The sequence below is a fragment of the Neoarius graeffei genome, chromosome 23, assembly GCF_027579695.1.
Source record: "Neoarius graeffei isolate fNeoGra1 chromosome 23, fNeoGra1.pri, whole genome shotgun sequence".
NCBI classification, from domain to species: domain Eukaryota; kingdom Metazoa; phylum Chordata; class Actinopteri; order Siluriformes; family Ariidae; genus Neoarius; species Neoarius graeffei.
In genome coordinates, this window is record NC_083591.1 from 1,578,554 (window position 1) to 1,722,732 (window position 144,179).

At 42.5% G+C, this 144,179-nt stretch overlaps 4 protein-coding genes and 1 non-coding gene across 6 annotated transcripts; 2 read left to right on the top strand and 3 right to left on the bottom strand.

The window, feature by feature from the left end:
• Nucleotides 1–33,048: 33,048 nt before the first annotated feature.
• jph1b (junctophilin 1b) lies at nucleotides 33,049–70,005 on the top strand. Its single transcript, XM_060905578.1, has 6 exons — nucleotides 33,049–33,719; nucleotides 40,433–41,186; nucleotides 55,743–55,861; nucleotides 63,556–64,238; nucleotides 64,606–64,703; nucleotides 67,921–70,005. The coding sequence occupies exons 1-5, from the start codon at nucleotides 33,341–33,343 to the stop codon at nucleotides 64,684–64,686; spliced, it is 2,016 nt and encodes a 671-aa protein (XP_060761561.1). The 5' UTR covers nucleotides 33,049–33,340; the 3' UTR covers nucleotides 64,687–64,703; nucleotides 67,921–70,005.
• Nucleotides 70,006–88,861: 18,856 nt separating this feature from the next.
• rpl7 (ribosomal protein L7) lies at nucleotides 88,862–94,133 on the bottom strand. The gene is made up of 7 exons (XM_060905579.1): nucleotides 94,064–94,133; nucleotides 92,769–93,042; nucleotides 92,524–92,690; nucleotides 92,019–92,156; nucleotides 91,766–91,875; nucleotides 89,434–89,653; nucleotides 88,862–88,911 (listed from the first exon to the last, which is right to left on the bottom strand). Exons 1-6 carry the CDS (start codon nucleotides 94,075–94,077, stop codon nucleotides 89,445–89,447), a joined length of 912 nt encoding a protein of 303 aa, XP_060761562.1. The 5' UTR covers nucleotides 94,078–94,133; the 3' UTR covers nucleotides 88,862–88,911; nucleotides 89,434–89,444.
• Nucleotides 92,225–92,313, bottom strand: LOC132872008 (small nucleolar SNORD12/SNORD106). The gene has a single exon (XR_009651373.1). It is a non-coding gene; the product is annotated as a small nucleolar SNORD12/SNORD106 (small nucleolar RNA).
• A 12,860-nt stretch (nucleotides 94,134–106,993) lies between the features above and the next one.
• On the top strand, nucleotides 106,994–110,897 carry rdh10b (retinol dehydrogenase 10b). Its single transcript, XM_060905580.1, has 6 exons — nucleotides 106,994–107,422; nucleotides 108,346–108,581; nucleotides 108,671–108,769; nucleotides 108,860–109,005; nucleotides 109,612–109,743; nucleotides 110,237–110,897. Exons 1-6 carry the CDS (start codon nucleotides 107,137–107,139, stop codon nucleotides 110,343–110,345), a joined length of 1,008 nt encoding a protein of 335 aa, XP_060761563.1. The 5' UTR covers nucleotides 106,994–107,136; the 3' UTR covers nucleotides 110,346–110,897.
• Nucleotides 110,898–112,514: 1,617 nt separating this feature from the next.
• Nucleotides 112,515–141,770, bottom strand: ube2wa (ubiquitin conjugating enzyme E2 Wa). Of its 2 annotated transcripts, XM_060905585.1 has the most exons (6): nucleotides 141,695–141,770; nucleotides 138,698–138,789; nucleotides 138,466–138,568; nucleotides 138,228–138,383; nucleotides 134,395–134,470; nucleotides 131,192–134,290 (listed from the first exon to the last, which is right to left on the bottom strand). In XM_060905585.1, the coding sequence occupies exons 1-6, from the start codon at nucleotides 141,707–141,709 to the stop codon at nucleotides 134,277–134,279; spliced, it is 456 nt and encodes a 151-aa protein (XP_060761568.1). In that variant the 5' UTR covers nucleotides 141,710–141,770; the 3' UTR covers nucleotides 131,192–134,276. The 2 variants fall into 2 exon arrangements, with proteins under 2 accessions (XP_060761569.1, XP_060761568.1); XM_060905586.1 differs by lacking the exons at nucleotides 131,192–134,290; nucleotides 134,395–134,470 and adding an exon at nucleotides 112,515–112,596.
• Nucleotides 141,771–144,179: the final 2,409 nt, after the last annotated feature.

Here is a 144,179-nt window from a genome sequence, read left to right on the forward strand (position 1 = left end):
ATGCCATGTGGATTTCAGCGAGATTTCATGCGGATTTCAGAAAGATGGCGGTTCCCGCGGCGAAAGATTGTCATAAATGTATTTTCTCCATTATTTACGTGTTTTAAGTTGTTATCCAGAGGAAACACGCCGCTTGATTCACTTTCGAGCTGAGAATGAGCAGCGATTTCTGAAATCCAAGCTGCTGCTAAAAAGCTTTGGGAGTGAGTATTGTTTTCGGTTGCTTAACTGCATACGTTTTGTTCTGTTATTATTCTCGCTTTTATTGTTTACATGAGTGTTCTGACACCTCATTCTGTCGGATGTGGTGCACGAAGCGCCAAAGATATCCCATTCAGTGGTGTTAGTTAACAAATCACACCCTGCCAGCAGAGATCTCTGGCTCTGACTGTAGCGGCTGGTCGCAGCCAATGACGCATTTGGTCGCGTTTTGCTAACGTAAACGCTGATGGAGGTACGCGATGACGTATGCGATCGTTGAAGGGCTATCCCAATACGTAAGGGTTGAATTTCAAGCCCTATCCCTTGTAGCTCAGTTTCAAGGGGAAGGGCCAAGGGGAAGGGGGAGGGGAAGGGGTAGGGGTAGGGGTAGAAATTAGAATTGGGATTGGGCCACAGTCTTACAGAGCAGGGATTTATTACCTTGGAGACAGGGAAGGGCCCTATGAACCTGGGGGCCAATTTGCGGGAGACCATCTTGAGGGGCAGGTGGCAGGTGGAGAGTATTACCCGCTGCCCCACCTGATAGATGGGAGCTGCCGAGCGGTGTTTGTTGGCTTGCTCTTTAAACATCTTGACAGAACATAGGAGCTTCTTCCTGGTCAATGCCCACGTTCTCCTGCAGCGGTGCACAAACACCTGGGCAGAGGGCACGGCGACTTCTTCTTCTTGGATGGGGAAGAGTGGTGGTTGGTAACCCAGAGAGCACTGGAAGGGGGAAAAACCTGTAGCAGAGGTGGGTAAGCAGTTGTGAGCGTACTCTATCCAAGGAAGGGTCTTGCTCCAGGAGGTGGCATCCTTGGACACCATGCACCTGAGGGCCACTTCCAGCTCCTGGTTGGCCCCTTCCATTTGTCCATTGGTCTGAGGGTGGAAACCTGAAGACATACTGCAAGAAGCACCAATGAGTTTACAGAAAGCTTTCCAGAATTGGGCAGAGAACTGGGGTCCCCGGTCTGACACAATGTCTGAGGGGAGTCCGTGTAGATGAAAAAACATGGAGTATCAGCAATTTAGCGGTCTCTTTGGTGGTGGGAAGCTTGGTCAGAGGGATAAAATGAACAGCTTTAGAAAAATGGTCAACAACAGTGAGGATACAAGTATTGCCACCTGAATTAGGGAGTCCTGTGATGAAGTCCAGGGCTATGTGTGACCAGGGCTGGTGGGGAACAGGAAGGGGTCACAGCAGGCCAGCAGGGGGTCTGTTGCCAGTCTTGTTCCTGGTGCAGATGTCGCAAACTGCCACAAACCTCTGGACATCCTCCTTGATGGATGGCCACCAAAAACGTTGTCGGATGAGTGCCAGAGTCCGGGCTGCTCCTGGGTGGCACGTCATTCTGGAACCATGACCCCACTGCAACACCTGTGCCCGCACAGAAACAGGAACAAAAAGATGGTTAGGAGGTGCATTACTGGGCCCTGGGTCCTGTTCATGGGCCTTCTGGACCAGGGTTTCCACCTCTAACACAGCAGCCCCCACCAGGCACCATGGAGGAAGGATGGTCTCGGGGAGGTCGATTCCTCCTGGAGGGGAGAGAACATTCTGGACAAGGCATCAGGCTTACCATTTTTAGAGCCTGGGTGGAAGGAAAATGTGAACTTGAAGCAAGAAAAGAAGAGAGATCATCAGGCCTGGTGAGAATTGAGGCGCTTGGCAGTCCTGAGGTATTTGAGGTTCTTGTGATCTGTCCATACAATGAAGGGAAGGTCTGACCCCTCCAACCAATGTCTCCATTCTTCCAAGGCCAGTTTCATGGCCAACAGTTCCCTATTGCCAACATCATAGTTTCTCTCAGAGGGGGAAAGCTGACGAGAGAAGAAGGAGCAAGGATGAAGCTTGTTGTCACTAGCTGATCTTTGGGACAATATGGCTCTGACCCCTGACTCCGAAGCATCAACCTCAACCACAAACTGCCAGGACGGATCTGGAATGGTGAGTATGGGTGCTGATGTGAACCTTTGTTTGAGCTTGGAGAATGTCTTCTCGGCCCCTTCCCCCCAGCTGAAAGGGACCTTGGTGGAAGTTAGAGCCATGAGGGGCCCAGTTACCATACTAAAGTTCCTGATGAATCGCCTGTAGAAATTCGCAAACCCAAGAAACCGCTGGAGTTCTCGCCGAGAGGATGGGGTGGGCCAGTCAGCAACTGCCTTGAGTTTCAGGGAGTCCATCTGAATCTGTGCAGGGGAGATAGTGAAGCCCAGAAAGGAGACAGAGCTTCTATGGAACTCACATTTTTCAGCCTTAATGAAGAGTTTATTTTCCAAGAGTCGTTGAAGGACCTGCCTGACGTGGATGCGGTGTTCATAAAGAGAGTGGGAAAAAAATCAATATATTGTCCAGATAAACAAAAAGGTTAAGGTAGCCCCTCAGGACATCGTTAACGAGGGCCTGGAAAACCGTGGGAGTGTTAGTCAGACCGAACGGGACCACAAGATATTCGTAGTGGCCCATGGGGGTGTTGAATGCCGTCTTCCATTTGTCACCTTCCCTGATCCTCATGAGGTGGTAAGCATTGCGGAGGTCCAACTTGGTGAAAATCTGGGCTCCCTGGAGTAACTCAAAGGCTGTAGTCATGAGAGGTAGGGGGTAACGGTTCTTGATGGTGATGTCATTTAGCCCCCAATAATCAATGCAAGGGTGCAAGGATTTGTCCTTCTTCTCCACAAAAAAGAATCCTGCCCCTGCAGGAGAAGAGGAGGGAAGAATAATTCCAGCTTCTAAGGACTCGGTGATGTACTTGTCCATGGCTTGCCTTTCAGAGGGAGAGAGAGAGTAAAGTCACCCCTTGGGTGGTGCAGTGCCAGGGAGAAGGCCAATTCCACAGTCATAGGGCCTCTGGGGAGGAAGGGAAACAGCTTGAGACTTGCTGAACACAGGTTTTAGGTCGTTATACTCGGGAGGCATGTTAGAGAGGTCAGGACATTCACCAGTGGTGGGCTGGAGCAGCTCGGCATGAGGGAGGGCAGATCTCAGGCATGATGATAAACAGAATTGACTCCATCCTAAAATGGTGTTGTTAGTCCAGTTGACATGGGAGTTATGTAGATTTAGCCAGGGCAGACCAAGAACTATGGGCACATGGGGATTGCTCATGATGAAAAACTGGATGGATTCAGAGTGGTTGCCCGAAATTCTTAAGGTGACTGGGGCTGTTTTATGAGTGATAGTGGTCAGACCAGTACCGTTAAGGGTCAGGACAGTGAGGGATGGGTTAAGAGCCAGTAGTGGAATCCCCAGGCGCTTGGCAGTGGTTGAGGAGTCTGAGTTCTTTCTTTCACCCGCTGTCTGATCCAGGAGTCAATACAGCTGGCGAGGTCTATGAGGCTGGGGAGATCAGGTGGCAGTTCTCGTGAGACCAGTTCATCCTTGATGGAGTCTGACAGCCCGTTCAAAAATGCGTCAAACAAGGCATTCTCATTCCAGCCACACGATGCCGCCAAAGTGCGAAACTCAATCGCATAATCAAACGTGGACCGGGCACCCTGCCGCAGTCCCATGATTTCTCTTGCTTCCTCTCTGCCAGACAGAGAGCGATCAAAGGTTTGCCTCATCTCTTCTGTGAAATTCTTGAAGCTGGCGCAGCATGGTGCATTGGCATCCCACATAGCTGTTCCCCACTCCCTAGCTTTGCCAGTGAGGAGAGTGATGGTGTAGGCCACTCGGGAACGCTCTGTGGGGAAGGCCAGTGGTTGGAGCTCAAGGATTAGTGAGCATTAAGGTAAGAATGATCGGCAAGTACCTGGTTCTCTGTTGTATGGCTGTGGGGCGGGAAGTCTCGGGTCCCTGAAGAGGGCTGGAGCAGGAGCTGGAGGTGCGGTAGGTGGAGGGGGTTGTGTAGGAGCAGACATTACTTGAAGCTGTTGTAGCTGAGTGGCAAGAAGATTGAGAGTGTTAGAGATGATGACAAGGTTTTGGTTCACTTGTTGGATGTCCTGTTGGTGGGTCCCAAGGAGAGCTCCCTGCTTTTGCACCATTGCTCTTAGCTGGGCGAAATCTGCTGGGTCCATGCTGGCCAGACTGTGCTGTCAGAAATGGCGAGCTGAGGTGAAGTGAGGACCCAAGAGCAGACTCAAGACAGGCAGTGTACAAAAAAGAAACTTCTTTAATGAAGTACAGGTCAGAGGTACAATAGGGCTCGGGCAAAAATCAGTGGTCAAAGAACGGGCCAAGAGGTCAAAACACAGAAGAGCAGGCAGGCACGGTCAGGAACAAAAACAGGACAGAAAAATCTTCACAAAAACTGAAGAAAACAGGAACAAGGGAAACCCAGGCAGAGGAAGCAAAAAACACAATCCAGAGGAACAGGCAGGTACAACAGGGGCAAAAACTGGACAGAAAACTAAACAAAAAAACATGGAACGATACAGGCAGGGGGAATCAAGAAGTCACAATACCAAAGGGCTGTAGCGAGGCGAGTCTGTAAGAGACAATCTGGCAACTGGAGTAGCTCCAAACAGCTCTTAAGAAGGCCCTGGCTGATGGAAGAGGATTGGTAGCAGGTGTGGGAGTGCTGCTTCTGGGAAAATGGACTACAGCAGGGCAGCACTGAATTTCTGTCCCAGATCCGGCCTGGAGCCGGAATGGAAGTCCCACAAACTCAGGCATGGATGGACTGGACCGGACTGTGACATATTGTTAACATATCGTTTATCCTCTGTGTATTATGCCACTCTCCCCAATGGTGAATGAGCGTGCAATATTGCTACAATATTGCATGTTGTCAAGACTACACGATGTCACACGTCGGAAATGTACAACTTCCGCACTAGCGAGCGATTGTGACAACTTGTAAACAAACATGGCTGCCAGGTTTGCTTCATTAAAAATGGAAGATTTTGAGACAATTTTGGCTGCCAGGTCACTCCATTGTGTGTAGTTGTTGGTGTTGATTTTAAAAGTAACTCAGTAAATTACACAGGGAAAATAATAATAATAATAATAATTTTCGGCTTGACTATGCTAGCATTGGCCTTCACTAACACTACACCAGCTGGAAGGTAACTGGACTGCCGTGCTAACAACACCGAGTCACGGGTAAGCTAGCGTTGGTCTTCACTAATGCTACTGCTACACTGGCTGGAAGGTAATTGGACTGCCATGCTAACAGCACCGAGTCGCAGGTAAGCTAGTGTCGGCCTTCGCTAACAATATTGCAATGCCGGCTAGAAGGTAACTGGACTGCTGCACTAACAGCATCAAGTTGCAGGTAAGCTAACGTCAGCCTTCGCTAACGCTACTGCTACACTGGCTACAAGGTAACTGGACTGCTGTGCTAACAGCACTGACTTGCGGATAAGCTAGCATCGGCCTTCACTAATGCTACTGCTACACTGGCTAGTCAAGTCAAGTTTATTTGTACAGCGCTTTTAACAATAAACATTGTCGCAAAGCAGCTTTACTGAATTTGAACGACTTAAAACATGAGCTAATTTTATCCCTAATCTATCCCCAATGAGCAAGCCTGTGGCGACGGTGGCAAGGAAAAACTCCCTCAGACAACATGAGGAAGAAACCTTGAGAGGAACCAGACTCAAAAGGGAACCCATCCTCATTAGGGCAACAACAGACAGCATGACTATAACATTAACAGTTTTAACATGAAGTCAGTTTCGTTGATGTTATAAACTCTTCATTGATGGAAACTTGAGTGCAAAACTGTTCATGACAACTGCAGTCCTAAAGTTAGCAAGTCAACTGTAGTCCTCAGCCATAAAAGCATTACTGTAAGAGTCTAGAGCGTCCTCCAGGTATAACCCTCAACTGTCCTCATGGGGCCGTCCTTCACAGGAGCGGTGCGATAAAACTCCGACCAGACACAGGGCACCAGGATGGATCAGGCAGGTCCGAGGGGCAGAAGAGGCCAGCATCTCAATCCCAGGACCGACATGTAACTCAGAGGGACAGATTGGGGGGGGGGGGGAGAGAGAAAGAAAACACATGTTGTTAGGTATGCCCTAAAAATGACAAGTATTAAATCTGTGTGGTAGGCTCGCAGAGACGAGAGTCTTGACATTAGGCATAACACACAACAATGGCATGTTAATATGGTTAAAAAAATATCATGACCTGCTCTGGCTGGATGCTTGATTGGGTGATGGGAGCACACTCCTCAGCAATGATGAGATGCAGATGGGACCCTTAGGGCTGGCCAAGACAATTCAGCTACAGGGCTAGAAGGTAACTGGACTGCCATGCTAACAGCACTGAGTCGCGGGTAAGCTAGCGTCAGCATTCGCTAATGCTACTGCTATGCCGGCTAGAAGGTAACTGGACTGCCGCACTAACGGCACAGAGTCGTGGGTATGCTAGCGTTGGCCTTTGAGAATGCTGATATGAAGAGAGTGTGTATGTATAATAGTAATAATAATAATATTGTCTGGCTTTTTTTTGTGGTCTATCAGATATATTCCATTCAGCTACTCGTCTTCGATTCATTCAGTATCATGCTCGCTGAATGGAATATATCTGATATACCACTCAACTCCAGCCAATATTATTTAAATATGTCACTCAGATCCGCGATGCATTTCGTATGAAAAATGCGAGTTTTTCAACACGAGAAGATATATTTCATAACTTCAATACCTGTGCATGCGTCAGTGTGAAAATTAGATTCTGAGCGTGATCATTTTACATAAGGGTGAGGATGTGTGTAATACAGATGCCATGTTGAGCATGACACATTGTACTGTTCAAACTACGGTATTTCAGGTACAGAGTGAGGAATCTGAGATGAATCTGAGACCTGAATCTCTCCAGAACCTCCAGGGTTCTTGGCCCTCTCTTGTAGACACTCTTCTTCCACTTACCTGTCCACTTTTCAGTAAGGTTTAGATCAGGGGAGTTTACTAAGGCTGCCAATAACTTTGGATCTGACTGTAAATTATATCTCAATGTGACACTTTTTTTCCACTGCGTTTTTTTTCAACATGTTTTGTGAATGGAATAATTTTCCAAGAAACACATGTGATAAATTAAATTAGTTGTTGTTTCAATTTCAAGATAAGGGATTGCATAAAATTACTGTTCTCATGATGATTTATGGAAGAGTTGGTCTTTAATAAGGGAATTAGGCAGCTTCCTAAGTACAGACTCAGGGAATAATGAATAAAAACAGCTTTGTCAAAAATATATATCTATTTGACAAAGTGTGTAAACATTGTTGTAAAGCAAACTGCTCATCACATTTAAAGGAAAAATGTATGTTTAAAGTTGCTGCTTGACAAAACCTTAGTAATGTTTAATGTGTATATATTCTAAATCTATGATGTCAGTGATATTCCCTGCCATTAGTGGGAAAACCTTGTGATTAAAGGCTTCACTTGTTTTTTGACGGATTTCCCTGGACCACCGTGAGACGTGACCTCCACTTCAGCCAACTCAATGACATAAACTGCTATTTGCACGTTTCAGCACCATTTTAGGGCAGTGCAGCTGCTGGGTTTGGCGTTTATAAAGGCAGAAATGAGACTCAGATTTGTGAACTGTGTTTTTTCTCCAGTTTATGATTTCATGTCAGATAATCTAACAAATTGGGAAATCAGAAAATGTCCAAATATTTACTACAAAGTCTCTCCTGGGCTCCCATTAGCCAGGTGTTTACAACTAATTACTGATCATAGTTACAATTCTCCATATAAGTCATCTTCAGTAATACTTGAGTAAAAGTGCAATTACTCGACTAAATAAATTCTCTAGGGAAAATTTGAAGTACAGCTTCATTATTCTTCACTCAAGTTAAAATAGAAAAGTATAAACTCTTAAATGTATTCAAGTATGTACAGAGAGTAGAAGAAAGATCCACAAAAGAAAAAGACATCACTGATTTTAGTTATTGGTCGAAAAGTTGTGCTTTTTTTCACCAAGAGACGTCAAAAAACATTAGCAAAAGGCTAACTAAAAAAAGCTTGATGCTATTAGTTAGCATGATAATAACTCTGATAATACACGCTAACTATATGTTAATAGACAGCTGTAGCAGTACAGATTGCTGTGATAAATACAAGGTGTGTGGAGCAGTAGATACTGGAGTTTATGGTGATTGGTAGGGATGCATTGATATGGATACTGGTATTGGTATCAGTCTGATAGTATACTTATAAACTCATTTAAAAAAAAAATCCTCCAATACCAACATCCGGTGATAGTGCATGACATAAACCTAGCATACGCTGTCACGTTAATGAACAAATGACATGAAGTTACAGCGATCTGGACGTACCTCACGATTAACAATCAAAGCAAAGCAGACTGCAAACTGCGAACATATCAAGAGATGGCTCTTCGTACAATACACGTAACCTGATAATATATTTTTCTGGTGTTTAAACATGCAAGGACGGCCGAGCTGAGCACTCAGAGCAGTGTTAGCTTGAAGAGTTCATCGCTAGCAGAACGCGACAGCAATCACCACAGGCTACGTAAGGAAAACACATCTACAGAAAGTTCTCTGTGAGTAAAAATAATGATTTTCACTTTTGGTCACGGAGAGATCACTGATGAAGTGAAACAAATCCTCAGTAGTGAGTAGAAAGTGGAGATTGTTCTTTTGATGTAGTGAGTAAAATTTAAAAGTATTAGAGGAACAAAAAACTCAACTCCAGATACTTAAAACAAAACTAAAGTACAGTAATAAAGTACTTCATGACTTCCTACTTCTGCTCATTTTAGATTTTATATTGCATTTGAGGCCCTGAACATCACTAATCTCAGATACCTTCTAAAGTGGAACTTTATTCACAGATTATTTCCACTGGCATTGCTCTTCCTTCCAGTTTGACCTCATATGACCTCCTTTTACTCTCCTGATGACCGTGACCTTCTCACACACGTCCATTAACACACCACACACACCACACGTCCCAGCAGTTCAGCTTCGGGTTTAATGTCCAGACCTCAGACAGCGATTTATCTCTACCATCTCGTAACTCATTAATCCCACCTAAGATGAGCACAGTCATAAAACTATGTGTGGGAATCTGTTCTTAGCAGGAGCCCTAAGTATAGTGTGTATTTTTATGGTGGATGTGGCAGTCAGAGGCGTGGGAACGTGAGATCTCGGGTCTGACAGGAGCGTGTGGAGGATGATTTCACTCGTCAGATTTATTTGCTGAAAAATCCCCAGAAACCCACTAACCTCAGCGCACTTCACAACCCGAATATCACAGGAGAAATAGCATGTAATAAACACATTTCAGGAAGCAGTGATGATTTCATTTTGTTACTCCCTTTCATAATAATAATAATAATAATAATAATAATAATAATAAAGTATCTATTTTGATTTGGGTATAAGAATTCAAGTCAAGTCAACTTTATTGTCAAATATGCTAAACATGCTCAACATACAGCACAGATGAAATTTCAGTCCTCTCTGACCCACGGTGCAAACAGGCAATGTCTCATCTCATCTCATTATCTGTAGCCGCTTTATCCTGTTCTACAGGGTCACGGGCAAGCTGGAGCCTATCCCAGCTGACTACGGGCGAAAGGCGGGGTACACCCTGGACAAGTCGCCAGGTCATCACAGGGCACAGGCAATGTAATAAATACAAATAAAAATAGAATAATTGAAAAAACAAACAAACAATATAAAGAGTATAAACACTCTAGATAAGAACTAGACAAAGACTGAACACTCATATACATACATGTATACACACACACACACACACACACACACACACACACACACACACGTAAATTGGTGCAAATAAACAAACAGTCAGGGCACTGAGGTAAAGCAGGTAAACATGAAATAAGCAGGATAAACAAACTAGCAGCTGTTAAGGTGAGGTAGTGCGGAATAGTGCAAATGAGCGAGGTAAAGTGAGATGTGCGGTCCCTGAGTTCAGTGTGTTAATGAACGATGAGATGTGTGTGTGTGTGTGTGTGTGTGTGTGTGTGTGTGTGTGTGTGTGTGTGTGTGTGTTTGGGGGGGAACTGTGAGGATGACATGTCAGATGCTGAAGGGGGGCAGGGGGGTGTGCGAGCAGAATCTGTGGCGGGGGGCAGAGGGGGGAGGAGGGGCAGAACAGGGAGGGAGTTGAGCCTCCTGACTGCCTGGTGAAAGAAACTGTTCTTGAGCCTGCTGGTTTTGGCCCGGAGACCCCGCAGTCTCCTCCCCGATGGCAGCAGACTGAAGAGGCTGTGAGATGGGTGGGTGGGGTCACCTGCAATCCTGATGGCTTTGCGGGTGAGGCGGGAGTTATAAATATCCATTAGAGAAGGAAGAGGGACACCAATGATCCTCTCAGCTGCTCTCACGATGCGATGCAGAGTCTTGCAGCAGGACACGGTGCAGGCGCCGTACCACACGGTGATGCAGCTGGTCAGGATGTTCTTGATGGTGCCTCTGTAGAAAGTGTGCATGATGGGGGCCGGTGCTCTTGCTCTCCTCAGTTTGTGGAGGAAGTACAGACGCTGTTGGGCTTTTTTGGCCAGTGATGCGGTGTTGTTGCTCCAGGACAGGTCTTCAGAGATGTGCTAGCCTGGCAAGCCAGACTAAATGTGAATATTTAGTCTGGTCTCGGTCGTAGACATTTCTGAAGGGTGTGGGTAGGAACAACCCGTTGTCTTTCAAACTGTCTCTGTGCGTATAGGCCAACGCTCTGACCAATCAGCGCAACAGTGACTGTGACGTAGTCAGAGCGACAGAAAGCAGTGGGGGAGCCAGCTGGTAGATCAGACTTTTGCCATAGCCAGTTGGCAAAACAGCGAAAACGTCCTTCTTGAAAAGGAATGAGCGGAGAGCCTCTTCCTGCTCATGTTTCAACGAAAACTCCAAGTCTAATTCTTCTAAAACTGATTCCAAAGTGGAGTCAAACGAGCGCTGTTCAACAGCCGTAGCCATCTTTCCTGTTGTGCTTTCTCCAGCATCGCGCAGCTTTGTCGTCACTCCTGCAAAAGCCCGCCCAAAGAATCCAAACAAAAACCTTGCGTTGTGATTGGCGGGCACGATTTGATGCCCGGGGTGTTTTGTTGATATGGTCTGAGGCTAGACCCACTCGTAGGCAAAAATATTTTTGGCCGCTAGGCGGGTGGGTCTAGTTTACTAAGCTAGAGATGTGCACACCCAGAAACTTGGTGCTGCTCACCCTCTCCACTGCAGCACCGTCGATAGATAGTGGAGCATGCTGGGTGTGCTCTCTCCTGAAGTCCACAACAATCTCCTTCGTCTTCTCCACGTTCAGACAGAGATTGTTGTCCTTGCACCACATGGCCAAGCGGCTCACCTCACTCCTATCGATTGCCTCATCGCCATTGTTGATGAGACCCACCACAGTCGTGTCATCCGCAAACTTAATGAAGAGATTAGAGTTGGATGTTGGTGTGAGTCGTGGGTCAGCAGAGCGAAGAGGAGGGGGCTTAGCACACATCCTTGGGGGGCCCCCGTGTTCAGTGTGATGGTGCTGGAGGAGTTGCTGCTGACCCGTACAGTCTGTGGTCTCCCTGTCAGGAAGTCCAGCAGCCAGTTGCACAGGGAGGTGTTGAGTCCCAGCTGGTCCAGTTTATGAATGAGCTGCTGAGGAATGATTGTGTTGAATGCTGAGCTAAAGTCTATGAACAGCATTCTGACATACGAGTCTTTTGTCTCCAGGTGGGTGAGGGCTGAGTGGAGGGCAGTGGAGATGGCGTCATCGGTCGAACGGTTGGACTGATATGCAAACTGGAAAGGGTCCAGGGCAGGGGGGAGGGCAGACTTGATATGCCGCATGACTAGCCGCTCGAAGCACTTCATGAGGATGGGAGTGAGTGTGACAGGGCGGTAGTCATTGAAGCAGGAGGGAGACGGCTTCTTCGGGACCGGGATGATGGTGGTGGTTTTGAGGCATGTGGGGACAACAGCCTGGCTCAACGAGGTGTTGAAGATGTCTGTAAAGACATCTGTGAGCTCCTCGGCACAGTCTCTCAGGACACGACCAGGAACGACCAGGAATGTTATCAGGACACGGCACAGCTTTTATCTGTATGTCATGGAACATTAATTCCTGTTCCTCATGTATGTTACAGCAGCTATAAACAGTTGTTCCCTCACCAGCATCTGTTTTTTCTCTCTCTTGAAGTTAATAATACCAAAAGTTGTAGCTTGTCATGTTACTGAGAAACTGTAAAGAAGTGTAAACTCCTCATCCTGAAGATGTCTGAAAATTTAAAGTTACAGCTTCACCTCTGACTGTTACATAGTGCTGACACTGGAGACTCCTTCCAGAAATGTTACACAAACACATTTCTCCTGACAGAAAACTGCACCATATCAACAATTACACACATTTTTTAATCTGTTTATTATCAATGGAGCGTCCACTGTACAAGTCCTTGTGAATGAGCTGTTACTATAAAAATTACAACGTATTATAACGAGTGTATTAATTATTCATAAACCTGTGATTTGCAGCTGCACTACTGCCAGAGCTGCTGTTACAGATAAATAATCAATACCTTTAACTCTGACCAATCACAATCCAGAATACAACTGTGTGTCATCAGTATAACAGTGGAAACTAATACCATGCTTACGAATAATATCACCCAGAGGGAACATATATAAAGAAAAAGCAGTGGACCCAAGACAGAACCTTGTGGAACAGCAAACTTTACCTCAGTATGTCTAGAAATATCACCATTTATATCAACATACTGATAGCGATCAGTTAAATAAGAGCTGAGCCAGGAGAGGGCCGTTCCCTTAACTCCCACAACATTTTCTAGTCTATCCAGAAGAATGGAATGATCAATGGTATCAAATGCTGCACTAAGGTCAAGCAACACAAGCAGCGAGACACAGCCCTGATCAGACGCCAACAGTAGGTCGTTTACTACTTTAACCAGAGCTGTCTCTGTGCTATGATGAGGTCTAAATCCTGACTGATACATTTCATGGATGTTATTCCTATGTAAATATGAGCATAACTGCTGTGCCACAGCTTTTTCAAGGATCTTGGAGATAAAGGGGAGGTTTGATATTGGCCGATAATTGGACAGCTGACAGGGATCAAGGTCAGGTTTTTTAATCAGCGGTTTGATAACTGCTAGTTTAAAGGATTTGGGTACATAGCCAATCGTAAGAGAAGAATTTATTATTTTTAGAAGCGGTTCAATTACTTCAGGTATTATCTGTTTGAATAGACGTGTAGGTAAGGGATCTAGTACACAAGTTGAGGATTTTGATGCCAAGATTAATGAAATTAGTTTGAATTCTCTAAGGGGAGTAAAACATTCTAACTGCTGATCTGATACAGTTATATTGTTAACTACAGGGTTACTTACGGGCGGCACGGTGGTGTAGTGGTTAGCGCTGTCGCCTCACAGCAAGAAGGCCCGGGTTCGAGCCCCGTGGCCGGCGAGGGCCCTTCTGTGCGGAGTTTGCATGTTCTCCCCGTATCCGCGTGGGTTTCCTCCGGGTGCTCCGGTTTCCCCCACAGTCCCCAAGGACATGCAGGTTAGGTTGACTGGTGACTCTGAATTGAGCGTAGGTGTGAATGTGAGTGTGAATGGTTGTCTGTGTCTATGTGTCAGCCCTGTGATGACCTGGCGACTTGTCCAGGGTGTACCCCGCCTTTCACCCGTAGTCAGCTGGGATAGGCTCCAGTTTGCCTGCGACCCTGTAGAAGGATAAAGCGGCTACAGATATTGAGATGAGATGAGGGTTACTTACATTGTCAGGCCTTAAATTAGTAGTTTGAATTTGTCAGATATTTTTAATTTTATCATTGAAAAAATTCATGAAGTCATTGCTACTACATACTGCAGGTGTGCATGTGTCTATAGTGGTCTTTTTCCTGGTTGGATATGTGTGTTGGACCTCGACTTCCTGCTGAAGCCCTGATATGAGCTCATACACATGAACTGGTGAAGTCCAGCTGCTGTTTGACCAGGAACCCGACTAACTCCAAACCCACGCTCTGTAAATAGACCTGAATTACAGACTGTGATGTGCGAGATGATAATATATGCTGTAAAAAGTCACATAATGTAGTTGAATGTGGTTGGATCAGGTGGAAAAGCCATCTCGTCTGGACAGGAAGTGTGTGTCTCGAACAGGAGTTGCAGTTTGTCTGATTTGGATCTTAATGTGAAATTCAGACAGCGCTGTCACAGAATCCTGGGATCTCTTCTGTGATCTACTGCTCCAACTCCAACTCTGCCCTGACTGTTAGGGATCGTGGAGGTGTGGTGAGATGGATCCACAAGCAGAACACAGACAGTAATCAAATAAATAGAGAGATTTAATCCAGGGAAAAGGGTGTGGCACAAGGGTAAACAAATGGGACAAAAAAAAATGGCAAAAATAATCCAGATAACAAGAGACAGAAAACTAGACAAAAACACGAAATAGGCAAGGACAAAAAATGCTAGGACAAGAAACTCATCTCTCATTATCTCTAGCCGCTTTATCCTTCTACAGGGTCGCAGACAAGCTGGAGCCTATCCCAGCTGACTACGGGCGAAAGGCGGGGTTCACCCTGGACAAGTCGCCAGGTCATCACAGGGCTGACACATAGACACAGACAACCATTCACACTCACATTCACACCTACGCTCAATTTAGAGTCACCAGTTAACCTAACCTGCATGTCTTTGGACTGTGGGGGAAACCGGAGCACCCGGAGGAAACCCACGCAGACACGGGGAGAACATGCAAACTCCACACAGAAAGGCCCTCGCCGGCCACGGGGCTCGAACCCGGACCTTCTTGCTGTGAGGCGACAGCGCTAACCACTACACCACCGTGCCGCCGGACAAGAAACTAAAAACAAGAAAACACCCCTAGTGCAAAAACCATGAAATAGAAAAATGAGCTTGAGCAAACAACCATGAAACATAACAGAGACACAGAAACGGCTAGAAGCGAAGCGAGACGTTCTGGCAAAGTTCCTGTCTGAGAACTGCGTTTTTATAACAGCAGAGAAAACCAGGAAGTGAATGCAGGCAGGAAGGAATTCCCGTTCCGGATTTGGATCGGCGCTGGCGTGAGAGATTTGTAATCTCCGGAGTGGATATCCGGAGCGGAGCATGACACTGACCACACCCCTGACTGATTTTCACACTGGTTCCTCATCATTACACTTGGTTTGTCATGTTTTGGTGTTGTTTTTTTTTTTTTTAATTGTATTTGTCAGTCTTGTGTGTGCTGTTCTATAGTTCAGGTTACCAGCTGTTCATTTCACTTTAACCCGAGGAAATAAATCACACCCTGTTCACCACATAGTGCACTATTTTGGTCATTTTGCAGCCACAGTTAAAAGTGAAGTGCACATAAAATCCCACAATGCACTGCAAGTGGTTAGTGTCTAAATGTAGTTTAGTAAGAGAAGAATACCAAACCCCAGTCGGGTGTTGATAGGAAATCAGGAAGAAGGAGCCGTTTTAGACACAAAGCTAATCCCTGGTATTTTTTCATTTTGTGCTACTTTCTCTAGTTTCTACATTTTTCATTTCCTAGTTCCCAGTTCCTTCTTACATTTCCATGTTCCTAGTTTTCAAGGACTGAGTATTTAGGCAGATTTCACACCTAGTTTTTCAGCCTAAACTGGCACCACAGCACTGTTTTTGTTGTTTATTTGCCGTGGTTGGAGTCACATCGCAGTGAACCCTTTAAGAATCCTTTATTTTCAGAGACTAAGACACTTTAGTTAAACATCTGACAGGTTCTAGGTATTAATAAGAAAATAAAGAACAAAACTCTGGAGTTTCTACTGCATACTCACCCAGTTAATGCACACAAACTATTAGAATGCAATACAAAGTGTTCTTTAAAGGGTTTTTAAGTGTTCTTTACACATTAATTGGATAATTACAAGGTCTTTACTTTCAAAAAAAATATATTTGGATATTTTTCTGATAAAAAAAACACTGTAGGGATCTACAAATATACAGCGGCGTATTTCAGGACACTGTAAGTTAAGAAAAGTAATCTGGAGATGAAGAAGGGGGTAATATTCTGAGAAAAACTCAGAATTTCCAAGATTAAAGTCGGAAATTTACAAGAAAAAAAAAACTTGGAAAAATAGTGTTCCTGTTGTGTTAAGGAACCAGATTGCTTCAGTTTCCAAGTTTGGATCAACAAAATCATACCACAGACGCCATGACCAAGCCAAGAATTACAGGAAAGGCAGTCTCTTCTCTTCTATCACACAATATCAAAGAATAAAGCACGAACAGAATTCCAACTACTACATTTCCCAGAATGCACTGCAGCCAGGAAGCTGGAAGCATGAGAGTTTTTTTCTCGTAAATTTGTGACTTCTTCATCTCAGAAAATATCAGGGTTTTTTTTCTCATAAATGCATAACTTCAATTTTGTTAATTTGGAGATTTTTTTCTTTTACGACTGACCGGTCGTAAACCGATCTGGTCGTAAGTCAGCCTGTGTTAAATGAACGTAAGTATATTGTGATGTGTAATGATATTGTAATCATCTTAAAGTCTTATTTTATCAACATTTTCTTATTTCATTACCTTGGCTCATTATTTGGTTTAAGTCAAACACTGCATACTCAGGGGTGAAAGTTGACAGTGGGGCATGCACGTACGGGGCAGGAGGCATCATAGATGGACGGGAGTCACTTGCAGGTTGCATGTTCTCGTGGGATTTCAAAGTATCTCGATAATTCAGAAAAAATAGCTCGAAAAACAGGGGGAAAAATTTGCACGAAAAACAGAAAAAAAGTTACTACGAAAAACAGGGGGAAAAAATTAGCAGGAAAAACAGAAAAATAATTATTCAGAAAAACAGGAAGAAAAAAATACTCAGAAAAACTGAAATAATTACCCCGAAAAACAAACCAAAAAAATAAATTACTCAAAAAAACTGGATTCTTTTTTTTTTCCAAGTGAAAGCAATACGCTTCTGTAGAAAGTAACTTTTATTTCTTGCCAGTATATTATTTTGAGCCAAAGTGCAGAAAAATACACCTAATTATTTATTATTGTCTACTTATCAAGCATTCACTAGGACTTCTTATCACTCAGTAGTGCTAGTATAGTACTTTTTTATCACACTATCACTCTTTCATCCACCTTATCAGTTTTTGATTATAAATAAATTGCAAACACATCATTTCAACAACACAATCGTTTTAATTATATTTTTTTAGCTGAACAGTTGAAAACTAACTTTTCATTGTGGACATTGGACACAGAGCAGTGTAACAGAACAGAAAAGTGAAAGTTACTCTGATTACCAGCTGCGCATGTTATAGCACAACATCTGGTTAAGCCGCACGCGCGCTGTAGCTCACTCGTTGTTTGTCCAGCGAAACACTGCACACATAAGAGAAGAGGCTGGATGCAGTGTTGCCAGGTTGGGCGGTTTTAAGTGCATTTTGGCGGGTTTTGAACATATTTTGGGCTGGAAACCGTCAGCAGCATGGGCGCCGCCAGGGGGGGAAAGGTTAGAACAATTCTAGGGGCCCAGCACTGCCATGGGGCCCTTTAAGGGGCTGATAATATGATTTTAATAAGACTTTTGAAATAACAACAATGTAATATTCCATCTGGTAAAATGAGCTAATTGAACAAGGTTGTCTATTTCTTGAGTTCTTCAACATATTGTCATTTAACCCTCCCCCTTTTGCGAAATGGTACGGTCCAGTTCTGGTAGAAGCGTGATGCGTTAAATTTGTGTGCTGATCAGTGCAACGCTACTTGCTGCTGTGTTGCGGTGCAGCAGCCAGCCAGCCAGCAGTGGAGTGCGTACAGTCTATGATCGCTAAATATGAAGAGTGGCTGTCAAAAACGTAAAGAAAGGCAGCTGAAAGCTGAGAGGGACCGGAGAGGCAGGCAACTGGTCACTCAGTTTTTCCCAAAGAAAGGTAGCTATTGCTCACATGTGTTCAAAATATTAGCGAATGGTAAATGAACAGTATGAACGTGGTTGGATTAGCCTATCAAGAGAACACTTTTACAGTTTGTACAGTGACTTTTTCCATTTTAATAACTGAACTGACTTGTGTGATAAACAGGATGAAATATTACGTTATGCTGGTGCCAATAACTAGTGCTAATAACCAGTTTCATAACTAATGGGGTGCCCTAAATATGCACAGATTCAGCCTCAGGGGGGCCTCCGCCCTACCAAACCACTGAACCCACCTTTGGAGAAGGAGGTGAGCAGCAATACAACCCATAAATGCTTTAGGATTGAAGTTTTTAATGAGCGAGCGCCATATACAGTTTGCTAGATTAAAGTGTTGCTAATGTAACAGACGTTGCGTTGTGTTGTTCACCAGTCTTTTTATTCTGAAGAAATGAGACACAAATACACTGCTGAGGATGGACTGCAAACGTCCAGTGGCATTGGCGCTTACATTTCCAAAACGAACTGAAAGAGGCCAGCGCCTCGTTCCCATAACTACCTGCGCTCTTAAAAGGCCAGCGCAGAATTTCCCCACCACTACACACAATGGCAAGTGGAAAAAAATAAACCTGTTACACTAATAACGGACACCAGTCAAGTGTTTGACATGGTTACGTGTGTGGAATGTTCACACGTTCTAAACCATTGGTTTCAACCATTGGTTAATACATAAAATGTAATAACAAAGTCACAAACTCAAGGTCCATGGGCTATCAAAAGTCAAATAATGACAATAGTGCAATTGTGACGAGGGTGGGCAAAGTTGGGGGGCCCAAAATTCTAATCTTTCATGGGGCCCAAAATTTCTGGCGGCGCCCCTGGTCAGCAGTATCTGGCAACACCGGCTGGATGCTGGGTGGGGCCAGGAGCTGGGGCGGAAACTGTTGTAGGCTCAGCTGGGAAACACTTGCCAAAAACTAAAGAAGACTATAGATTCCTTTTTCCTCATCCCCAGTTTTACATTTTATTGTTTCCTGTTTCTTAATTTCTCATTTTGTAGCTCATTAACCCTCATTTCTAATTCCTCACTTCCTGGTTATTGTTTTTGTTTTTTGTTTTTTGTTTTTTTTTTTTGCCCTGAGTTCCTTGTTACCATTTTCATGCTAATTGTTTTCGATTTCTTTTTCCTAGCTCAGTTTCTCAGTGGGCGGCACGGTGGTGTAGTGGTTTGCGCTGTTGCCTCACAGCAAGAAGGTCCTGGGTTTGAGCCCCGTGGCCGGCGAGGGCCTTTCTGTGCGGAGTTTGCATGTTCTCCCCGTGTCCGCGTGGGTTTCCTCCGGGTGCTCCGGTTTCCCCCACAGTCCAAAGACATGCAGGTTAGGTTAACTGGTGACTCTAAATTGAGCGTAGGTGTGAATGTGAGTGTGAATGGTTGTCTGTGTCTATGTGTCAGCCCTGTGATGACCTGGCGACTTGTCCAGGGTGAACCCCGCCTTTCGCCCGTAGTCAGCTGGGATAGGATCCAGCTCGCCCGTGACCCTGTAGAACAGGATAAAGCGGCTACAGATGATGAGATGAGTTTCTCAGTTGCTTCTTCCTGGTATCCGACTACCTTCTAGTTCCAAGACTGTTTTTTTTTTTTATAGTTTCTCTGGTTCCCTACATGTTTTGCTATTCTTCTGCCTGCTAGTTTAGATGATGATGATGATGATGATGATGATGAGGGATTTACCTGTGATTAATCAACTAATCTGCCTGCCCGTGTTCTCATCTCCACTTTGAAAAGCCTAAATAAAGAGATGTTCAGTTTGTCCTGTACTCATTACAGCTGATAACAGAATAAACCCTAAACCTGATCAGCTTCACTGAACACTTTGTCTTTTTATGCTGTCACTGAATTAAAGGAATATGTAATAAGGTCTCTATGTTCATGGACTTGGCACATCTGTCTGGTTTCTATTTTGAGGAAATATTCCTCTTAGAATCGACATCACTAATGAAGTATGGTATGCATTTTTGAGGCAGTTTTGAGAGAGTGCTAGACTACACACTACGAGTACAAATATGTCCATCAGGCAGGAAACCATTCCAGGACTTTTTGCCCAAATCATATGTACGCCAAGTGTACGCATGACCATATATAGCATTTTATTACAAAATCAGTCACCACACACACACACACACACACACACACACACACACACACACACACGTATGGAACCAAGTGTACTTTTATTACTGCAGATGTTGTATATTCATTAATAAATCAGACAGCTGTTGAAGTACAACGTGTTCAGTGTGTGCCTTTGTTTTGTGAATATTTTGTGTTGGTTTGTGAAATTTTCAAAGCACATTTGGATTAAGAATGCAAAACAGGTGGACAGTGTTTACACAAAATGTGTTTCTTGGTGAACGGATTTTATTGATAAATGCCTGCTTTGCCTGTGTCACTGTGTACGAATGTAATCTCTGAGAGAAAGTGTGAGAAGATGAGAATCAGTCGCTTTAAACAATAACATCTGATGTAAAGGCTTGAACTCATTCTGTAGCAGCTGAAATCATTGTTTCTAAAACAGGGCATGACGTAATTCTACCAGCTGATACGAGAGAGAGAGAGAGAGAGAGAGAGAGAGAGAGATGTGGATTAAGTTCTGCTAAACCTGAAACATATACAGTCAAGCCAGAAAGTCTGCACACCCCTTTCACATTCCCCACATTTTATTACATTACAGACTTATTCTACAGTCGATTGAGTTCATTTTTTTTGTCACAAAATTCTACACAAAATAGACCATAATTACAAAGTGAAAACAGGTTTTTAGAAAATATGCAATTTTATTTTACTGACAAAAATAGGTTATTTAGGGGTTACATATCTGTACACACCCTTAGCCTAATACTTGGTTGATGCACCTTTGGCAGCAATTACAGCTTCGAGGCATCTTGGGAAAGAAGCTACGAGCTTGGCACACTTGTTTCTGGACATTTTTGCCCATTCCTCTTGGCATATCCTTGCAAGCTCCATCAGGTTGGATGGGGAGCATCGGTACACAGCCATTTTCAGCTCCTTCCACAGATGTTCAATTGGATTCAGGTCTGGACTCTGGCTGGGCCACTCAAGGACATTCACTGACTTTCTCCAAAGCCACTCCTTTGTTCTCTTGGCTGTGTGCTTCGGGTCATTGTCATGTTGGAAGGTAAACCTTCGCCCCAGTCTGAGGTCCAGAGCGCTCTGGAGCAGGTTTTCTTCAAGGATCTTGGTGTACTTGGCTGCATTCATCTTTCCCTCTATCAGGTCTAGTTGCCCCATTCCTGCTGCTGAAAAATATCCCCACATCATGATGCTGCCACCACCCACCATGCTTCACTGTAGGGATGGCATTAGCCAGGTGATGAGCGGTGCCTGGTTTCCTCCAGACGTGACACTTGGTATTCAGGCCAAAAAGTTCAATTTTGGTTTCATCAGACCAGAGAATCTTGTTTCTCATGGTTTGAGAGTCCTTTAGGTGCCTTTTGGCAAACTCCAAGCAGGCTGTCATGTGCCTTTTACTAAGGAGTGGCTTCCGTCTGGCCACTCTACCATAAAGGCCTGATTTGTGCTGCCTGGATGGTTGACCTTCTGAAAGGTTCTCCCATCTCCACAAGGATACGCTGGAGCTCTGTCAGAGTGACCCTCGGGTTCCTGCTCACCTCCCTGGCCAAGGCCCGTCTTCCCTGATTGCTCAGTTTGGCCGGGTGGCCAGGTCTTGGAAGATTCTTGGTGGTTCGAAACTTCTTCCATTTACGAATGATGGTGGCCACTGTGCTGTTTGGGACCTATAAAGCTGCAGCAATTTTTCTGTCCCCTTCTCCAGATCTATGCCTTGACACAATCCTGTTACAGAAAAAACACATGAACTTCACATGTGATTTCTCACATGTGAAATATGTGGAAAATGTGTTTTGCACATGGGAAACATGTTATTTGCACATGGGAAACATGTGGTTTTGGCCCAATTTTATGTGAATCACATGTGGGAATGTTTTACACGTGGTAACGTTTTCCACATGTGCTCTACATGGTAACACATGTTACAAAATCTGATACTATGTATTCCACATGTTACCACATGTGGTAACATGTGATCATGTGGTAACATGTGATCACATGTGAAATACACGGGAAATTCATGTGTTTTTTCTGTAAGGGTGAGGTCTGAAGATAATTCCTTTGACCCCATGGCTTGGAGTTTGCCCTGACATGCCCTGTCAACTGTGGGACCTTATAGAGGCAGGTGTTGCCAATCCCCAATCATGTCCAATCAATTGAATTTACCATAGGTTGACTCCAGTTAAGTTGTAGAAACATCTCAAGCAGTATCAGTGGAAACAAAATGCACCTCAGCTCACTTTTGGGTGTCATGTCAAAGGGTGTGCACACTTGTGTACATATGATATTTTACATTTAGATTTTTAATAAATTAGCACAAATGTCTAAAAACCTGCTTTCACTTTGTAATTATGGTCTATTTTGTGTAGAATTTAGTGACAAAAAATGAACTCGATCTACTGTAGAATAAGTCTGTAATGTAATAAAACGTGGAGACGGTGAAAGGGGTGTGTAGACTTTCCGGCTTGACTGTACATATGCAGCTGCAAATCACAGGTTTATATTAATGCTCTTGTTCTAATATGTCATGGTTTCTATGGTAACGGCTCGTTCACAGGGCGTGTACAGCAGACACTCCACTGATAATAAATGAGTTTAAAAAATCATTGATGTGGTGCAGTTTTCTGTGAGGAGAAATGTGTTTGTGTATCGTTTCTGGACGGAGTCTCCAGTGTCAGCGCTGTGGAACAGTCAGAGGTGAAACTGGCACTTTTCAGGATGGAGCAGTTTACACTTCTTTACAGTTTCTTGGGAACACAAGAAGCTGTTGTTTTTATCTTATTAACTTGGAGAGAGAATAAAGAGATGCTGGCGAGGGAACGACTGTTTATAGCTGCTATAATGTAAGTGAGAAACAGGAGCTAACTCATTTCACAAAAGAGTAAATGTAACTATAAACAGATAAAAAAAGTTCATATTAAATTAAAACACCCACGATAACAACACTGCACATGAATATCTCAATATATCGTGATAAGTGATTATTGGGACACACATACATGGATATGTTTGGTGATTATGATGGATCATACATTCAGTATAATACGTTTGTTACAGGTTTGAACTCAGACTGATGGATAAAACCTGTGTTGTGAAGTTCTCAGCTCTCGCTGCAAGGTTTATCATACGACTTGGAGAAAAATTTCAGGCCTTGTTTCCATCTGCTGCAGGTTTAAATCGCCATGTTAAACTCAACACGCCATCCGTGGGGCCCAGGACAGCAGCGTGTGTTTGGGAGAGGCCCGACTTCTAGTTAGTGATTTAAACACAGCTGCTTGGAGTGAAAACACACTCTGACATCAGCGCCATACCAAACCTCCGTCTGAGGAGCTGTCACGGAAACCGTCTCCCTGCTGAGCTCCACAGCTCTAGCTCCATTCACGCATGGCCGTGCTCACCTGGCTCCAGTTTGGCCCACCTGCATCTTGTTGTGTTGTTGTACCGCTCGGTGTATAAATATTCCTGTGTTGCTTTGTGGCCTTCAGCAGCGTTGCGTGTTTCTGACACACTGGATTTCTGCTATTTTGACCTTGTTTGCGTGTGTTTAGGCTCTTATTCTGAATTATCCTTCCATTCCCCAGTCTGCATGTCTGTGTTTTGATCCTCACTGCCTGGAATGATGCTGATCAAGAAATTAAACAAAACACACACACACCACGTTATCCTAATAACAATGGAGGAGTGTGTAGGGGAGAACAGACGTGACGTGGGGTCATGCTGACAGTCACAGACGCATCCATCCATCTGTCTCTCTGTCCGTCCTGCTGAGAGAAAAACCGCTGAGAGTCTGTGAGAAATAAATACAGCGTTAAACAGAGAGAAAGAGGAAAAGAAAAGACTCTTCTGACACCATGTGGTCAATAAAAGTGTCTGAATTTAAGCTTCTTGAGAAACTGAGAACTGCTCAAAATGAGCTCTGATAGATGGTGTGATAGAGAGAGAGAGAGAGAGAGAGAGAGAGAGAGAGAGAGAGAGCGAGGTGAAAGATGAACGTATCAAAATACTCTTTAAACTAAAAGCAAATAAAACAAATTAAAGCAAAACATTGCTATAAAATATTATAGTAAAGAAATAAACAAAGAAGTAAGAGTTGGTCTTTGAGGCGGCACGGTGGTGTAGCAGTTTGCACTGTCACCTCACAGCAAGAAGGTTCAGGGTTCGAGCCCCGTGGCCGGCGAGGGCCTTTCTGTGCGGAGTTTGCATGTTCTCCCCGTGTCCACGTGGGTTTCCTCCGGGTGCTCCGGTTTCCCCCACAGTCCAAAGACATGCAGGTTAGGTTAACTGGTGACTCTAAATTGAGCGTAGGTGTGAATGTGAGTGTGAATGGTTGTGTGTCTCTCTGTGTCACCCTGTGATGATCTGGCGACTTGTCCAGGGTGAACCCCGCCTTTCACCCAGAGTCAGCTGGGATAGGATCCAGCCCGCGACCCTGCACAGGATAAGCAGCTACAGATAATGGATGGATGGATGGAGTTGGTTGGTCTTTGTTCCAAACAAACAAATGAAAAGTCGTGCAGAGCACAATACTTGCGAAAATCACAAAGAAATGGAAGTTATGACCGATTAGGTGTTTTTACAAGATTTGACCTTGGTGACCTTGACCTTTGACCTTGACCCACCAAAAACTGTTTGTATGACCCTAGTAAGTTATCTTGGGCATTTTGGTGAAGATTGGTCAAGAAATGATGACACTAGAACACCAGTAAACAAACAGACAAATGGACAGATCAACATACTTGTAAAAATCTCAGATAACCAACAGCTGATAAATAAGAAAGACGTTTTTTTTAAATATGGAAAAATATATTAGTTATGAAATAAATAAAGAAATAAAAAGCAAAGAGTTGGCCTTTGGTTTCAACAAATTAATTAATTGATTGATTGATTGATTGATTGATTGATTGATTCATTCATTCATTCATTCATTCATTCATTAAAATGTAATTAATTTACATTAAATATTTCTTTTTACAAAAATATAAATAGATAACTCATTTTTAATATTTATTTCTGTGCATTGATTTAGGATAAAATAAATTTCACTTCTGTGATGCTGTTTTATTGAAATATAATTTTTAAGAAAAGAAGATTATCAAAACCAGAGAAGATCAGACCCTTCAGGAAGCACCGCCCCACAGTGCAGCATTACCTGGCAGTAAACAGAAAGGGGAGGAGTCAAATTAACATATTCATGCATATTCATAACAGATGGTGAAGGTGATGTTCCTCTGCTCATTTTAATCATTTACTTGGTCCTTAAAATACATGATAAATATTCAACATGGAATATTTTGACAGAAATGATGTAAAATAATAAACTTTCAAAAATATCTCTCTCTCTCTCACACACACACACTGTAGAATTATGATACGGGAAAATATCAGCGCGCGTCTCCTGGAGATCAAACACTAGCGCTGTGTGGATTTTATTAGAGATGAACTTTGTGTGTGTGTGTGTGTGTGTGTGTGTGTGTGTGTGTGTGTGTGTTCCCTTTGTCCACATTGTTGTACAGTTCACTGGAACGTCCGGCTCCCACTGGATCTCAGTTTCTATTTAGAGATCTAATGACGTTCTTTGTCACCTTTTAAATAGCGTGAGTTCATTTGTCTTTCAGCAGCTCATGTCTGAGCCGTAACGACAACTGCAAATCAGTGTGTGTGTGTGTGTGTGTGTGTGTGTGTGTGTGTGTGTGTGTGTGTGTGTGTGTGTGTGTATTGCTGAAAAATGTCCACAATGGTAAGTGTATAACTCAGTATCACAGTTTTCACCGTGTCGTACTATTGCCGCTTTTCCACTACAAATGCGGCTGAGTCGGGCTGAGCCGTGCCGTGCTGAGTCGAGCTGAGCGGGGCTGTTGGAGTTGCATTTCGACTACAACCGCGCTGAACCGTGCTGGCTGGAAGTGGGTGGACACATTGGGTGGAGTTAGCGAAAGTGGGTGGACGTCAGGTGATGTCGTTAAGCAGCGCAAACAGTGACATCAGTGAGCTTTTAAGCGGTAGTCTCACGACCCGAATAGTAAACAATAAACATGGAGGACATGGAGTCGTTAGTGTTGCTGGTCTTGGTGCTGTGGCTTGTTGTCACCGACAACGCGGACAGATACTGGCAAGAGCGTATAGATGAGGCGAGGGGCATAAGGCTTCAGAAATTCTCGTAATTCGTAATTCTTCTCCTTCCGGGTTTGCGGTGTTTACAGATCCCAGCGCGCTCGCAGGGCGTGTGTGGGCATGTGAGGACACTCCTCCTCACCAATCAGTGCACAGGGGAGTGTCTGCTCACGCCCCCAGCCTCACTCGGCACGCTTTGGCTCGCTTCAGCCCCACTCCAAAACCGTGCGAGTTTTAGGGGCTAAGCAGGGCTGAAGCGAGCTGAGTCGTGCTGGTTTTTGGTAGTCGAAACGCGAGCCGTGTCGGGCTGAAGTGAGCTGAAGCGAGCTGAAGTGAGCTGAAAAAGGGTAGTGGAAAAGGGCCATTTGTGTACACGTTCATTACATTTAAAGGCTTTTTGAGCCTGTTGGTTTCCCACATTCCTTATTTGGTCATCGCTTCCTGTTCTTCTTAATTTTCACTCTTTCCTGCCACTTTATTTAATAAAGTTTTGGGTGTCTTTAGGACAATTTTAAGTTTTGTCCAGCTATTTCCTGTGACAACACTTACTATTAAAAAAAGTCAAATAACTTAATGTAAATTCTCGTTATAATTATTTCTTTTAACCTGAAACGTGTCTGTTATTTGGGTGAAATTACTTTGTGATTTCACCCAATAGTGACACGTTTTAACGTTAAAACTTTTAGTGTTTTCTTTCTCTCTCTCTCTCTCTCTCTCACACACACACACACACACACACACACACGAATGAAAGATGGGTGTTATTGCATCATTAAATGTAAGAACCAATCAGGAATTTCTTCCCCTCAAAGTCACACTTGATTTGGTTTGCACTGATTAGCATTGATCTGCATAGATACAAATATATTTTAAAGTGAATAATAATGTATTTATGTTTATTATTGAAAATATTTCAAAAGTATTTTTAAAAATGCACAGTAGTATAAAGCGTGTCTATGATGTATATTTAATAGATTTTATCCAGAAGTTTGTGCAAATCAGAAGCAGTCCTGAAACTCAGGTCCACAGTCAGCTTCCGGTCTCTCAGCCGTTTATTACCGGTTTGACTTCACGAGCCCCTTTAACAGCGTACGGTGGGCGGGGACAAGCGGATTGACGTCATTAGTGAGCTGTCTCTCGCGCCGCTTTGGGCCAGGGACGAACCGTCACGAGTCACTTTCACTGATTCGATTCGACTCTCTTGAAAGAACGCGAATCGACTCGCAGCATTTGACTCTTTCGATTCCCCGCAGTTAGTGGAGACCACCGGAAAGCGCGTGCGGTGTGTCGCCGAGATTTATACCACAGTAACGGGAACGGATTGCACGCGCGCGCCACACTAAATACAATATGAAAGCAGGATTTAAATAAAAGGAACTATAGTGCTCTGTGAATTAAAATCGGCTGAATGTTTCCTCTTTCTCAGCTCAAGCGGCTAAAACAGCTGAAGTAGCAATATTACATAGCGTGGTCACGTGACAACACAGAGGCGTGGCAGCAGGGTGAGGTGTGCTGTTTATAACTCAGGTTATTGTTTTAACAAATGCACTCTTGTCCTATAATTACACCACCCCTGAGAGTGCCCTGCCTCTCTGAAAGTGCCCTGTCCCTCTGAAAGTGCCCTGTCCCTCTGGGAGTGCCCTGTCCCTCTGAAAGTGCTCTGTCCCTCTGGGAGTGCCCTGTCCCTCTGAAAGTGCTCTGTCCCTCTGGGAGTGCCCTGTCCCTCTGAAAGTGCCCTGTCCCTCTGAAAGTGCCCTGTCCCTCTGGGAGTGCCCTGTCCCTCTGAAAGTGCCCTGTCCCTCTGAAAGTGCCCTGTCCCTCTGGGAGTGCCCTGTCCCTCTGAAAGTGCTCTGTCCCTCTGAAAGTGCTCTGTCCCTCTGGGAGTGCCCTGTCCCTCTGAAAGTGCTCTGTCCCTCTGAGAGTGCTCTGTCCCTCTGGGAGTGCCCTGTCCCTCTGAAAGTGCTCTGCCTCTCTGAGAGTGCCCTGTCCCTCTGCAAGTGCTCTGTTCCCCTGAGAGTCCCCTGTCCCTCTGAGAGTGCTCTGTTCCCCTGAGAGTGCCGTCCCTCTGAGAGTGTTCAGTTCCCCTGAGAGTCCCCTATAACTCTGAGAGTGCTTTGTCTCTCTGGGAGTGCTCTGTTCCCCTGAGAGTGCCGTCCCTCTGAGAGTGTTCAGTTCCCCTGAGAGTGCTCTGTTCCCCTGAGAGTGCTCTGTTCCCCTGAGATTCCCCTCTTGCTCTGAGAGTGCCCTGTCCCTCTGAGAGTGCTCTTTCCCCTGGGAGTGCTCTGTTCCCTTGGGAGTGCTCTGTTCCCCTAGGAATGCTCTTGCCCCTCTGAGAGTGCTCTGTCCCCCTGAGAGTGCCCTTGTCCCCACATCTCCCTAAAACTGTCTGCAGTAATGTTGGTGAATCAGGAGGTGGGGTTTGTTTAAAGGCAACTCTTTAGGATTTTGTGTTAATATCATAATGTTATAGTAAGGTCCTTATTGCTTATCCAATGTTAATTTTTGAACAGTGAACAGTTTTAATTACTGCCCCCTACTGGTCACTCGGAGAAGCGTTAGAATTTAATATTTTGAATGGAATCAATGTGAGATGTTTTGTTGTTGTCTTGATTCAGCATCATGACTACTGTAGAGTGTATTGAAATATTTAAAAAGTAATGTCATATATTTTTACACAGAAGTATTAATATACACTGTTTTCCTAATTAGTAATATTACTTTCACCAAATCCTGTAATTGACTTGTGTTATTATTATCCCCTCATCTCATTATCTGTAGCTGCTTTATCCTGTTCTACAGGGTCGCAGGCGAGCTGGATCCTATCCCAGCTGACTACGGGCGAAAGGCGGGGTTCACCCTGGACAAGTCGCCAGGTCATCACAGGGCTGACACATAGACACAGACAACCATTCACACTCACATTCACACCTACGGTCAATTTAGAGTCACCAGTTAACCTAACCTGCATGTCTTTGGACTGTGGGGGAAACCGGAGCACCCGGAGGAAACCCACGCGGACACGGGGAGAACATGCAAACTCCACACAGAAAGGCCCTCGCCGGCCACGGGACTCGAACCCAGACCTTCTTGCTGTGAGGCAACAGCACTAACCACTACACCACCATGCCGCCCCGTTATTATTATTATTATTATTATTATTATTATTGATCATAAATCAAATACCTGGAATTGATCATATCACTGAGAAAATCCACTAATGCACATATTATATTAATAAAAAGTATTAAAAGGTCAAACAAAAAGCCCAACAAATAAACACTGTTTGTCAGTCCTGGTAACTGCCCTGATGTGGCCCTCACATGTTTAAAATAAAAATAAAACTTTATAACAACAATTTATCCATTTTAAAAGTTATGATGTTGCTAAAAGATAGGCTTGCCTGGGCGTGGCCATTTGCACTGAAACTGAAAATCCGCCTGTGACGTAACCAGTGATGGGTTTCCCAAAAACCTCTTAGCACTAAGAGCATCTTAACAAGGAGAGAGAGAGAGTTCATTGTGCTGCTCGAGCTACCATTTAAAGATGATCTTTGTGCTACGATGCTTTTGGGAAACTCAGCACAGATCACTAGAACACCGTTTACCTTCAATACACAGCCATCAAATAAAGACTTTAAATTCTAAACAAACTGGGTGCTGTAGTGCACTGCTCTCGTGTGTGTGTGTGTGTGTGTGTGTGTGTGTGTGTGTGTGTGTGTGTGCACCTGATGTTGAACCTGATGTCTAAATCTAAAAATCTAATCTGAAATTTTCCGTAGCCATGTGATTTTTACTGGCAACAAAATCCGCAACTCAGCAGACTTCAATTTTATGAAGTTTAAATCTCACTCAGTGAGATAACGCATACGCAATACTGACACAGACACTAGTAAACAATCTTGTTGTCACAGCAACATGATTCCTGCTGTCTAAAAATATCACTTTTGTCAGTGAATAAAAACAAACAAAAACATGTCACATAAAAATACAAGGAAATTTTGAATAAAAAAAACACTACTGTGAGTAGTTGGCGATGGAATGTTTATAGGCAGCAAAACAGCTGCTCACTTGTGTGTGTGTGTGTGTGTGTGTGTGTGTGTGTGTGTGTGTGTGTGTGTGTGTGTGTGTGTGTGTGTGTGCTCACTGCTTCACTGATGGGGTTTATTTTTACACCCAAATGCTTGACACTCAGCATCTTCAGGGTTGTTTACTACAGTTTAGAAGTGATGTACGTATCCACTAGATCTCAGACTCGGTAAGTTATGTAGCTTATAAGTGACGTCACAATCTCAGATTCTCTCATGTAATTTGTACTCAGAGCGCGATATTTGAACTTCGGAGAGAGTGAGACATCAACACCCAGAAACATTTTAAAATAAGTGTTTCCAGGCAAAACAAACCTTGCCCGGTAGAACTTCTGATGAATATGAAGGAAGATATCGTGAAAAAAAAAATCAGTCCATGTGGCTCCTGCTGATAAATAATAGTTTTCTGATCCCGTGTCCATACAGTAAATACAGCATATATATTTATTCTATGAGCCACAAAAATGAAGCGTAATCCAAAAATGAACAATTTAAAAATCACAGAAGTAAAATATACCAAGTGTCTGTACTTTATATTATTCTCCTCTTCCCTCTTACAGTTTTCCAAACTGAACCCTCCGAACCGAGGCTGACACACACACACGCTGTCGCCACGACCCAAACTCTTATTTCCCGGAAATGGCCCGGCGCTAGAGCTCAGTGGAACGCACTTTCCCTCTGGAATAAGCATAAACATGTCTGAAAGCCATTTCTTTAGTCTAGTCCGCTCATTTAGAACGGTGAACTGAATTGTATACGCTCACCGGCCATTTTAATAGGAACACGTGTATGCGCAGTGCGCGACTGTTACACTCTTACAGCACGATGACTTAGTGGCTCGCGCCTCTATATGAGGCAGTAGATACAACAAAAACAATCTTGACCTTTTTGGTGACCTTGACCGGATGACCCTCAAAATGTTGGAGGTTCTATTTGAGACCGATGACCATCTATCCTGAAAGTTTCATGAAGATCGATCCAGCTGTTTTCCCGTAATATCATTAACAAAAAAACAAAGCAACCCGACTGAAAACAATACCTTGCCCCATTTATGCTGTAGTAGGCGAGCTAATAAAATCTTTTAAAATAAAATCTGTACAGAGTACAGGGACAAATCTGAACAAGTGAACACTTGAACATGCCTTGTGTGGATATTATCTGTCAGTATAAAGGAGTTTATTTTGGGGGTTTTGTTTGTCATGGTCCTCTTGCGCACGCGCATTTCGTTAACCAGTTAATTATAACCATGGTGGGGTTTTTTTCAGATTACATGAAAGTGATGATTACTATCAGCTGATGTCCAGGTTGTCATCTTTTTTAGTGTGTGTGTGTGTGTGTGTGTGTGTGTGTGTGTGTTGTGGTGTGTGTGTGTTGTGGTGTGTGTGTGTGTGGTGTGGTGTGTGTGTGTGGTGTGGTGTAGTGTGGTGTGTGTGTGTGTGTGTGTGTGTGTGTGTGTGTGTGTGTGTGTGTGTGTGGTGTGGTGTGTGTGTGTGTGTGTGTGGTGTGGTGTGTGTGGTGTGGTGTAGTGTAGTGTGGTGTGTGTGTGTTGTGGTGTGTGTGTGTGTGTGGTGTGTGTGTGGTGTGGTGTGGTGTGGTGTGTGTGTGTAGTGTAGTGTGGTGTGTGTGTGGTGTGGTGTGTGTGTGTGTGTGTGTGTGTGTTGTGGTGTGTGTATGGTGTGGTGTGTGTGGTGTGGTGTGTGGTGTGTGTGTGTGTGTGTGTGTGGTGTGGTGTGTGTGGTGTGGTGTAGTGTAGTGTGGTGTGTGTGTGTTGTGGTGTGTGTGTGGTGTGTGTGTGGTGTGGTGTGGTGTGGTGTGTGTGTGTGTGTGTGTGTGTGGTGTAGTGTGGTGTGTGTGTGTGGTGTGTGTGTGTGGTGTGGTGTAGTGTAGTGTAGTGTAGTGTAGTGTAGTGTAGTGTGGTGTGTGTGGTGTGGTGTGTGGTGTGGTGTAGTGTAGTGTGTGTGTGTGTGTGTGTGTGTGTGTGTGGTGTGGTGTAGTGTAGTGTAGTGTGGTGTGTGTGTGTGTGTGGTGTGGTGTAGTGTAGTGTGGTGTGTGTGTGTGTGTGTGGTGTGGTGTAGTGTAGTGTAGTGTGTGTGTGTGGTGTGGTGTGTGTGTGTGGTGTAGTGTAGTGTAGTGTAGTGTGGTGTGTGTGTGTGTGTGTGGTGTAGTGTAGTGTAGTGTGTGTGTGTGTGTGGTGTGGTGTAGTGTAGTGTAGTGTAGTGTAGTGTGGTGTGTGTGGTGTGGTGTGTGTGGTGTGGTGTAGTGTAGTGTGTGTGTGTGTGTGGTGTGTGTGTGTGGTGTGGTGTAGTGTAGTGTAGTGTGGTGTGTGTGTGTGTGTGTGTGGTGTAGTGTAGTGTAGTGTGGTGTGTGTGTGTGTGTGTGTGGTGTGGTGTGTGTGTGTGGTGTGTGTGTGGTGTGTGTGTGTGTGTTGCTCAGAGTTTCTGATGAGAAAGAGGAAAGTTCAGGAATAAAAAGCTGAAATGATGGAATAAATGATTCTGATTCGCTGCTAATTAAAGGATGAGTCGGTTTTGATGGAGCCGCTTTCACTCTGGAAGGAATCCCAGGCTGCAGAAAGTTAGTGCCCCCCTGAATGAGGGACCGATTCTGGACTTTGAGAATCGATTCGCAAAAAAAAAAAAAAGATTCACTAGAAAGAATCATTTGGGGGGGAAAGGAACCGATTCGTTCCCGAGTCTCCCCTCATCACTACTTTTGGTCTCGTGCGCTGCGCTGTGCTCCTGTCTCGCGCTCCGGAGAGCCTCATCAAGCGACTAACGGCGCTGACGGCGCGTGCGGCCTCCGGTGTGCGCGCGCGCTCCCCTCCCCTCCGCCGACAGCGAGCCCGATGCGCGCGGACCCCGGCCGGACTGTCCCCGAGCTCCGGCGCCGCCGCTTTCTCTCGAGTCCCCGCGGCGACCAGCCGCCGAGCTCCGACACCGAGGCGCGCGCGCGGTTTGTTTAGTTGCTGGCGGCTGAATGACGGGCGGCCGGTTCGACTTCGACGATGGCGGAACGTACTGCGGAGGCTGGGCGGACGGGAAAGCCCACGGGCACGGCGTGTGCACCGGCCCCAAGGGCCAGGGCGAGTACTCGGGCTCGTGGCGCAGCGGCTTCGAGGCGGTGGGCGTTTACACGTGGCCCAGCGGCAACACGTACCAGGGCCACTGGGCGCAGGGCAAGCGGCACGGGCTCGGGGTGGAGGCCAAGGGCCGCTGGCTGTACCGGGGCGAGTGGAGCCACGGGCTGAAGGGGCGCTACGGCGTGCGCCAGAGCCTCAACACCTCCGCCAGGTACGAGGGCACGTGGAGTAACGGGCTGCAGGACGGCTACGGAGTCGAGACCTACGGGGACGGGGGTGAGTTTCAGGGCCCCAAGCGCCAGTCACCTGACTGAGGCCCCTTCAGCCTCTCATCCAGCCAGGAGTTCAGCTCGCGTCGCCCTAACACACCTCATAAAGACTCCATAAGACCACGTAATTAAGGCTCATGTGAGACCAAATTAACACTGCGGTGCATCACACAAGGCAGACTCTCTCTGTGAGTCATCACTTTTACATAAGCTCATAACAGCTCATAAAGACCTCATAAGACCACATAAGGCGAGCCATAAACACTCCACGAAATCCTGCACTCCATCACAGAGGAATAGAACTGTGCTCATTACATAAGACTAAATGTCAACACTGCAGTACATCACAGAAGGCAGACAATCAGAGTCATATGACTAATTTATATACATCATCTATAACACCCCATATAAGGCTTTATAAGATGGCATAAGGTTGTATAATGCTACACATAAAGAAAGCCTTGATGTAAGACTGATGTACATATAAAATTCGCCAGCTTAAGGTCGGTCCGTATCGAGAAATGCTGTGACCGAGGTCTTGAAAGTACCGAGCGAGGCCCTCTGGACCAAGGTCACGGTATTTCACGATACGGACCGACCTTAAGCTGGTCAATAATAGATTTATTTTTTTCTTGACCAAATTCTGACAGAAAATGAGAGCGCCCGAAAGAGAAACCAGATTTAGAACAAACCTGCTACAACAAGCTCATCAAAAAACCTGCTTGACAAGCTACATCAGCTCAGAATTTTCAAAAATAAAACACTTGATCTAGGCAACACAAAACCAGGTGCTTTCGCTGTGAACACTGTCATCATCGCTGTCCACGCTGTAAAATTAATGCTATTATACTGAGAAATGTGAACATAAATATCGACAAAAATTTGCTACGATGTTTGTTGTTGTTGTGAACAAGCGAGTTGCCAAAGGTCCGTAACCGGGGTCCGGATCGTAGGATTCCAGACCGCTCGCGAGCCAATCGGAGCGCACGATTTGACCGGACCGTGAAAAAATAATGCAAGTTATTAAAGAAGACATAACATGAATTATATTATATATATATAAGCTTATATCGAAAACACTACATTCAAGACTTATAAGATGGCATAAGGTTGTATAAGGCTTTACATAAAGACTTTATATAAAGATTTAACATTAAGACTGAAATATATATTACAGCATATGAAATTACACACAATAAAAGACTTGATATCAGGCAAAATATGAAATGTCAGTCACATTTATATCAACGTAGAGATAGCATGTCATAAAGACTTTACAAGGCGACATAAGGTTGCATAAGAACACAAGACTCCTCATAAAGATTTGATATTAAAAGGTATGTTAAACCTACAATATGTGACTGAATGTCACTTATGACTGATGTATATAAGCTTATATATATATATAAAACACTTCATATGAAGTTTATAAGATGACATAAGGCTATATAAGACTACGTTATATAATACTACATTTAAATATACATTTATAAATATCTCAGAAAGCAGAAGATGAAATGTCAGTCATATGACTAATCGCTTATATACAAGACATCATAAGAATACACAGATGACATACAGGTACATAAAGCTGTATTTAAGACTGTATATATGATCATATACAGTATAAAGAACTATGTAAGCATTAAGGCTGTATATAAGATTATGCAGTGTATCAGACTTTAGATTAGGCAGATTAATCAGACTGGATGTAAAACGACAGAGACGACATATTCAACCCCATATGACAGCTTAATGAAGTGTCTCTCTTATGCTTATTTAAGACTGCATAAGGTTATGTATCAGATTGTGCTGTAATGTATAGAACTCCATATAAGGCTACTTTATATGACTGCATATGTGACTAAAATGGCATAGAATACATAAGACTACATAATATTTCATAAAAGGCTTTATAAGACGGAATAGTAAGCTTATACATATATGCGGGTTTATAGCCTACTATAAGATTATGTCCAGTACATGATTACACACAAGATTATATATTAAAACAAGACAGTTTATAAGACAAACCTAAGACAGTCTTAATGAAGTGTTAGTCATGAGCTTTTATAAGACTACATAGGACTACACAAGGCTGCATATCAGGTTGTACTGCTTATAATTCCAAAAGGTGATGTGTTAAAACTTTATATGACTCCATATAAGCTGCGTAACACTTCATAAAAGGCTGCATATTCGATTATTATTATTATTATAAGACAGAATAAGACTTCGTATAAGGCAGAATATTAAAACTGGATGTGATGAAGACTCATAAAACAGTTTAATGAAGTGTCAGTTACAGGGTTACGTAAAGTTAATATCAGCTTGTATGGTATATAACTCCATATCAGGCTACATATGACAACTGTGACTTTATGTGACTAAGAATGCATAACTCATGTAAGACTATATAACATTCCATTTATAATTTAATTATGTTGTACGTCAAACTTTATACATGAGGCTTTATATATTAGGATGTCATAAGACTACATATAAGACTAAGATTTCTTGGTAAAGCATTTTATATGACTTTATAAGACTACATAAGGCTGTATATATGACAAGGTGACTGGATAATAGATTACATAATTATTAATAAATATATATAAATGAAACATTAATTTTGCTTACATAAATATCGAATTATACCCTTTATGCTTGTATTGAAACTGCATAACACTTCTTATAAACCTCTATAACCTCTATATAACCTCTATAAGAATGTCATAACATAGTTATAAATTGAACACGTGGGAACTATATAATGACTGGTTTAATTACCGTATATGACTTACATAACAGTCCTGTATGAGTGCATAAGTGTGTAATAACCTGTGTATACAGTCTACATACAGTATATAATATAACATCATATAAAACTGGAGTGTATGTATATATACGGTATGAATGTATTTTTGGATGAACTTTATTCCTGCATTTGTGAGACTGTTTTTACGCCGGCCTTTTCGAACATTTGTGATCGTGTTTAAACACTGGCCTGTATTTACGAGTATATCTGAGTCGGATCCGAGCCGCTCGCGTTGTATGATCTATGGTGTTGGATCGGACCGGTCGATCATTGAGGTCAAGGCTAATTATAGTAACCTCTGCTACACTTCAGAGGAGAGTTATTGTGAACCAACTGAAGATCTGCATTGATCTTCGTTTAGTTGGAGTTTATGTTCAGGAGTTTGAAAGCTGAGTAAATTAAATAATCATGGGCTGAAATAACTCTGTAAAGCCACGTCACGTGCATAGTAATCTTAATGGGCGTGGCCTTTTATACTTGGGGAAACGTGTGATCTGCTTATTAGAAGATATTAAAGTTGCATTTCAAAATGATTCAAGTTTATATCATGATGTTGCTTTTTAAAATGGTGAGAATGGAGCGTGATGAGACAGTGACAGTATGAAATGAATATTTTCATATTTATAGCAAGTAAAAGTACAAGATGAATCAGGCGCATGGGTGTGATGAAGCAGTTACTAAACATTACCAATGTAAAGTTGATTATTTTCCAAAAACAGCATGTCTCCAAGTGTGTCATTCCTCTAATAGCACAGCAGTTTACCAACAATTCCAACTTTGATCATTTTGATCCATTTATAGCTACGTTTAATGTTGTACAACCCCGATTCCAAAAAAGTTGGGACAAAGTACAAATTGTAAATAAAAACGGAATGCAATGATGTGGAAGTTTCAAAATTCCATATTTTATTCAGAATAGAACATAGATGACATATCAAATGTTTAAACTGAGAAAATGTATTATTTAAAGAGAAAAATTAGGTGATTTTAAATTTCATGACAACAACACATCTCAAAAAAGTTGGGACAAGGCCATGTTTCCCACTGTGAGACATCCCCTTTTCTCTTTACAACAGTCTGTAAACGTCTGGGGACTGAGGAGACAAGTTGCTCAAGTTTAGGGACAGGAATGTTAACCCATTCTTGTCTAATGTAGGATTCTAGTTGCTCAACTGTCTTAGGTCTTTTTTGTCGTATCTTCCGTTTTATGATGCGCCAAATGTTTTCTATGGGTGAAAGATCTGGACTGCAGGCTGGCCAGTTCAGTACCCGGACCCTTCTTCTACGCAGCCATATGTGGTTTGGCATTGTCATGTTGGAAAATGCAAGGTCTTCCCTGAAAGAGACGTCGTCTGGATGGGAGCATCTGTTGCTCTAGAACCTGGATATACCTTTCAGCATTGATGGTGTCTTTCCAGATGTGTAAGCTGCCCATGCCACACGCACTAATGCAACCCCATACCATCAGAGATGCAGGCTTCTGAACTGAGCGCCGATAACAACTCGGGTCGTCCTTCTCCTCTTTAGTCCGAATGACACGGCGTCCCTGATTTCCATAAAGAACTACAAATTTTGATTCGTCTGACCACAGAACAGTTTTCCACTTTGCCACAGTCCATTTTAAATGAGCCTTGGCCCAGAGAAGACGTCTGCGCTTCTGGATCATGTTTAGATACGGCTTCTTCTTTGAACTATAGAGTTTTAGCTGGCAACGGCGGATGGCACGGTGAATTGTGTTCACAGATAATGTTCTCTGGAAATATTCCTGAGCCCATTTTGTGATTTCCAATACAGAAGCATGCCTGTATGTGATGCAGTGCCGTCTAAGGGCCCGAAGATCACGGGCACCCAGTATGGTTTTCCGGCCTTGACCCTTACGCACAGAGATTCTTCCAGATTCTCTGAATCTTTTGATGATATTATGCACTGTAGATGATGATATGTTCAAACTCTTTGCAATTTTACACTGGCGAACTCCTTTCTGATATTGCTCCACTATTTGTTGGCGCAGAATTAGGGGGATTGGTGATCCTCTTCCCATCTTTACTTCCGAGAGCCACTGCCACTCCAAGATGCTCTTTTTATACCCAGTCATGTTAATGACCTATTGCCAATTGACCTAATGAGTTGCAATTTGGTCCTCCAGCTGTTCCTTTTTTGTATCTTTAACTTTTCCAGCCTCTTATTGCCCCTGTCCCAACTTTTTTGAGATGTGTTGCTGTCATGAAATTTCAAATGAGCCAATATTTGGCATGAAATTTCAAAATGTCTCACTTTCGACATTTGATATGTTGTCTATGTTCTATTGTGAATACAATATCAGTTTTTGAGATTTGTAAATTATTGAATTCCGTTTTTATTTACAATTTGTACTTTGTCCCAACTTTTTTGGAATCGGGGTTGTAGAACATCCATGAAACAGGTTAGTTCCTGTTCTTACTTATGTTATAGCAGCTATAAACATTCATTCCCTCACCAGACTCTCATTTCTCTCTCTCTCTCTTTCTCTCTCTCTCTCTTTCTCGCTCACCCAAAAAAACTGCAGCTTGTCGTGTTCCTGAGAAACTGTATAGAAGTGTAAACTCCTCTGTCTTGAAGACGTTCCAGCTTCACCTCTGACTGTTACACAGTGCTGACACTGGAGACTCCTTCCAGAAACAAATCATATCAACAATTACACATTTTAACCCGTTTATTATTAATGGATTATTAGTGCCTGTGAAAACCATAACCTGTTAGAACGAGTGCATTAATAAAACCCTGCACTACTGTCAGAGCTGCTCTTACAGAAAACTAATCAACACCTTCTGACCAATCAGAGTCCAGAACTCAGAACCACAGCGCTGTGGTGTAATGTGTCAGAGCAAGTGTTTTATACACATTTTAATCAGAAATTGGTCAAGTCTTTGTGTTTTTTAGATAGATCGTCGCTCTGTTACTTATTTTTGCTCAGGATATTTAACTAAAATGTGAGATTTTACACACATCTACTTCCTGTTTTATAAATTTCACCCCACGTTATTATCGATGAGCCGAGCAGGCGTGAGGGCGATGGCTCGTCCCAGCGGAAAAGATGAAGCACGTTTTGTGAATAAACCAGCATTATGATTGGCTTAAGCTGCAGATTTCTCCATGTCTCGGGTTACTTCCATGTTTTAAAATAGTGCTGTGTGTTCAGGACCGAGATATGGCAGCGACGACTGTCCACTCCGTCACACACTCGTCATTCCACAGCTCCAGTTACACATGGCGCAGAGCACAGCGTTTAGCATGCGCGGACATAAAACGCCTCATATCGTGACTAATTTTCGGTTAATTTTCACTGTAATATCACAGGCTGTGCTTTGTTTTCTGAACTTTTATAGAACTCTTGTCTGGTGAACAGGCAATGATGCTTGTCTCCTTAGAGAACTGTTGTCCTTATCACGTCCTCTCGAAGCACAAAATCACTCCTCATGTAGACAGCGTCCCCTCGAGAGGAACTCGGGGTCGTGACCATGATGACAGTATTATTCCCGTTGAATATATGTATATATTTTACTGCAGATGATCAGATCATCAGTCCATGGCTTGTGCAAGGAATTCATGTGATATTGAGTAGTTTTATCCCATGAGCTTTATATTATTATGTTGAGTTCGGGACTCTGATTGGTCAGAAGGTGTTGATTAATTCTCTATAACACCAGCTCTGACAGTAGTGCAGCTCCAAATCTAATATATCATGGTTTCTATAGTAACAGCTCATTTACAGGGACTCGTACGTGGACGCGGCACATGAGCGTATTTTTAAAAACGTGTGTAGTCATTGATGTAAGGTTTTCTCGAAGGAGATGTTTACTGAACTCTACACAGCTTGTGTTGAGATGCTGTTTAACCCCTGGATGTGTTTGTGTGATTAACAGGTACATATCAGGGCCAGTGGATGGGCGGGATGCGTCACGGTTACGGCGTGAGACAGAGCGTCCCGTACGGCATGGCTGCCGTGATCCGTTCGCCGCTGCGCACCTCCCTCGCCTCCCTGCGCAGTGAGCAGAGTAACGGCTCCGTCCTGAACGAGCGCTCCTCGGATAGTCCGGCGGGGACACGTGGCGGCTTCGTTCTCAATGTCCACAGTGATGGCGAGCTCAGCTCAGGCAGGAAGAAGGGTCTGTTCAGGCGTGGCTCGCTGTTTGGCAGCCTGAGGCAGCTGAGGAAGTCAGACTCGCGTTCGTCCATCTCGAGTAAGCGCAGCTCAGCACGCAGCGACGCCGCCATGAGCCGCATCAGCTCCAGCGACGCCAACTCCACGCTCAGCTTCGGAGAGGACGAGGACAACGCTGTGACCGAGGACAACGTGGATGCCACCACCACCGAGTTGTACACAGGAGAGTGGAAGAACGACAAGCGCAGCGGCTTCGGCATCAGCGAGCGCTCCAATGGCATGAAGTACGAAGGCGAGTGGGCCAACAACAAACGCCACGGCTACGGCTGCACCGTGTTCCCCGACGGCACCCGCGAAGAGGGCAAGTACAAGAACAACGTGCTTGTGAGGGGCATCAAGAAGCAGCTCATTCCGCTGAAGAATGCCAAGACCAAACAGAAGGTGGAGCGTGCTGTTGAAGGGGCAATCAGAGCGGCCGCCATCGCCAGGACGAAAGTGGAGATCGCCACCTCCAGGTGAGTGCACACCTTCGGGAAAAAAATTCTCCTGTATCTTATTTAAACCCATACGGTAGGGAGGACAAGTACGACAACGTGATGATGTTACTGATGATGTTACTGTCACAAATTGCCACAATACAGTTTTCCGTCAATGTCATTGGTGCCGTCGGACTTCATCTTAGAGAACCGAGTAGCTGATTGGGTGCTCAGAGTTCCCCTCTGGTTCCTTTTTTAATCGATTATTTACTGTATTTACAGTGCCTTTCAAAAGTATTCATACCCCTTGAACTTTTTCACATTTTTCCACCTTACAACCACGAACTGAAAAGTTTTTTATTGAGATTTTATGTGATAGACCAACACAGAGTAGCACATAATTGTGAAGTGAAACGAAAATGATAAATGGTCTTCAAAATTTTAAACAAATAAAAATCTGAAAAATGTGATGTGCATTAGTATTCAGCCCCCCTGCATCAATACTTTGTAGCGCCACCTTTTGCTGCAATTACAGCTGCAAGTCTTTTGTGGTATGTCTCTACCAGCTTTGCACATCTAGACACTGAAATTTTTGCCCATTCTTCTTTGCAAAATAGCTCAAGCTCAGCCAGATTGGATGGAGAGCGTCTGTGAACAGCAATTTTCAAGTCTTGCCACAGATGCTCAATGGGATTTAGGTCTGGACTTTGACTGGGCCATTCGAACACATGAATATTCTTTGATCTAAACCATTCCATTGTAGCTCTGGCTGTATGTTTAGGGTCATTGTCTTGCTGGAAGGTGAATCTCCTTCCCAGTCTCAAGTCTTTTGCAGCCTCCAACAGGTTTTCTTCCAGGATTGCCCTGTATTTAGCTCCATCCATCTTCCCATCACCTCTGACCAGCTTCCCTGTCCCTGCTGAAGAAAAGCATCCCCATAGCATGATGCTGCCACCACCATGTTTCACAGTGGGGATGGTGTGTGCAGGGTGATGAGCAGTGTTAGTTTCCCGCCACACATAGCGCTTTGCATTTAGGCCAAAAAGTTCAACTTTGGTCTCATCTGACCAAAGCACCTTCTTCCACATGTTTGCTGTGTCCCCTACATGGCTTCTTATGCCTGTCTTTCAACAATGGCTTTCTTCCTGCTACTCTTCCAAAAAGGCCAGATTTGTGGAGTGTACGACTTATAGTTGTCCTGTGCACAGATTCTCCCACCTGAGCTGTGGATTTCTGCAGCTCCTCCAGAGTGATCATGGGCCTCTTGGCTGCTTCTCTGACCAGTGCTCTCCTTGCTCGCTCTGTCAGTTTAGGTGGACGGCCATGTCTTGGTAGGTTTGCAGTTGTGCCACACTTTTTCCATTTTTGAATGATGGATTGAACAGTGCTGCTTGAGATGTTCAGAGCTTGGGATATTTTTTATAACCTAACCCTGCTTTAAACTTCTCCAGAACTTTATCCCTGACCTGTCTGGTGAGTTCTTTGGTCTTCATGATGCTGTTTGTTCTTCAGTGTTCTCTAACAAACCACTGAGGCCTTCACAGAACAAGTGTATTTATGCTGAGAGTAAATTACACACAGTAGGACTCTATTAACTAATTAGACGACTTCTGAAGGCAACTGATTGCACTGGATTGTATTTAGAGGTATCAGAGTACAGGGGGCTGAATACTAATGCACATCACATTTTTCAGATTTTTATTTGTTTAAAATTTTGAAGACCATTTATCATTTTCGTTTCACTTCACAATTCTGTGCTACTCTGTGTTGGTCTATCACATAAAATCTCAATAAAAAACTTTTAAGTTCGTGACTGTAAGGTGGAAAAATGCGAAAAAGTTCAAGGGGTATGAATACTTTTGCAAGGCACTGTGCAAATGTTATTCGGTGTTACAGTATAAACATCAGCAAAGTTAAATACCATCATAACGTCATGTATCTCCATGTGTCTTGTTGTATAGATAACCAGGTTCTCGTCACACTGATGTCACATAATCGTTAACGGAGGGAAATGTTCCTGCTATTCTTCTATACACTGCTGAGTAAGGAACAAATAAAAATAATAGGATGTGAAAAATGACAGATCTTTAGGCACCTGTGGGATTTGTGGGATCTTTACAGAAGCTCCATAAAGGTACTAACTTCAGTACGAACTCACTAAAGGTCCTAACTTCCCACAGGTGCCTAAAGTGAAAATAAAGTGATCACAGACACTGAGGCAGTGATGCAGACAGGAAGAGACAGAGATGCTCAGGACTGAAGCGGAGAACGGAGGAGGAAACATTACAGTTAATTTGAACGATAAATGAAAGTAGCTGCAACGCGCACTTCAGATACGCTAATTTACACTTTAAACTCTGTGAAGAGAAAGACGTGGTGAATGTTGTGTTTAAAAGATGAGAATCGTGTGAAATGAGAAGCAATCAACATAATCTCGACCATTTCACTTGTAATGCATGCGTCTGTGAAGATTAAAAGCCCAAAATAAAATTACAGCAAATCGCCTGAGTAAAGTGTGCGTGCGGTTCAGGATGAATGTTGTGTGCAATTTTAAAGATTTATTTAAGATCAATTTAATGTCGTTCTGTTTAGTGTTAACAGAAATTAGATGGACTTCAGCAAAAAGAAATGTGCTGATGTTGACTGCCTCTTGTTTTAAATGACTAATCTCGTGTTTTAAACATTCCGGTTCAAATTCGTCAGCTAGATGCTTTTCTCGCTATAGTTTGGGATTCTTCAGGAGATTAGACCTGTTCAAACTGGTGTTGTGGATCAGACAAACAAAAAATTCAGATCTGGGCAGTGAGACAGTTTGAGATAAAGAGGACGAGTGAGGGACCGAGAGACAGACAGTTAAGGATATAGAGTTACAGAGGAACAGGGAGGAGGGAAATTCTGAAATACACATAGAGAGGAAGAGGGAGAAATATGGGGAGAGAGAGAGAGGAATAGAAATAGGGAGAGAGAGAGAGAGAGATGAGTCCTGTTGAATAGAATAGTGTGTTCATGAGTGTTGTTATTCGGCCCCGAGCTAAAGCTCTCTCTGAGCAGTTAATCAATGCGGAGCTGAGCGAATGTGTTAGTGATGGAATCACAACGGCGTTCAGAGCAGCTGCATGAGAAACTCCAAACTGCACAATACATCACTCACTAATCATCATCGCGATACTTTACGACACTGATATGAGATTTTCATCAGGTTCGTTTTTTGTGGATTATGGCTTTCACACAAACCCGGTTTACTCCAAATAATGCAGGATTGTCTTTAAAGGTGCCTCAAGGAGAATTAGGAAATAGTTAGAAAGTCCATGTATACAAAGCCCCGCCTCCCAATCAAACACATGTACACAAAGCCCCGCCTCCCAATCAAACACATGTACACAAAGCCCCGCCTCCCAATCATGTCCATGTATATAAAGCCCCGCCTCCCAATCAGACTCGTATACAAAGCCCCACCTCCCAATCAAATCCATGTACACAAAGCCCCGCCTCCCAATCAGACTCATGTATACAAAGCCCCTCCTCCCAATCAAACATGCACACAAAGCCCCACCTCCCAATCAAACATGTACACAAAGCCCCGCCTCCCAATCAAACACATGTACACAAAGCCCCGCCTCCCAATCAGACTCATGTGCACAAAGCCCCTCCTCCCAATCAGACTCATGTATACAAAGCCCCGTCTCCCAATCAAACCCATGTACACAAAGCCCCGCCTGCCAGTCAAACTCATGTACACAAAGCCCCGCCTCCAAATCATGTCCATGTACATAAAGCCCCACCTCTCAATCAAATACATGTACACAAAGCCCCGCCTCCCAGTCATGTCCATGTACACAAAGCCCCACCTCCCAATCAAACATGTACACAAAGCCCCACCTCCCAATCAAACACATGTACACAAAGCCCTGCCTCTCAATCAGACTCATGTATACAAAGCCCCACCTCCCAATCAAACCCATGTACACAAAGCCCCACCTGTCAGTCAAACTCATGTACACAAAGCCCCGCCTCCAAATCATTTCCATGTACATAAAGCCCCACCTCTCAATCAAATACATGTACACAAAGCCCCGCCTCCCAGTCATGTCCATGTACACAAAGCCCCACCTCCCAATCAAACACATTTACACAAAGCCCCGCCTCCCAATCAAACTCATGTATACAAAGCCCCTCCTCCCAATCAAACCCATGTACACAAAGCCCCGCCTCCCAGTCATGTCCATGTACACAAAGCGCCACCTCCCAATCAAACATGTACACAAAGCCCCACCTCCCAATCAAACCCATGTACACAAAGCCCCGCCTACCAGTCAAACTCATGTACACAAAGCCCCGCCTCCAAATCATTTCCATGTACATAAAGCCCCACCTCTCAATCAAATACATGTACACAAAGCCCCGCCTCCCAGTCATGTCCATGTACACAAAGCCCCACCTCCCAATCAAACATGTACACAAAGCCCCACCTCCCAATCAAACCCATGTACACAAAGCCCCGCCTGCCAGTCAAACTCATGTACACAAAGCCCCGCCTCCAAATCATTTCCATGTACACAAAGCCCCACCTCTCAATCAAATACATGTACACAAAGCCCCGCCTCCCAGTCATGTCCATGTACACAAAGCCCCACCTCCCAATCAAACCCATGTACACAAAGCCCCGCCTACCAGTCAAACTCATGTACACAAAGCCCCGCCTCCCAGTCATGTCCATGTACACAAAGCCCCACCTCCCAATCAAACATGTACACAAAGCCCCACCTTCCAATCAAACACATGTACACAAAGCCCCGCCTCCCAATCAAACTCATGTATACAAAGCCCCTCCTCCCAATCAAACCCATGTACACAAAGCCCCGCCTCACAGTCATGTCCATGTACACCAAGCCCCGCCTCCTATAAGAACAAAGTGTGAACTTTTAAATCAGATTAAAGTTACAGTTTTTTCTCCCACATGACGTTAAAGCAGTAAATCACTGTGGGATTTTTAATCATTCTTGCTAACATTAGAAAATGGTTTTACTCGAGTTAGCCACTTTAGCTGGCTGTTTCCCAGTGATGCTTGGTTTTACGTTTGCTTGCATGATATTTACAACAAAACTTTAATCTCTTAGCTGGATTCTGACGATGTCGGCGAGTCCCACAGACTCATGGGCACGAAGCAGCGTTGTGTTGTTATTGGTATTTTCTTACAGTAAAAAACTGTAGCTACATTTTGATAGCATCACTAGCTGTGAGTGTGCTAGTGCTCTACATATATAAATCCTCTAATACTTTTTGTCACATAAAAATAAGTGCTTCACCAGTTAGCACTCACAGATATGCTGGTTTCCTTTCTATAAATACACGAAACCACTCATCACCTCTGAAACCAAATATCGAGCCGAATAGCTAGAATGCTCTTCCCCTCGTCTTTCACTCAATAAGCAGCTTTATTGCATGAATTAGCATCGCAAGCTAAATCAGAAGCTGTAAATGAATACGCCACAGATTAATGCTAAATGCTAATGATGAACGAAAGCTAGTCGAGTCTGTTAGCATCACAGGAACAAGACTGTGCTAGCTGGTCCTCACTAGTTTCCAGGCTGTATTTGATCTGCGAGTTACGCTAATCCCCAGTGAAATATTTATACTTTAACGACAAAGTTGAGTTTGTATCTGTTGCATTTTTGGATAAAGCACCTACGCAATTTGGTGATAACATGCTAATGACTGTATGTTGTTTAAATTAGCAAGCAGCTAATTGTTGTCTATTAGCACATTATGCTAACATTGCTATAAAAAGCTCATAAGAAATAAAGCATATTATTTTTTTCATACATTTTTCCCACGACCACTAGATTTTCTAATGCATTTAAATTGTTCTTGACATGAATACAGCAATAATCTGTAAACTGTTTGTTTTATTGTTCTTGCTAATGTGGCTGCTAGCTCAGTATTTAGACTAGCATGTTAGTTACCCCATTAGCTGGGCAGTGATATAGTTAATGATAAATTTATAATAACAGCCACATGATACACGTTACTGAGTATCATCAGGAGTTTATAACACTGACTGACTTCATAACTGTTTACTAATTAAATATTAAATTATTTGTATATTTATAATTTAGATGTTGAGTAAAAGTATAACTGAAAGGAATAAACATTGTGTGTGTGTATGTTACAGTAAAATACTGAGTGACGGGGTGGTGTAATGAGGCAGAGTTACTGTCACCCTGACGCTGATTATTTTCCTGCAACAGCACGTCCCCACGTCTTTTATTCCTCTTAATAATAATAAAAATAAACACAGCTCGTCATGTTACAGAGAAACCATGAAGAAGTGTAAACTCGTCTGTCCTGAAGATGTTCCAGCTTCACCTCTGACTGTTACACAGCGCTGACACTGGAGACTCCTTCCAGAGACGTCGCCTAAATAAACGTCTCCTAACAGATCAACAGTTTCACACATCTTTTAATCTCGTATCATTAGCGGAGCATCCGCTGTACAGAGTCCCTGTAGATTGAGTGCATTAATATGTCTGAGCTGCTGATCTAGGAAATTAATCAATATCTTTAACCAATCAGAATCCAGAAGTCGAGAGCGCTGAGGGATAAATGAGAGGCTCCACACGGCGCCGTCTCCTCTATGTGAATTTTATTGAAACGGTAACAGAGCCACAGAACAGCGGGACGAATGAAATCTGTGTGTGTGTGTTTGAACGCTGTTATGGAGAGCAGAGATAAGCACTGAGGGGGACTTGAGGAATGTGAAGAGAGAGAGAGTGTGAGAGACAGACATTCTCTCTCTCTCTCTCTCTCTCTCTCAGTGCTTGCTGACTAAATAAGGCGAGGCAGGATTTGGCTCCTCAGCGCTGACGAGAATAAAACCCTGCGACTGATACAGTAGTCGATCTGTGCACGCCTATCATCTGTTGGAGCACTCAGCAGACTGAGCATGTTTAGCTTTGTGTGTGTGTGTGTGTGTGTGTGTGTGTGTGTGTGTGTGTGGCTCTTGCACTCAAGCAGCTATCCCCGTCCATGAAGCTGCTCGGTGTCTCACCCTGTTTGTTTTCCACATAGAAACATTTTAAATCTACAGATTAAGAAATATTAAAGTTTTCATTTTGAAAATGATAACCGCAGAGCGACCTGTAGCTGACTGGATGTCACTGCGTTACGCTCACACTTTTATTCTGCGTTTTCACTGATTTATTCGAGATATTTTACGATTCGAAAACCTCACTAACTGACTCTCGATGTCATGACTGTGACACTTACAGACAGAACGATGGTTAAACACAGCATCGACAAAGAGTTCATTTGTTTTATTTTTTTAAAACTAGCTTTAAAATGTTATAAAAAGCATAAAGCATCAGTGTCCATGAAGTTTCCTTTAACGTAATGTACTTCATGTTCTGTATTAATTACCAAAGCATGAGTAATGTTATAATACAGTACGATAGGCTACGATGGTTTTGTATTGATGTATGATTTTTAAAAATGTGTATCCTATATTGAATGAGTGAAAAGTCCACTATACGAGCCTTAATTAATATTTGTAGCAGTTAATTGGTAAAATTGAGTCTAGATAGTGGGTGCCAATATTTATACCCCTGACCCGAGTTCACCTTTTTCAAAAAGATGTCATTTAATTTATGTATATTTATTCATGGACAGAATAAAACATTGAAATAATTCCCAGTTAACTTTGTGTATTAATGCCAACATTCAGGTTTTATTAACGTGAACTAATGGAGTAAAAATGTTAAATGTTCAGCGTTACGTCAGCTCGAATTCTGTCCCAGTCGTCTCAGTGTACTTTGCTCATGGCTGTCCTGTATTGCCTTATATGGTCAGTGTTTCCCCTCCTTGTTGCTATGGTAGTTTTATCTGTTGCCGTGTTACTCTGCATTGAAACACTACTTTAGGGTAAAAATAAATCACGAGACGCGTTCTGTAGCCCAGTATTTGGTTTTACTTTTCAGGCGTGTTAAATCATTCAGTGAGGAGGATAAACGAAGGTCCACTCAGATGCGCGTTCCTGTCCTACACTCAGAAACGTTATCGAGTTGCAATTTATCACAATGATACGGTAAAGCCGTATTGCTCAGCCTGTTCGCTGTGTTTTCTTAAACTTTAATGAAGAATAGTGTTTGTGTGTATTTATTCCACTCCCTCAGCATCTCCTGGGCTTTTTCACTTCTGAATGTTTTTACTAGCGTGTGTTCCTGGTTTTGACCCGTCCCTGGTTATTTCTGGTTGTTAATATTTATTTTCCTCTCGGGGATTTTTCCCTGCTGGTGTTTTGCCTCTAGTTATGGACTCAGATTGCAGGACTTGGATTAAACGGAACCACACCTGAACAAGATTGTGGGTTTTGTTTATTTTTCTCCAGTCAAAAATGAAGCTTAACCTGCTGAAAGTATATTATAATAATAATAATAATGGCGGCACGGTGGTGTAGTGGTTAGCGCTGTCGCCTCACAGCAAGAAGGTCCGGGTTCGAGCCCCGTGGCCGGCGAGGGCCTTTCTGTGCGGAGTTTGCATGTTCTCCCCGTGTCCGCGTGGGTTTCCTCCGGGTGCTCCGGTTTCCCCCACAGTCCAAAGACATGCAGGTTAGGTTAACTGGTGACTCTAAATTGAGCGTAGGTGTGAATGTGAGTGTGAATGGTTGTCTGTGTCTATGTGTCAGCCCTGTGATGACCTGGCGACTTGTCCAGGGTGTACCCCGCCTTTCACCCATAGTCAGCTGGGATAGGATCCAGCTCGCCTGCGACCCTGTAGAAGGATAAAGCGGCTACAGATAATGAGATGAGATGATAATAATAATAATAATAATTCTTTCTTGTATTGCAGTTTTTGTAAAAAATGCAAATAGGCAACAGATGACTAAATATGTTTTAATTTGCATTATATATTCAACATTTTATATAAATATATCTCAAATCAAGTTGATCATTTGATTAAATAAATGTTACAAATCATTTATTATTTTTTTTTGTGATAACATTGAATGGTTAGACTTTTACAGGTACGGTTTCTTAAAATACATACATGTTATTTACCAGCTTAAAGTGCTGATGACACGTTTTTGACATCTTTGGCGATGTTTTATAACATAAAAAGTAATTCCCGATGATCCATATATTAATTCACGAAGGCGCCTATTTTACAAGTTATGATAAAAAACGCAGCTATTTGGGCAAATTTGACGGGGCTGCAGCACCCAGGAGACGGAGGAGCTATATGACGTCAGCGAAAGAACCTTCCTCCTAACTTACCAGTTTGTTGTTGATGCGGCAGGTGTTCAGTTTATCATTATTAGTATTTTTATTAGACATTATTATACATTATATATATATATATATATATATATATATATATATATATATATATATATATATATATATATAGTTATTATGCCTTCGCGTTGTGTTGCCGGCTTTTGCTCCAAAACCCACAAGGATGGGGTAAGTTTATTCAAGTTTCCCAGAGATCCCGAGCTGCATGCGAAGTGGGTGAAGCAAGTCAGGCGCACTCGTGACAAGTGGGAGCCCTCACCAACATCCGTCCTGTGCTCTGAACACTTCGATTTGGATTGTTTTGACACCCTTCCCAGCTTAAAAGAATCTCTTGGGTGTTCAGTTCAGCACAAATGTGTGTTACTACCATCAGCAGTGCCTACACAGTGTTGCCAGATTGGGAGGTTTCCTGCCCAGTTGGGTGGTTTCAAGTGCATTTTGGTGGGTTTTGAACATATTTTGGGCTGGAAAACGTCAGCAGTATCTGTTGCCAGATACTGCTGAAGAGCAATTCCAGCGTTATGGACGTGACAGTTGAACTCAAAATGGCAACAAATGACCCAGTGCATGTTTTATTGTCTCCCAGTATTTAAACAGGTGTTGAATATTTTAAGGCTGTACCATACTGGAGAAGTGATAGAACAAGAACAATTCCCATAGTACATCTAGGGCATGCCAGAAAATGCCAATAAAAGATGCGTTATGGATGTGACAGAAAAAGTATCACTTTTCTTGGGTGACTGTACATTTTTATCAAACTCTGTGAAATTGTAAACCTAATGTCGAAATGGAGATATCCATTTGATAGAGGGGTCCAAGGTGAATATTAAAAAATCTTTGTTTAAAATATTTTGTATTTCATGCAGAGTTTCGGAAGGAAAAGTCAGCGTTATGGATGTGACGCGTCTGAAATAGACATGGCGTATGTTTAGAAAATCAGCAATTTAACCACCATAACCCTTTGAAAAACTCTCTAAATATCAGCTAAAACTATCAAAGTTCTTAAATAATATTTAGGATGGCTATTGTTTTGCTGTTTTGTGGATTTTAGCATACATTTCTGTGGCTTGTGGCAATAATATAGAATTGTACATGATCAAAGCTGATTTTAGCTTGGGTTTTACATTATAAGAAAGAAAGACTGACAGTGACATATTAGGTGATCAAAATATTTATTTATTTATTTATTTATTTATTTATTTGTTTGTTTATTGCCTAGGTGATATCTCTGGGAGTGGTTTTGATGTATTACATGTTGCTTTATTTTTGCATGGTGAGGTTGACATTTACATGGAATTGCCCTGAAGTTTTCCAGCCCAAAATATGTTCAAAACCCACCAAAATGCACTTGAAACCGCCCAACTGGGCGGGAAACCTCCCAGTCTGGCAACACTGCCAGTATTCCGGAGGGGGTCTACTAGTAGCTATACCGGATCCAAAGACAGTCCTCCTGTCAGAACATGTGTTGTGAAACGACATAAGATAAAGGTACGTAGAGCTACAGATTCTACATGATAATCATAAATGTAATCATAAAGTCGGCGTGATATCAGTCATGTATTTGCTTGTGAAAGCTTGTGGCTTTCATGTAACTGCCGCCTAGCAACGAGAGGCAAAGGGTAAAGAGGGTAGGCTATCATAGATTCTATTCGGAAGAGATCAACACAATTCTAGACTCCCAGAAGAGGAAGAGCTAGAGAGTTCACTGGCGTTTTCATGCGCCATTTCCATTGAGTAGAACCAGAGTAGAACAGCCAGTGAACCGCAGCGTGTTCTCCCGCTGACGTCACAACATGGCCGCGAGCCACCGACCCAGTTTTCTTGCGCTGTGCAATTAAAAGTTGGATATTCACGTAACAACAGCTTCTTTTCACGTAATTATAACAGAAATCTAACATGTTTGCCATGTTGTATAGTTTATTTAAGAAATTGCATAGAGTCATGTTCGTGTCATCAGCACTTTAAGGTCGGTCCGTATGGTGAAATACCGTGACCGAGGTCTTGAAAGTACTGAGCGAGGCCCTCTGGGCCGAGGTCAGTATTCAAGGCCGAGGTCACGGTATTTCACCATATGGATCGACCTTAAGCTGGTAAATAATATATTTATTTTTTTCTTTACCAAATTCTAACAGAAAACAAGAGCGCCTGAAAGGGAAAACCGAGCCGAGCCGCCATTTTGAATCCTCATTCACGGCTGTAATGCAAATGGCTTCCTCCTCGGTATACAAGTGCACTTCCATGGCAGGAAAAAACTACATCTTGCCGCCTATATCGTCCCCTATTTATACAAATAGGAGTCATTCAGGATTCAGCCATGTTTTTGCTCGGCGTTAGCAAGTTACAGGTTTTAGCTTTCTCCTGAAATGTTTTCTTTTATTTCTTCTTCCTCAGGGTAGTAAAACTCGCTTTCGCTGTGAACACTGTCGTTATCGCTATCCATGCTGTAAAATTAATGCTATTCTCCTGAGAAATGCTGGCAAAAATTTATAAGATTGATAATCTTATAAATAAATCTTATAATAAAAGATAAATGTTGACAAAAAATGCTACTATGTTTGTTGTTGTTGTGAACGAGCGAGTCGCCTGGGGTCTGTAACCGGGGTCCGTAACTGGGGTCCATACCGTAGGATACGGAGCTGCTCGCCAGCCAATCAGAGCGCAAGATTTGGACCGTGAAAAAAATAATGTTAGTTAATGATTAAATTAAAAGCACATGTTCTGCACACATTTATTGGAAAAGGCACAAAAATTAAAACTAATCAAAAAATTTTAAGACTAAACCGTCAGTGTGCGTGAAATAATGTGGGTTTTTTTCTGAAATAAACGAATTGTAGGGAAACAGAGTGTCAAAGTCCTGAGAATATTTCAGCACAAACTATTACATCACCTAAAGATAGATCTGTAAATGTACACTGACATGCCGTGTTTTTGGAAATAAAGCTGACAATAAAGGATTTAATGTAAAATGATTTTAAAATACTGGAGACATTTCAACCTGATGGGAGTTTACTGGGTGTAAAAAAAAAAAAAAACCATGGTGCTTATATAAATAACTGCCTGTTGTTTTATGTGCGTGTGTGTGTGTGTGTGTGTGTGTGAGAGAACAAAAGGGTTCATAATTTGCACAATTTACAAAAGGCTGCATTGACAGTATAAGGAAACTGTTGGTGAAACCGTGACAGAACTCGATGCTCAGAAATGACACGCGTTGAATGACATGTGATGCCGTTTGATGTATCTGACGCTCCTCGCTGTTTAAAAGCCGGCTCTTTTCTCGTTAAACGTTTACTCCTGTGAGTTCTGAGCTCAGTGAGAAATGTGTATCCTCGCAGCAGCGTGCTCGTTATCCCATGATACCTGATTAATCGTGTAATTACACAGAGCTCGAATCTCTTCATCTGCCCGAGGCTTTGGCGCAGTGTGTTTCTGGATGAGATTAACCTGCACAGATTGACGACTCTCTCTAATCCGCTGGTGAATTTGCTGCATGGTGTTTGTGTTCAGTGGAGTGAAAGCATCTCGGTCTCACACTCGGAGTCTGTGCTCAGGAACACTGTGGGGATTGTTTCACCTTATCCAAAAAAAAATCCTGCAAACACATCAACACAGAGAGTACACGTCCTCTCATCATGCACTTTATCCGTTTATAGTTACATTTATCGTTGTGGAACGTTAAACAAGTTAGTTCCTGTTCTCACCGAGTTTTGTTATTTCTGGTCAATATAAATGCCCAGCGTCTTCTGTTCTGAACATATTTCAAGGCAGGACTGCTTTCAGATACCTCTGATGAGAGAATTCCATCATCATCATCACCAGTATTCTCAGCGAACAAGTTCCAGGAAAGTGTGAAAAACAGAATACTGTATTTAGTAATGTAGAATTATTTCAGTACTAAACATTTCTAATCAGCATCCTGATGACAATTTAATATCCGCTTATTCTGAACGCTGCCTCTGTTTGTTCTGTGAATATGAGGACGAGACACAGAGAGGACGATGCAAGTGTTTCTAAACGACAGAGCGAGGATGTGCTCATCTTGACATCTTTATCTGCACCACTGAGAGAGTGGGTGGATTGTGTGTGTGTGTGTGTGGTGGGGGGATTGCTGCCAAATTAAAACCTCAGAATTTCTGCAACTGCTCCATCTGTCGCCAAGGAGATGATCTTCGTCTCCGTCTCTGCTCTATACCCTGTTACATGCAGCCTATTGAAAAAATAAAGAATGCAACACTGCCAACGGTACGGCGAGATGGACTAAAAGGTGCGTTTTTTATCCCACACTGAGCTCACATATACGCGCTTCTTCTCCACCAACGGACGTTCGGCGAGAACATTCTCAACACTCTGCATGGCGTAGTGATATTTGTTGCTTTAACCCTTTCATCTTAAGACCATTTAACTCATAAAAATGGTTGAGCGAGCAGTATACTGATCTCTCTCTCTCTCCATATCACCACATTGACGATTAAATCCTTCCTGTTCGTCAGAAGACGCATTACAAACCTACCAAAGCAGAAAAAAACACACCTGTGCTTTTCACGCTCCTATTTACAACTCTGATTACGACACCAAAACTCGGCTACTACTGTAGAGTTAAAGGATTCAGAAACGTCTCGAAATCTTGATGGATTAAAATTAACGCAAGACAATAACAGCGAGTAACTTATACCATGTTGGTCAGATTCAGGTGTTGATTAATTCTCTATAACAGCAGCTGTGACAGTAGAGCAGGTTTATATTAACGTTATCGTTTCTATAGTAACGGCTCATTCACAGGGGCGTGTCCAGCGGGTGCTCCAACGATAATAAACAAGTTAAAAAATTGTTGATAGGGTGAAGTTTTCTTAAAGCAAGGAGACGTTTGTTTATGTAACGTCTCTGGGAGGAGCCTCCGGTGTCAGCGCTGTGTAACAGGCAGAGGTGAAGCTGGAACTTTTCAGGACGGAGGAGTTTACGCTTCTTTTTGTCTTATTACCTTAACGAGAGAGAACAAGGTGGGAACGAGTGTTTATCGCTGCTGTAATATAAGTGAGAAGAGGTATTAACTTCTTCAGTGATGGTCCACAACATTAAATGTAACTATAAATGGATAAAGAGTGTCGTGAAATAAAACTTGCAATGTTGACAAATTTCTGCAGTTTAAGAGGAATAAAACACACATTCTTTCACTGTGAAACTAATATATTTGTTTATTATTTTTATTTTGGCTTGAATTAATTTGACCTTATTGTACACACTTTGGTGAGCAGATTGTTTTTAATGTTCTTTTAGAAATTAATAAAATAATTTATTTTTTAAATTTCAGAACGGCTCACGCCAGAGCTAAAGCGGAAGCTGCAGACCAGGCAGCGCTCGCAGCATGTCAGGATTCGGACGTGGCTCGTGCCGTGGCCCGAGATCTTTCACCCACCTTCCGTCAGCCAGGTATTCCCCTCACACACACACACACACACACACACACACACTGTTACGTAAAAACACAAGCATGTATATGCACTTGGGTCCAAACATGTGACGTACACATACAACTTCACTTCTTAAAAAATTAATTTCCATCATTCTTTATCAATGTATCAGCTTTTTTGACGATATTTCCTCATTTTTTTGGTCATAATGCAGGCCTTTTCTGTTTACCTTACTCAAAACAAGCCGTACTGATGCACACAAACATTTAAACACAAGCTACGTCAGTCTTGACTTTGCCTTTATTCTGCAAGAGAACATTAAGCAGATGTAAATGCAAATGAGTTCTGAAGGGAGGCATATCATTTGCATATCTTTGCTGTTGTTTGTTTCAGTCCGTCAGTTCGCCACAGGCGATTATTTTAATTATCTCAGGACAGTGTGAGGGTCCCCTTGAACTCAGCGCATCGAGTCTCTTTTAAGTTGATTCTCGAGTACAGTTCAACACCTCAGCTTTCAAGATTTCATACAGTATCATTTTCAGAAGAATGTTTTTGTCTACGTAACATCCCTGTTGGTCTCAGACCCTAAAACCATCAAATTTGGTTATGAACCTTTGAATTCTACCAATGCCTACTCTCAATAAATCTCCCATCTCACACAATAATTGGTTCCAAACCCTCAAACCTACCAACAACATACAGTTTCAAACCATAAACATCATTCAGTCTTTGGTTTCAAATGTCCAAAGTCTTTCCACTACTTGTTTCACATCACCAATTCTGTACAGTTGCTGGTCCAAACTCATTCCACTGTTAGATTCAAACCCTAAAAATAAATTAGAGGAAAGTCTCAGATCCTCAAACCCACATGACGTCTGGCCTCACACTTTCAAACCCAACAGCTGGCATCAAACCCAACCAATATTTAATACCATGTCAATAAAAATACCTCATTTCTAGTCACAAACCAACAAATTCATTCAGTAGGTCATCTCACACATTACAAACCAACAGCAGCTGGTCTCCGATCCTGAATTCCATTCGATATTTCATCTCTGAAACTTTTAAACCCAACTCTTAATTGGTCTCAAATCCTCGCTTCTATTCTACAGCTGGTCTCGGACTGTCACACAACCAATATCTGATCGCAAAATAAATCACTAACTAAACCCTGTCAATAAATGCCCAGAGACTCACGAACCCTTTCACTGATCTCAGCCAAAGCATATATTTAATACCAAATCCATGAACACACCCTGTCGCTGATGCCACTCTCTGAAATCCAATCAAGTGCTGTTCTCAAACCAGTAGTTTCATTCAAGTGCTGGTTTTAGATACTCAGATCCAATCAAGAGCTGGTCTCGACCCTCATGTTCACTTTTCACTTATACCCCTTTTCCACCAAATCAGTTCCAGGGCTGGTTCGGGGCCAGTGCTGGTGCTGGTTCACAACTCGTTCAACTTGCGAACCAGCTGAGAATCAGTTTGCTTTTCCATAGCTCGCGGTGCTAAGGGGAGCCACGTCATTACGTCACTGTATACGTCAGTTACGTCGCTGCGTTTGCATAAACCTTGGCGCGAACATCGAAGCAACAACAACACGGAGAAGAAGAAGAAGCAGCAACAACAACAATAATGGATGACTGCTGCTTTACTGCATCCATGATATCTTGTCGCTTATTTAAAAATGGCGCCCTCTTGCAGTCTTGCTATTGTTGTTGGTCTTAACAACTCCGCCCCCCCCCTTGACGTAAGCAGTTCTTTCCTCTAGCCCAGCAAAGAGCTGGTGCTACCCTGGAACCGGTTTTTCTGGCCCAGAGCCAGTTCTTTGTCAGTGGAAACAGAAAACCTGGTTCCAAACTAAGTACTGGCCCCGAACCAGCCCTGGAACTGCTTTGGTGGAAAAGGGGTATTAGTAGCTGTCCTTAGGACTTCATCCCCCCCACACCTAACCAAGTGCTGGTCTCAAACCCTCACAACAGTTGGTTTAAAAAAAAAAAAAAACTAACCAATAGCTGATTTTAAAATTAAGCCACCCTGAAAACCAACAAGCTGGTCTCAGAATCTTGAATCCACTCAATGACTCATCAAAGAAACTACTAAATTCAACCAATAATTGGTCTTGAACCTTTCCTTCCATCCCATATCTGGTCTCAGACCCATGCAACAGCTGGTTTAAAAATCCTCAAACCCACCCAATAATTGGTCTCACACTCCGAAAACCAACCAAATACTTGTCTTAAACCATCAGTTCCATTCAAGAACTGGTGTTGGTTCCTCAAATCCACTTAGTAGTTGGTCTCAAGACTTCAAACCCCCAAACCCAACCCTTAGCTGGTATCAAACCATCAGTTCTGTTTAAGAGATGGATACAGACTGTCAAAATGCATGAATCTACTCAGTTGCTGGTCCCAAACCCATTTAAAATTTGTGCATCAACCAACTGCTTGTCTCAGACTACTGGTTCCATTCAAGATCTGGTCTTAGATTAATCTCAACCAGTCTGGTTTCAACCCTCACATGCACTTATCTCAAGCTTATCTCAAGACTTCAAAACCTTTAACACAACCAAAAATAACTGGTCAATATGCTACAAAAGCTGGTTACAAACCTTCTAAATCCATCTAATCGCTAGCTGTAAACGCTTAAACCCACCAACATGTGGTCTCAAAGCTTTAATTTGACCAGTAGTTGGTCTAACATGACATTTTAAGGTGTTCCCTGCTTCCTTCTAAGAAATATTACAATTCTGCAATTCTGTAGATTGTAGAATAAATTGTGCACATAAATTGTATAAATTGCAGTTATCACATATACTGTAAATCTGAGTTATAGAATATAAAAACACTAAATTAGCATTTTTCTTTGCTTTCCTCTCTGTCACACAACAACCACAGCATGCTTTGGGTCAGGTTCGTCCCCCTGCTCTCTGCCCTTCTTGGATTGCTGTAATCGTGTCCTTTGTCTTCTCCAGATTCAGGCACTGCAGTGCTCTATAGGTATCGCTGCCAAGAGACACAGTGCAGCGAGTGTTTGTGTAGGCTGTGAAAACAACCACTGCGTGCTAGTCGCATCTCTGACCTCACATGGGTTAACACATTTGTCTTCAGTGAAGCTAACAGAGGACCAGTGTGGGATCAGGGGTCAGTAATCCGTACCTGATGTGGCCAAAACATTGTTAAACTGGAGATATTATTCACTCGTGTGGTTGTGTCTGGAAAACCTTGGGTATGATTGGGGGATTTTGATTGATTAGCCTTGATTGACCTTGCGACAAATGATCAAGTCAGGAAAAGTTAACTAGCTATAACATGTTTCACAGGTCCTGTGTATGAGTTAGAAAGGATCGAAACTTTAGACCGTTTGATTCCCAGTGAGGACAATTCAGGCTGCAGCTTAACCTTCCAAACTCCTGTATAAAAATAATGACAAACCTTCCTTTCAGTACTCAAATGACTGGGTTTCTGGACAAATCATTATTGATGGTGCACTTCAGTTCAGTTCAGTAAAATGTTTTCATTCTTTAATAAAAAGCTCTGCTAAATGAATTTTCTTCCTCTGGTATAAAATTAGCCTTCCTCCAGACTCTGGTGTTTTTGGCTCGTCAGCTCTCCGGTTGTCGGCTCTGTGAATTGTCTGATAAACAGAGTGATTTGCAGGCCCATCTATGGCCGGATCTGGACGTGCCCCAGTCAGGGTTCTAGAAAGCCCACCCGCGTCAGCTGTGAGACTGCGTTGGCTCTGTGAAGAATCTGAAGAATGCATGAAGGCTCACACTTCAATCGTAAAGCAGAATCTGACTCTTCTGCCATGTATAAACACTAACGGGGTGTCAGTGTGTTTATGTCTGGCTTTATCTTGAACTTCACGAAGATGGGATGAGAAAGAAAAAGAAAGTGACAGCAAGTTCGCATTTACATTCAACTCAACATTAGATCAGTGTATTTCATGTTAAAATCAATGCCGTCAAACACTCTTATGTAGAATTTGCTTAAATTCATGCTTTTCACATTGGAAAATAAATACACAACACCACTCAAGCAGTTAGAATACTGTTGCTAGGCAACTGAGAAATCTGTGAACCAAGTAATTCCTAGCTAATGATTTAGCGAGCTAGCTAGCCTGTATTTTATACAGAGTGTGACAGTAGAAGCGAGACAGAATGATCAGGAATGTCAACATCTTCCTTAGACATGACGGTGGATTCCAACGAAAAGACAATTACAACAGAATTTCACTTCACATTGATTGCTAACTGAACTTCTTGTTCTTTATCTGTAGCAGAATGATTGTACAACATACATGTTTAATAGAAACAACAAAGAATTTGGTGCACAAGTTTTTAATTTATGTTGGGTTTTCTGAAATCAACAGTGTCAAAACTTTACGTACACCCACTTACAGTAGTTTAATTCAGTGGAGCTGAAAGTTCCTTCTCTGTGAACAACATTAAAAGGGTTTGATTGACACTCACTGGATTGACCAACATACAGTACAATAGGAAAGTCCAAGGAGCTCAGTGCAGATCTGAGAAAGAGGATGATGGATTTACACACTCAGGAACGTCTCTTGGAGTCATTTCTAAACAACTGAAGAGTCCAACATCAACAGTTCAGTCAATTGTATGGAAGTACAAGTTATTGGGAGGTGAAGACACTCTGCCAAGGAAATTGGTTCAGAATCCACACCTTCAAGCTCAAGTAAAGTTTACAGCTGATCACATGGACAAAGAAAAAGCCTTCTGGAGGAAAGTTTTATGGTCAGATGAAACAAAGATTGAGCTGTTTGTCCACAATGACCAGAGACACAGAGGAACACTGGACCAACCGTTAAACATGGTGGTGGTAGCATCAGGCTCTGGGGCTGTTTTACTGCCAGCGGAACTGATACACTGCACAAAGTGGATGGAATCATGAAGGAGGAGAACCACGTCCAAATTCTTCAGCATCACCTCAAACCATCAGAAATTTGGACCCAGTTGTGAGTTCCAGCAGGACAACGACCCCAAACACACATCAGAGCTGGTTGTGGAGGATAAAGCAGGAGAACATTCAGCTTAAAACAAGTCCTGAGCTCAACGCTGTCTGAAAATGTGTTTAAAAGTCGTGTCTGTTCCAGGAAACACACAAATTTAACTAAACGCTACCAATTCTGCCAAGGAGAAAGGACAAATATCCAACCAGAATTCTGACAGAAGTTTGTTGATGGCGAACAACAGCGTCTGGTGAAGGTGAAACTCACTAAGGGGTCATCCATAATTTTCATCATTATCATGAGTCTACAAAGAGTAGACTTTTGAGCAACCCCCCTCCCAAAAGTGTACATTAGCGGACAAAAAAATGATGGATCTACGTGGAATAGGAATTCAAAATAAAACCATGTCTTGTATTACTTTTTATTAAAATCGGATGACAGGACAATACAAAGATTCACAAGAGAAGAAAAGAAGACACAAGACGGGTCCAGAAGTTTCCATAGAAAGCAGGCGATTCATTTTACAGTCCCCCAGGATTCCGCGGGCCTTTTTTGTGATTGTTGAGGGCTAAAATGTCTGATGTTGCGGGGGGTTTTCCAAAAAATTGCGATGAAAGTTGCAGTGTTTTTTAGGTTTTTGTTGCGATTACATTGTGGGAGGAAGTGAAAGGTGCGAGGAATTGTTGCGATTTTCTCTTTTTGTGATTAAAATTGAGTGATATGTTAAATATTAAGTCATTACTGAAAAACTATTGCTTAAAAAAACAAAGACACTGAGAAATGGTCCTATAAACAACTTTACCAATATAAAAGATTACCAGGACTACAAAAATGCAGAAAAATAGGCTTTACTTATCCAAATGCTCCTGTTGGTTCAAAAGTTAAAGTGCAGAGAACCTCACAGCACAACATGAAGTTACCTTAAAATATAATATAAATGCCTCAGCTTTCATCTCATCTCATCTCATTATCTCTAGCCGCTTTATCCTTCTACAGGGTCGCAGGCAAGCTGGAGCCTATCCCAGCTGACTACGGGCGAAAGGCGGGGTTCACCCTGGACAAGTCGCCAGGTCATCACAGGGCTGACACATAGACACAGACAACCATTCACATTCACACCTACGCTCAATTTAGAGTCACCAGTTAACCTAACCTGCATGTCTTTGGACTGTGGGGGAAACCGGAGCACCCGGAGGAAACCCACGCGGACACGGGGAGAACATGCAAACTCCACACAGAAAGGCCCTCGCCGGCCACGGGGCTCGAACCCGGACCTTCTTGCTGTGAGGCGACAGCGCTAACCACTACACCACCGTGCCGCCGCCTCAGCTTTCATGTAAGAAAAAAAACTATTAATACTAGTACTGTGTGCAGGCAGTCTCTCCTGAAGACTAAATTAAACAATAATTATAAACTAATTAAATAAATGGCTCAGGCTTCATGGAAGAAAAAAAACCAATTTGAACAGAATCTCACAGTATGATGCTGAAGCTGACTAAACAATGGAAAATAAAATACCATTTTGGTAAAAATGTTGGCATCCATTAATTTCTTGTATTAAGTAAAAAAAAAATGTAAAGTGCGCACAGTCCTTCACTGTAAACATAACACACTTTCAGTAACATAATTTAAGCCGACATAAACACTGACTCGCACATGCTGCTTCTCTTGAACGGAAACACGGAAGTAAGCAGCGTTGCCAGATACTGCTGACATTTTCCAGCCCAATCCCAGATTGGGAAACCGCCCAATCTGGCAACACTGGAAGTAAGGCGGAAGGTAGTTTGTCGACGTCACCTCAAGACGACGCCAATGATTGGTCAAATTTGCGGGAAAGTTGCGGTGATTGGATATAATTGCAACACCGCCCTGAGTTCGCGGGGATTGGTTGAATTTGCAAATCGCAACATCCTGGAGGGTCTGATTTATTGAAAATTAGGAACTGTCTTTTTAAGGGGAGCTGTTGCCTTTTGACTTTGAAATGTTCGTTTTTGATTCTTTCCAAGCAGCCTGTCCTGCCCTAACTGCCTCCTGCCGCTTCTCAGATGAATGCAGGAAACAATAAATGTTTAAAAACTGCTCGTACTCGTTTGAAGGAGTCTTGTGAATAGCGGTATTTCTGCTCTTCACAAATTTATAAATGTGGTCAAAATCTGGGTCAGGCATTGTTGTTGTATTGAAGAAAGAAAGCGTGTAGAGCTAGCTGGCAACACCGATGTGGCGTGAAATTTTTAACATGGCGGCCGCAGATTCGCACATTGACGGATCATCATTTTTTCATTTTTAAAAAGTGTACGCCTGGTCATTAACCCCCTTCCCCCCGCGTACGGTTTGTATGCTCGTGATAATGATGAAAATTATGGATGACCCCTAAAGGACATTTAACCATATGTATAATTTTGACCCTGTGTTGATTTCAGAAAACCCAAATAAATTAAAACTTGTGCACCAAATTCTTGTTTTTCTATTAAAGATGTCTGTTTTATAATCATTTTGTCACAGAAAAAGATCGCAGAATTCACTGAAAGCCGGATATTGCGATGATGTTCATGTTCATAATGACATTTATGTCCACATATGTAAACTTCTGACTGTAACTGTACCTCAAAAACAGGTCATTCATATTCATCTTGTTGAACATGGAGAGTATGCAATGCAGCTTTGTGAAAGCATTTCCATTATATATTTCATATAGTCAATATCATTCTGGCCTAATTGATGTATTTATTTTCTTTAAAGGTCCTGATTACATCAAGCAAAAGTTCTCCAGCGAACCGATCGAGATTAAAGAAGTCATTGAAGAGAAAAAAGATAAAACCCCCTCAGGAAGCCCTCATTTCTATCGCAAGGGCACTACGCCCACCCAAACGCCCACCCACAGCCCGGGTCCGACTCCTCCGCCCTCACCCTCATCCAGCAAGAAGAAGTCCTTCTTTAACCGAAGCACACCAAAATCTACCAAAGAGAGTGCAGTTGAGAGCCTAGCGGCCAGCGTCGTCCCTAAAACCGCCCCCAGGTTGCCAGCCAAACAGGAAGTGAAGCAGGAAGCGGTTTCTTCTTCCCTCGCGCCCTATAAACCCACGGCGCCGGTCGCCAACTCCTCAAGTCCCGGAAATGGCGCAGTCCATTCGCAGTACCACAGCTACTACGTGAAGGCAGAAGTGTCCATCCCACCCGAGGAGCTGGAGGAGGAGAAGGAGGAGGAAAAGCAAGAAAGTCTAACTGCCCTCGCCAGGGCAGCACCTTCTGTCAAGCAATATCGCACCCCAACACCCTCCGTGACCCCTGCCAAGCTCGCCACGACCAGAGACCTCAAGCCAGAGCTCAAACTGAAAAAACAGGATTCTCTGAAGCCAAAGAGTCTATCAGAAATCAAGAAAGCAAGCATGGAGATAACCACGGACGTGGGTGAGGAGGAATCAGTGAGTGACCTACACACACGCGCACACACACACACACACACACACACACACACACACACACACACGCGCGCGGTTAATCTGATTGTGTTTCATTTGATTTGGTTAATTTGGTAAAGGTGAAGAACTTCACATGTGCTCAGATCAGATGTTCCTCGTTGCTCTTCTGATAAAAAAAAATTAATTCACCAATTTTTCATCAAGCTTTAGGGTCAAGATTCTGATCGGTGTGTTTTGGATTAATACATTCTGTTGGCCGGCTGAAATGTGCAACAAAGACTTCAGACATCGTTTTGTTTTTTGGTGAATGTGCATTTTTGAAAACCTGGTTGAAAGTTTCTTATTTAATGTTGTCCTCATTCTCCTGCAGGGTCCGAACTCTATACTGGTGGCATTAGTGATGCTGATAAATATCGGGTTAGCGATTATTTTTGTCCACTTCTTGACTTGATGCATCATCAAACTCAGGTAAGACATTATTCACCACTGCACAGAAACATTTAACCGGTCTCTTAGCCCATGTTTACATTAGACCGTATCAGCGGATCATCAGATTAACGTTTTTAAAACGATTAGCGTGCACACAGCAACACCAATACATGGATACGCTCGGCTCCGCAGGCATCCTGCGCTCCAAATCACTCCGCCCTAAACAGCGAGTGCCCTCTGGAGGGTGCGCACTCCGGCCCTGCGCAGCTCACACAGCGCGCGAGTGAAGCGCACGAGCCACGATTCGGGACTGAGCCGCTGTGTGTGTGATCCCAGCGCAGATCACTTACCACTTGCAAGTGGAAGGATGGCAAGCCTAAAGACTATCATAACTACACAATGGGCAGTATTTGCATCAGTATTTGCAGTATTTTCATACTTTTATACTCTTTAATGAAAGGTGATACAAGGCGGAAGTCCGCGCCGTTTTTCAGCAGTCGCGTCACATGACCAACGCCAGCGAATCAGGAAGGTGGATGTCACAGTGACGTTGTCCAATGAGACGCCAGCTAGAGCTCAGCACAGCGTATCCGCATATTCTGAATGTTTACACAGCACCGGACCAGACACGATCTGGATTGAATACGTGGACGCTGCCGGATTCCCGTTTCCTGGCGTTTCCAGGCGGTTTAATGTAAACGGACAGTGCATCCGCGAAGAAAACGAGACAGATACGGTCTAATGTAAACGTAGCCTTAATATTTACACTCCACCATTAAACTGCACCGTTGCTCGTCACAGTGGTGCTATTCCAGACGGTGCGTTTGCTGTTCCTTTGGCCAGATGTTTCACCTGGGAAAGGAAATGTAGTTAAGTTGTTTAAGTTATGTAAATGAACCTTAACGACTATAGTAATACCCAGAATGAAGGGTTCTCAAGCCGGTTCTGGGGACCCACTGACCTGAAGAGTCATTTTCTCTCTCGATGATCTTGTGTTGACGTGATCAGCTGATTATCAGAGTTTTCATGAGTTGGATTAATTAAGAAGCTCTTGATCATTTAGATAAAAAAAAATAATGACAGACCTTCCTTTCAGGACTCAAAGGGTTAAATCTTTATAAGACAAATAAGGCACTTTCAGACTGGAGGAACTTTTTCACAGTTCTTAGAACTGTTAGAGGAAGTTCCCCCTTTTTTGAGAGTCCGCACTGCAGGACCTGAGAATGATCGTAGTTCTGAGAACGCCGTTTTGAGGGACTTTTTTTAGCTCCTATTTCAGGGTAGGTTCTCTCCCAGAACAAGAGGAACTATGAGGGACGCAAGTGTGCACTGATTGGTCCAGATGTACGCGTACATTGTTTGGTCGAGCACGAGCCAGTGCAGTACAGACATCCGCCATTTTTAAAAATCAGTATAAAACGTTAGCCATGTAAAAAAATAAAAATAAATAGAGAAATGGAGTGACCATGAAGTAGAGCCATGCACTCCTGCGGGAGACCCGCGGGACCCGACGCAAAGCAGTGCGGCGCGGGACAAATTTTGAAAGCTCATTGCGGGTGGGAGGGGGAGTGCACAATGCGGGCGCGGGTGGGAGAGGTGATACGCTGCAGTCCCGCTAACTAAAAATGTGTTTAAAATAAAATTTATAAATTATTAATTTATGTCTATCATATATAATTTGTGCTGGATATTTTATTTGGCATTAATAAAAACATTTTAAGATGCCTAAATTTGCGGATGTGGTTGTGGCAGCGGGGGCGTGGCCAAGCAGCAGTCTGTGAATGGAGGGTGGGGTCGGGGAAGGTAAGTGGCTAGGTCATTACACCTGATGTCAGTTTGTGTGTGTGTTTGTTGCAGGGGTGGAGTATAAAGGGAGGGGGAGAGGAGCGAAGAGGGATTCGCTCCCCAACCACAACACGTGTGTGTGTGTGTGCATGTGTGAGAGAGAGAGAGAGAGAGAGAGAGTGTGAGTGAACGAACGAAAGAAAGCTGAAAAGCTCAATAAAGTGAGTGGTGTGCGTCCCGGGTTTCAGCACCACTGTAGTAATCCCCAATGTGGGTGGAGCACAGAAGCACAGCAGGCGAGAGTTCGTGTTCACACCCACTCACTTTATTGAGCTTTTCAGCTTTCTTTCTTTCACTCGTTCATTCACTCACTCACTCACACACACACACACACACACGTGTTGTGGTCGGGGAGTGAATCCCTCTCCTCTCCTCTCCCCCTCCCTTTATACTCCATCCCTGCAACAAACAAACACACACACACACACACACACACACACAAATTGACATCAGGTGTAATGACCTAGCCACTTACCTTCCCTGACCCCGCCCTCCATTCACAGACTGCTGCTTGGCCACGCCCCCGCTGCCACAGTGGTCTAATCTCGCGTACGTTTCCGATTCCTTTCCGCTCTTCCGTGTTTGAGATCTCCGATCATGGCAGAAGAGCAGAGCTCCTCTAGTGAAGCTCACAGTGGGTATCTCTGTAAAGCCTCAGCTGCGCATGCCGCCTGGCAGCGCGCACCCTCGCTACGTGCGCTAGGTGAAGGATCGGTCAGTGGAGAGCTCAGCTAAGCTCAGCATGTTTAATTCTCCAAGCCAATGACAAGAACTTCTGTGAGAAATAACGCGAACGTCTGCATCATGCGGGATTTGCGGGCGAGAGCGGGACAAAATATGGCAGTCGTGGGCGGGAGCGGGACTGAAAATCATAATTCTTTGCGGGAGCGGGACTGCACAATGCGGGAGCGGGCGGGAGCGGGACTGAAAATTCTGTCCCGCGCAGACCTCTACCGTGAAGTGCAGGCTTTATTGAGCGTGTATGTTACAGAGGAAATACAGCGCGATTTTGATGTGTCAAAGCGAAATATAAAATCTTTGCTCGCATTTTCTGTTAACGTCCCACGAGCGAGCCCGTATACATTACAGCACAGTGAAATCCTTTCCTTCACATATCCCAGCTTGTTAGGAAGTTAAGGTCAAAGTGCAGGCAGTTTTCTGGATAATCCACGATGTGTGATGCAGTTCAGTTCAGCAAAAATCTTTTTTGTCCTGCCTGAGCAGCTAATTATCGTGGGTTGGTCCCCAGATGGAAACACTACGTTCCTTTTCCAGGGGAAGAGACGTATGCTTAGTGCACATGAGTTTATTTAAACTGCATCTGGAGCAGCTTTTGGTCATTCATGACTTTCTAAACACCTTTGCTCTTCTGACATGTAACTGTGGTCCTGTGATTGTTTCGCCTTTTCAGCGAGTTCTTCAGGACGTGCGTCGTCGGCCCCGTAATGCTCTGCAGTTATATGGACGGCCTTTAAGAACACGCAGCTCAGACACCGACACAGGCAAAGGACGACTGGACGACTGGAATTACGAACGAAAAAGCAGTGGAGGGAAAAAACGCAGAGTCCCATAGCCGAGCCCAACCAGGTCCCCCAGCCCCCAGCCCCGCCCCATCCTGACCGTGATTTACGACTCGCTTGGGCTCTGTGAAAGCTGAAGCAAGCACAGTCGTTAGTAAAAGGGGGTGGGGGAGGTGGGGATAAAAATAAAAAAAAAATGTGCTGAGCCAAGCCGTACCCAGTGTGAAGTGCATAGACGGGCTGTTGGTGTGTGTGTGTGTGTGTGTGTGTGTGTGTGTGTGTGTGTGTGTGTGAGAGAGAGAGAGAGAGAGATGAGGAGGGGGATAACTGGATACGTTTGGTGATGCACTTTTAGTTGACAGAAGCGAACAGCTGCCTTACAATTTTACCCTCTGATGTTGTCGATGGGGGGATGTGTGTGTGTGTGTGTGTGTGTGTGTGTGTGTGTGTGTGTGCGCGTACACACAGTGGGAGGTGTAAGCGTGCGCGTGTGTGTCTTCATTCTGATCTAAACACCGTGCCCATTTAAAAAAAAAAAAAAGAGGCACTTGCCAGTCTTATTGCATTACCCGTCTCTGAAGCCTGTCTCACTCCACCTGCTCGTGTTTTTAGGAGATTAGTGAAAGCCATGCCAGGGTGTGGTACAAATTTAACAACTATGTCTTGAGCTTGTTTCTTTTTGTGTGCATTTCTCTCTTTTTTTTTTTTTTTTACTATAAATCTAAAAAAAAAAAATACAAAAAACGTATCCACTTCTGTCCCCTTGCTCTGAGACTGAATCAGTTAACGGCGAACACGGACGTCAGTCGAATAACGAGCGATACTGTAGTTTCTGTGGCGTGATTAGCCGACAATGATTCAAGGTGAATATTTTTTATTGGTTCACGTGGACATGATCATGTCGAAGTGAGCAGCTGTGGTGTTGAAGCTCTGTTTGTAAAATTTCAAAAGGTATCGCTCTTATACGCGGGTGTTGTAAAATAGCTATAGGATATTATGCATGGTGTTTGTTGGTTTTATTTATTTAGTTATTATTTATTTTTTTCGGTTAATAACTGGTTATTGCACTGGATTTTTGCACATGTCGTGGTCCGAGCCTGCGCGGGTGAAAGACCGTGGTTCCCCTCGTCACCCCCGTGAGCCCTGATCCGTGGCGTTGAATGAGTTCACGATGAACAAGCGAATGTAGTCAGATGCCTTAAAGGACTTTTACAACAACAAACCGTGTTAGAGTTTACCTCGGGGAAAACAGTAGTGATTTTGGAATTTTGTCTTAATTAATTGGAAGTTTTATTGAAATCTATTATTAATCTGTCGTATATTTATTTATGTGGTGGTGCATGAAGCTGTGGTTTTATTTTTCAGTAAACTGTTCATGGCACTTTTGTGCCCATATTTGGATAAAAAAAATGAATATATATATATGATATATTTTATATACATAATATTTAGTCAGTTGTTCTAAATTATATTGTTATATCCAGCACATTTTCTTTGCTGACTTTCTCGTGTGCATGGTATCATTTGAAGGTAGACTTTTTTAGACGTTTTATTTAAAAGTATAATGAGCTGATCATCAGTGATACGATATACAGCGATATTCTTCACTCACAATATTATTTGTGTCGACACAAATTTAGTGATGTTTTTTTCCCCTCTGCAAAATCCCGTTATTTTTTTCCTTTTCCTGATCAGATAAATTTCTGTCCAATTATGTTTTTCTTCTCAATTATCATGACATAAAATTGTAATATCATCACATGCCGAATTAGAAACGTGTGTGTGTGTGTGTGTGTTTGGAGGGACGTCCCACCGTATTTTTGGAGCATTAACATTTGGAGATTTGTTCAGACTGTAAAAGCATGTGATCAGGACAGACGGAATGAATGAAGGAAGGAACGAGAAGAGCATCAAATGAAAACAGCTTTTTTTTTTTCATTTAACTTTTGATATTAAAAAAAGTTTATTTATATGCAGTGGCTGTGTACATGGCTGTTATGTTATTTTTAATATTTTTATTTTAGTCCCAAACAAAAGCAAAAAAACATAATTAGATCTAAAATAAATCCCCAAATCCTTTCACTATAGACTTCATATTTTTACGCATTTATACAAAGTTCAGCAAAATTTGTCCATATTTTTCTAAAACGATGAAGCGTCTATGTTTTAATGAAAAGTTCTAAGACAGTATTTGAATTTAATAGTAACGAGTCTTCAGATATATATTTTAAAGTTTTCGTTCTCAAGAAACATCGATGATGAGCATTTTGGTATTGACTGTCTCTCCCCCCCTTTTTTTTGAAATTGTTTAAGTATGTTACAATAAAAATTGTACATTTTTTATGTATAAACGTTTCATGTTTCAGTCCATAATTTTGTTGTTGACATGTTTTCAAAAAAGGGAACGGAAGGATTAAAGCAGAGGAAAATTCAGCTGGTGGAAGAACATGAGCAGTGAACTCCGAATAAAAATGACAAGAATTTTAAAAAAGGATCAAATAATTCAAAATTGAAATGCGTTCAGGTTTGAAGATGTTCATCATTTCTTTAAAATGTTTTCTAAAAACCTGTGCAAAAATCTAAACAGATAAGAGACTAAAAGATGAAATTATAAAATATCAAATCAAGGATTTTATCACATTTTGTTTTGTTTAAAAATATTTCCTTATACTTAGGTAATAACACACTCACTCACCACTTTAATAGGAACGTGTTGTTGATTCTAAGATCCCTGTTCTTGGCTGCAGGAGTGGAACCCAGTGTGTTCTTCTTTCTGCTGTTGCATGCTGAGATGCTTTTCTGCTCACCACGGTTGTAAAGAGTGATTATATGAGTTACTATATCCTTCCTGGAAAAAAAGGTTGAACCACCTCAAATCTGTCCATGTTCTGATCTCTGACCCTCTCTTATCAACACGGCGTTTGTTTCCACCCACAGAACTGTCGCTCACTCGATGATGTTTTTTGTTTTCCGCACCATTCTGTGTAAACTCTACAGACTGTTGTGTGTGAAAACCCCAGGAGGAGATCAGCAGCTTCTGAAATACTCAAACCTCATACTCATCTGGCTCAAACCAACACCCATACCACAGTGAGAGAAAGAAAGTCACACTTCACTGAGATCATGATGTTTCCCATTCTGATGTTTGAACATCGTGAACATTAAGTGAAGCTGTGGATTTGTACCTGTGGGATTTGATGCGTCGTGCTGCTGGCGAGGGATCGGCTGATTACAGAACTGCAGAGAACAGAAGGGGGGTTGGGGGGAGCGTTCGCACCATTGTTAATTTACAAATGCGTCCACTTTTTTGTTTCACAACCACTTCTTTTTTTCCCAAATCCATTTTTTTGTCCATAATTTTTTTTCTGCATTAACCACAACCCATGGTAAAGCATCAATCACCCAATACTTAAACTAATCAAATCAAATGACTTACATTTTTTAAACGACAGAGTATTTTGTAAACTTGGTTATGTGACGTTCGCCCTCATACAGGAGCGTGGAACATGCCAGTGGTTACAGGAGCATTTATTTTAGACCACAGCAAACTCACAGACCCTGGTGTGAAACCTGCCTGTTGTCTGGGGGATTGGTGCAGCAAAAATAGTGACCAACAGCTGCACTCGCTCTCTCTCGCTCTTCCTCTCGCTCGCTCTCTCTCTCTCTCATGCTAGCAGTCAGCCACTTGCCAGATTAGATTAGCATAACCAGTTAACTGTACTAGCTGTGTACACTCACCAGTCACCAAATGAGCTCTGCTATTATTTTTCTTCATAACGTCCATAAATAGATCGATCGATCGATCCCAGAGGGAAATTTACATATTTAATGACAGAGTTTGTATACGGCAGGATAAGATGAAAAAACACACGTTTTCCTTCCATTTTTGCATGAAAAACTTTGTTATTTTGGTAACTTCATAATCCCTGTTAACAAAACACCTAACAGCACAGCTGCTGGTTTTACAGTACCAGTCAAAAGTTTGTACACCCTACTCTACTCATTCATAAGGTGTGGTGGTGTTTTTTTTTTTTTTTTTGGGGGGGGGGGGGGGCATTCCTGTATTATGATTATTCTCTACATTGTGGAATAAAACTGAAGACATCAAAACTATGAAATAACATCTGGAATTATGTGGTTAAAAAAAAAAAAGTGTTTAAAAAAAAACCAAGATATGTTTGATATTTTAGATTCTTCAGAGTGTCCAGTGTTCACCTTGATGACTTTTTCCACACTATCGGCATTCTCTTAACCAGCTTTTCAATTAACAGGCATGTCTCATCAAAAGGTAATTAGTGGACAAGTTTCTTGCCTTCTTAATGCGTTTGACTTCAAACAGTAAATAGTAAATAAACATACAGTAAATAAATAGCCCTATTCAACACCACGACTGTAGTAATCCATATTGCACCAAGAACTGAACAACTCAGTAAAGAGAAACGACGTCCATCATTACTTTAAGACATGAAGTGACTTTTAATTCATAAAAATACTGAATCAGAAGGGGTGTACAAACTTTTGACTGGTACTGTATGTGTTGAGAAAGCAGGTTCATTCAACTCACCACCATGACGTAAAGCCAAAGACCAATCACTGATCAACAGCGTTTGTCATTTTAAATCATTTTCTTGGAGATGTTTACAGTTAATAAAAGCAAGTAAACATTTCCATTTCTAACTGAAAATGTTTTTTCTTCATTTACCCCCTTTTTTTTTTAAGTAATTTGCTGTGTCAATCACAATCAATCACATATCTATCACCTGTTCCCAGTGAGCAGGGGTGAAATGTGATTAGTCTGCTGTTTAAGTGAAGCCTTGTGCAGTTAAAGAAATGTTTCAGTGGCAAAAGTCAAGGTCGAGCTCAGCGTCAGTTTCAGTGCATCTACAGCATGCGAGTGAGAGACAGCGACAAACCTCAAGCACGTCAGAACACACACACAGCCTCACGTTTCACACACACACACACAGAACGGGATCATGGTCACAGGTTTAGGCATTTCTTAATTACTCTTTCAGGAATAAAACACTTGGGGACATGCCATTATTGGACAGTAATCAATGCTGGACAGGTGTGACAAAACATCCATCATCGCCCCGAAGTTGATTATTTTCCTATAAGTGCAGTTTTATGCTTCTTACACCTCAGCAACTTGCCAAAGAGTACTTTTTATTAAAGAAAAACTTTTTTTATCCATTTATAAGTACATTTAATGTTATGGAACATCTGCAAGTCACTTTATGAGTCCCTGTGAATGAGCCGTTACTATACAAACAATAAGGTATTAGAACGAGTGCATTAATTATCAGTAAACCTGTGATTTGCAGCTACACTACAATCAGAGCTGCCGTTCTAGAGAATTAATCAACACCTGACAGCCAATCAATCAGAGGGGGCAAAAAAAAGCTGACATGCTCCTAGGAAGTGATGGTTTCTGCTGTAGGATTCTGTCTTCATGAAGATAAACGTCCTTGTGAAAGTAAAGAGCTCTGAGCAGAGAGTGTAATGAAGTCAGGTTGCGACTGTCACCTTCAAAGTCAACTCCACCACCTGCTCCAGCTCCTGATCCTCGCCTCTGGACATTCAGCACATTTTTCACCTTTACCTTGGAGCAATCCTGACGTGAGGTACGTTTACACTGAGGCCCCTTCATTAACCCTGTTTTTCTGCCCCCCCAACCTGCCATGACAGGAAGAACGATGGCCGAGGGTCAAAGCTGCACATCTGAACTCACCTGCTGCGACCCGTCATGTCCTTAACAACCTGTCACCCTCAGGGTTTCAGTTCTCTCTCTAACAGCGCCCCTTACAGGAAATACAGAGCAGGCGGTGTTTATAAAGACAGCCTTCACCTTCAGGCTCTTATAGATGATCCAGGGGAGTGCAAAACAACACACAAAAAACAGCTTAAAATAAATGGGGCTGGTGCATTTAAGAGTTATAGGTTCATTTTTATTAAACTATTTTTAGCTCAGATTTATTATTTCTATATTCTTTATTGTGCGCTGATGCTGATAATCAGCTACACACGGTGCTCAAGGTGCAAAATAAAATAAAATCAGCATGACATGTTTAAAAGGTGACATTTTGCACTGGGCTTTTTTTCTACATGTTATATATCGATCACACACCTTTAAAGGACAAAAAGGACTCTTATCAACGTACATGAATATAGTTATAATTTTTGGACATGAAGCCACATCTAAGAGAAAGAAGATGAAAAGGGGAAGGAAAGAAAAGGAGAAGAAAAAAAAAGGGGGGGGGAGCCAAAAAATATAAGAATCTGATCAAGCTGCCAAATCTGAAGCTTCTTCTCAGTGAAGAAACTCCATTTTAAAAAAAAGTACAGCCATCACTCTGAGTTTGGAACGATTTTTAAACACAGAATCACAAACACATTATAAACCATGATTTAAAAAAAAAAAGTTTCTGAACACAAAGGTTCTTTATCAGTTCTGCTGAATGATGGGAAATTCCCAAGACAAGATTCACATCTTCACAAGTTCTCTCATTAGAAGTCCATCAGATGAGGAAATAAGGAATGTCCAAAATAAATAAAAAAAAACCACCCCATCAGTGGTTCCTCCACTCTTCTCAGGTTCTTCATCAGTTTCACTGAAAGGTGGAAACTCTGCCATGAAGAAGCTCCTGAGATGTGTGAAGAAACACCTCCAAGGTGTGATAGTTTACTGGTAGCTACATTCAGATTGTGGCTAAAATACAGAAGTAAGAAGATGAAGGCTGAACCATATCATCATCACCACCATTTCTCATTTCTCACATGTAGTGTTACATTTACTCTCACAGTTAGTTCCCTGTTGAAGTCATCGATAACGTTTAGTGCAGTGATAATCTGATACTCACCCTGGAAACCACAGAAAAGAAAAACAATCATTTAAATAATATAAGCTGTACTTTACTGTAAATGCAGCACATGTTTCAGGTTCTAACTCACAAGTGGTGTCAGGTATAAAGGTCTGAGAGAGATTGGAAACGTCTCATGGATGGTTTCTGTAACGGGAAAGTGAACATGTTTAAATCTCACAGCTGTAAAAATGAGAGAAAAGACAGATGTTGTGAGAGATCTGTACCTCCTTTAATCAGGTCACATGCCTTGAAATCCTCACAAGGACCCAGCGGATTGGATAGCTCCACCCACATGTCATTTTTGTATAAAACTTTCATATCCCATCCTACCTGTACCGGCGTGAACACTGAGCACAAACACACCAATAGGTTACGCTAATTCATCAATCATAAAGGTCAAGACTGGCCTTAGTAACTACACATTTATTTATTTATTCAGTAAAATAATATTCATATTTGCTGCAAATTTCAGTGTTTTATTAGTAACATTTACTGGAAACATAGTTACTGCTCTTAATTACACAGTATAATCATTAGTATAATGTAAATTAGCCTGCTAGCCAACTTAGTTGTATTGTCATAGCATGACATAATCTAGATTGCTAAGGAACTTAGCTACTGGTTTTAATTAAAAAAATTTTTAATACTTAGTCACGTTAACTACATTCTAACTGCTGGTTATTACACAATACATGAATTAGTCCAGTGACGTGAACTAGCATGATAACTATTATAATGTAACTAAGTTTAACACAATAAACTAGCTTGCTAGCAAACTTAACTGTACAACATGATGTAAACTAGCTTGCTAAGGAACGATTTCAGTTAGAAAATGTAATCGTTAGTCACATGTTAACGACATTATAACTACAACTTTTTTGTTTGTTTTTTTACACAATATATGAATTAGTCAAATGAAGCAAACTAGCGTGATGGCAAACGTAGCTACAGTCGTTATCCAAATCTTAGCTAACTTGCAAACTTTTGGTTGTAAATACATACAAGTCTAATGTTCATCATCTTAAACTTCTCTGGCTAATAAGCTGCTTAGCTAATGTTGCTAAATCAGGACACGTGCACACTTCCAGCTAGCTTATTAAAAATATATATTTAAATGTAATTTTTAAAGACCTGAGATTTCTCAGTGAATAAAAATGACATTAATGATGTGAATATTAAACTTACTGGGCATTCCTGTGTACGTCACATACAATTTGTTCTCCTCCAGAGTGACTTTCACTGACGTAAAAACCACCGGACCTGAAAGCAGTTTTAGTTCTTTACATCTGATATTAAACCATTAATCAATCACTTATTTCAGAAGAACACAGGATCTCCATGAGCTACAGTTATAACGTTATTTATTTAGGATCTAATTAGATGTATTTTTGAAATTAAATCAACAAGTCAATCAGAATATTCAAATAATATCCAGTGTAGGAATACATCACATTATTATAAATGATTATTAATCAAACCTGAAAACTGTTTACAAGCAACAGAACACAGTTCCTTTTTAATCTTGGAATTGTTATAGGTATTAAAATAAATAATTTTACACCATTCATTTTTTTTAATATTTGGCTAAACATATGGCTCCTGTATAGAATTTTAATAAAGGTTTTTAAATAAATATTGATACACATATTTTGTTTATTATACATTTTTATAAGTATACTGATGCTTTATTGTCTTACAATCACATTAATATCACTCTGTAAACATGTTATATTAATGTTACTCTATAAGTGTGAAGTTATAGATTAATATTACGGCCCTCTTACCCTCATATTCGAACCACATGCTCAGTGAGTTTGAGGAACACAGAAGCTGCTGTTCTGTTAAAGCCCTCACACTGAAACACACCACGACACTGACGGCCAGTCTGAGACGCGTTAAAGGACACGACAGCATCACGAACACTTTATAAAACACACGAGGTCCAAACTGAACTGCACCGAACATGCGGCAGTGAACACGGCCGTGTTCTGTTCCCAATGTGAACTGGGTTTTCCTGTAAATAACGCTGGAAATAGAAACAGGGAAGAGTCTGTGAGAAAGAAGGAAGTGTGGTGAGAGGTTCAGAGTGGATCACAATTAAATAAAAGAAAAAAATACATACACACTGTACAGTTTTATTTACAGGAAGTTTTAAAGGTCAGTTCAGTGAACAAGCAGCAGACTTTAAAAAAAAATTTTGTTTGAATGGAAAAATTGTGTTCCTGAGATGCATGTGGGTGGGGGAGGGGTTACCACACAGATACATCACACACAAAAATGGATGCCATACAAGAACTAGGTTTAGTTCCCTAAAAAACAAACCCACATTTTTTTAACCCACAAATAAGAAGCGAATCCTCGTTTTCTGCTAATAAAGGCAGGACGAGTCATCGTTTTATTCTCCAATGCTTAAAGATTCATCAATGCAAAAGTTTTTTAAAGGTGAAAAGTTGTTCAAACACTAAAAAACATCTTTCTGACATTTATTTTGCAATTGGATAAAAAAGTTTCCAAGGAGAACTCTGATGAAGAAACCTTAATTAACTTAGTTTTCCAAGACTGGAAGAGTTAAAGACGTTTTATTTAATATTAAAGCATATAAACAATTTCGGGGCAGCACGGTGGTGTAGTGGTTAGCGCTGTCGCCTCACAGCAAGAAGGTCCTGGGTTCGAGCCCCGTGGCTGACGAGGGCCTTTCTGTGCGGAGTTTGCATGTTCTCCCCGTGTCCGCGTGGGTTTCCTCCGGGTGCTCCGGTTTCCCCCACAGTCCAAAGACATGCAGGTTAGGTTAACTGGTGACTCTAAATTGAGCGTAGGTGTGAATGTGAGTGTGAATGGTTGTCTGTGTCTATGTGTCAGCCCTGTGATGACCTGGCGACTTGTCCAGGGTGAACCCCGCCTTTCGCCCATAGTCAGCTGGGATAGGATCCAGCTTGCCTGCGACCCTGTAGAAGGATAAAGTGGCTAGAGATAATGAGATGAGATAAACAATTTCCTCTTAACACCCCCCCAACACACACACACTTCAAGGTCAAGGCTTTTTTATTTGTCATTTCACCACAGTCCAGTTGGTGCAGTACACAGTGAAAACAAAACAACGTTCCTGCAGGAGCTCGGTGCTACACTAAACATCACAGGACTACGAATACAACATAAAGTGCAGCAAGTGGAAACACTGCAGACAACAAACTACACACAACATCCATATGTTTGACTCATACACACTCAAAAAGTCGTGTTCTTCAGGGATTCTTTGAATGGTTTATTAAGGGTTTTTAATGCCCTTTTTGAAAGGGGAAACATTCAGTTCCAGGGACACCGAACTCTTAATGCTTCCCTGAGACACAAATCACAGAACATTTAAAGGGTTCTACACCTGACCAAAGAGTTCCCTGTGAAACACTGACGGTTCCCCGGTTCTTCCTCCACAGCTCTATGCAGAACCTGAGAACAGAGTGCTTCCCCTATATGAATGGAAACGATCTTTTTTTCGGAAGCTAAGAACCTCTAATTATCCATTGAACCCTTTTCTATGAGGTCCATGTACCAAGTGGGAAAGCGTGTGGTACAAACTCTAAATTCTTGCTCTTAATATTTAGCCAGAGTGTTCTTGAAGGGTTCTAGTCATTGTAAAGTTCTTCACGGGTTCTTCGGATTGTTCAATTTTCTCTACTTATGAAAGGGGCTTGATTCAGAACCTTCACTGGTTTCCTCAGAGGAATGGAGAACGCTTAAAGGTCCTAGATTTACTTGTTTCACTAAGCCAAGATTCCTTACTGATTCAAAGAAACCTTTGAAGAACCTTTCTAAAGATTTTTGTAATAAGTCATTAATCGTGAAATTGTCTTGATCAAAGTTTTGTTTAGTTCATGTAGAAATCCAGCCGTGTTCAGTCTGTTAGAGGGTGTGGTTTGCAGAGCTAGTAATAATCCAGAGAACCTGCAGAACTTTGCACAGAGATCAAGAGAAGCACAAGATAGAACCCTGGACCCACTCCACCTAAAGAACTGAAGACCCCTCACACTGCTGCTGAACATCACACTGAAAAAAATGATCTCTTGTTGAGAGAAAATATCTTTAATATGGGTGAATTTATTTATTATTTCTTATTAGAAGTTTACTAGAACTCAAATATAAGATTATTTAGCTTACTTTGAGACGCTTTTACTAATTTCAAGCCTTAAATTTTCTTATTCTATTGGCAGATAATTTTGCTTCTTTCTAGAATTGAATGCTTAAAATGAGCAACATTATCTGCCAATAGAATAAGAACATTTAAGGCTTGAAATTAGTAAAAGCGTCTCTAAGTAAGCTAAATAATCTTACATTTGAGTTCTAGTAAACTTCTAATAAGAAATAATAGATAAATTCACCCGGGCGGCATGGTGGTGTAGTGATTAGCGCTGTCGCCTCACAGCAAGAAGGTCCGGGTTCGAGCCCCGTGGCCGGCGAGGGCCTTTCTGTGTGGAGTTTGCATGTTCTCCCCGTGTCCGTGTGGGTTTCCTCCGGGTGCTCCGGTTTCCCCCACAGTCCAAAGACATGCAGGTTAGGTTAACTGGTGACTCTAAATTGAGCGTAGGTGTGAATGTGAGTGTGAATGGTTGTCTGTGTCTATGTGTCAGCCCTGTGATGACCTGGCGACTTGTCCAGGGTGTACCCCGCCTTTCGCCCGTAGTCAGCTGGGATAGGATCCAGCTCGCCTGCGACCCTGTAGAACAGGATAAAGCGGCTACAGATAATGAGATAAATTCACCCATATTAAAGATATTTTCTGTCAACAAGAGATCATTTTTTGCAGTGCAGGAGACACAGTGATGCTCGAAAATCATCACGTTCCAGTTCTGGATTGAAGGAACATGTGGTTCTACAACACCTTTATGTGGTGGAGGAGATCAGCTCATCACTGCTGTTCCTCACAAGCATTGTAACATTTGAAGTGACAATTATTTCCCTTTCCTGGTCATCAGTGATGCTGAAAATAATGCGAAGTTGATATTCTCCCTGTTGGTCAAACAGAATGCATTAAAGTAAATAAAATAAAATAAAAATAAAAATCAGCAACATCAGTGATGGACTTTATTCCAGAAAAGTGGTGATGTTTTGAAGCAGAACTCACCTCAGCAACATAATGAGGTTTAATACGAAGCGATAAAGACTCACTGAGGGTTTCTGGAACAGAACAACCGTATTTTTACATTATTATAGTGGACAGTACGCTGTAAACAAAGTCCTAGTCAAGAGAGTCCACAGTTGCTTATACCTCCTTTAATGATGTGGCAGAGTTTTAAATCACGGCATGGTATCGGCGGCAGGAACTCCTCCACCCACAGCTGGTTTTTATAATATATAGCAGCATGATATCCAACACGTGCGATTGTGAACTCTGGAGGATAAAAGACAAGATCATCTCAAAATCAGCTGAATGTGAAAAGAGAAAGCTCTCCATTCTACAGAGCACTGTAGGAACGTATAAAATACATCACGATATTTAACACACGAGACAGAAGATTGTTCCAACTCTGCAGATGTCACTGAACAGATGAGGGCTGATGCACTTCTGGGCAGCGTTTAGGGGAAAAAAACCCACAACAAAAAACAGTTCACACATTTTGGACAAAAAATACAAATCAAAGTACACGTTAACGGTTTACCAAGGGGGCACAAACTTTTGCTCTCAACTGTTCTTTGAACAAAAATTGACAGTGAACAATGTCTTACTTGTAATCAATGTGTAGTTTGCATTTAATACATCCATCCCATTAGTGCAGGGTCCGACGCTGAGGGAGAAATGATGGAACGGCCCTGAGGAGCGAAGGGAGAAAATATTAACAGCAAAGACATTACATTATAGAAATAATAATCACACATACATCACACCAGTTTATTAAAGAGAGAGAGATTGAATTTTCTGGCTTTTGTCCAAAAGATCAAATTTACTTTGGTAAAAAATTACATTTTTTTAATATAATTTTAAAATCAGGATTAGATTACATTTTTAGTGTAAACACGTCTTATTTTACTTAAATTACAAATTTGTGTTTTGTTTGATTTCATGATTTTATATAATATATATATATATATATATATATATATATATATATATATATATATATATATATATGATTGAGGTGATTGTGTTCTATAAAAATAAAAAAAAAACAAAAAAAACACCCAAGTCTTTCCAGGCAAAACAAACCTCTCCCGGCAGCACTTATTTTACACCTATATGTTGATAATGGTAATATTTCTCAGTCATCAGCTGTCAGGTTATAGTCCTATAAAAATCCATGACCTTGAGTTTGACATTTCAAAGTCATTCAAGGTCAAAGGTCATGGTGCCAAATGAAAGCCCATATGGCACATCCTATAAGTTGATAATGGTAAATATCTGACTATCATCAACCGTTTTCGAGTTACAGCCCTCTGAAAATCTGTAACCTTGAGTTTGACCTTTCAAGATCACTCAAGGTCAGAAATCATGGGGCCAAATGAAAGGCCGTATGGGAGTTTCTATATGCTCATAATAGTAAACATCTGTCTATCAGCAACCGTTTGAGTTATAATGGAAAATATGTTATTTTGACCAAAAGGTTGACCTTTCCGATGACCTTGACCTTCACCTTGACCTGATTACCCCCAAAATTTAATCAGATAATCTACAGAACATTGTGCACCTACCCTGAAAATTTGAAGTCAATCGGTGCAGCCATCTAGACGCTAGATTATTAACACACACAAACCACACTAATTACAGTCCCTCACCCCGCTGACTCCATCGTGGACGCATTAAAAAAGATTAAATTTTATAAACATTCAAAGTAAAATCATGCAGCTGCAGTTCAAGAGCTGATAAAAGTTAATCAGCATCAGAGTGGGTTTTAAAAAAAAAGATAATTTTTAAATAAATATCACTTCAAAATAGATTATTGGAAAGGGTTTTTAGAATTGTTTGTACTTTTTTTAGAATAAATTCTTTAATTAAACAGTTGATTTCTGTTACATTATATCGCAGTGTGAATTGAAGCTAAACAACCAATCCCGCCCCCTTTCTTTTAAACCAAGGGTGCCAATACTTCTAGAGCTGAGCACAAGGTGAAATCTCTCCATCACAGTTTTATGTGTTTGATAAACAAAAAAATATTTCAATGAAATATAAATCAATATCTTATCAATGATTCCTTATAGAGATCATCAATATTTCACTCATTTTAAGTGACGTGTGTTTTAGTTCACATACACGTTAAAAAAAGAAAAAAAAACATTCTGTATTGTCACTCCATATTTGCATAAATTCATTTATACATAAATTATAAAATAAAATGTGACTCACCCTCATATTCTCCCCAAATGGTCAGAGAGTTTGAGGAACACACAAGCTGCTGTTCTGTTAAAGCCCTCACACTGAAACACACCACGACACTGACGGCCAGTCTGAGACGCGTTAAAGGACACGACAGCATCACGAACACTTTATAAAACACACGAGGTCCAAACTGAACTGGTGCTGGTGCGCGCAAAACCTACGACTTAAATGCCACATCGTGTGGGTGGGGTGGGTTTTGTTTTGGGTAAAATGTATTCAGGGGAAATGTTTTTAAGGAAGTGTGTTTACCTTTAGAGAACTGATAAGTTTGAAACTGCTGACAAAGGAGTTCTAGGTTTGGGTAATATGCAGTAAAACCTACAACAAAAATGCTTCATTATCGGATAAAATTGACTGTTAATTAAAATCACATGGAAATAGAAGCTTTTATAGCAAAAGTTCTCTAAAGTTTCACCAACTCTGAGCTCAAACTCTTAACTCAACAAGATCATTCAAGACCATTAACAAGCAAACAAAACAAACCACCTTCAACTTCAGCACACTAACACTGAACCTCAGTTCTGAGGTTTTTTCTACTTTTATCCACTAAATGGCAGAAGAGTGCAAAACATTTCACAGAGCCATCTGTGTGGAAAAAAGTATCTCGGTAAAATAATAACTAGATAGAACTCGACCCCAACGGCGTTGATGGGGACGCCTCCGTCTGGTAGACTACACGCCTTATTGTGATTTGGGGATGGACATTTGACCTCACAGTAATCTTGACCTGTGACCTTTTAACCTCAAAATCTAATCAGTTCATGTTTGTCCCCAAACGCACAAATGGTGAAAGTTTGGTGAAATTCCTTTCATTTGCCTTGGAGATATTGTGCTCACAAGGTTTTCGGAAAGACATTTGACCTCCCAGTGACCTTGACCTTAGACCTTTTGATCTCAAAATCTAATCATTTCATCTTTGTCCCAAAGTGCACAAATGATGAAAGTTTGGTGAAATTCCTTTCATTAGTCTTTGAGATATGGTGTTCACAAAGTTTGGGGATGGACATTTGACCTCACAGTGACCTTGACCTGTGACCTTTTAATCTCAAAATCTAATCAGTTCATGTTTGTCCCAAAGTGCACAAATGGTGAAAGTTTGGTGAAATTCCTTTTGTTAGCCTTTGAGATATCGTGTTCACAAGGTTTCGGGACAGACGCCCAGACGGACGGACGGACAGATGGATGGACAACCCGAAAACATAACGCCTCCTGCACCTTACGGTGGCGGAGGCATAAAAACACCACAGTTAAACTGCAGCAATCAAAAAAACACAACACAAATGAAGTTCTGAAGAAGTGGAAGTGTCCAAATTGAGAGTGTTACACTATCTACAGAAGGTGAATAAAACTGTTCCACTTGTTTTGGAGTCACAACGTCAATCTCACAGAACAGATCATGAAGACACAGGATTAGCAGATCATTCATGATGTTTGTAAAAGCAAATACTCGGCCACTCTTACAAACTGTATCTGATTACATACTAGTTTTATTTATTCTCGATCCACCTCAAGTAACTCATTCATTCATCCATCTGTTATCTACACTACTTATCCATCATGGTCATGGGGAAAGATGGAGCCAATTCCAGCTGACTCTAGGTGAAGGGCGGGGTTCACCCTGAGCAGGTCGCCCATCTATCACAGGCCTACATAGAGACCAACAACCATCACACTCACACCTCAGGGGGATTTTGAGTCGCCAGTTGACTGAATCTACAGGTCTTTGGACTGTAGGAGGAAACCAGAGCACCCTGAGGAAGCCCACACAGACATGAGAACATGCAAACTCCACATAGAATGACCCCAATCAGCAACAAGGTTCGAACCCAGAACCTTCTTGCTGTGAGAAAACAGCACTAAAATTACAATGTTAAATTCACTAGTGAACGTCATCAAAGGGGTTGGGTGTCCGAATAGTTTTGGAGCTACTGTTGTCTGTCATGGTCCTACCTGTGGGCTTCTCTCTTCAGGTAACATCTCCACTCAGCATTACCGGCCACGCCCGCACTCACTTCCTATTTACTTTCAGTGACTGTCATTGGCTGTTGCCGATCACCTGCTTTCCCCCTGTGTGTATTTATACTGCAGTTCTCCCAAGCTTCTTTGTCAGATTGCCTGCAACTCTCAGCGTGATAACCTGCTCTGTGTTCCTACTACTCTGACTCATGAAGCTATTCTGTTCCGTCTGCTCTCCAGCCCCGGTAACCTGATCTGCCTTCTGTCCTGTCAACTCTGCCTCTTGCTTGCCTCTCCTGTACCTTCGCCTGATCTCCAGCTTGCCCAGCCCTGCTGCTTGCCTGCCTCTCCTGCCTGGTGTGAGCAGTCCTGCCTGGAGCCCTACTCTTCTGCTCTGGTAACCTGACCCTGCATTTCTGTCCCCTATCTTGCTACCTGATTTGTGACGGTGTTCCAGCCTGCTCTCTATCTCCTGCCTGCTGAGGGACTGCTTGCTGGGCGACTGCCTGAAACGCAAGCGCTGTCAACCTACAGCCACAGTTCTCTGACTATGCCTGATCCTGTCTCTTCTTCTCAGAAGCTAAGCAGGGTTGGGCCTGGTCAGTACTTGGATGGGAGACTCCAGATGTCACCACCAGCCATCCCTGCCTCTCAGTCCTCCTGCCACTGAACTACACACACATTCTCCCGACTCCCTTTTCCCCTGTTATTATTAAACTGTGGTTCGAGTGCATTTGATCTCCTCTCCTGTCTGGTCTTTGACAGTTGTCAAGTTTCCATGTTCTAATTACTTCCAGCTGATGAGTTCAGATAATCAGTTAATTTCTCTCTCTGTGTACAGTTTAGTTAGTTAGACTGGTTTGTATTATTATAGCTCCTACAGAGACTAACTTGTGTTTTTACACTTTAGTTTTACTGCACTTTAGTGACGGCTCTTAAAGTTTCAGATATGATATGCTCAGTATGGTTTGTTCTGCTTTCGGTGTTGAGATTGTACAATTGTTTGAAACTGACTTTACTGGAATGCAATACAACACACACACACACACACACCACTCTAATATGGATTGTCATCAGACAGAATCGTGGCCCATGGAATAAAAGCCATGATAAATTTGGTCCAAATGAAATCACTAAAATATGACAATCTTGGAGCCTTACCTTTAAAATGCCCACCTCAGTTTCCACTCCACTAACTTTCTGTTATCCGACTTTATGACAATCACTTAATTAATATCCAAATACCATGTCATTGCACCTGTGTCCCCGCCCACTGCCAAAAATTACACCAATAAACAAAAGTCCAGAGGTGGATAAAATACCCAACTTCATTACTTAAGTCAAAGCACAGATCCCACTGGTCAAATGTGACTCCGATACAAGTGAAAGTTGGACAGTCAAATTTTTACTTAAGTTAAAATACTGAAGTATTTGCTTTTAAAAATACTTAAGTATTAAAAGTACATTTTATGTCAACGCATTGTTGTATTATTGCCACAATGCTTACAAAACCTAACGCCATTACCAAAGACAGAAATGTGAATTCACAAAATGAACGCATGCTGTGCATCATGGCGGTTTAACGTTAAGTCAGTGAAGCTCCACCCGACATGCTAGCAAATTCTCTTCAAACTTGAAATCATAGTGTAGCTAACGCTACTAGAAAAAAAGATTTCTACATTGTTTATTTGGTAAGATCTCATCTCATTATCTGTAGCCGCTTTATCCTGTTCTACAGGGTCGCAGGCGAGCTGGATCCTATCCCAGCTGACTATGGGCGAAAGGCGGGGTACACCCTGGACAAGTCGCCAGGTCATCACAGGGCTGACACATAGACACAGACAACCATTCACACTCACATTCACACCTACGCTCAATTTAGAGTCACCAGTTAACCTAACCTGCATGTCTTTGGACTGTGGGGGAAACCGGAGCACCCGGAGGAAACCCACGCGGACACGGGGAGAACATGCAAACTCCACACAGAAAGGCCCTCACCGGCCACGAACCCGGACCTTCTTGCTGTGAGGCGACAGCGCTAACCACTACACCACCGTGCCGGTAAGATTATGCTAAAACATATTTCTGAAAGAACTTCAGATAAGTTAACATTATTCATGTTAGCGTAACTGTTTTTACATACTAATGTTAGCCGTGGACAAGGTGATAGCAACTTGGCAGGCAAATCCATAGAAAAGTCATGTAACTAACCAGACTGCATAGCTACGTTTGCAATGCTATCGCTAGCTCTAAAAGCACAGACAACCTCACTACAAGCTCTCTCTTGGAATAAAAAACATTTATATCCCTCAGTATGCTTCTGCAGGTTGGACGGTGAGTTTTTGTAAGCTGTAACAGTTTTTGGCAAACAAAGCAAACATTTAAAACGAAATCAACCTTGAATCCTTTTAGAAAACTGAAACATGGGTTCATGGGCCATGAGTGCGTGCATTCTTCAAAAGAACCGCCTCCTTCCATTCTGCCATCAACTGATCGTGTTCAAACAAAGCTGCTGAGAAATCACTGAACTTGATTTTATACAGTCTGTGGATGTGACGTGACCCCAATGATTACTGATAGACTGTCTCAGTGTCACCTGGGGAAAAAACAAGCATGTTTTAGAAAAGAAAAAACATGTTTTCAAAACCGCTTCATAGTAATGAAGACCTTGATAGAAATGTAGTGCAGTGAAAAGTACAATATTTGCCTTTCAAATGTAGTGAAGTTAAAGTCATAAGTTTCCAAAAAAAAAAAACCTTAAGTACAGATACTCAAAAAGTGTACTTAAGTACGATACTCAAGTAACTATTTCATTACTGTCCACCTCTGCAGAAGTCAAATGTGACTGAAATACAACTCAAAGCAGCCATTTCAACAATCTATTGGACTTATCCGAGCAATATTTATTTGATAATATTCTCCCTGCTCCACTGAAACATTCATCACTGGTTTCTGATTAATTTAAGGATCCTCTTTCCTCTAGACCAGCTTAGAACGTGTATAAATCTGCCACTGATCAGAACAGAGCTGCTGTACAGCAGACAAACATCCGACCGACGGGTCACAAAAACACGATACACAAATATAGCTTTAAAAATAAACAACGGTTAACTGTTTGCTGAATGTCGCCATCTGGCGGTGAAACATCGCCACAGCGCCTTATAGAGCACTGAACTCAAACAGCTTCAGATCCCTGAGAGTGGAATCAAGTGGATTTGTACTGAAGGCATCAAAAAAATAATTCACAGAGACATGAATATTCCCTGTTTCAGAAACTTTTCAGTGTTTGTTTCCACAAAAATTAAAGTGAGCATCTTTAACAGCTGTAGTTTTGTATCAGATTGAGTTTTTATTGTTTGTTGTGTTCATCTCTCATTTTCACTCAACTTTTGAGTAAAATTAGTTTAAACTCCAGAAGAGAAGAGGCATTTGGGATTTCTTTCAGTGACCAAAACCTTTTTTTTTTTTAAATTGTATCGTGTAAAAATACTTTAGTCACAACCTGTTAGATGACTTAAGGACTGGATTTACATAAAACATTCAAACCATGTGTAGAAATAAAAATCATACACAAACAGGTCCAGAGCTGAAGCTAATGTTCACATCAGAACAGTGTTCGGTCTGAGTGATGTTGACTGTAGTATGGTTCTTGTTACCAGGTTGATTATTTTTGGAAATTGCTGATCTCCTGCTGGGATTTTCTCACACAATCTTGAGTTTATACAGAATGGTTTAAAAAAAAAAAATAAAAAGTTTAATTTTCAATCTCCCATCAGTGTGAAGCTGGATTCAGTGCTCTGAGCTGCAGTAAGTCAGGAATAACACGCAATGAGCAATCACAGGATAAGAGGAATAAAATACTGCCTGAAGATTGATGAATGCTGAGGGGTTTTATGGCTCCATTTAATCTACAGTTTAGTAAACTGGATTCTACAACTTGCGACATTGTCCTTTCATTCCTCATACTTCAGTAATGCGCTCCATTTTTGAGCTGTTGGTGCTTCTTACAGAAGAATGATAAAAGAATTTGCCAGCTGAACATCTTATTTTCCCAACATTTTAAGAGACGACTCATTGGTGTAAATACAAATGTAAAAACCCCAATTTAAAGTCAATCAAACCCACATTCACACTTTGCTGCTGCAGGCATCAGTTTGATTTGTTAAATTTTAGTATAAAATTATACTAAAATCAAAAAGTGAATTATATAAAGTAAAAATTGTCATTAGCCTTCAGGTAATTACTAATCACACTTTTCTTCCCCTCCCAGTACAATTCACTTTCAACACCACATTCAGGACAGCGCCCCCATGGTGAAGTCCTGTATAATATCCCTCAAGTTTTTTTCCAGGAGCTCCACTGTTAGAAAACACTCCTCTCAACGAGGACAAGATGGGAATAAATATTCAAATATTCTCCATTTGCTGCATCTCCCCTGCTCTTCACCTTTAAGCCAACAGAAACCAGAATCTCTGCTGATGGAGGGGGAAAATTAAAAAAAAAAAAAATCAAATTTAGAAAAATCAGACCAACGCGCCTTCAATCCTCCACACTGCAACACCAACTGCAGCCACTAGATGGAGACTCAAAGGAAAAGCACCGTACAGCACATTAGCACCTGAACAGGTAAGAAAGACAGAAGAGACTGTGTTTGTATTAAACATTTATTTTCCATAAAGTCAAAAGATGTTCCAGTAGACCTGAAAAGGGAAAAGAAAATCAAAATGAGTAGTGTTCACATATTTATTTATAATATACAAACTAAACCTCAACAAAAACCTGGATTTCATTCAAGAAAAGCAAATCAGATTTAAAAGAAAATTTTAAACAGACTGATCTGTAAAAGCTCCCTCTCTCTCACACAGCAGAAAGACTCGAGCTCAGGATTACAGCTGAGTAGTTGTGGACTTTAATGTGTATTTAGTTATTTGTTATAATTTCTGCTGAACAGACGGAAGCATTTGGAAAGACAGTAAAGTCCAGCAGCTCATCTGACTGAAAGACCTGCTGGAGTTTATTTGTGCCTTTTTTTTGAGGTGCAGATGATGGACTTTTGGCACAGATTATTTTAAAAAAAAAAAAAAAAAAGCTATTAATATTAAAATTGACTCAATCACATGAAAAAATCTCAAGAAAAACAATTACAATTTTTTTAAAAATGTGTATTCCAATGTTCACTGCTGCCAATAATAAATGAAAAGCAGTAAGCGTACACCCCCCACCTGCTCAGCCTTTAGTTCATCCTCCTGATGAGTCGGTTGATCAGGTCCTCTCGGTTCCCGGCGTCTCCTCCCTCCACAAAGTGCGTGGTCTTCTTGTTCATGCCACCGCGGGGAGACGACATCTTGAAAGGCCACAGGAAGTTATTGGCGGCTTTGAAGTTCCTGCCGACGGTGTAGATCTCATGGATCAGATCTTCCATACAGATGATTCCATAGGAGCCTGGAGAAATCAAGAGCAATGTTCTCCAATTACACACGACATTCAACCTGCACGACGTGTGTAGCATCTCCACTTAAAGCACCAGCATGGTTCTGTGTGGAACTCGTTTAGGGCCAGATCAGAAACATCTCATCAATAAGTTATTTGTATTATGATATAATTTACCTAAAAAACATCCAGCAAAACAGCAGCGTTGAAATTAAAAACTTAGATTAGAACTGCGACTCAGTTTGTGTCAGTCAGTAAAATCAACCAACACCAAAAAATAAATATTAAAATCAGCAGCTTCCTTACAAAGTTTCAGTACAGGGATTAAATCTCAAAACAGGCCAACCCTAAACCCCTCTCCTTTATACTTGATCATAATTACATCACTCGTATCAGCCAGGTGAGTATTGTGAACATCACGATTTGGAAAATATATCAACTTTCCTCCAGGAACGAAGAGGCAGCTGCTGGGTTTTTACCCCATGAACACATCAGTGAAGAGTCGGTGTCTCACCACGACACAGAGAACAAAAATCTCAGCTCATCTCATTATCTCTAGCCGCTTTATCCTTCTACAGGGTCGCAGGCGAGCTGGAGCCTATCCCAGCTGACTACGGGCAAAAGGCGGGGTTCACCCTGGACAAGTCGCCAGGTCATCACAGGGCTGACACATAGACACAGACAACCATTCACACTCACATTCACACCTACGCTCAATTTAGAGTCACCAGTTAACCTAACCTGCATGTCTTTGGACTGTGGGGGAAACCGGAGCACCCGGAGGAAACCCACGCGGACACGGGGAGAACATGCAAACTCCACACAGAAAGGCCCTCGCCGGCCACGGGGCTCGAACCCAGGACCTTCTTGCTGTGAGGCGACAGCGCTGAGAACAAAAATATTCTGGTTTTTTGTATTAGTTTTACGACAGCAGGAGACGGCGGCGGAGGAGCAGCAGACACCGATCTCCCTTTTCCACCAAAGCAGTTCCAGGGCTGGTTCGGGGCCAGTGCTTAGTTTGGAACCGGGCTTTCTGTTTCCACTGACAAAGAACTGGCTCTGGGGCCAGAAAATCCGGTTCCAGGCTAGCACCAACACTCTGCTGGGCCAGAGGAAAGAACCGCTTACGTCAGCGGGGGGGCGGAGTTGTTAAGACCAACAACAATAACAAGACCGCGAAAGATCGCCATTTTTAAGCGACGAGAAGCAGCAGCTGTACAAACGCGAAGTCATCCATTATTATTATTGTTGCTGCTGCTTCGATATTCGCGCTAAGGTTTATGCAAATGTAGCGCCGTAACTGACGTATACAGCGACGTAACTGACGTGGCTCCCCTTAGCACCGCGAGCTATGGAAAAGCAAACTGGTTCTCAGCTGGCTCGCAAGTTGAACGAGTTGTGAACCAGCACTGGCCCCAAACCAGCCCTGGAACTGATTTGGTGGAAAAGAGGCACGAGTCACAGGTTGGGGGAACAAAGCCAAAAATACACCAGAAACAAAAAGAAAGCACCTTTAGAGTTTGTTTTTAATTTACCTTCCTTTCAATCCTGCCACTTTTGCGGTTTTTAAATTTTTCCATTCTTGTTTTTCGCACTATTAATGCACAATCACCTGTACAAAGCGCAGATGTTTTTTTTTTTTTTTAAATCGTGAAAATGTCCCTCTTTATATCATATGTGCGGCTTCTTTTAATTCTATGTTGTATAGCGTTTTGTTTGCTGCAACATTATTGATCCCAAGCTGGGAAATTAAGTCAGTCAATCCATCGATCTCCAGAGTCCCAGAGCAAACACACAGCGCACACGAACGCAGCACTGGAGCTCACAAACGAGGGGCACGTTTGCGACCCGTTTAAGAGTTCGGGTTATGGTACCGTGACCAAAGAGGACTTTTCTACAGGAAATAAATTCCATACAGTTTTCTCCTCTGATAAAGTTTTACTCTTTCTTGACTGTAAATCTTCCTCCACACTCCGTAACTTGTCCTTTGATATGATAATTTTCACGATGAATAAATGAATATGCAAATTAGCCTGATCTCCCCAGCTGGTATGAGTAAGCTTTACTCCTTTCCTCTGAGCAAAGTGAACGCCATCTGCATCAGTGTGTGTGTGAGATTTTTACCAAGGCTTTTCTCGATGAGCGAGTTGTCCGTCAGAGGAATGCGCTGCTTTCTGATCTTGCCGTATCCGCGCTTATAGATGAGCTCACGCACAGACTTCAGGTTGGGGTACCTGAGGGGAAAAAACACACACAGGTCACTTTATTACACCTGATGTGGTCTCTCTCATACACACACACACTTCCCCTTCAAGAAATGCCTGCATTTATACAGCATTCTACCCAAATTAAAATGTAAAAAGGAATTGTGCGTCACCCCCAGGCGATGTAGGGCTCGGCGATGCGCAGCATGTTGATAGAGGCCTTGTTGAGCTTGACGAAGACACCATTAAAGATCTGACGCAGACGCAGCAGCTGCAGAACCTTGCGCACTTTAGGGCTCACACCATTGATACTGAGGAGTAAAAACACACACAGTGTTAACGCTCCATTTCCACTCGTTTATTATTACAGTTCGAGAGTGAGGTGGTTTCAGTGAGACTGGCTGATTAGCAGAGGAATCACCACGGTCGATATGACGGGGAAAAAAGAGCTGCATCATTAACCACCACGTTACAGCAAGGAACAGTTCACCCAAACCATCACTGCACCAGCCACGACCATAACATCTGGAGCACTAAACTTTTACACCTGAGAAGAGCCACACTCACGGCTTACTTTATTTCTGCAATTAAAGTCGCATACGAAGCAAAGCAGTCAAAGTTTTGGTGAAATGTTCCCCTTAAATGAAAGCGTAACCTCCCTGTCGAGGTAACCCTCACCCTCTGATCCGGATAACAAAGGCCAGTTTGGGTTCAGCAGGGACGTAGAAGTTTCCAGCTTTGCGAGCCATGCGGTTCATTCGGATCTCCTGCCTGTACATCTGCCGGTACTCTTTATGGTAAAACTTTGCTCTGGAGTAGATCAGGTACCGGGTCATCCTGCGGTTCTGGAGACAGACACACACACAGTCAGAGCACCACTCAGGTGACTTAGATCTATAAAGACAACTTGACGAAGCCCAAACCTTCTTCTCGACCCGCAGAGCCTTGACCCGAGCCGCCTTGACAGCAGCATAGCGCTTCCTCTTCTTTAAGAGGCCTTCGGGGACTGACGGAAGTTTCTTCTCCTTCGTTTCTTTCTTCTCCTTTCTCTCTTTCTTCGGCTTCACCTCCCTCTTCGGCTTCAGCCCTTTCTTCGGCTTTGCCTCCCTCTTCGGCTTTGCCTCTTTCTTCAGCTTTGCCTCCTTCTTCGGCTTTGCCTCCTTCTTCGGCTTCGCCTCTTTGGTCTCCTTCTTCTCTCTGAAAATAAAAGACACGACGTCAGAGCAGCGATTTGACCGTTTAAAGACCACAGCTCATCAGGAATAAAGTTTTGGCACTCACGTCTCTAATCAATAACATTCTTGGACATTACATCAGAGTAACTAACATTAGCGTTAAGATGCCTTCATTTTAGTTTAATATACATTTCACTTTATTCTACATTTGTGTACTTTTATCTTTACGCATACCACAGCTTTATATAAAAGCCAAAGTGAAGATATGCATACTATAAATATTTCCAAACAGACATTCATCTGTTTTAAATCGAGATCTATTTCAAAAGCTAAAAAAATATAATCCAGTATTTCCCCCAATCATGCATCACTGCCCCTTTAAACTACATTTAAACTTCTTGGGACTCCAAACCCCCACCAAGACCATTTCTTACAGATTGATTAATTAATTAAGCAACTTATGGTGTTAGATAATAAAAAAATAAACAATTCCAGGACGGAATTAAAGGAGTTTAATGATCTGGTACAAAAACTCCACATGCAGTGTGATGACATGCTGCAAAATATTAATAAGCAAGAATCTAAATATTTGGTTATGTTTCCTTTACAGTGACAAAATAAAATGTCCCCTATTAAATTAAATTAGTTAATTAATTAAACAGAATATTGCCCAGTACAGGTAACCTTCCTACCGAGTCTCCACCTAACACAGGTGTAATGTCCTGACCAACACACTACTACAGAATATTAATCAGTATCCTAATATTTATTTTACTATAACTTTATTCTGTATTTTTTTTATCCCAATTGAAGCCTCTCACGAGCTCCAGGCCGGGTCGCATCATGTTGCTAATGCTACACTGATCCAAACACTACCGTCTTTAACATTAACTTTTACACACTTTATACTCAGAATCCGCCTCTAATATCAACTTTAGAACACATAGGGGTGTTTAAACATTATTCCCCATCTGAAATTGATCTCGAACGGACATCACAGACTCCGATGGAAGAAGATTTAACCAACAAGACAGTCGACTTACGTTTCACCCGCCATTATGCCCACGGTAAAAGAGGGTTTTACGCATGCGCATAAACGCCTTATAGGTTCACGCACTTCCGGTCAGGATAAGGTAGACTTTTATATCGCCTGAATTTTAGAATCAAGGAATTTAGTTTATTTACGAAGAAATATGTATTTTTAATAATCCCTTAACATTGAAAATCGTTAGTTGACAACGAAAAAAGGGCATTTTCTTGTAAAAAACACGTTAGTTGTTTGTGTAATGCTAATCTGGCATCAACAAAACGCCAAGAACTGATCTCAATGCAATACTTCTCAAGTTACTGGCAATAATATGACTTGGAAATCATATATACACAAAGGCTTTCTGTATGTACACAACCTTGCTAGGTTGCTAACGCTAACTCTGAGTAATAAAAAAAACATTATAACATTTTAGCAGTGAATATTACCAGAAAATATTATTGCGTGACACTTCAGATGAGTTAAAGAGGAGCGGAGGATTCTGGGAAATGAAGTTTTCAGACTCTTAGCATAAACTGCGGCACAATCAGGAAAATATTCATTTTACATAACAAAAGACTTGAAAACGTAGAACAAAAGAACACGTATAATAAATAATCAGTGTAATGTAAGCTCTGGTAATCAATTTCAGTCTGAAAATTACTAATAAATAATTTTTTAAAAGCCTTTAAATTAATTAAAAACATGTCTGTGATCAGGGTTGCCAGATTGGAATATTTGACTCCTATTTCAGCATGTTGTTAAACACCCCATCCCCCCCCCCCCAAAAAAAAAAAAAATTATAAAAACAAACCTTTTCTTTTTTTCTCCCTTTTAATCTTTTCAGCAATATTTTAAAGCTCTGGAGCTGTTTATTACAAAAACCAAACAAATAAACAAATTATAGCTATATAATCTTATTATTGAAAGGTATCAATCGGGAGAGGGGACAAAATTTATTAAAGGTGTTTAATGTATCATTAAAATAATCTACTGTATTGTGCACATACAGTGTGGGCTCTGGGTATAAGAGGGCATTAAATCCTGTCTACATTTTTACAAACTAATAATAATAATAATAATACAGCCGGCAGCACGGTGGTGTAGTGGTTAGCGCTGTCGCCTCACAGCAAGAAGGTCCGGGTTCGAGCCCCGTGGCCGGTGAGGGCCTTTCTGTGCGGAGTTTGCATGTTCTCCCCGTGTCCGCGTGGGTTTCCTCCGGGTGCTCCGGTTTCCCCCACAGTCCAAAGACATGCAGGTTAGGTTAACTGGTGACTCTAAATTGAGCGTAGGTGTGAATGTGAGTGTGAATGGTTGTCTGTGTCTATGTGTCAGCCCTGTGATGACCTGGCGACTTGTCCAGGGTGAACCCCGCCTTTCACCCGTAGTCAGCTGGGATAGGCTCCAGCTCGCCCGCGACCCTGTAGAAGGATAAAGCGGCTACAGATAATGAGATGAGATAATACAGGCACACTACAGCAGAGGTTCCCAACCCTGATCCTGGAGAAACCCCTGTCCTGCATAAGAGTGTTTTCTCTGCTCTCAACACAGCTGATTACACTAATAAGTTAATTATCAGCCCTTCCTGAGCTGAAGTGGGCGTGTTCGAGCAGGTAAAACATTCCAGTGTGCAGGACGGGGTTCTCCAGGACCAGCATTCGGAACCTGATGTTCTGATAAGAAACAGGTTGAAGTTAATTTTAAAGCTAGATTAGATAATTGAATCACAAAGCTGCGCACATTTGTGCAGCCTGAGCGGTGTGCAGGACTGCGCAAATGTGCGCAGCTTCCCGATTTAAACTGTTTTTTTTTCTCATCCTTATACTTCCTGTTTCATGGACTGTAACGGATTTGCTTATTTAGTAATTTTAATACAGAATTTACTTTGAAATTACAATCAGACACTCCCAACGCCCCCCCCCCCCCCCCCCCCCAAAAAAAAAAAAAAAAAACCCGGATCTGCGCGATTCAGGCGGCATCCGCCAAAAGGCGCGCTGTGAATATATAAAGTTGTATATATCAGACAGCCTTTAAAGTTTGATGCAGTCAGTTTCAGGCTTTGGAGCAGGCTTTGGCAGTTTCAGGCTTTGGAGCAGGCTTTGGCAGTTTCAGGCTTTGGCAGCCCTGCATAGTCACTTGAAAATGCATCTTTGTCCACTTCGTAGGGGTCAATTCCCCCAATCAAGGCCAGTTTGGCTGCATACCGTTGTTGTGAGATGTCGTCTAATGCAGCGGTTCCCAAAGTGGGGGTCGCGACCCCTTTGGGGGTCACGGAGGGACTCCAGGGGGGTCGCGGAGAGACGGGACTGTTTGCATGACACAGAAAAAAAAAACGGGCATTGGAATGTTTTGAATGGCGTCGGAATGTTGGTAATGCGTCAGCCGGCAGAGAGTCATTAAATCAGTCTATAGAACCCAATCACCCCCTTTCACTCCATAATCGCTCCCCGCCCTCCAATATGAATTTCATTCAGTGTATAGCTGCCACGGTCATTAGAATTCAATTGCTCCCTTTCACTCAGTAATCACGCTCCGCCCTTGAATATTAATTCAATATTAATTCGATATTGTTGTTGTTATTAGCAAACCCTCCTCCTGTGAATACAAACTGTATAAAACAGGTCCCTATTTTGAGATTCAGAACAAAACATCGGACGGCGACTTTATGACAACATGGACAAGTTTCTACGCGTGCTTCCTACAAAACGCAAGGCTGCTGCACAGGACGAGTTCCCATGCACTTCGGCAGCGAAAAAGATAAGGCGGTATGATGATGCATACATCGAAATGGGCTTTACGAGCACATTGGTGGGTGGTGAGGAATGACCGCAGTGTGTTCTCTGTCTGAAGACCAAATACAGGGTAAAGTTGAACATTGAAAACGAACTAAGGGTGGCGATCTCACAGTTATCACCAAGATTTGAAAAACTCTGTACTGAAAAGCAAGCACACACAAGTCACTGAAAAAATATTCTGATGTTCTGTGTAATGTTCTGTTTTATTATGATGTGCAATGCTCTTTTGTGGATAAAGCTCTTTTGTGGATAATGCTCTTCTGTGAATAAAAAATAGCAACTTTAATATCCGTCTGATTATTATTATTATTATGGTTATTATTACTACACTACACACTGCATAATGGGTGGTGGTGGTGGGGGGGGGGGGGTGTCGATGTCAGGGGGTCCCAAAAATATTCTGAAGTCCAAAAGGGGGTCCCCAGCCAAAAAGTTTGGGAACCACTGGTCTAATGTATCTATATACTTCTGTTTGCTTGATTTTGCCGACATTTATCTTTATTTTAGAAAACTGACTATATAACTTCGTAAATTCGTCCGAGATAACGTAGCCGGTAGTGGCGATGGTCCGTTTTGTTTGCCCTCCAAGATGGCAGCTGGGGGGTGTTCCCTGGAATGCCGTGACGTCTTCTTCCTCTTCTTCTTCTTCTTCAGAGTTTTACGGCAGCTAGCATCCAATATGTTGCATTGCTGCCACCTACAGTATTAATCGGTCAAAGAACTAAATTCTGTTATATAAACCAGAATCTCGTAAAAACTTGATCAAATGCCGTTTGCCCTTCACATTTGTCCCCATGTCCAGTACACTTTCCAATGATATCTCTTTCATGCCATTCTGCATCAAGGAAACGATCAATACTTTTCTATGGCAATCATAGTTCCTGCAAGACAATAAAACATGTTGAACTGTCTCCATCTGCTGGCAAGAGCATAGCCCATCCGGATGTTTCCCGATAATAAATAATGAGCCATTCAGACACGTATGACCTATTCTCAATCTAGTAATAATGACATCTTCCTTACGTTTACCACTTCCGCAAACATTAACTGAATCAGCAACACGACTATTTATTGAGAATAGATGCCTGCCCTTTATATCTTGTTCCCAAAGATGTTGCCATCTCAAAAGAGATTGCTGCCACACAATAGATTTGCCTTCAGACTTTGATAAGGACAGACTAACATCTACTGTTTCCCGTCGCGTCGCCTCCTTAGCCAGCTTATCCACCTTTTCATTGAACTTGATTCCCACATGGGCAGGTATCCATAAAAATGCCACTGTCACTCCATATCTTCCCACATCTCTAATTGTCAAAAGGATGTCAGATACTATGTCTTGTCGCCTCTTGGACATTCCCTTCCCAAGACTCGTGATAGCCGACACAGAGTCGCTGCATATCAGCACCTTCCTATTCTGAAGTTGTCCAGCCCACTGCACAGCCATCAGGATTGCATACAACTCCACTGTAAACACACTCAGCAGATCAGAAGTCCTCTTTGAGGCCTGCACATTCATTCCTTGGACTACAAAAGCTGCCCCAGTAGCCCCTGTATCCTGATCCTTTGATCCATCAGTAAATATTAATACATAATCACGGTATTTGTCTTTTACATGGCAATGAAAGCTATACACCAACTCTGCTTCAGGATCTTGCTCCTTAGTTTTAAGTAATATTAGGTCAATCTCTGGGACCTCCAGCTGCCACATAGGGATCAACGGCCACAATACTCCTGGGCAAAAGGTCCTCTGAAGAATATTCAACTCCTGGGCAACAGATTCTACAGTCCACCCAAAACTGGGCAGATTCGCCACCTCCCTCTCCCAGCTTGGCTCAATCACTCTTCTAACAGGGTGACCAGGACTCTGTCCCATCAAATTAATCCAATAATTGGCCTGCAGCTGTTTTCTCCTCAGCCCAAGAGGCATTTCTCCTGCCACAACCTGTAGAGCACAAACTGGGGAAGATCGCACCGCTCCAGTACATAATCTCAACGCAGCCGCTTGGATTACATCCAGCCTAGCCAGTACAGATGTCGCTGCAGATGCATAAACCAAGCACCCATAATCAATCCTTGTTCTGATCAGGTAAACATAAATCAGTTTTAAAGAGGTCAAATCTGCTCCCCAGTTCCTTCCAGCAAGACATCTCATCAGGTTCAATACATTTTTACATTTATCCGCCACTTTTGAGATATGTACTCTCCAAGTAAGTCTAGTGTCAAAGAACACTCCTAGAAATTTAAAACAAGAAACCCTTTCCACAGGACGGTTGTAAAGATATAGCTTTAGGTTATCACAGACCCTCTTCCTTGTAAAAAACATTGTTTTTGTTTTCTCAACTGAGAATCTGAAACCCCACTTCCTACCCCAGTCCTCTACAAGAGTCAGAGACTCCTGGACCTTCTTCAAAATATGTCGCATATTTTTCCCCCTCTTCCACAATCCACCATCATCTGCAAACAGGGACTGTCCAATATCAGGCTGAACATCAGAAAAAATATCATTGATCATTATATTAAACAATAAAGGACTGATCACACTTCCTTGTGGAGTTCCATTCTCAACCAAACATCGACTTGATATGTCCGTCCCTATCTTGACCTGAATGCCTCTGTTTCTCAAAAAATCCATCACCCAATTAAAAATATTTCCCCCAATACCCAACAGGTGCAACTTAATCAAAAGACCCTCCACCCAAAGCATATCATACGCTTTTTCTACATCCAGAAACACTACCACTACAGTTTCTCTATTTGTCTGAGCTTTTCTGATTTCATCTTCAAGACATATAATAGAGTCAATTGTGTTCCGTCCCTTCCTGAAACCACTTTGATACCTTGTCAACAATCCCTTTTCCTCAACAAAGTGCCTTAGCCGTCCATTGACCAGTTTTTCCATCAGCTTACCTAACTGTGAGGTCAAAGCTATAGGCCGGTAATTGATAGGGTTACTAGCATCCTTCCCTGGTTTTTTTATAGGCACAATGACCGCCTCTTTCCATCCTGCTGGAATATGTCCCTCCTCCCACACCCTATTGTACAGATTCAAAACTGTCCGCAGACTCGTGTCACTCAAATGAGATAACATTCGATAGCAGATTCCGTCCTGCCCAGGGGCTGAATTCCTACACCTCTCCAAAGCATTTTTAAGCTCCAACAATGTGAAAGGAACATTATATTTATCCTCTGATTTCTCTTTCTTTTGAACAACCCCGCCAAATATATCCATTGTCTCTTCTCTCCCGCGTCTTTCCTCTTCTGACAGATTATCAGAACTATGGACCTTACTCAAAGTCTTCACCATCATTTCCACTTTTTCCATGTCAGACACAGCCAGCTGGTCTCCATCTGAAAGAATAGGATAACCCCACTCTCTTCTGTTACCCTCCATTTTCTTAATCATACCCCACACTTAATTTATGTCCACACTACTACCTATTGAGCTACAATATTCTCTCCAGTAAGTCCTTTTCCTTTGTCTAATGACCCTCCTGACAACTGCCTGCGCCTGCTTATATTCAATAAAGCGTTGAAAGTTATGTGATTGCTTCACCTTTCTAAAAGCCCTATTCCTTACTTTCACAGCCATCTCACAATCTTCATTCCACCACGGGACTGCATTCCTAACCAGCTTCCCTGAGCTTTTCGGGATTGCTTCTATTGCAGCCATATAAATCCTCTGGCGCAACTCTATTTCATGCCCTTCAACACTATCTGTATTTGGAACTGACCTAAGAAACAGGTCACTGAATTCCCTAGCTCTTCCAATCTGCCTTTTCAAAGACCCACCTCCCAGGCCTCACTCCTGATCTGAGTCTAACATCAATATCCACAGTACAAATAATAGGGTAATGATCACTCCCTACACTGACTCCATGTACTTCCCACTCACACCTTGGGGCCAATCTAGATGATGAAAGTGTCAGATCTAATACTGACTCACGCCCCGTCCTACCATCAAATCTAGTTCCCCTTCCATCATTCAGGCAAACTAAGTCCCTCTCACTCAGCAAGTCCTCGACTACCTGACCATTTCTATCAAACCTATCCCCACCCCACAATGAACTGTGAGCATTGAAATCTCCAGCCCACACCACATTTCCTCTATCCTGTCCTTCTATCTTCTCTAGCTCAGTTAATTCTAACCGTTTGCAAGGGTTATAATAATTTATAACAGCTATTTTCTTTGAACCCACCCATATTTCCACCACCACATATTCCTGCTCCGTCCCCATACCCAATACTCTATATGGTATCCCCTGTCTAACAAAGGTAGCACAACCCCCTCCACTTCCTCCCACTCGGTCCCTCCTAACAACTATATAATTGATTAAAACAAAATCAAACCTAGGTTGGAGCCATGTTTCTTGAATACATATTATATCCGGTTTCACGGTCATATCATCCACAAACTTTTTAAATTCTTGTCCATTTGCCAGCAGACTCCTTGCATTCCACTGTAAAATGATCATACACAGAATAATCATCCTACACTATCTTGGCTTGTCTGCATCACACAGAGCCCATCCCTCACCTCTTCCCACTTCAATCCCACCATACCCAAATGCTGAACCGCTGCCTTTGTAATAATTTGGATCCTGTCTGTCTTCGATTTCATTTCCGCTGTGGCATTTATTACCCCTGCAATAAATATTACAAGGTCTCTTTTCTCCCTCCACCCATATTCCTTCACTTTAACAGATGCACATCCCACCTCCCTGTCTGTAGCTGCAGCTAAGTCTCCTCTTACAGTTCTTCCACTATTTCTAGACTGGTCCACACTTTTTTAACAGCTTCTGCGTAAGTTACTTTGTTTTTCAACTTCACATTATGGATTTCTGTCTCTCTCCTCATAACTTCACAACCCCAATACGCTGCACTGTGCGCTCCTCCGCAATTACAGCATTTAGGTCTCGCTCCAACATCACACTTCCCATAGTCATGAGCTCCCCCACACTTTGCACATGTTTGTACCCCTTTACACACCTTGGCTGTATGGCCGAATTTTTGACATTTAAAGCATCTCAAAGGCTTATGCACAAACTCTCTCACTCGATACCTCAAATATCCTAAATAAAGTTCGGAGGGTATGTCTCTAGTACTAAATTTAATCAGAATCGACTCAGTCTCCTTTTTTTCAACTCCCCTGGTCAACCGCGTTGCACTCTGAACGGCTCCACATCTTTCTTTCAAATTCTTAACCAACTCATCCATTTGCATCGAAACAGGAATTCCGTATATCACCCCTCTACTCCCTTCATTACCAACCCTTATCACTTTCACAACCTTTGCCTTCCCAACAACTTGCAACCTTTCAGCCTTCGCAACCTGTTCTTCAGATACACACCCAATCAACAAATTACCATCATCCAACACTCTGGCGTTATTTATAGTTCCAACCTGATTCTTAAGCACATTCGTCAGTTTTATAGGATCTATATTCTTGATGCCACCACTTTCAAACCTTACAACCACAAAAGAGCACTTCTCCCTGTCTCTCCCCCCTTCTCCCGTCACTGTAGTTTTAAACCTTTTCCTAAACTGCCAACTATTATCATCATCTTTAATGCCATCCATACTAATACTCTCCTCCCCCCCTTGACTCCCCGCCATGGCGGAGAATTTGCAAGGATATCGTATACCGGACCTGTACAGGCCGTCGGCCGATATACTCACAGATTTCTCACTCCAGGCTATGTTAATGCTAACGCTAATGCTAGCTATTTATACCGACAGCTTTGTTTGTTTGTTAGTTCACCACTACTCCTTCCAGCCAGTCCCCGTCAGCAGGTCTTCTCTCCTCAACCTCCGTGCACAGCAGTCAGCCTCCTGTCTGCAGCTCAATATGGCAGACTGCCGTGACGTCAGTGAAAACTATCTATACTTAATGTTCCATTCGTATTTAAAAAAAATGGGTGTTGTACACATTTTTATTTTTTTATTTTACACATTTTAAACATCTGTGCTTTTTGAAAACATCTTTTTTTACACATTTAAAACATATGAGCTTTATTAAAACATCTTTTTTTTTTACACATTTTAAACATCTGTGCTTTTTGAAAACCTCTTTTTTTTACACATTTTAAACATCTGTGCTTTTTTTTAAACATCTTGTTTTACACATTTTAAACATCTCATAGCATCGTTAGCTAGCACCTCTTGGCAGACAACACACTGTGGCAGTGGAGCATCTTCAGATCCAGTCCATGAAAATCCAAATTTTAAATAATCATGGTCATACTTCTTTTTTTGCTTGGCCCAGACTCTGTCTCCTCACTCACTGTAGCTTTAGGTACTAAAAATCAATCCATTTTGTCTCTGGCAAAGGCTGGCTGAAGTTCGCTAAATGTCCGCAATAGTAACTTATTCTGGTTTATTTTTCCTCACGTTGCGCCCCCCCGAAGAACTCTGGTGCCCCCTAGGGGAGACGCGCCCCACACTTTGAAAAGCCCTGCGCTAGAAGCAATAGCTTCTAGTCCACACCGTATTCAGTTGATTCATCAGATACAGTCCAGGGTTTGCAGCAATTTATACAGTCTGTGGTTTGCAGCAGAAGACGTGCATTGGTAATGTTAGTTGCTAACCAACTTTTAGCCTGTTGAAAATGTGTTATTTTACAACTTTCATTTATTAAAGTGATTTGTTCTTTCAGCTCATGTCACATCTTTATACATTGAATTACTTACCCACTGAGGCCAGAAGGCTACAGTGGACGGACGTTAACGTTAGTTACCAATGTTAGTTAGCAAGATAAGCTAAGTCTCTATTTAAATCAAGCTTATTACAGTGTGGTATAGAAACGATTCTCATTTCAAAGGAGAAGAACTCCATATGTTTCCATTCTCATTTTATCATGAATAAATTGTGCCCTTCTGAAATTCATTTGGCACATAGGCCCATCCTGTGTGTGTGATTAGGCACAAGAAGTTCTGATGTAGGCCGAGCTAAGCCTATGCAAAATTACAATCAGAACCTCTGGGGACTGGGGGCAACATAAAAAGAGCCAGGTAGTAGGCTAGCCTAGGCAAAATAGCCTAGTACATGGATGTTTTCTATTGTTTTTACTTACATTCCTTTTGTATTATTTTTAAGATAGTCATAGTTTCATCTGAGTACCCTGTTTGAGTTTATTCACAGAGACAGTAGGCCAAACATGAGGAAAAGAAAAGGGCCAGACATCAGGCATTTTTTTGGTGCTAAAAGAGTAAGTAGTAAATATTAGCACTAAGATCTACAGACAATTACAGTACAAGTGTAGGTGCAGTTCGGTTTTATACACTGTTCATGTGAATAAAGAAAATGGGTTCCCAGCAGACAGGAGAGGCACAGCAGGACGAAAGAGAGTAAGACATTCAGCAGGACTGTTCTGCATGTGTCTATATACTGTATGTGACTCATTTGTAGTGTTGATACCCAGTTTGTTCTGACAAAGAAGGTTATCAGGTTGTACTGCTGTTTTTCTTCTGTGGTACAGTAGTACTGTATGGTTTGTTATGCTTCTTAATGACATAAAAAATTATTGTTCAGAGTTATTGTGTTGAGTTACTGACACCGACTTCCATAGACGAGATGGGACAGGACCGGGGGGGGCGATTGATATGATAGTGGACCGTGATGGTACCCCCCAATTATGGTGGGGTAATTCGCACTCTGCACAACACCCCCTTCTTCTGCTTACTTTGTAAGAATGACTGGTTTGAGTTCTCAAGAATTCTGTCTCAAAGGGTGTTTTCAGGAAATGTAAGTAACTTTTTTTGCATCACTATTTTTTAAAATTACAGAATCCATCCTTATATTACATTAATCACCACCTTAATCATTAACCACCACGGGGAGGCCAAGGCCTAAAGATTACAGAAGCAGTTTTGGGACCAAAAGTCACTCTGGATAAGAGCATCTGCTAAATGCCTGTCATGGAATGGAATCTTCTGGCCTTCAACATCACACTGTTTTGACTCACGTTCCCATGTCACAGTGAGTGTTCCAGGCTTCAGTACAGCCTCCATACTGCAGGGATTAGTCACTATACAGCATTACGCCTTAACTGCCTTCCATAAATAATAATAAGTTAATTCTCTTTCATATCAAATAAAAATAACAAATTGCCTGAAATGTTTTGTTCACAGAATGAGATACGAAGTGAGAAAAAAAAACCTCGTGTGGTGAAGATTTTCTTTCCTCTGTGAACTGAAGTATGTTTTCTGTGAGGAGTTTGAGCAAAAACTGTGCACCGAAGACGGGGCGGTTTTAGGAAATCTGAGGCTCTGGGCAAAGGACAATTTGGAGGCCCCCCTCAACCCCAACCCATACATCTGTAATAATAATGAGATGATGATGAATCATATGTACTGACGAACAATATTTATTGTGAACACATGGAAATGATTGAAAAAACCCCAATAAAGATCACTGAATATAAGCTGTGTGTGTGTGTGTGTCAGTAGAGGAGAGTGTGTGTGTGTCTGCCTGTCTGTCTATGTGCGCTGCTGTCGGTGTGCCCATCTATCAGTCTCATGGATGGTCATAGCATAGTTTTCTTTGGTAAATTTCCTGGGTGGTTTATCCGCATTGGGTGGGAAAGCAAAGTTCTTAATTTGCACTGGACCTTTTTTAACTATTTCAATTCTCTCTGTGTCTGTTAACTTTGCTGGCCATAAGGCTGGATCTTCACTGATAGTGACTATAGGGCTTTCACTTCTGCTAATCTCATTAATGTTTTCAGCTTCACTCACCGATTCTGTGGCCGTGTCATCAGTGGATTGATTGCCTGCTTCTTCTTCTGGCTCATGCTCGTTGCGAGACGAGTTAGTTTGTGATGCTGGTGGTATAATATCGATATCTCTACGACTACCACTGCAGCTAGCATTGCTGTTGGCAAAACCCAGCTCATTAGATGTGCTGGCCCTGGGTTCTTCTTCGGTGGAAGAACTTGTGTGGAAGAAGGTTGTTAATTTCGGTAGCTTTTCAACAAACTGTTCGCTATCCTTTTTCCTCTTCCTTTTCTCACTGCCACTTAGAAATCGTTTCATTCTGATTTGACTTTAACAAAACATTTTACGAGGGCTCTGCAGCTAGAGCGAGATGGTGCTGGTGCATGTATTCAGCCCGCTCGCGTCGTTGCCTAGGTTACTTCAGACACTACGGCTCTGAGAAAGAGCGAAGCCGGATGGCTGTGCGGGACATCACGTCACATACTGGTGGCTTTGCTTGTGAATCTAGCTGTAGGATTACACGTGAATCACGCTTTATTGCTTTTATTATTTTCATAGCAATGCGGTTCATGTCGAGTGGAAAATATGTATAATCACAATGAATTATTACATAGTAAATGATGATGTATATAGCATGCAGGAAAACAGGAATACCGTAATGCGACGACGAGGCCCCTGATTGGACGAGGCTCAGGGCAATTGCCCGACTTTGCCCAATGGAAAGACCGCCTATGACCGAAGGGTAGAAACACTCTATTTTTCATTTTAATCAGCAAGTTCACTTTTCTATTATTCTGTTTATATTTATTCTGGTAAGTGTTACAGCTAACCCTTTGTCTGTTACATTTAACTCCGCCCACATCACATTACTTTCAGTGGAATTGTATGTCTCAGAAACAAAGTTCTGGTGATGATTTGTACCGCAAATGTTTGTTTTGCTCGTAGAAAAAAAAGAAACTCTGATTATTCCAATTTATATGTCTATTAACTTATTAAGTAGAAACCAAAGTGCATTAGGTCATGCATTCGCCGCTCTCCCAGACTGTAAAGCATGGTGGTGGCGGCATCGCATCGCGATTTGTGCTGCTTCTCCTCTGCTGGGACAGGGCTCAATTCACAACAGCTCCAAATATAAAGTTATTACTTTTGTCTTTAAATTTTTGCTGTATGTTATTACAAAAAAAAGGAATTATCCTACAGTAAGGATGTGTAGATTTTTAAAAAATTTTTTTTTACATATATAGGTTCTGTACTTCCTTTGATCTGAGGCTGTGTGAGGCTGTGACTCATGGATGGAGTTCTGGAGATCATGGACGGAGATCCGTCATCTGATCTAAAAGTCTAATCTGGCAACCGCTCTCCTGTGACTGATAGGCTGGGATTTGGAATTTCAGTGACGACATCGGCGTGACGTCATCAGCGTCACCTCGGTCCTGTATTTATGGAAGGAGTGAGGTGTGTGTGCGCAGCAGAAGTCGATCAGCTGAGAGTTCAGTTGTTTGTGCGAATCTTCAGAGCTTCTGCAGTGAGACTCGGTCCGTCAAACTTTTTTTACACGAACTCCGTCTGTAGTGAGTCTGACGATGCACATCGCGGCGGAGCTGTGCGTGGTTTGCCTGAAGGTGCTCTGGTCGTTCGCGGCGGCGGCGGCTCGGTGGCTCGTGAAGCCGCAGGAGAAGCGCGTGCACGGCCGCGTGTGCGTGATCACCGGCGCCGGAAGTGGCCTGGGCCGCCTGTTCGCGCTGCACTTTGCCCGCAGAGGAGCCGCGCTCGCGCTCTGGGACATCAACCGCACCGCCAACGAGGAGACCGCCGAGCTCGTGCGGGAAATCTACCGACAGAACAACACCGACAGCAGCGCGCGCACAGGTGAGTCCCCGCGATCACCTGAACACCGGGAGGGAGGGGCTCCTTTCTCTAAAAGAACCTCACACAGGACAATAATAATCATAATAATCATACATTCACTCTTCAGAATTCAACAAATTAAACATTTGACGTTTTAAAGAGATTATTTCTATTCCCCAAAAGTTTATTCTGTCCTGTAAACTCTGTTCAGCAGATTGTAGAGCAGGTTTATACTCAGGCTGAGTCTCGGTGAGATGTTTAATAAATAAAATATTTATTTTCCTCTAAATTTAAATGCAGAATCTTCACACTTAAAATATAACACAACAACAAACACACTGCAGGAAAATCCTGAATCTAAAACTTTTATATTTCCAAAACATCTGCGAATGTTAAGATTTCTTGAATATTCGTCCTCAAACTCCTCTAAAAACAGATATTTAATGGTGATTATCTGCCATTTCACACTTAAAAATAACATCACAAACAAGACTCTTTTAACAGTTTAACATTTCATTCCTGCGTGGGTGTTTATTCGAGGTTCCTGTCAGGTTTCTCTGTCCAAACAAAGATGGGCACAGATTCTGAACTTTACAAACTAATTAAGATTTTTGTTTTATTTCTGAATTTCATCCGGAAGCGATTTTTCATCCTAAAGGAAATCTGGAATCTCAGATGAAGCGTTTCAAGTTGACCTTAAAATGTAGACTTCATCCTCGACATTTAAAAGCGTAATCCTGACTTGTTCATTGAAGAGATTTATTTTTCACACGTGAAGACAGAATCCTGAAATGGGCATGTCTTCCAGATTTCTCCATCAAACACCAAACCCAGAAACACAGACATTTTTAAAGCTTTACACACTCTGTATCTATTATTATTATTATTATTATTATTATTATTATTATTAATTTTGTGAGTGATCCTGTTACCTGTCTCTCCAGGTTCAGGTGACAGCGTGGAGGAGCTGCCCACGTTCCAGCCCCGAGTTCATACGTACGTGTGTGATGTGAGTAAGCGTGAGAGTGTGTACGCCACAGCCGAGCAGGTGAGGCGAGAGGTGGGAGACGTCACGTTCCTCGTCAACAACGCTGGCGTGGTTTCAGGACGTCACCTCCTCGAGTGTCCCGACGAACTAATTGAGAGAACCATGATGGTCAACTGCCACGCCCACTTCTGGGTCAGTAGGAGACGTCTTCATCCTGTTCATGCACTTTAAATCAGACGCGTGACTGAGTCGGGTGTTAATTTGTTTTATGTCCTTCACAGACCACGAAAGCTTTTCTCCCAAAGATGCTGGAGTTGAACGAGGGACACATCGTGACTGTCGCCAGCTCTCTGGGTCTCTTCACCACAGCCGGGGTCGAGGTGTGTGTTCTGTATTTACGCTTTTTAGTTCTGATCGAAACCTTCTGTTTCGTGCAGATCTCATTCTCTCTCAACTGTGTTTCGTCGCAGGATTACTGCGCAAGCAAATTCGGCGCTATCGGCTTCCACGAGTCCCTGAGCCACGAGTTAAAGGCAGCTAACAAGGACGGGATCAAGATGACACTGGTGTGTCCGTTCCTGGTGGATACGGGGATGTTTAAAGGCTGTGAAATCAGGTTGGTCTCCATTTAGTAGATTAAATTTAGCAAAAGTTTGTACCTCCTCTGGTGTTTTGAGGAGGGAAAATATAAACAGGGTTTAATTTTACAATTCATAAAAAAAAAAAAAATCCTCCAGGATGTTAAAAACTAAAAATATATATCTCCTGTAACAAAACAACAACCCAAATCATACAGTGCAATCAACAAACTAGTTTATTATTTCTATTAATGAAGGAAACCTAAAACAGGAAGTGCATTTGTCTTGCTATGAATTACGTTGTCACTTTTTTGTTGTAGGGGTGTACAAACTTTTACACAAATCTGTATATAAAGCCAGAATGTATTTAATATTGTCTTCTTGGAAACAGACGGATGTTATAAAGTTTATTTATTATACTATTATTAATATAATTGTCTAATTAAACAATAAGTTTACAATAAATCAGTAATTGATTATAATTTATATAAATGAACTGATTATAACTGAGCATGTTGTTAAAACGTGTTTCATTTATAAATTATAGCTTCATATGAGACATTAATTAATTATGAATCACTGTACATTTCCTACCCCGTGTTCTCCATAGCTGTTATTGATTGTTGTTTGGTTCTCCTGGACAGGAAGGAGATCGCACCGTTTTTCCCGCCGCTGAACCCCGAGCACTGCGTGGAGCGAGCCATGAGAGCCATTCTGACGGACCAGCCGATGGTGTGCACGCCGCGCGCCATGTACGTCGTCACCTTCATGAAAACGTGAGTAACGTCTGTATCGTCACGCTCATGTTGTTTACTCAGAGAAAAATAAGTAGCAAAAAATACGTTGTGAAAATAATAAAATCTGTAGTAACAGAAACTGAATGTTGAACTCTACAAGTCATGTCTTGATGTCGGGGTTTTCAGGAAAGTGTTATTACATCATAAAATATAAGAACCAGTCAGGTTTCAGTATGCAAATGCTACAGTGCTTTACCAGAAAAATGAGGCAGGAGGATGATGAGGGTTTTTTTTTTTCTCTCCCTCCTCCAATTTGCATATTCATACAATCTGAATTTAATGACTGTTAGAACCAGCAAGTCAAGCATTTTATTATTTAATAAAGAAAAATAATCTGGTCTTCATTCTAAGTTTTGTGGGATTTTAAATGTCTTGTTCATGAGATTTAAACTCCCAACCTTCTGAGCAGTGAAGCTTCCACTTCCTCACAATGCTCCTGTTTTCTAAACCGCGCCTGATCTGTCTGTTGCAGGATTTTGCCCTTCGACGCCATCGTGTGTATGTATCGCTTCCTCGGCGCTGATAAATGCATGTACTCCTTCTTGGCTCATCGGAAAGAATCCACCAACAACAACGAGTAGAAAATCAGCATGTAGTCGCTCTGAATGTTGTCTGATGTCACTGGATCAGCGTGCCTTCCATCTCTAACACTATTTGGACCAAAAAACAAAAGCACTGTTGCACGACTGAGTGCACGATGGATCTGTTTTAAGCTGCTGACACATTTCCGTTTTAATCCTGATTTACTCAGATACAGATAAAATGTGTCGTTGTTATAGTCAAGACTGTTCAAGATTTAACAAGCAGGTGTTATTGCATCATAAAATATAAGAACCAATCAGATTTCAGTATGCAAATGAAGCATCAGTTTCGCAGAGGAAAGGGGTGTTTTTGTTTTTTTATCACAGATGAAAACGTCAGTGTAAAGTCTTTGATCAGCTTGATTATGAAATGATGCAGTATGTTACTGTAAAAGTGTACAGTATCTTTATTTATAAATAATTATTTGTAATTTCTGTCTTTTAATTTCTGAGCGTTTTGATGCCACACTGTGACCAAACGTTGATGCGGCTTCTGGCTGAAGCTTTGTTACTTTCGACGTTGTTCTTTTCCTGACAACTTTAAAATGTATTGTGTATCCAAATGTGCAATAAGTTTTATTGTTCCAATAAATATTTTAACCTAAACGATAAATTCAGTGTTTTTCAACAACTTTTTTTTTTACATACAATTAGAAACAACAGCAGGAATTTTGTTTGAGAAATTTGAAAAATGTGTTAATTTTCTTTTAAAAACTGATGACAAAATGAACACAGATACCTACCGTATTTGTTTAAGATGTTCAGGTATACTACAGTCCGGTGCGAAAGTCTGTACACCCTCATGGTACTTTGAAAGGGAAGAAACCTAAACAGGACTCTGGTGTTTTTTTTTTTTTTTTTTTTTTTACAATTTCTCTACAAACAAAGCAGAATTCCAAGAAGATAAAAAGGAAACATGGACACGTAACATGAGATCAATCAAAAACGCACCAAAGTTGACTATTTATAATAATAATGAAGGAACATCTGTGAAACATAACGCACACAATTTCCTTTTGCTACAACTTAAAACTGCTTTGGGGTGCACAAACTTTTGCACTCAACTGTATCAAACTCAGACCTTTGAGTTTTTGTTTTTTTTCCCCTTTTTGCTGAGTTCTGGACTCTGATTGGTCAGGTGTTGATTAATTCTCTCTTACAGCAGCTCTGACAGTTGTGCAGGTTTATATTAACGCACTTGTTCGAACATGTTATGGTTTCTATAGCAACAGCTCATTCACAGGGGCGTGTCCAGCAGACACAATGCTGATAATTAACTTTTCTTGAATATGGTGAAGTTTTCGTGAAGTTAGATGTTTATTTAACAGAGGAGTTTACACTTTGCAGTTTCTCGGTAACATGAGAAGCTTTGTGGGGGGTTTTAAAGAGAGAATAAAGCGAGGCTGGTGAGGGAACGACTGTTTACAGCTGCTATAAGGTCAGTGAGAACAGGAACAGAAGTTTCACCAACATTAGGCTACATCCACACGACAACAGCAACGAGATTTAAAAAAAAAAAAAATTGCGTCCACATGGGCAACGGATCAGTAAAATATCAGGTACATATGGCAATGCAACGCTTGCTGAAAACGATGCAATACACATGCCACACCTCTACGTGCGCTGTAAGACGGTCCCATCGGAGACACCAGAACAATAGAAGTAAGAACGCATGCGCATAAACCCCTTCTTCTACCCGGCGTCATAGACATATAAACATAGACGCCGCATTGAGCTGGTGGCCCGTTGCTGGGATACGTCAGAGTGTCCGCCATATTGGATGTGGCAAATCTTCCCCGTAAACCAATGCAAGTAAATGGACTGAACTTCATAAAGCCCCTTTCTACAATATTTAACTCAATGCCTTTTATTCACCCATTAACACACACACGTATATATTTGGGAAACAAACAGGCATGGGCGGCACGGTGGTGCAGTGGTTAGCGTTGTCGCCTCACAGCAAGAAGGTCTGGGTTTGAGCCCCGTGGCCGGCGAGGGCCCTTCTGTGTGGAGTTTGCATGTTCTCCCCGTGTCCGCGTGGGTTTCCTCCGGGTGCTCCGGTTTCCCCCACAGTCCAAAGACATGCAGGTTAGGTTAACTGGTGACTCTAAATTGAGCGTAGGTGTGAATGTGAGTGTGAATGGTTGTCTGTGTCTATGTGTCAGCCCTGTGATGACCTGGCGACTTGTCCAGGGTGAACCCCGCCTTTCACCCGTAGTCAGCTGGGATAGGATCCAGCTCGCCTGCGACCCTGTAGAACAGGATAAAGCAGGTAGAGATAATGAGATGAGACAAACAGGCATCAAAACAACACATATAACTTTTAATGTGATGGTTATAAATAGTGTGCGAAATACCCATCAATATTCCGTGGGAGGTGTGACCTAAATTTTTTTTTAATTTATTCCGCTGCTACTATCGTAGGCTACTAATGATATCTACACATCAAGGCATGTTTTGGAGCTCAGCGGGGATCGTGTAGAATAATGTGCTGTGCTTACGCTGCTGAAGCCGTGCCGTGCCATCTCCGCATCACTTTCATTAAATGCCGTGCAGATAGGCTATAAAATGTCTACAAAAACAATTTTTGCAATACACAGTGCTATATGGAAAAAAATTCAATTAAACCATATTACAATGGGATTGCTCCATGTGATTGCTTCACAGTCTGACATGCTTCCAATCTCTTCTATTTTTGAGTGTGCCATCACCATCTGACAGCTGGTGGTGAAATTGGTTGGGTGGGCTATGAAATAAATTATAAATTGTTTGGAGACAGGTTTCACCGAGCGGCTATTATGCGCGAGACTTCATATTAGCCACAAAGTCAGAAAAATCTGTTCGTAAAATTATGTTATAATGACCAAATAAAATGAAAAGTATTTTTCCAGTCTCACCTGTGAAAGGTAATCCCATGTGATCTCGTTTGGACGGTAAACCTGTTGGTACAGTTAAACGCAGCACATGAATGAGGCATCTTTATTCTCCGCTTTGCCCCATCCAATATGGCGGCGAGGATGACGTATGATTCTAAGCGGAAGGCGGCGTCTATGTTTATATGTCTATGCCCGGCGTGAAGCACTCACAGTCATGTGGTTGTGAAGTCATCGTAAACAAATCCGTTCTACTCATCCAGACGACTTCGCAATGGCGCCGTTGCCAGATCTTTCCACTCTGAAACCCGTTCTCAAAAGATTTAGTTTTGGGGCACCCAAAACGCCGGTGCCGTGTGGACGCCAGGCCGAAACGATAAACAATTTTATCAGATTCACCTGAATCCGTTGCCGTGTGGACAGGGCCTAAATGTAACAATTAACACATACATGGCTGTGGTGTAAGAAGAATAAACCACTTGGGGACATGCTGTTTTAGACCCCTTGCACTGACGTCACCCGAAACTGGAAGTAAACAAACCCTGCGCCATATTGGAAGACCAACAAACTCGTGATTAGGGGGAAAGAACGGCAGCGGTATGTGAACCCACGAGAATAAAGTGGAGTGGCAAACAACTTAAACAAATCTAAGCTGTTTTATTTATGATTTATTGGCCCAACAGTAGACTTGAAAGAAACCTGTGTGAGACTTGGCAAAAAACTGTGGATATAATGGATAAGTCTGTGCATGATCTGTGGAGATGGCAGATTATTTCAAAACCCTGAAGCCTGCTGAAAGGAAGCGATATGTTGAGAAACTGACTCTGATTGATGGTTTTGTCCCTTGGCTGCATTTATTACAGCCAGCCACTGACACATTTAGTGTGTCTAATGACTAGAGTGTTTTCGTTAGAATTTCATGCACTTGGTTCATCAAACAACCTACAATGGTAAACTTTTGTGCTGTGTTAGGGTGTTCTAACAAAGCTGATGGGGAAGGTGAAAAGAAGTCTTTGTACAGAATACCAGCTGTGATTGAGACCCAAGGGGAGCAAACCAAGGAGCTTTCTGCCAGGAGACAGCGAGAGTATTTAGCTGCTTTATGCAGAGCGGATCTGAATACTTCAAATCTACAACAGTACAGAATATGTTCAGACCATTTTGTTACTGGTAAGTCACTAGGCTAGAGTGTTGTAGAACATTTTTTTAAATGTTTACTGAATAAAAACATCCTTAATTTTATCACATTTATGTTATATATTTCATTTCTTTCTTTTGTTTTAATTTTCCTCCCTCCATTCCTCTTTGGATTTTAAATATAGTTTTTCCCCCCATGTCCAAATAATTCAAAGATATATAAATAAAAACAGATAAGTAGTAAATTAAAAATAAATTTCATTTAATCTGCACTGAGTATGTATGTATGTACTTGAGGTCTTCCAATATGGCACCCTAACAAAATCTCGCGGTACAGTGACGTCATGCGGTAGCCCTCTATAGGAAAATAATCAATTTCAGGATGGTATCAGTAACTTTGCTTCATCACACCTCTCTCTCTCTCTCTCTCTCTCTCTCTCTCACACACACAGAGCACATGCATAGGACTGGTATGAAGGTTATTAGCTGAAGAAGTGACATGAGGTGACTGTAACTGTTATAAAGTTATATTGATGGTGTAATTGTAAATGTTTGATACCAAATATAATGTAATATTAGTAATATTATTAATTATTAAAACTTATACTTAAGTATAACTTAATTAAAGAACCCTTTTTTCCTGAGTGTATGTATTAACTGGGTAAGTGTGTGCAACAGACTTTAATCATTCAGCTACACACTTTGATTAAAAGGGTTGTTCAAGAGATCTTTGGACAATTAAGGGTTCTCAGCCTCCTAAAATATAGCGGTGCTTGAAAGTTTGTGAACCCTTTAGAATTTTCTATACTTCTGCATAAATATGACCTAAAACATCATCAGATTTTCACACAAGTCCTAAAAGTAGATAAAGAGAACCCAGTTAAACAAATGAGACAAAAATATTATACTTGGTCATTTATTTATTGAGGAAAATGATCCAATATTACATATCTGTGAGTGGCAAAAGTATGTGAACCTTTGCTTTCAGTATCTGGTGTGACCCCCTTGTGCAGCAATAACTGCAACTAAACATTTGCGGTAACTGTTGATCAGTCCTGCACATCGGCTTGGAGGAATTTTAGCCCGTTCCTCCGTACAGAACAGCTTCAACTCTGGGATGTTGGTGGGTTTCCTCACATGAACTGCTCGCTTCAGGTCCTTCCACAACATTTCCATTGGATTAAGGTCAGGACTTTGACTTGGCCATTCCAAAACATTCACTTTATTCTTCTTTAACCATTCTTTGGTAGAACGACTTGTGTGCTTAGGGTCGTTGTCTTGCTGCATGACCCACCTTCTCTTGAGATTCAGTTCATGGACAGATGTCCTGACATTTTCCTTTAGAATTCACTGGTATAATTCAGAATTCATTGTTCCATCAATGATGGCAAGCCGTCCTGGCCCAGATGCAGCAAAACAGGCCCAAACCATGATACTACCACCACCATGTTTCACAGATGGGATAAGGTTCTTATGCTGGAATGCAGTGTTTTCCTTTCTCCAAACATAACGCTTCTCATTTAAACCAAAAAGTTCTATTTTGGTCTCATCCGTCCACAAAACATTTTTCCAATAGCCTTCTGGCTTGTCCATGTGATCTTTAGCAAACTGCAGACGAGCAGCAATGTTCTTTTTGGAGTGCAGTGGCTTTCTCCTTGCAACCCTGCCATGCACACCATTGTTGTTCAGTGTTCTCCTGATGGTGGAATCATGAACATCAGCATTAGCCAATGTGAGAGAGGCCTTCAGTTGCTTAGAAGTTACCCTGGGGTCCTTTGTGACCTCGCTGACTATTACACGCCTTGCTCTTGGAGTGATCTTTGTTGGTCGACCACTCCTGGGGAAGGTAACAATGGTCTTGAATTTCCTCCATTTGTACACAATCTGTCTGACTGTGGATTGGTGGAGTCCAAACTCTTTAGAGATGGTTTTGTAACCTTTTCCAGCCTGATGAGCATCAACAATGCTTTTTCTGAGGTCCTCAGAAATCTCCTTTGTTCGTGCCATGATACACTTCCACAAACATGTGTTGTGAAGATCAGACTTTGATAGATCCCTGTTCTTTAAATAAAACAGGGTCCCCACTCACACCTGATTGTCATCCCATTGATTGAAAACATCTGACTCTAATTTCACCTTCAAATTACCTGCTAATCCTAGAGGTTCACATACTTTTGCCACTCACAGATATGTAATATTGGATCATTTTCCTCAATAAATAAATGACCAAGTATAATATTTTTGCCTCATTTGTTTAACTGGGTTCTCTTTATCTACTTTTAGGACTTGTGTGAAAATCTGATGTTGTTTTAGGTCATATTTATTCAGAAATAGAGAAAATTCTAAAGGGTTCACAAACTTTCAAGCACCACTGTAGTTCTGGGAGACAAACACTGTGTTGTTGGGTTCTACCTAAAACCTTTAAGGCTTCCCTCATGATACATTTGTGAATAACGTATAAACTTTTTGCTCAAATCAAGAAAAAGAAGACTTCTTGAAAACTACTTCGTTCAAAAAAAAAAGAATCCTTGCTCGAATGGATTTTTTCTCTTGAAGGTGCTCATACCACCTTGACACGGCCTCACACACGTCACTCTGCGTGAAATTTACTTCATTTTCCCTCCCAGCAGAACGAAATAGGAATGTCATGAGGATATTCCCCAGTAGGAGGGAACAGAATTCTTCATCTCTCAGTCTGTATTCTCTGAAGCACACCCACTTCCTGTGGAACACTCCACTTGGTTCAGATAAGTAACTTTCCCTCAGTTCTGCTTTGGCTATGACTTATGACTCAGTGCTGTGTGAATAGGATTCCCTTTTCTCCCTCCAGGAACCAGAAGCAGCTCATGCAAATTCACAGCAGCTCTTCTCTGACATTTCACTCCCTCACTGCTTTCATTCGAAAGGAATGTGTGTGTGAGAGAGTGTGATACCAGGACCTCATGGGCTTTCCAGTCACTGCGTACAGAAGAAGATTAAGACATCTGGCTTCCCAAAAATTCCGTTTATATTAGACTGTTTCATCGCACACACTTTGCCATTTACTGTAGGAAGGTAGATTAGACAGCTACGTCACCTTTAATATGACACAGCAAGACACCAGTGAGAGAAATGCAAGCGTGATTGTGTGTAATAGAACATAAAAATGTAAAAGGATGTAAAAAATAATAAAATATATAATTAGACCATAACAAAACCTGTAACACTGTAATAGACTATAACTAGAAAAGCACTCAGAGAGCGCAGACCTCCGCCAAGAATCCTTTAAAAAAAAATCCGGGATCCAGAAGGTGATCCGGCTCATCGCCAAAATTTAATGGACTTGTGCCCAGTCACACCTCTGGAAAAAATTTCAGAGCAATCCGTTCATAACTTTTTCCGTAATGTTGCTAACGGACAAACCAACCAACAAACAAACAAACCAACACTACCGAAAACATAACCTCCTTGGGAGAGGTAACAAAACCTGTAACACTGTAATAGTGTAACAAAGTGTGTAATAAAATGTAACAAAATATGTAATCATTGGCATTGCAGTCTCGGAAGACCATGGATTTCTTGTGCCTGGAGTTAAGTTTTCACGCAGCGTCTGCTGTGGCTGAGAAGACCAATCTGTGAGAGGCAGACTTGGCCGCAGATGTCACATGCGTAGATCGGTTCCGTTGATGTTGGTGGTGTGGTGGTGTCCTGTTGTTGCTTCCTCCTTGTCCTCTTTGCTTCCTGGTGACGAGCCAGGGTGGTTTCATATTCTAGCAGCCCGCTGCAGAGTGCCTGCTGCCACTGAAGGTGGTCCTGAGCTGCATTTTCCCAAGTGACAGGGCTGATGTTGAAGCACTTGAGGTCTTGCTTACAGACGTCCTTGTAGCGAAGCTGGGGGCGACCAGTTTGTCTCTTGCCAGATGACAGTTCCGCATAGAGGATGTCCTTCGGGATTCGTCCATCGTCCATCCGCCGGACATGGCCCAGCCAGCGGAGACGTTGCTGCCTCAGAAGAGAGTACATGCTGGGAAGCTGCGCTCTCTCCAGGACTGCTGTGTTGGTGATCCTATCCCTCCAGATGATACCCAGTATACGCCTCAGGCAGCGAAGGTGGAAGCTGTTTAGCCGCCGCTCTTGGAATGAGTATGGTGTCCAGGTTTCACTACCATACAGGAGTGTGCTGATGACACAGGCTCTGTACACCTGCACTTTTGTATGGACAGCGAGTTTTCCGTTGTCCCATACTCTCTCTGTGAGCTTCCCAAAGGTAGAGGCAGCTTTTCTGATGCGGCCGCTGAGTTCAGCATTGAGTGACAGGTTGTCGGTAATGGTGGGCCCGAGGTAGGTGAAGGTGTTCACGGCTTCCAGAGTGTAGTTTTTGATGGTGATAAAGGGAGGTTTCACAGTGCCTTGTCCCATTGTCTTCGTTTTAGTCAAGCTGATGGTCAGGCTGAAGTCCTTACAGGCTTGAGTGAACCGGTCCATGAGAGTTTGCAGGTGCTCCTGGGTGTGTGCTACCACTGCTGCATCAACAACAAACAGCATGTCCCGGATGACGAGTGGCCTAACCTTTGTTTTGGCTTTCAGACGGGCAGGGTTGAATAGGTTACCATCTGTTCTTGTGTGGAGGTAGACTCCCTCAGTTGATGTTCCAAAAGCTTGCCGCAGGAGGAGGGAAAAGAAGATCCTAAACAAAGTGGGTGCCAACGTGCATCCCTGCTTGACACCACAGCAGATTTTGAAGGGGTCTGAGATGGACCCTGTGGCAGGGGGGGCGTGATCAAGCGTCAGTCTGTGACCGGAGGGCGGAGTCAGGGAAGGTAAGTGGCAGAATCACTACACCTGAGGTGAATTAACCTGTTTGTGTGTCTTCCCAGGAGCCGTGCCCTATTTAAGGAAGAGAGCGAGAGCAGAGCGGGCTCTCTCCCCAATCAGATGACTTATGTGTGTGTGGATGCGTGTGGCTGGGAGGGTGTGTATGCGTGTGGCTGGGAGGGTGTGTTTGCGACTGAAAAGTGCAAATAAAAAGAGTTAGTGAGAACTCAGTACTGGCCTGCCGTGCTTCTGTGCTCCACCCACCTAAACCCGGGACGAAGCGCAGGAGAAAACAGCCCCATGGAGTCCTCCCCCTTCAAGGACCTGGTCCATGCCCTCGCCACGGCCCAACAGAGCCAGCACCAGGCGCTGGTCGTGCTCCGGGAAGAACAGGAGCGAAGGTTCAAGGCCCTGGTGCTGGCGCAGCAGGAAGATCGCTGGGCGTTCCGGCACCTACTCGCGTTGGCGGGGTCCACCACCTCCACTGCCGCGGGCCCTTCCCACCTCACCCTGACGAAGATGGGCCTGCACGACGACCCCGAGGCCTTCCTCGTTCTCTTTGAGCAGGCAGCAGAGGTGTGGGGTTGGACGATGGAACAGCGAGCGGCGCGCCTCCTCCCCCTCCTCACAGGCGAGGCGCAGCTGGCCGTGCTACAGCTCCCCGCTGACAGCCGGCTGGTCTACGCAGACCTCCACAGGCCCGTCCTCCAGCGCGTGGGTTGCACTCCAGAGCAGCAGCGGCAGTGCTTCCGCGCGCTGTGCCTGGAGGAGGTCGGCCGGCCGTTCGTGTTTGGCCAGCAACTCCGGGACACCTGCTGCCGGTGGCTGAGGGCCGACAACCGCGACGCCGAGGAGATCATCGATCTAGTGGCGCTGGAGCAGTTTGTCGCTCGACTTCCAGAGGGAACCGCGGAGTGGGTCCAGTGCCTTTGCCCGGCGTCGCTGGATCAGGCCATTGAGCTGGTGGAGGACCATATGGCGGCCGTTCCAACGGCAGGACAGCGTGTCTCCCCTTCTCCCCTCCCCTCTCTTTCTCTCTCTCCTTCTGTTCCTCTCCCTCACCCCATTCCCCCACCGCAGAGGCGGGGGCCGGCTCCACCCCAGCCGGCTCCCCGCACCCGCGGTGTCCTATCTTCTCCTACTTCCATGTCTGTGTCTTCCCCCCCTCAGGTGAGTGATATCTGGAACACTGGTGCAGAGAGAGAGCCCGGGCCGGTGTCCTGGCGCTGCGGGGAGCCGGGGCACCTCCAGCATCAGTGCTTGGCGATGGAGGCGGGTGCGGTGGTCCGGATCCCCGATGCACCAGGAGCCGCCCTCGATCGGGCCGGAGCGTATCGCATACCGGTGAGTATCCAAGGGGATACGTATCAGGCTTTGGTGGATTCCGGCTGTAATCAGACCTCAATCCACCAAAGCCTGGTGCAAGACGAGGCATTGGGGGGAGCACAATTGGTGAAGGTGTCGTGTGTGCACGGGGATGTTCACAGCTACCCTTTAGTGTCAGTTCACATTCTGTTTCGAGGGGAGAAATTTATAGTAAAGGCGGCGGTTAATCCTCGCCTCACCCACTCTATAATTTTGGGGACTGATTGGCCGGGATTTCGGGATTTAATGACTCATTTAGTAAAGAGTGGGTCCTGCAGCAGTTTAATAAGGGAAGGTCCCGGCGTGGCATTGGTGGGAGCAGCTGTCACAGAGCCGTCTACATCAGCTCCGCGTCAGAGTGAGGAGCCGCCAGCCCCTCCTCTCTCTCTTGGGGAATCCTCGCAGATTTCCCATTACAGCAGTCGCGAGACGAGACTCTGCGGCATGCGTTTGACCAAGTGAGAGTAATCGATGGTCAAATGCTCCAGCCAAGCGCCGCCCCGTCCTTCCCCTACTTCGCAATTATGAAGGATAGATTATACTGAGTGACGCAGGACACTCAGACTAAAGAGCGAGTCACGCAGCTTTTGATTCTGAAGAGCCGCCGGGAATTGGTATTCCAGGCGGCTCACTTTAATCCCATGGCTGGACACTTGGGGCAGGATAAAACACTAGCCAGAATAATGGCCCGATTCTATTGGCTGGGGATTCGCAGCAATGTCCGTAGGTAGTGTACGGCATGCCACGAATGCCAGTTAGTAAATCCGGCGGCCGTTCCAAAAGCACCTTTCCGCCCTTCACCATTAATCGAGACCCCGTTCGAAAGAATTGGGATGGATCTTGTCGGGCCATTAGATCGGTCAGCACGAGGGTACCGCTTTATATTAGTTCTAGTGGACTATGCAATGCGATACCCGGAAGCAGTGCCTCTTCGCAATATCTCAGCACGCAGTATTGTGGAGGCGCTCTTCCGCGTCATCTTCCGAGTTGGAATTCCTGAAAGAGATTCTGACTGATCAAGGCACCGCGTTTATGTCACGAACACTAAAGGAACTGTATAAGTTGTTGGGTATTAAGCCGATCCACACCAGTGTTTATCACCCACAAACAGACGGTTTAGTTGAACGGTTCAATCGCACCCTCAAAAATATAATTAAAAAATTAATAAGTGAGGACGCACGTAATTGGGATAAGTGGCTCGAACCCTTGTTGTTTTCAGTGCGAGAGGTCCCACAAGCCTCCACGGGGTTCTCCCCATTTGAATTGTTATACGGGCGTAAGCCGCGCGGCATTCTAGATGTGCTGCAGGAAAATTGGGAGGAGGGACCTTCACAAAGTAAAAATGAAATCCAATACGTTATTGACCTGCGCGCAAAACTCCACACACTCGCCCACTTAACCCAGGAGAATTTGCGGCAGGCCCAAGAATGACAAACCCGCCTGTACAACAAGGGTATGTGCCTCAGGGAGTTCGCACCAGGAGATAAAGTACTCGTACTGTTGCCCACATCGAGCTCTAAATTAATCGCCAGGTGGCAAGGACCCTTTGAGGTCACACGGCGAGTCGGGGACATCGACTATGAGGTGAGGCGAACGGACAGGGGTGGGGCATTACAGGTATACCACCTCAATCTGTTAAAACGTTGGAGCGAGGAGGTCCCCGTGGTGCTGTTGTCGGTGGTTCCTGAGAAGGCGGAGCTGGGGCCGGAGGTTCAAAAGGGAAAATTGGCATCACCCCCTGCTCCGGTCCCCTGTGGAGCCCACCTCTCACCGAACCAGCTCGCGGAGGTCGCCCGGTTGCAAACAGAATTTTCTGACATGTTCTCGCCCCTGCCCAGCTGCACCCACCTCATAGAACACCACATTGAGACGCCCCCGGGGGTGGTAGTGCGTAGCCGCCCTTACAGACTGCCCGAACACAAGAAAAAGGTGGTTTGGGAAGAACTCGAGACCATGCTCGAAATGGGTATCGTTGAGGAGTCCCACAGCGACTGGAGCAGCCCGGTGGTCTTGGTTCCCAAGGCCGACAGGTCGGTCCGGTTCTGTGTCAACTATAGGAAGGTCAATGCGGTGTCTAAATTCGACGCGTACCCAATGCCTCGTATTGATGAGTTGCTCGATCGACTAGGCACGGCTTGCTTTTACTCGACACTGGATTTAACAAAGGGTTATTGGCAGATCCCCTTCACTCCATTATTCCGAGAAAAAAACGGCCTTTTCCACACCATTCGGCTTACACCAATTTGTCGCACTTCCTTTTGGGCTGTTTGGGGCGCCCGCTACGTTTCAGCGGCTGATGGATAGGGTCCTTTGCCCCAACGCCGCCTATGCGGCCGCCTATCTTGACGATATAATTATCTATAGTAATGACTGGCCGAGGCACCTCGAACATCTGAGGGCCATCCTTAGGTCGCTGAGGTGGGCGGGCCTCACAGCCAACCTGAAGAAGTGTGCGATTGGGCGGGTGGAAGTACGGTATCTGGGCTTCCACTTGGGCAACGGGCAGGTGCGTCCCCAAATTAACAAGACAGCGGCAATTGCGGCCTGCCCAAGGCCCAAGACCAAAAAGGGGGTGAGACAGTTCCTGGGGCTGGCTGGCTATTACCGTAGGTTTATACCTAATTATTCGGACGTCACCAGCCCGCTGACTGATCTCACTAAAAAGGGGGCACCAGATCCGGTCCAGTGGATGGAGCAGTGCCAGCAGGCTTTTTCTGAGGTAAAGGCTGCACTGTGTGGGGGGCCACTGTTACACTCCCCTGACTTTTCTCTCCCTTTTATATTGCAGATGGATGCGTCGGACAGAGGGCTGGGGGCTGTTTTGTCCCAGGAGGTGGAGGGGGAGGATCGTCCAGTGCTGTACATAAGTCGGAAGCTGTCAGTGCATGAGGGGCGCTACAGCACCATAGAGAAGGATTGCCTGGCCATCAAGTGGGCGGTCCTCGCCCTCCGTTACTACCTGCTGGGACGCCCTTTCACCCTCTGTTCGGACCACGCACCCCTCCAGTGGCTCTCCCGTCAAGGGGGGGGGAGTCGGCTGCAGGCCGGACGGCTGCCCGGCCTGAGTCGGGCGGTGGGGGTATGTGGTGGGGGGGCGTGGTCAAGCATCAGTCTGTGACCGGAGGGCGATGTCAGGGAAGGTAAGTGGCAGAATCACTACACCTGAGGTGAATTAACCTGTTTGTGTGTCTTCCCAGGAGCCGCACCCTATTTAAGGAAGAGAGCGAGAGCAGAGCAGGCTCTCTCCCCAACCAGATGACTTATGTGTGTGTGTATGCATGTGGCTGGGAGGGTGTGTTTGCGACTGAAAAGTGCAAATAAAAAGAGTTAGTGAGAACTCAGTACTGGCCTGCCGTGCTTCTGTGCTCCACCCACCTAAACACTTGCTACAGACCCATCGAACTGTATGGTACCTTGCATGCCGGTGTGAAAGGACTGGAGGATACGGAGGAGTTTTGGGGGGCAGCCTATCTGTTCAACCAGCTGGAAGAGGCCACTCCTGCTCACTAGGTCGAAAGCCTTAGTCAGGTCAATGAACACCATGTAGAGTGGGTTTCTCTGCTCTCTACACTTCTCCTGCAGCTGTCTCAGAGAGAAGATCATGTCAGTGGTAGATCTTCCTGCTCTGAACCCTGCCTGCGATTCTGGGTAGATCTTCTCTGCAAGAACCTGGAGTCTGTTCAGCGCAACTCTTGCAAAGAGCTTACTGGTGGTGCTGAGTAGAGAGACACCATGGTAGTTGTTACAGTCACTCCTGTCTCCCTTATTCTTATACAGGGTGACGATGGTGGCATCCCACATGTCCTGTGGTACAGCACCTTCACTCCAGCACAGACAGAAGAGCTTGTGGAATTTGTCAAGTACAACAGACTTCCCACATTTTATGACTTCAGCTGTTATCCCATCACTGCCTGGTGCTTTACCGCAGATTAGGCTGTCGATTGCTTTGCTTAGTTCCTCAGTTGTTGGCTCCATATCAAGCTCTTCCATTACAGGTTGGTGCTGTACATGACAGAGGGCAGCATCAGAGACAGTGTTGTCACTGGCATAGAGCTCAGAGTAATGCTCTGCCCAGCGGTCCAGTTGTTTAGAGCGGTCAGTGATGATTTATCCCGAGGCTGATTTCAGAGGAGCAATTGCATAACGTGAGGGTCCAAGTGCCTTTTTGATGCCGTCGTACATGCCTTTGATGTTACCGGAGTCAGCAGCTGATTGGATGGTGCTGCAAAGCTGTAGCCAATAGCTGTTGGCACAGCGTCGTGAGGTTTGCCGGAGTTTCCTCCTTGCTGTCCTGAGGGCATGCAGGGTCTTATCAGTCGGTGTGCATTTATAGTTGGTATGAGCAATATGCTTTTCTTCCAGGATTGGTGCCAAAACAGATACATTGGCTTCGAACCAGTCATTGGACCTTCTCAACCTTTTGCCAAAGACCATCAGGGCCATGCTGTGGATGGTGTCCCTTAAGCCATCCCAGTACTGCTGGGCAGAGCAGCGTTTGGGTAGGTGGGGAGGGATTCCTCTAGAGCAGTGAGGAAGGCAGCAGCTTTGGTTGGAACAGCTGTTTTGCTGCTGTCAACACGAGAACGTTCTTTTGGTTTGGCTCTGTAGATGTTTTTCATCTGCAGTTTAACTCTACAGCAGACAAGGGAGTGGTCTGAGTCACAGTCTGCACTGTGGAAACTATGGGTTTGGAGGACTCTTCTGAGGTCAGCGCGTCGTGTTATGATCAGGTCCAGCTGGTGCCAGTGACCAGATCGTGGGTGTCTCCAAGAGACTTTGTGCCAGGGTATAGACTGAAAGTAGGAGTTGGTAATGCAAAGACTGTAGTATGTGCAGAGCTCGAGGAGACACTGCCCATTCTCATTCATTTTCCCAATGCCGTGGTAACCCAAGCAAGATGGCCAGGAGTCATGGTCTGCGCCAACTCTAGCATTGAAGTCACCATGCAGGTACAGCTGTTCCTTCTTGGGGATGTTTTTTATAGCTTCCTCAAGCTCATCATTGAACTTGTCCTTTATTTCTTGGGAGGAGCTGAGTGTTGGTGCTTACACACTCACCAAGTGGACAGGTCCCCTGGTTGTGTTCAGGCAGAGGGTTAAGATTCTCTCTGAGCCACCTGTAGGTGGTACTATTGCTCCCAGGAGAGTGTTCTTGACTGCAAAGCCAACTCCATATTCCCTGGGTTCACCGGGGGCTCCCCCTGCCAGAAAAAGGTGTAGTCTCTTTCTCTCAGCAAGCCTGATGAGAGGAGTCGGGTTTCCTGAAGGGTCGAGATGTCTATTTGACGCTTCAGGAGTTCGTTGTTGATGACTGCAGTCTTGTAACAAAGTGTGTAATAAAAAGGAACAAAATATGTAATAGAGAGTAATAAAATGTGACATTGTGGAACACTTTGTAAAAAAATAATGTCGTGTTAAAATATACCATAAAATGACACCATATACAGTATATAATTAAAAAAATTCTTCACAGATTCTTTGGGTAATTAAGAGTTCTTCGCTTCCTGAACAGTCGCATTTGGTAACTCTTTCTGATCGAGAAACTCTGTGTCGAGTTCTTCATCGATTCCTTTAAGGTTCCACCAGAAGCATGACAAAAGGGATGTTAAAAATAAAATCTTTAATCTCTTTCAACATTAATGAATATTACTTTGTAATAATAAAACTGTACACATCACACATGTAATATACGTAATATGAAATGTAATACATGTGACCGTATTTTCATATCTGTGAACTTGTTTGTTAGCCTACGGCTAAATCCAGTGATCCTGACTCATTCACCTTCCTTAGTTATTTCTGATGGGTGGGGAAATATTTATTGAGGAAAATTCTTCTTAATTCTTGATTAATGATTGCATTACTGAAGTGTCATCCTGACTGACTGAGAGGATTTGATAGTTTGGTTCTGTAAAGAGGCTTTAGGACTGAGAAAGGCATTGTAGACACATTAGTCATGCTTTTCAGCTTATTATTATAAATGTGTAATAACTGTAGTTTCATCATCAGTGTGGATCTGAAACGCATGACTACGAGTCACTTTCCATCTGCCTCACTGTTTTGTTTTTTCTTCCTCTGAGCTGATAGTGAAAGGTGACCAAGAGGAAACAGGAAATTCCGCTCAGGCTGTGATTTGTGTTTCCAGGTGTGTGTGTGTGTGTGTGTGTGTGTGTGTGTAGGGGAGTTACTATAATCACAGTGATAACAGGATTCCCCTTCTTGGGATATTCATTTATCATTAAAGTGAAATGAGTTAACAGTGATCATGATATCGGCCATCTGCAATAAACCTGGCTATAACTGTTCATACATCAGTCATGGACAGGGTGGAATATTGTCCCTGTCTTCCTAATAAAGCTGAAAACCTGTCTTAATAATCATATTTCCATAAAGCTACACAGTCCGTCTGTAACGTGACCGTCTGCTTTATCACAATCAGAGAAACCTGGACTTTCTCAGAAACCGCTTCGTCTTGTTTTAGCTCTCATCAAGACGTTCGCTGCTCTTAGCTTGTATTTGCACCTCTTCTGGGAGCTCTACAAACACACAACCTTCGTTTTTCTTGTGTTCATGATTCATCTGAGCAGAACAATCGTTTCTCAAAGGTTTCCACATTAGAATTAATGACTAAGACACATGACTAGACAACTCTTTAGTCCATCTGAGAGACATCCAATTAAAAGATGACAAGACCTTCCTCTGTGAAATTCCCGGTTTTCCTACAAAGATCATTTATTTAAGTCTGTGCTGATTCACAACTCGTCACTGCTCACCTTTAACTGCTTCTGGAATAAAAAACACTCCATTGTTGTGCTGAATATCTGCAGAAGTGGAAAGTTCACTAGAGAAATGAACACTTGTACTCTTTAATGACATCTCATCTCATTATCTGTAGCCGCTTTATCCTGTTCTACAGGGTCGCAGGCGAGCTGGATCCTATCCCAGCTGACTACGGGCGAAAGGCGGGGTTCACCCTGGACAAGTCGCCAGGTCATCACAGGGCTGACACATAGACACAGACAACCATTCACACTCACATTCACACCTACGCTCAATTTAGAGTCACCAGTTAACCTAACCTGCATGTCTTTGGACTGTGGGGGAAACCGGAGCACCTGGAGGAAACCCACGCGGACACGGGGAGAACATGCAAACTCCACACAGAAAGGCCCTCGCCGGCCCCGGGGCTCGAACCCAGGACCTTCTTGCTGTAGGCGACAGCGCTAACCACTACACCACCGTGCCACCCTGTTCTGTTTTTATTTACTATATTTAGCATGGGGGCGGCACGGTGGTGTAGTGGTTAGCGCTGTCGCCTCACAGCAAGAAGGTCCTGGGTTCGAGCCCCGGGGCCGGCGAGGGCCTTTCTGTGCGGAGTTTGCATGTTCTCCCCGTGTCCGCGTGGGTTTCCTCCGGGTGCTCCGGTTTCCCCCACAGTCCAAAGACATGCAGGTTAGGTTAACTGGTGACTCTAAATTGAGCGTAGGTGTGAATGTGAGTGTGAATGGTTGTCTGTGTCTATGTGTCAGCCCTGTGATGACCTGGCGACTTGTCCAGGGTGAACCCCGCCTTTCGCCCGTAGTCAGCTGGGATAGGATCCAGCTCGCCTGCGACTCTGTAGAAGGATAAAGCGGCTAGAGATAATGAGAATGAGATATTTAGCATGTTCATATAAACCGATAAACCATCAGCTTTCCTCAAGGTACTGATAAAGACTTAACCACATAAATATTTTTATCTGTATGATTTTTTGTTTGATTATTTTTTCAAATAAATTTGTGATGGGATCTTATATGAAAAATATACTCTAGCCCCGCCCATAACATTAATAATGTTTGTTCACGCAAGTCGCACTAATTGTTACAGGTTTGTTCATGAGCCCAATGCTGGGGAAACCCCCCACAAAAACTTAAAGACTCAGGGCTTTATCAAAATGTTCAAGCTTTAATAAAAAGTTGCTGATCTCATAGAATTCATTAAAATTCCACTTGAGAGAGCAGAACACGCCTTTCCTGAGAAGGCAGGCAATCTGGGGTCAAAGTTCATGGGCATAAGAGTTTAAAGAAAGAGATGAGGAAGGGACAGGGAGTTGGTGAGCATTAAAAAAACAGGAAAGGAAGTTAGTGATGAAGAGATGTGTGTTTAGGCGTGATCTTTCTTCTGAACTTCAGTCAAAAAAAAAATCTAATGCATTTTAGTGATTTGGTGATAAATTTGCTTTTCACTTTTTATACAGATGTATTTTTCAGTTATTAGATCACATTTATGTGCCAAAATAATTAAATAAAGCTTTGCATCTGAACAGATCAGTAAGAATCAGAAGATAAAGTTCATCTAGAACAGAAGAAGATCTCAAACTGTTTGTAGCCAGGAACCTAAAATACACATCATCCATCAATACAGATTTATTTTATGGATTTAATTCATTTCAGTATTAACCTCGTTATTAAACATGTACAGTCTCACTCTGGCTGTTTATTAAAACATAAAATAAATAAAAACCACAGCGAAGCTTTTCATTTCTGAAACTTTGAGGTTCAGATTAAACTCGGTTTATTCTGAGTGAGCAATCAAACAGTCTAATGACTGAAAACAGAATAATAAGATAAACTTTTATAGAGCTGCGTTTATGATTTTCACCACTGTAACAAAATAAAAACCCCACAGTCTTTTGGCCGTCTCCAAACCACACTGTGAGAACCACTGCTCAAAAATAAAAAATCAGATATTATGAAATAAAACTGGAAACGTGCACCAGTGCACTCCCACACAAGAGCAGTAGTGTTCCGGTGAAGATGATGCTGTGGAATGTGGAGAAACTTCCGAATGAGGCCGTTTTTGTCTCTTACTCAATAAAAACAGACTTTATCGCACTGAAAGATGAAAGTCTGCATCCAAACTCCATTTATGGGCAATTTGTGTCATCTGGAGATGTTTCAGAAGCGAAGCTGAATTTTTTTCTTCTCCCTTACATGCTGACGCACCAGTAAAAGTGCTGCAATCTGATAGTTTTAGCTTCTGCTTTAGTATGAAAGAGATTTAAAGAAAACTTTCTACGCTGCAACCTCAGATTAAGGAAATTCAGTCAAGCAACCAAACATCTGACACTCACTATTAAAGGTTCAATGTAGAACCCTGCAACACTCTTCCCTGTCAGAGAACATTCAACATGTCCCTGCTATCAGCTAAGAACCTTTAAAGAACCTTTTTTTTTTATACACAAGCATGTGTGTGTAAAAACATGTTGTACAAATTCTACACGTTATTTTCTTCTTAATACCTAGAACCTGTCAGGTAAGAGATCTTTTCAAGGGTCCACTGATGACAAGTTCTCAACCTTCTAAAATGGTTCTACTGGTGAACAAGTGAACCGAGACAGCATCGCTAAATGACTGCAGGTTCTTGTCCCTCTGGTGGAATCCTGTGCTTCCGTATCAGAAAGGGTTCCAAGTGGGACCCTTTTAGTAAGTTAAGAACCCTTACTGATCCAATGAACTCTTAAAAGAACCCCTGAGGAACCCTTGTGTATATTAACTTTAAATTATTGCTTGTTATTTTCTTCTTCGTACCTAGAACGTGCCAAACATCTTCATTGAGAGTTCTTAGTCTCCTATCAGGGTTCTACCACACTTTGTGATGGGGTTCTCTGCACAGCTTGCTTGGTTCAGTTCTCTTTGTGGAATACAGTTATTAGTATTGATGAGTGATGTGGTTCCTCAATGGTTCCCAGAGTTCTAGTGTGGAATCCTTTCTGATAGGAACCACCACCAGCTCTCCGACTGTCAAAGGCCCTCAGAAAATGTTCCTTTATGTTATACCAGTACTGTTTATTTACCTTCTCAGATTTTCTTAGCTAAAGATTAAACAAGTAAACAAATATATTATCATTGTGACAATCTAAGAAATTTATTTTGTTAAAAAGTAGCTGATTTTGTTCCTCGCAGCCCTTTTCATGTTTAATTTCTGTCTTATACTAAACATTAACTTTGAGCCTACAATACATTATAAAAGTTATTTGCTAATTGTGTGCGTATGAGTCAAAGGAATATAAATAGTAATGCTGCCCTCTAGAGGAACCAGTGAGTATAACAGTGGAGGATTCTCAGCTCTGAGCTGTGTGCAGTTTAATTTACTCCATGTTCATGTCCTAATGTGATGGAACCAGTTGCACCAATAATAATAATAATAATAATAATAATAATAATAATAATAATAATGGTGGCACGGTGGTGTAGTGGTTAGCGCTGTCACCTCACAGCAAGAAGGTCCGGGTTCGAGCCCCGTGGCCGGCGAGGGCCTTTCTGTGTGGAGTTTGCATGTTCTCCCCGTGTCTGCGTGGGTTTCCTCCGGGTGCTCCGGTTTCCCCCACAGTCCAAAGACATGCAGGTTAGGTTAACTGGTGACTCTAAATTGAGCGTAGGTGTGAATGTGAGTGTGAATGGTTGTCTGTGTCTATGTGTCAGCCCTGCGATGACCTGGCGACTTGTCCAGGGTGAACCCCGCCTTTCGCCCGTAGTCAGCTGGGATAGGATCCAGCTCGCCTGCGACCCTGTAGAACAGGATAAAGCGGCTACAGATAATGAGATGAGATCAAATAATAATAATAATAATAATAATAATAATAGTTGTCAGAGGGTTAATAAGACGACATTAATATAAACACAAAACAGAGGCTGTAGTCAGTCAAAATATATTTTTTAAATTCAAACATTGTTTAAATAAATGTTAAATAACAAAAAACAATCAAACCATCACACATGATTAAATTAAAAAAAAAAAAAAAAAGTTACTAAACCTTAAAGCCCAAGCCCATAAACCCTGCTGAAATCAGAACACACAGTTCACTGGCTCCATGACTGAACTCTGATCCAATCCAGTCATCAGTCTTCAGCCAGGGCTTTAAATACCACAGATTAACTACCGCAAACAAGGAATACAAACAGCCTTCAGAACCCAGCACTGCAATCCCTCAGAGCATTCGCCCACTACATGTGAAAAACCTCGAGTGCGTACACAACCTGACGGAACAGCAGAACAGACGGATCAAGTGGTTTTCTTCATTTTACCTCAAAAAAACCCCCCAGCTCTTCTTTAAAAACCATGAAGAGCGTGTTTAAGTGGCCTTGAGTGTCGCTATGAGTCCTGCAGTCCTCATGATTAGGAACAAGGAAACATTGAACTTCTAAAAATCACACAAATTGCCTTTGATGCAGCTTCTATAAACTTCAAAATAAACGTTTCTGATATTTAAAAAAAAAAAGAAAAGCTGTTCGTGTTTATGTGCTCCGTCTGATTAGGTTATAAGGGGTAATGATGGTAATTTGAAAGTAATACTGTGTCCTATAGATCTCTCTCTCTTGTGTAAGTACCTGGTGCACATGTTAGTTGATTTATGAGATCTTCTGAACACGCCCAGTTTCAGGTGAGTAAAACGAAATTTCTACACTAACTCAGTAAACAGAACAGAGGCGCCTCTACAGGGCACGTTAAAGAGGAAGGCTAATGAAAAACATCCACTTTCTAACAAATGTAAACAATTAGCTGAAACATACATACTTGCTTCCTTATTTTAGCTTCTTAAGGGAAAAATCCACCCTGAACAATGTACACGTCGATATTTATCATTAACACGATGCAAAAGATTCATTATACTGCAGTTTTTGGGTTAAGCTTCTCTCATGGACACATTGCTCCATTTCCCTACGTTATCCGCAACGCTGTCTGATGAAGTAACAGGAGCAGTGAAGGGATTTATCCATTGCATCATCTCCGCCTACAGACAGCGATGCAGCGGCGCTTTAATCCTTTAGTCTGTGCAGCTCCATCACCTCGTCATCTATACACTTTACTCAAACAGATCAGCTTCCAAAGATTCATCCTTCATGCTAATACCGCGTCGTCTCGGACATCGCTAACTAGCCGAGCTGACTTGTGTAGTTGTACTGCATTCTGGGACGCGGTATTTGCTCCAACAGCATCTTCCTCCACTACTAATGGATTTCTCATGTATATGATGTTACTGGAAAACTGAGTGAGGTTTGTTAAACACCACTCTAACTCTGCTAGTATTAACGGTGTCCATCTGCTACACCAGAGCAACGCAAAACCACTAACTTACAGCATCCAGTAACAAATCAGCACCAGAATCACCAAAACCAGTCACAAACACTTCCATATAAACATGTCATGTGCTTCAGGGTGGAGTTTTACTTTACGTTCTCCACCGGAGCTTCACGGGTCGTCTGCGTCACCAAAAAACAGCTGGAGGTGGGCCTATTGGGGGCGGAGTCACACCAGAATAAATTAATTAATTAATAAACAAAACACACAAAAGTGAGACACTAAAACTCTCCACCAAATCGCCTGCAATCAGAATGAGAAGAATCAAATCAGAATTTTTTCCCCCCCAAAGCGAGTCATTTTTATCTCCTGATCTAAAACGTTTTCATTTCTGCACCGGGACTGACTGATTACACAAACCTTCATCATGCTTACATCGTTATTACACCAAACATCAACCTGAAAAGGCTCGGTTAAAAAAAAAAAAGAAAAGAAAAATCTCCTGCTTGCCCACTCTGATATCGTGTGATGGTGCCAGTCCTGGGGGCGGAGCTTATTCGGAAACCGTTTCTCAGCTCCATCTTCGCTGGCAAATGTGATTTCATTCACAAAGAAGACAAACTGGGCTTGTGGGCGTGGTCATTCATTGCCATGAAGATGATACGAGGAACTCGATCTGTTTTATTTTGTTCCGTAACAGGAAGCTAAACGGAGGCTGACGTTGATACGCAAGTAAAATAATTTATCTTTTAAAGGCCATAACTTTTAAAAGTTTGTTAACACTCGCTTACCACAGATACATTTGTGAGGATGATGATCATGTTATTGTCAAAATGTCCTCAGGCGTGACGACATTTCACACACCACATCGAGTTTATTAAAGAATAAATAACCGTGAACTGCTGATCTGAGGAACGAAGTGTAGAGACGCCGTGTTGCTGAAACCATGGGTGCAGATCCCGGGGGGGACGACATGACCCCCCCCCCAATTTCTGAAAAACATGAATTGTCCCCCCCAGTAAAAATCCCCTAAATTATTAAAAACTGTACAAACAAATGTATTTTCAGACAAATGATTCCCTGTGCAGTACTTCTTGAATGATGTGGCGAGCCTCTACGAAGTTGTGATTTATGGTTGCATGGTATGAGTTGCATACGGGCAAAAAAAAAAAAAATCACGTTTGTGTCCCCCCCAATCCTGACATCGGATCTGCACCTCTGGCTGAAACACAGTTACAGGTTCGGGACGATGAGCTCAACGTGACGCTTTTGTCCTGCAGATGGACAACTGAGAGATAAAACGGCTTCCAAAGCCAAACTTTCTCTCTAAAGGCTGTTCATTACTAAACTCACACAATAAATTTAACCCAGAACCAGCGGACTCACAGGCCACGTATTTAAAAAGTCTAACGGTTCCCAGAACCAGCATCGGCTCCACACTGTCGGTGGAAAAAAGGGAAAACGTGATCCAGCACTGATCCCTCTGCTTACACACATCACCCTCGCTCCTCAGTCTGCACACATGGAGTTTCACAGTCCTGGAGGTTCGTCAGGGTTTTTTCAGCCTGCTGAAGTGTAACGCTCCCGATACGCCGGTTCTCCAGAGAGGTCCGCTCAGTCCCGAGATCGAAGATCCAAAAAAGTGCAGGTGTACCATCAGTGAGTCCGTTTTCAACTGGAGTACGATAAACGTCCCAGCACTACTAACACGCATCATCTGAGAGAGAGAGAGAAGAAAAACAGCAGCAGGTTGGTTTCTTGTATCGAAGTCCAGTCCGAGTAAAAAGTCACACACGTGACTCCTGTGATTAAATCACTCACCGTGATACCACCACTTCGTCTTCTTTGGGTTTTTGTTACACGTTCGTACGTAGAACAAGTTATCAGGTGGATGTCGCTATAGACAGAGTGAAGAGCAAAACCCAGGAACACAAAAAAAATCATTTAAATTAGTTTAATTCTAGTTTAAAAGAACTATTAATATTTCAGTGCTGTTAGAAACTCAGCGTGCAGGAATCCTTCATGTGCATGTGACGTCACGTTTGACATCCCAAACCGGAAGGGCGCCATGTTGGATAATAAACAACAACCAGGAAGTGGCGCTTCACGTGTGAGCTGCTACAGTGCTTTGTGATTCTCTGTTGATTTCTTTGCCTTTGAAGAAAGACAGTGCCTACTCTGTGTGTGGGATATAATTGTGGTAATAATGCTACTCATGACAAAGAGAAACGGTTCTTCAGAAAGAATTCCCAAAATAATTAAAAACAGCAACAAACAGATGAAGAACTGTCCAGAGAACACCGTGTGTACACAGTGGTTCAAAAACATGCACCGTAAAGCAAATCCAGATTGGGCACCAACACTCACATTAGGACATGATCAAATCAAGCTGAAGACTCATCTCACAATATCAAGAAGCAAAAGGATAAATGAAAATTCGGTCCCCTATGGGTCCATGTGGCTCCTGCTGATAAATAATAGTTTTCTGATCCCGTGTCCCTACAGTAAATACAGCATATATATTTACTCTCTGACGCAGGAGCCACAAAAATGAACAATTTAAAAATCACAGAAGTAAAATATACCAAGTGTCTGTACTTTATATTATTCTACTCTTCCCTCTTACAGTTTTCCAAACTGAACCCTCCGAACTGAGGCTGACACACACACGCTGTCGCCACGATCCAAACTCTTATTTCCCGGAAATGGCCCGGCGCTAGAGCTCAGTGGAACGCACTTTCCCTCTGGAATAAGCATAAACATGTCTGAAAGCCATTTCTTTAGTCTAGTCCATTCATTTAGAATGGTGAACCGAATTGTATACGCTCACCAGCCATTTTAATAGGAACACGTGTATGTGCATGCGCAATCGTTACACAGCACGATGACATCGTGGCTAGCGCTGCTATATGAGGCAGTAGACACAAAAATTTGCTGAGAAAGCCAGATTAAAAGCAGCGCGAGAAACCTTAGCGAGTTTGGATACACAAGGAGAACATCGTGGGTCAGCTTTACCAGGTGAGATATTAGCGATGCTGTTCCAGTAACGTCAGTTTACTGATGCACTTTTTGTTTTACAGACGTACCAGAGTTAAATAAAATTGTGCTGAACCCCTCCCAGCAGAGACACACACTGGAAGTGGTGGCAGACGGAACTCAGCGGGTTACAAACATCTCAGATGGAGCAGTGCAGCAGAGAGACGACTTGCGAATTGGTGGAACTTAAGAATAAGATATTGGAAGCTGATTTAACTTGATAAGCTTGCCAGAGTATGCTGTGCCTTGTGTAATTTATCTCCATCGATTGTTCCTTTTGATTAGAGCGATTTTACTTTGTCTAGGAAAAGAAAATAGAATTAGCATAAAACAGTACTACTAGTAGTGGCTGCTACAGCATTGGAATTACATCCTGACTTTCTTTTGGTGGACTTTTTCCCCCCCTTTCCTTATAATTGTAAAGCGACCTTGGGTATGAGAAAGGCGCTATATAAATTTAACTTATTAGCTCACCCGCTACGGAGTAAGCAGGGTGAGGTATTGTTTTCAGTCGGGTTGCTTTGTTTTTTTGTTAATGATATTACGGGAAAACAGCTGGATCGATCTTCATGAAACTTTCAGGATAGATGGTCATCGGTCTCAAATAGAACCGCCAACATTTTGAGGGTCATCCGGTCAAGGTCACCAAAAAGGTCAAGATTGTTTTTGTTGTATCTACTGCCTCATATAGAGGCGCGAGCCACTACGTCATTGTGCTGTAAGAGTGTAACAGTCGCGCACTGCGCATACACGTGTTCCTATTAAAATGGCCGGCAAGTGTATACAATTCGGTTCACCATTCTAAATGAACGGACTAGACTAAAGAAATGGCTTTCAGACATGTTTATGCTTATTCCAGAGGGAAAGTGCGTTCCACTGAGCTCTAGCGCCGGGCCATTTCCGGGAAATAAGAGTTTGGGTCGTGGCGACAGCGTGTGTGTGTCAGCCTCGGTTCGGAGGGTTCAGTTTGGAAAACTGTAAGAGGGAAGAGGAGAATAATATAAAGTACAGACACTTGGTATATTTTACTTCTGTGATTTTTAAATTGTTCATTTTTGGATTACGCTTCATTTTTGTAGCTCCTGCCTCAGAGAGTAAATATATATTAGATTAGATTCACTTTATTCATCCCACATCAGGGAAATTCACTTGTCACAGTAGCAAGAAAATGTCAAACAGATAACAAATAAAACTGAAATAAAAATTAGACAAACGAAGGATTAAATACAGAGGGCTATTTGCATTATCTACCGTGAAAAAGTATAGAAAAATTGCACATTACAGGTAGACTCTGTATATATACACACATATATACATAAATTATATATAAGTATGCATAAAAATAGTTTAGGGCCTATATTATTGCATATAATAATTGCATTGATGAGAGATGGCGGAGGTAGTAGTGGTGAAGTAGTGCAAATATAACGACAAACAGGTTATTGGTGCTACATTACAAGTTGTGGGTGCTGTATTACTGTATGGACTGTATATATGCTGTATTACTGTATGGACTGTATATATATGCTGTGTTACTGTATGGACTGTATATATATGCTGTGTTACTGTATGGACTGTATATATGCTGTATTACTGTATGGACTGTATATATGCTGTGTTACTGTATGGACTGTATATATGCTGTATTACTGTATGGACTGTATATATGCTGTATTACTGTATGGACTGTATATATGCTGTGTTACTGTATGGACTGTATATATGCTGTGTTACTGTATGGACTGTATATATATGCTGTGTTACTGTATGGACTGTATATATGCTGTGTTACTGTATGGACTGTATATATATGCTGTGTTACTGTATGGACTGTATATATGCTGTATTACTGTATGGACACGGGATCAGAAATCTATTTTATTTGTAAGCCACATGGACCCATAGGGGACCGATTTTTTTTCACATGGTTGCACACACAGAATTCTGACACGTGTGGTAACCATAGCAACACAGCAATGCTATTCGCTTGTGTCTCCTGTGTGGTAACCATAGTAACAGCACTACTCAACTTGAATCCAGCATGAGGTAGTGACTGTGATGTTATTTGCTTGTATCTATTGTGTTCCTAACCATAGTGACAGCATTGTTATTCTCGTATTCGGCAACCACGGCAACTACAGTGATGATGCAGGTATTTTATACATGTGACACTACACCTACAATACAGGACAGAAATCATGTGCCTTTGTTTAAAATAAAAAAAGTTCCACCACCGTTTCATGACTTATTTCAGTAAAATAGAAACATTCATCAGTCGATGGAAGCTTTTTCATCTGGTCACGTTTTCTAAAACTCTGATGAGTAAAATGCTGCCGTAATAATTGTAACATAGAGGCAAAAACATTCGATCTTTAAGCGACTGTTTGAGGGCGTAACTGGACAACAGTTTTCATGGCACACAACGACGCGAGGCTTTCTAAAAGTAAATCCTTTACAAATGCAGAAAAGCGACACTGAAATTCTTCCCATTCCTGAGCGAACTGGTTTCTACCGGTTCCACGGTGGCGGAGAGCACAGGTCGAACTGGTTTGATGAGGTGCGGCGGCGATGTGGCGCTCACTTCTCAGCTCAGATTTTTATACGCGCATGACACTGACCTTCTCTTTGCAGCTGGACAGCATGCTGATGATGCTGAGACACACAGACTGGACGGTCAGAGCCGGACTCCAGTCCTCTGTTAAAATAGACAGACAGATGTGTCCGTTGCTGTAGATGTGCGGATGAACCGGAATGTTCTCACCAATAAACATGACCTGTAGGACACAGAGGGACAGGGGTCAAGATGAAGGGCAGGTGAGGACGTCAACAGAAAACATCATCAGTCCTGAGGGTCACCTGAGGAGAGTCGAACGGGTATCGGCTGCCGAACTTGAAGAAGAGCTGGAACTTCTCGCCCTCGTACAGAGTTCCAGGAGCACCCTCCATATCTATAAACCACCTGGAGAAAAGATGCAAACGAATCACCGCCAAGAACCATTAAACACACTTATCACGCCTGTGTGTATAAAGCATCCTTAACAGCCACTGTGTTTGTGAATTCATTAACATAGGAATACTGAGCACTCACTCTGTGATTGTATTCTGAACACTTCTTTCATTCAGTGTCATTCCAGGAGGAGGATCACTCCGCAAAGCCAACAGTTCCTTCTGCAACCTTTTCTACAAAGACAAACCATAAATACAGCTGAGTGCAAAAGTTTGGGGGGTATCTTCATTCCATGGCATTTTCTGAGCGAAACCCTGTACAGCCTCAATTTTACAGCAGCTGAGTCACAGCTTAATGTGCAGCATTTAAAAAATTTGTGCACCCCTTTACCCGCTCCAGTGAATTTACTGAAATGTCTCCTCAACTTGCTAATAACATCTAATGGAGCTGATGTTTACTATTCTAATGGATTCTATAATAACCTTTTAATAGATCAGAAAGGATAGAACTCATTCCCTGTTCATAATTTAAAAATAGGTACCCTATGGGTCCATGTGGCTATTGCTTATAAATAAAACTGTTTTCTGATCCCATGTCCATACAGTAAATACAGCATATGTACATGTTATCAGTGATACTCGCTTCATCTCTCGCAAGCATCGCCAAGCTGTGAGCAGCATCAGGGCTTGGAGTATTTTGTTTACTGTGTTTTGTTCAAAATACTGTGCTGTAAACTATATTTTCAAAATAATAAGAAAGCACTTGTTCATGAATTGTCTTCGAATTTAGTACTAATGAGCACATTTTGTTTCACAAGTGTCGTGTAAAGACTGTAAAATAAAAAATTTAATTTAAAGGAACAGTCCACCGTACTTCCATAATGAAATATGCTCTTATCTGAATTGAGACGAGCTGCTCCGTACCTCTCCGAGCTTTGCGCGACCTCCCAGTCAGTCAGACGCAGTCAGACGCGCTGTCACTCCTGTTAGCAATGTAGCTAGGCTCAGCATGGCCAATGGTATTTTTTGGGGCTGTAGTTAGATGCGACCAAACTCTTCCGCGTTTTTCCTGTTTACATAGGTTTATATGACCAGTGATATGAAACAAGTTCAGTTACACAAATTGAAACGTGGCGATTTTCTATGCTATGGAAAGTCCGCACTATAATGACAGGCGTACTAACACCTTCTGCGCGCTTCGACAGCGCATTGATACCTTCACTCAGGAGTGAGGTACGGATCAGCTCGTCTCAATTCAGAGAAGAACATATTTCATTATGGAAGTATGGTGGACTGTTCCTTTAAAAAATTAAAGTGAATAGCATAAGTTTGATATCGGCTTTTCAGTAAAAGCTCAAAAAAACCGCAAAACTTACAAAACCTTTCATTTGACCTTTCAGAAGGACCAAACAAAAGCTGTGATAATCCAAAGGTAAATTTTCACAATAATAATAATAATAATAAACAGCACTTATTTGATATTGAATCAGTAGCCTTGGCGAACCATGAGCTGAATTTCGTTGATCTTTTTATCTGCTGATTATCTTCCGGTGTCACGGTCTGATCGTGCACTGGTATAAATTTACCATGTGCATGCGCAGACCGATTTTTTTTTTTCCGGTCAACTTCCGGAAGTCTAAATTTACCATTTCTTGCTGCGATTTTGTACCGAGCATTTCAGCACATTTGTGGACTAACAGAATGCGAATTGTGACTACAATTGTGAGATTTGATCATCAGTAGACAAGCTGTTGAATATGGATGAGGAAACAATCATTTCCCAGTCACAAAATGAAGATCAGCAAAACACACAGTCCAAAGAGGCACGAGACCAGCGATTCACCATTTTCAAAAGAAAGATGACCCAACTTACCTTCTTCCTACAAACTGGAAAGTACTCCAGTGACACTGACAAGAAAGACCACTGAACCATCAGTTGATCAGCCTACTTAGTGCATAAACTGGAACTAAACACGGGTCATTCATTCATTCATCAAGATAAAGTGAAAATAATTTATTTGTGGATCAAGTATGAACGTAAATCCCATATCATATTGGGCTGGTAAATTCCGACTAGGTCCAATGACAGGAGTCTAATTATACCAGGTTGGTAAATTTGACAGAATAACTATATTATAATCATGATGAGTCTCACTCAAACAAATCAATATTCATCAAGATAAAGTGAAAATAATTTATTTGTGGATCAAGTATGATCATAAATCTATCATATTGGGCTGGTAAATTCTGACTAGGCCCAATGACAGCAGTCTAATTATACCAGGTTGGTAAATTTGAGAGAATAACTAAATTATTCTAATCATGAGGAGTCTTACTTAAATAAATCAGCATTCATCAAGATAAAGTGTCAATAATTCAAGTATGAACATAAATCTCATATTAGGCTGGTAAATTCAGACCGTGACACCGGTACTGCAAAGTTATAACAAGGTTTTTCATTTCTGGTTCTGAAGTTTATCAAGAAGTAGAGCAGGTAATTGAACTGATCAGGATAAGCGCTGATTGCTTATCAAGTTTCGCTCCTCTTATTCTATTCTTATATTTGTTCTCGTGTATCTTTGATAACGCGAGATTAACTTTTCGTATCGCGAGATCACAACTCGCTGTTCTGGTGATTGTAACGCGTATGCTTAGGCGCATGCGCAGTGCTCATTCTGATAACGCAATGACGTGGTGCTGCGCCTCTGCGAGACACAAACCACAAAAATGGGTTCAGTCTGTACAAAATACTTCATTTCCAAAATAACACAAACATGTCTGTAATTTAAGGTGCCAGCTAGATAATCCGTGAATTATCGAATGGTATTTCTAACACAAAACCCTCATAATTAGGCTCACCAGTGATAAATATTCAAATCTAGTTTAAAATGTTTTGCTCGGAAGATAATTTATGCTGAAGCCGCACATCCGCCGAGCGAGCACACAGCTAACACCAGAGCCAGGACTAGCTGTGTTCAATATCCGTGATTTTCGAAGTCCATTTCAGAAATAATAATTTAACAAATATATACTGGATAAAGTTTTATGTATGTAATGACAGCTGATAGCGATATAAATTAAAATCTCGCTCTAACAGACTGAATTAACTCGATTTGTTTACTGTAGTTTTTCTCCTCACCTGCATGGACGCCATGTTGGAATGCCCTCAACTTCTGAACGCGTCGGTTCTCTCCCCACGTCCGTATTTTTGTCGAGTCCCGCCTCCTACGCTATGATTGGCTAGTCTTAGCCCTGTCCGGCATCCAGATTGGCTAACTGTATCCCAGCCGTGCAGTGCGATTGGTTACTTGACAAAGCAGTTCATACATTAAAAATAGTATTAGATCAATTTTTTTTTATAACTGTAGAAAAAAACACCTACGTATATCATAATCTGTAGTATATATATGAACAATACAAAATATACAACTAATATGGTATAAAAATGTCACACTAATGATTTAGACTGCTGAGCACAATGTCCAAAATGTCCTGGAGCCTTACCTGAGCAATCACATGTAAATAACCAGTTCATGCTAAAAACAAAACAACAGACATTTCATTTCTTTACACACCTTCTATAATGTTCAATCTGACATTTGATTTTATATCTACTAGTGCATCTCAAAAAATTAGAATACCATGAAAAAGTTCCTTTTTTCATAATTCAATTCAAAAAGGTAAACTTTCATATATTCTATATTCATTACATGTAAAGTGAAATATTTAAAGCCTTTTTTGTTTTAATTTTGATGATTATGACTTATAGCTCATGAAAATCAGAAATCCAGTATCTCAAATTATTAGAATATTCCCTAAGATCAATTGAGAAAAGGATTTACAATACAGAAATGTCCAACTTCTGAAACATATATTCATTTATACACTCAATACTTGGTTGGGGCTCCTTTACCATGAATTACTGTATCAATGCGGTGTGGCATGGAGGTGATCAGTCTGTGGCACTGCTGAGGTGTTACTGAAGCCCAGGTTGCTTTGATAGTGGCCTTCAGCGTATCTGTATTTTTGGGTCGGGTGTTTCTCATCTTCCTCTTGACAATACCCCATAGATTCTCTATGGGGTTCAGGTCAGGCAAGTTGGCTGGCCAATCAAACATAGTAATATCATGGTCAGCAAACCATTTGGTCGTAGTTTTGGCACTGTGGGTAGGTGCTAAGTCCTGCTGGAAAAGGAAATCAGCATCTCCAAAAAGCTCATCAGCAGATGGAAGCATGAAGTGCTCTAAAATCTCCTGGTAGGTGGCTGTGTTGACTTTGGACTTGATAAAATACAGCGGACCAACACCAGCAGATGACATGGCACCCCAAATCATCACAGACTGTGGAAACTTCACACTGGGCTTCAAACACCTTGGATTCTGTGCCTCTCCACTCTTCCTCCAGACTCTAGAACTGTGATTTCCAAATTAAATGCAAAATTTACTTTCATCTGAAAAGAGGACTTTGGACCACTGAGCAACAGTCCATTTCTTTCTCTCCTTAGCCCAGATAAGACACTTCTGACATTGTCTCTGGCTCAGGAGTAGCTTGATATTAGGAATGCGAAAGTTGTATCCCCTTTCTTGAAGATGTCTGTTCGTGATGGGTCTTGATACACTGACACCAGCCTCAGTCCACTCCTTGTGAAGCTCTCCCAAGTTCTTGAATCAACTTTTCTTGACAATCCTCTCAAGACTGCGGCCATCCCTGTTGCTTGTGCACCTTTTCCAGCCACCCTTTTCAGCAATGACCTTTTGTGGCTTACCCTCCTTGTGGAGGGCATCAGTGATCATCTTCTGGACAACAGTCAAGTCAGCAGTCTTCCCCGTGATTGTGGTTGTGTGTACTGAACTAGACCGAGAGATACACTGTGTTCATACTGTTTTACTCAAACTCGAAATGAAATATTCTAATATTTTGAGATGGTTTTTTTATGTTTTTGTACTGTATGCCATACTGATTAAAATTAAAATAGAAAAATGCTTGAAACATTTTAGTTTATGTGTAATGAGTCTATAATATATAACATTTTCACTTTCTTAAATAACTGATGGTAAATATTGAACTTTTTCACAATATTCTAATTTTTTGAGATGCACTAGTATATATATATATGTCCCTTGAGGGAACCCTCCCAAAGGGATCAATAAAGTTTTATCTAATCTAATATATATAAATAAAAGAAATATAAATTTAAAATATATTTTATAAATATATATTTTAATTTTACTATAAATATAAATGTAATATATATTTATTATTATATATTAATCCTGATTTATTAAGAAATATGTATGGAGGTTAAGCTAGCTACATTGTGAAAAGTAGCTTAACTACATTATCAGAATCAGAATCAGAATCAATGATGGCCGAGTCTGTTGTCACAAACAAGGAATTTGCTTTAGTGATTGGTGCTTGAACAGTTAAGATGGAATAATTAAAAAAAAAGATAAAAGTAGTTATATTAATAGAATTTAAAAAGAAGAAGAATTTAAAATATACAAATTTGAAAAATGGACATATTTAAGGGGTACGCGCATGGGCTGTTTTGAAGTCCAGTATGTCCCGGAATATGCAGAAACAGGTCACATGATGAAAGTGAAGATGGAGAAAAGTCATGATAT

What these genes read in the sequence shown, in the direction of transcription:
- rpl7 (XM_060905579.1), bottom strand. An exon ending in CTCTGCGGGTCGAGAAGAAG is followed by an intron (nt 92,691 to 92,768) that starts GTTTGGGCTTCG and finishes GTCTGTCTCCAG; the next exon opens with AACCGCAGGATGACCCGGTA. An exon ending in GAGCCCTACATCGCCTGGGG is followed by an intron (nt 91,876 to 92,018) that starts GTGACGCACAAT and finishes TTTTCCCCTCAG; the next exon opens with GTACCCCAACCTGAAGTCTG.
- rdh10b (XM_060905580.1), top strand. Translation starts at nt 107,137, where the DNA reads ATGCACATCGCGGCGGAGCTGTGCGTGGTTTGCCTGAAGGTGCTCTGG. An exon ending in CGACAGCAGCGCGCGCACAG is followed by an intron (nt 107,423 to 108,345) that starts GTGAGTCCCCGC and finishes CTGTCTCTCCAG; the next exon opens with GTTCAGGTGACAGCGTGGAG. An exon ending in ACTGCCACGCCCACTTCTGG is followed by an intron (nt 108,582 to 108,670) that starts GTCAGTAGGAGA and finishes TGTCCTTCACAG; the next exon opens with ACCACGAAAGCTTTTCTCCC.
- jph1b (XM_060905578.1), top strand. Translation starts at nt 33,341, where the DNA reads ATGACGGGCGGCCGGTTCGACTTCGACGATGGCGGAACGTACTGCGGA. An exon ending in CGAGACCTACGGGGACGGGG is followed by an intron (nt 33,720 to 40,432) that starts GTGAGTTTCAGG and finishes TGTGATTAACAG; the next exon opens with GTACATATCAGGGCCAGTGG. An exon ending in ACCCACCTTCCGTCAGCCAG is followed by an intron (nt 55,862 to 63,555) that starts GTATTCCCCTCA and finishes TTTTCTTTAAAG; the next exon opens with GTCCTGATTACATCAAGCAA.
- ube2wa (XM_060905585.1), bottom strand. An exon ending in ACCCGTTCGACTCTCCTCAG is followed by an intron (nt 138,384 to 138,465) that starts GTGACCCTCAGG and finishes TGTGTCCTACAG; the next exon opens with GTCATGTTTATTGGTGAGAA. An exon ending in TGTCCAGCTGCAAAGAGAAG is followed by an intron (nt 134,471 to 138,227) that starts GTCAGTGTCATG and finishes CTCTGTCTATAG; the next exon opens with CGACATCCACCTGATAACTT.